Raw genomic sequence first — 136,791 nt, forward strand, 5'->3', positions numbered from 1 at the left:
TATATTCCTCATATTATATATTATATACACTCTGGCTGTATAACTAATCCCGTCCTTATAACCCGTTATATCCTGTATATTCCTCATATTATATATTATATACTCTCCGGCCCGTATAACTAATCCCGTCCTTATAACCCGTTATATCCCTGTATATTCCTCATATTATATATTATATACTCTCCGGCTGTATAACTGATCCCGTCCTTATAACCCATTATGTCCTGTATATTACTCATATTATATACTCTCCGGCCCGTATAACTAATCTCGTCCTTATAACCCGTTATATCCCAGTATATTCCTCATATTATATATTATATACTCTCCGGCTGTATAACTAATCCCGTCCTTATAACCCGTTATATCCTGTATATTCCTCATATTATATATTATATACTCTCCGGCCCGTATAACTAATCCCGTCCTTATAACCCGTTATATCCCTGTATATTCCTCATATTATATATTATATGCTCTCCGGCCGTATAACTAATCCCGTCCTTATAACCCGTTATATCCCTGTATATTCCTCATATTATATATTATATACTCTCCGGCCCGTATAACTAATCCCGTCCTTATAACCCGTTATATCCCTGTATATTCCTCATATTATATATTATATACTCTCCGGCCGTATAACGAATCCCGTCCTTATAACCCGTTATATCCTGTATATTCCTCATATTATATATTATATACTCTCCGGCCCGTATAACTAATCCCATCCTTATAACCCGTTATATCCTGTTTATTCCTCATATTATATATTATATACTCTCCGGCCGTATAACTAATCTCGTCCTTATAACCCATTATATTCTGTATATTCCACATATTATATATTCTCCGGTCTGTATAACTAATCCCGTACTTATAACCCGTTATATCCTGAATATTCCTCATATTATATATTGTATACTCTCCGGCCCGTATAACTAATCCCGCCCTTATAACCCGTTATATCCTGTTTATTCCTCATATTATATATTATATACACTCCGGCTGTATAACTAATCCCGTCCTTATAACCCGTTATATCCCTGTATATTCCTCATATTATATATTATATACTCTCCGGCCGTATAACTAATCCCGGGTTTATAACCCGTTATATCCTGTATATTACTCATATTATATATTATATACTCTCCGGCCGTATAACTAATCCCGTCGTTATATCCTGTATGTACCTCATATTATATATTATATACTCGCCGGACGTATAACTAATCCCGTCCTTATAACCCGTTATATCCTGTTTATTCCTCATATTATATATTGTATACTCTCCGGCCGTATAACTAATCCCGTCCTTATAACCCGTTATATCCTGTATATTCCTCATATTATATATTATATACTCTCCGGCCGTATAACTAATCCCGTCCTTATAACCCGTTATATCCTGTATATTCCTCATATTATATACTCTCCGGTCATATAACTCATACCGTCCTTATAACCCTCTATATCCCTGTATATACCTCATTTTATATATTATGTACTCTCCATTATTATATACTCCCTGGCCCGTATAACTAATCCCGTCCTTATAACCCGTTATATCCCTGTATATTCCTCATATTATATATTATATACTCTCCGGCTGTATAACTAATCCCGTCCTTATAACCCGTTATATTCCTGTATATACCTCATATTATATACTCTCTGGCTTGTATAGGGAGCGATGAGCTACAGATGGTGGTCGCGGGAGAAGGTTGAGCTCTTATGGAATAAAACATTTCTGTGTTTGAAATATTCCGCATGTACCCGTCCCGTACCAAGTCGTTGGTTTAGTGAACTCCATGAAAAGAATGGAGTATCTCCCTCACTGGGAAGATGTAAGAATGTGGGTTTAGGAGGGGCCGCGCATGGCTGAATCGTGCAAGAAGGCTGCCGGGCGCTCCCTACCGCAGAAATATCTTTTCTAAGAATCTAAATCTGCTCCAAACATAATGGCCGCAAATCCTACCTCCAACTATCACAAAAGCCATCAGAAGTGGAATGCACACGGACGAGTCCGGCTTCTAACAGAAAACAAAACTGAGCCCCGCGTGTGAAAAAAGAACAAACACAGATCCATGAAGCGTCTTCACGGAGAAGAGAACCCTACATGGACACAGCTAGCATCTGTGGAACGTATCACAACGCTGGGGCAACGGATGCTGAGGTCCGTGGAGCGGACGCGGACTCAGCGATGACATCACAACGAGTCAATGAGGAGTGATAATATTCTCCATGTATGATCCACGACTGAGTAAGGACCGGAGCACGCCGGGACGTAAAGCATCTTCACATGTTAAAGGTCTATTGCCCCGTCCCTCCTCCCGGGTCAATGTACTTTGCGTGTCCAGCCAAAGGCAAACACAAGAAGAATGATCTCCTGGTTTCTGATCGTTCACAGACCCTCGTGCCCGCATTGTTCCGCCTGCGCCCTTCTGTAGAAGACACACAAGGACCTCTTGTCGGCATGGATTAAAGATTAGCTTCGGGGAAGGGTGGAAATGCCCCAATGTTTGATTAACTGGTTTACATACCGGGTATCGACTCAAACAGGTTATTCCACAGAATGTAGGTGGACAAGTTTGAGAGTCAAGAATCTCTATAAAAAGGTCTCATCTGTGGAAGCGGAGAGCTCACACCAGCCTGGACCACTGAGCAGGTAAGGGGGGCGGTGGGCTCCCTGTGCGCGGCTCCTAAGGCGCAGGGCCCGGGGAACACGCAGCTTCACGGTTGCTGGGAATGTCGGATTCTAATGTGTTATACTCCATACTCAGCGCAAGATGCCGAAGCCCAGCCTTTTACTGCTCGCACTGTTACTAGCCCAGGGGTTCTGCCAGGAGCCCACCGGTGGCAGCGCCTACTGGTACCGAAGCTGCAAGGACATCAAAGAGTTAAACAAGGACGCAAAGGGTGAGTAAAAACGGGAGAATAATTCCCATTTTATGTCACTTCATGGGGATTCGGGGAGAGCACCCAGGGACTTACCGGGAGTTCTCCCTGCACACTTTAGGCAGAAAGAATGGGGCAAACCAGGTAACAGGCTGAGGCAAGAAAACAGATATTTCAGGCTATGGACCACACACAGCACAGAAGAGAAGGGTCCACCACGGATAACCGCCCCCTTTCAGGAATGGAGGATATTTTAGGTTTATGTCAAACTACACTGTGACTCGTACTGTATACTATTATTATCATCACGTGGCGCTCCATTCCCACAAATCCCCAGACAAGACAGGTGCACATCGAGGGGCCGACGCTTCCAGGGACAGAGAGGATTTGGGGGGTAAGAAAGATCCCGTGTAATGTACCCAAATCACCACAGATGGGATATACGCCCTCGTCACCAACGACAATGAGATGTACCACACCTTCTGCGACATGACGACCAACGGCGGGGGCTGGACACTAGTGGCCAGCGTCCACGAGAACAATATGTACGGGAAGTGCACGGTCGGGGACCGCTGGTCGAGCCAGCAGGGGAACTCAATTAATTACCCAGAGGGGGACGGCAACTGGGCAAACTACGCCACCTTCGGACAAGTGTCAGGAGCCACCAGCGACGACTACAAGGTACAAAACCGTCCTGGGCGCCGGGCAGAGAGAATTAAAGCGTAATAATGTGTTCCCGTATCACGTGTCGCTCTGAAGGGTTCCTCTTAAATTACATGTAGATATTCTTGTTTTTTTGGGGTGCTAATCTCGTGGTCATCAGGGTCATTACCCTCAACCTCGGTTATAATCTCTTGATCCCTATTCCCAGATGTTTTAGGTCCTGAAGGTCCAGGTTTTAGTAGATGATCTTGTTCCTGAGCGAAGAATGTTCTGAGCTGGGGTTATTATCAGGCCCTCGCGTTTATAATTTGGAGCTGTGCACAGAACCCGGATCCGTGTACCAATCACTTTGCACCTTCATCTTCTAGAACCCAGGTTATTATGACATCCCGGCCAAAGACTTGAGCCTGTGGCATGTGCCCAACCTGACCCCGCTTTCAAAGTGGAAAGAAGCAGCTCTGCTGAGATATCGCACGGAAAATGGTTTCTTATCCACCGAAGGAGGGAACCTCTTCCATCTGTATAAGGTGATCAACCAACCTGCTTTAACACTTATCGCACGTCAAAGTATATTGTATGTTGCACAAAATCACATAAAGGGTTAGAACTCTTATCTTTTTTTCATATGGAGAACAAAGAAGTTCTTGGTGAAAATAGAAGCCTTGTCGGAGAGGTCCTAATTAAATTTATGGCCCAACCATCACGGCCAGGAGGAATTTGATGAATACAAACTTAGCAATTCTTATACACATTATTATATATTATATCTTACATATGTGTTAGGTGTGTTTATATCTTGGGAATATGATAGTACTCATTATTTTTGAAGATTAGTTTTTTTTTAATGGTCAAACCGGTCAAAAATGTTGGTGGACGTCTGGACCAGTTGTCACCATCCTTGATAGATGGGCAGTAAAATGTTTTTATAACTTTGCGTTTCATCACTGGTCAGTGACTAAAATCACTGATATTTTGAATGACACATTTTGATAATGCAGAGTATCTTTATGTTGTTTGGGGGTTCTTACAAAAATTACAGTAATAACACCAACAATTTGTAATGTTTTGATAAAACATTGGGTTTTCCCCACATAATTATCCCTACAGCACATCTTGGATCACGCGTGTACGTGGCTTCCTCCGCTGCGAGGGTGAAGGGACTGTCTCTAGGTTAAACGGCCGACATTAAAGACTCCTTAAAACGTCTTTCTGTCTTTCCGCAGAAATACCCAGTGAAGTACAACAGCGGCAGCTGCTTGACCAACAACGGACCTGCTGTGCCAGTCGTGTATGACGTTGGAAACGCAGAGAAGACGGCCAACTACTACTCCCCCAATGGAAAAAGTAAGGAGAGAGGTTTGGGAATGAGCCTCAGAGGCACCCGTTTGGCTGCTTACACCGAGCTCCCTTTCTCTCGGCAGATGAGTTTACTGCCGGATACGTCCAGTTCCGAGTTTTTAACACCGAAAGGACCGCGCAGGCTCTGTGTCCAGGGATGAAAGTGACCGGGTGCAATACTGAACATGTACGTATGGCAGCTCCCAAAAAGTGAGCACCCAACATACGCAAGCCAGGTGCTCGAGGCCGTAGCTTCACTGGAACTCTCCAGTGTGTTTTAATAAAACATGTTGGGCAGGAAGCTCTATTCTCGGTGTAACCACCAGCTGAGGTAGCCCACTAGCACCTTTCCCAAAGGCCCAGTCCCAGCTAACTCGGTACCTTCACCCGGAACAAGTCGCAGGTTGGTACAGTTCAAAATAAATTACTGCAGGGCAGAGGTCAGGTCAGAGGTCGTGGGGCTGGTCACAGGAAAGGAGCAATGAAAGACTGCTGCACTTGGTACTAAGGCTTGCCATTTTTAAGGGGCTCACCTGTCACATGACCACATGGCTCCCATTGGCCACTCACGTAATATGTCAATTTGCCACCTTCCCTGCTATAGCTGAATTATACGAGATATTACCCCCTGTGACAGGTCACCCAAAGGTTAGGGGTTTCCACCCCACAGGACCTGTGATGCCAGTTCCCCGGGGCAAATCCCTTCGGTCCTGTTAGACATAATGTGTTGTCACTTTCCTTTGAATATTTAATGAGATGGTGCAGGATGGAGCTGGGGTAATTATTAGGCAGGGATCAGCCTCCGCTCACGACTGCCCCCCCACCTTCAATGTTGGCCTCCACTCTTGCAGCACTGCATCGGAGGAACCTTCTTCCCGGAGGGGAACCCCATCCAGTGCGGGGACTTCGCCTCCTACGACTGGAACGGGTACGGGACGCGAATCGGCTGGAGCTCTAGCAAGGAGATAACCGAATCGGCGGTGCTCCTTTTCTATCGCTAACTCGGACGCGACCAGGAGCTTCGGGCTCTTTGTATAATAAAAAGAAACGTTTAGAACTATCGGGACTTTGCGTGCTCCTTAAACTGGTGCAGGTGTCGGGGGTTACTGGACTAACTGGGCCAATATACTCATCGGAACCGGAGACACGGGGAGCAGAGGATGCGGCGGGGAGAGAAGAGAGAGAGGGGGTGGGACAGATACATTAAAAGGGAGGGTATTAAACATGCATGGGATAGACATACGGCTCCTGAATCTAAGACGTGACCAACAACTGATTAGGAGGAGAAACGGGCGACCAGACAGACATAATAGTACCGGTACTGCCTCGATCCAAGGGGCGCCAGTGGCCCTCAGGGCCAGCCCTTCCACACAGGAGGTATAGGCGGCACCATAGCATTCTCACTCTTATTCCTTATTAACCCGGGGGGGTGGGGATGAGGGCCGGTCCCAAACGTGACGATGATGTATGTCCCAGGAGATATGGGGTCACAGATTTACAGAGATTGCTGACGCATGAAGACTGCGGCGCGGAAGGGTTAGAAGCGGCCGGACCCTGCCCGGCAGAGACAGTTATCGCTTCAAACACGGGCTCCGAGGAATGTCATGCGACATGTTTACTGGCGTGTGCAGCCTTCCGTAGAAAATGCGGGAAAGTTACCGTCAACAGGCTGGATTTCTATTGGTCTAAAATATGTCATTGTGCCACGTGGGTCCTGTGCCCTTTTGTGTACCAATTCTGCCCAGTTACCCAGCATGCGGTGACGTTCCTTATTGTGGGAGCCCCACTTACGCGACCAAAGTACCCCACCCACCGGACGTACCCCAGACAAACACCGGAAATGCCCCCCACACCCACCCGAACCAGGCTCCCCGCCGCGGTTACCCCCACCGGTGAAATGTAATCAGGTGCTGGGGGGTCACTGCGGAGAGTCAGAAGTAAAGCCATGAAGAATGTGCAGCGATCTGGCAGGGCAGGCCGGGGTATTAACCAGATACAGAACAGATTTTATTAGTAAAACTCAACTTTCAACCATCGGGGAGGAAAAAACCACTTCACCTCCGAAATGAACTCATTCTGTACCGTTACACGTCCTTCCCTGCCTGCCTTAGTCCCCCCCCCCCCCGTTAATACCCCATTGGTGCCTACATGATCATTTTATTGCTTTAGTAATGGAGTGATATGGAGCTTTACTAAACCTGTTCTCTTGTTTAGTCTGTGGCAGCTGAACCCACGGTAACCACGGATCAGCGATGCCACCTAATCTCCATGCCAGCTCCGGGTCACCAGCCAGGCCGGGTCTACCCCTTCCGTCTGTCCGCTGAGCGGCCTCCATTGGCCATAATTACTTGTTTCTGGCGGTTTTATAGGTGATTTGCTGGTTTTGCTCTTTGCAGTAAAATGGATCATAGAATGGATCATAGAAAGTGGATCAGAAAGAAGCAGCTGAAACATGTTGTGAAGGCACCTGGACTCGCGAGTAAACCTTCCTTTTCCCTAAACACACATCCAGCCGTGTTAAGTGCCCCCGTCGCTCTCTATATAAATGCCCTTTTTAAAATTCTGCTACAGTACAAATTAATAGTCTCATCTGTTCAGAAACATTCACACGGTGGGTTTGCTAATAGTTTCCTAAAGTTATTAGCATGTGAGAACCTGGCAAGAACGGCCATATTGCTACTGTAGAGGAGTACAATGCTCCGTCTCGGATCGTTTCCGCTGTCAAACGTTGCTGATCCTCACGCTCAGTGGACTCCCCTCTTTCTCAGGCTTATCTCGGAAAGATTCTTCCAGCTTCAGCTTCTCAGGGTCCCCAAACCGAAGCGTTTCGTGAAAGCAGCATGGCGGGGATACCTTGACCACCTGGTCGAAGAGGCTGAAGTCAGCCACGTACTTCCCGCTGGACGAGACAGAGATTACTGGGCTGAACTCATAACCCCAAAGTATCTCTTCTGGAAGGTAGGATGTGCGCACCTGGCACGTTGCGCTGGTGGATTCCACTGTCCCGCTGAGAATGACCACCAGCTCAAAGTCCCCTTCTCCAGATCGGAGGGCAACATCCTTCAGAGGGCTGGCCTCGTCAATCACGTGATAGAAAGTGAGAGGTAAAATTAGGAACGGGCTGTCGGAGGATGTGTCGACCTGAAATTCCACGTTGACTTGATTCAGGTGTACGTTCTCCCCTTCCTTGGTCAGGTGCATCTGGAGGAGCTTGCCCGTCACCTGGCAACCAATCAGAAGGCTTTTCCGCATGTTGGCCACTCGTATCATCAAACACAACCTGCCCTCCTGTTGGGCCACCACAGCACTCTGGCTGAATTTGATGGTCTCTGCCCTCTTCTTTGGACGAGCTATTTTTGCCAAAAAAGTTCCGGTGATGAAGATCTCCATAATGGTGGTAAGGACCAGCTGGGTTATAAGTAGGATTATTGCCAAAGGGCATTCCTCGCTAATGTAGCGAAAGCCGTAGCCTATGGTGGTCTGGGACTCCAATGAGAAGAGGAAGGCCCCAGTTAACGTATGGACTTGCATGACGCACGGAGTGTGGTTAGCAGGAGCGTTGAATTCCAGGAGATCTCCGTGTACCAAAGCCACCAAATACCAAATGACTCCAAAGACAAACCAGGTTCCTGCAAACGTAGCTGAAAACAGAAGCAGCTTGTAACGCCATTGCATGTCAATGAAAGTTGTCCACAGGTCCTTGAGGTAGAGGAAGCTCTTATCACTTATGTGGTCCATGCGGACATTGCTCCGTCCATCTTTAGTCATCACCCTCCTCCTCCTCAGGCTTGAACCAATCAGGGGCCGGATGTCGGTCTGTGTCGTCTGACTGTAATAGACCTTCACTGGAGAGGTCATCTGTCATAAAGAAAACAAGTTATGATTAGATAAATAATACTTAATGGATCATTTTATATATATATATTTATATACATGAATTATCATGAATATCACCAATTATTCAATAAGTCCATATAAAGCTAAGGCGCCAGCATCGCTTGGCCCCTGGGGGGCACCGAATCTCCATGTATCCCTGGACACTTCCTCATCCAGAATGATGATAAGGGGAATGGGAGTTGTAGCCCGTCCTATTAATTAGTTTAACTGAAAATGAACAGTTTCATATTAATAGGTTTAATACTAATAGGGAAATATTGGAAATGTGACCTGAAGAAGCGACCTCTGAGGTCTTGGAAGACCGCGAGTTATGAATACCTTCACCAGGTCACGCTGGAAGCTCCAGGGGAATCTGATGAAGTGCAAGCTCTGTGAGTCACAGAGCGACTGTTTTGGGGTAAATAATTGGGGTAACGGGTTTTCACCTCTTTTCTTTTTATTATTATATTTTGTCTGTGAATGGACACTCTCACTAGATCTGGTGTTACAGGCGTCTGCGGTATCTGTGGGGTTAACAGTCTCACCCCCAAACCCTCTGCCGTCAGCCCTGGATCCCTGACAGTTCCTTTGTCGGTGGCTGCCATGGGCGAGTTTTGTTAATTGAGAAGGAACTGAAGATTTATCCCCTACCGACACAAAGAGGGACGGCGAGTCCTCCATGCGCAAATCTCCCAGGAAGGGACCCAACCACGACGCGCATCGATTTCCAGCACTTTGTCCTCCGTCCGGTCTCATTCACATAGAAATCAGCAAAGCCGGTGGAATCCCGGCTCAGGAAAGAGCTTAGTGCCAAGTATATGATCCAGGGAACGGCATTGCTATGTACACCATGTGCCTCGTGCACAAGAAGCCATCCGGGATAAATGACGGCAGCCGGGCAAGGACTTCATCTCCCCCCACCCTGAACAACTTGTATTTTACCTGCCCTTATGGTAACTGGGGCAAAGGGTCTCCGGGTAAAGCCGCCACAAGCCCCTTAACGCATCCAAACCCACAGCGCCAATGGTTTGGACTCTTCTAGGGAGGACTTTACCAACATGGTACCCTAGAAACTGGATGTGAGCCTGAAGAGGACACCTTCCCACCAACAAAAAAACTTCTTCCGACCTCTGGCCAGGTCGGCGGAGGCAGCAACAGCCAGGTCATGTTGAGGGTAGGACATAGCGGGCACCGGAGGAAGCTTCTAAAACATATCGATCAGCAGATCGGAAGATTTGCCGGGTAACGGCCACCAATCTGGGCAAATAATGGATTCCCGCTCCTTCCGACAGCGTCAGGCTGTGTACCCACAGAACCTGCTCCAAATACAACAACCACTGTTGGGGGCAAAGGTTAGAAAACGCGGTCTGCGGGGGGCGCGCGCTTCGCGGAGTCCGGCACACAATCTCCTCCTTGTTGAGCTGACAGGAGGAATGAATGGCTGGAAGTGGGACAGTGAGAGTGATTAATGGCCGGGCTTTGTGTGACCCGAGCCAGGTGGCTGAGCTCATACATTTTATACCAGGAGAAACCAAGCAACCGGAAGATGAGCGAGAGAAGGCCGAGCAGAGCCAAATCTACATCTACACCCACCCGGGGTAACAACACTGCAATGAGAACTAACCTTCTCTCCACCGAGCCACGTGATCTCCTACACCCCGGGGATGCATGTAACGCAGTTCTGGAGAACTTTTGCTCTATTTTTAGGGTGGACTCAGCAGATCTATCAGTTTATTCAGTTGAATGGGACCCGACGCCATCATAACACGCCGTATATTGCCCCATACTCCCGTGCTACACTACATACTACCCGATACACCATCAGACATTTTCTGACCTGGTGGTAATTTAGTGTACAAGTCTCCTGCCCCCTGGCCCAACATACTAATTGCCCAAGGTGCCCCCTGGGGATCCACATGTGTGATATCTTCCTTTGGGGTCTTCTTGTTTAAGAATTTTAATAAAATCCCCCTTTTTAACCCCTTAAGGACAATGGGCGGTCCCTAAACCCATTGAAAACAATGCATTTTGAGCCCGTACATGTACGGGCTTTGTCATTAAGGGGTTAAGTTCTGTTTCCCCTCGTTAAGGACTCACAGATACCTCCACTAGGATCGTTATGAACAGGAGATGATTAGAGGAAGTGGAAAGTGCAACAGAGAACTGCTTCCCCCTGCCCTGGTGAAAGACCCACCGCGCGTCACCCCGACACACCGCGCGTCACCCAGAGACTCTGAGTCAACCGGAGAGAGCCCAGGTATGTTGATTGGTTGTTGCCATAGTAACAGAAAAGGCTTTTATTTACCATCTCATGATTAGTGGGGATCTGTGAATGCTCCGTCATATCGGAGTCTGGATAATACTTAACAAAAATGCAATCTAAATAACAACGCCAACGCCCCAAACTTTTAATTGCCCCTGGCTGATGATTAACCCCATGCTTGTACTACATACTAATAGGGATGTGTTTACTTCTCCAAACATGACCTCAGACCATTTTACAGCCACTTATAATCAGCGCCTGAGGACTTTATCTCAAGCCTTGCCACTGCCTCCTCCCTCTGCAAACTGGTAATTCTATGTACCCACTACATCTGCTATTCCCACCAGTTTGAACTCCTGCCCCTGACTACCCCTGGGAGGCAGATGTATAACGAGGTGCTGAACCCATCGACTCTGGTCTAATATTGACTGCGCCTGGAAACGGGGGAAATGCCACCAGTAAAAACCCACCACGGTCACAGCAAATGACGGACCCCGGAGTCCTGCAAAAAGTCTCGAGTCTCACGAGTCTCCTGCTTATTATTCCGTGTAGCGCTTTAGCTCTCGTGGAACGTGTTGGCATCTGGAGAGGGGACATTATGTTCCACCCTCCAGGGAGTCTCCGTTAAATAGTAACCAGACCCCCCCATAACACGTTGTTAAACAGATTGTTACCCCGGGCAAACAAGTGGGATCTTGCTGGTACCTGTACGAGGAAACTGGGCCGACAGGACACGTGAAGGACGTTGGTCCATAAACAGGGGTCCCGGGAGTTAGCACACCGGGTACCTCAAACAAGGCTGGGGTACAGCTGGGCCACGTGCAGTTCGAGGTCGTGCACCTGCCTCTACCTGGGGATGTTTAGACGATGGTGGGGGTATATGAAAGAGGGGGCCAATTCAGACAATCACAGGGAGCCCGGGGTGCCTCAGTGGCAGGAGGCACCGCGTCTCGCTGAGGATGAAACGCGTCGGGTATTGAAGCGACTGAAAGTGTAACTGGAGGCAGAGAAGCCCCAAGAGCTTACCCTGTGGGGAATTAGGAATAGGTGTGGGGTCCGGATACCCTCACACTGGGGAGTGCACATGGTGAGATGGTGCCGGGCACATGGGTGCGTCACGTGTCCATGGTGACCGAGCTGGACAGATACCCCGGGGTATCCAACGCCCATTACTATAGAAGCTCAGGCCATTCAGCTCCTGGCTCCTGATCGCTGCCTAGTGCCTCCGCATGGGGGCAGGAATGCACCTGGGCTCCGGCTCCTGAAACGCACCAGCATCCAGCCCCTGACATTCATCATCCATCAGCGGGGCGGCCAAGGGACGGGGAGGACTGAAGCCAAAGAGGAGGAGGCCATGAGCGGCCCTGACAGTGGCATCATTGTGCATTCCTCAGGAGCAGCTCTGAATAGATCTGGGAGCCTCACAAAGAGCCCCTTACAATGGCCCTGTTTAGTATGCGCCAGGAGGGACGGGGCCGCTGCGCTCTCCTCTCTGTCCCTCCGACTCCCCTTCATCTCTCCAACTTCAAACGTACAGCCTGCACCTCCAACACCAAGGAAAATCATGGGCAATAAGGACCCCGCAGGGTCTCGCAGGATACCCCCGCTCGGCCTGGGACACCCCCGGAACATGCAACAGGACACCGTGTACCTGCAAAATAGCACTGCACGCCTGCACTAGAACATGCAACATGGCACTGCACACCTGCAACACAACACGGCACTGCACACCTGCACTAGAACATGCAACATGGCGCAGCACACCCACAACACGGTACTGCACACCTGCAACACAGCACTGCACACCTGCATTAGAACATGCAACACGGCACTGCACACCTGCAACACGGCACTGCACACCTGCAACACGGCACTGCACACCTGCAACACAGCACTGCACTAGAACATGCAACACGGCGCTGCACACCTACAACACTGCACTGCACACCTGCACTAGAACATGCAACACGGCACTGCACACCTGCACTAGAACATGCAACACGACACTGCACACTTGCAACACAGCACTGCACATCTGAACTAGAACATGCAACAGGGCACTAGACACACCTTCACTGCAACACAACACGCCAGCACTAGAACACGCAACAGAGCACCGCATACAGCCCCATGTACCTGCTACACAGCACTGCACACCTGTAACACAGCACTGCACACCTGCACTGCACACCTGCTACACAGCACTGCGCACCTGCAGCAGAACACGCTCTCAGTAAAGTAAAACTCCCTTCCGTTCCATCTCAGTCTCTGACGCTCTAGTGTTAGATTCCGCTCTCTTGTTGTAATTTTTCTCCTCCTTTGAAATAAATTCCCTCCCATCCTTTATCCCTTTATGGATTTAAATGTCCCCTTTCTCTTTTTTCTCCCCGTCTCGCTCCTCACTCTTCTCTCTCCCCGTCTCGCTCCTCACTCTTCTCTCTCCCCGTCTCGCTCCTGTCTCTTCTCTCTCCCCGTCTCGCTCCTCTCTTTTCTACCCCAAGCCGGACATATTGAGACCCCCCTCAGTCTCTCCTCCTCTCTATCCTGCGAACCGCTCCCCATTTAACTCACCTCCACTGAACTCTCTCCATCATGTCAATAATCTTCTGCAGATGGGGTCTCCAGCACTGTACCCACTACTCTAAATGAGATAGTGTGCAGAACCTCCTCCCTCTTCTTGCCACTATTGCCCCTCGCTATACACGCGTTTGCCGGTTAGCTTGTATTACACACATGCCCGGGACATGTTATATTACGTGTGTTAAACACGCAACCCACCACGAAACGTACAGCACATTGCAACGTGTACGTCGCCTCTCACTTATGGGGGGTAGAAAGCCCTGATGGCTCCGGGGGCATGTAACGTCTGAGCCTTCAACTGCCCCCGGGCTGTGTAGATCCTGCCGTCACCGCAGCTCTTGCCATCTGTTGCCCCAATTACCCCTGTGGTGTCCGGTATTTCTTCTATGACTGATTTTGGGTAACCCACGTAAAGTTCTCTGCAGCAAGTCACAGGGGGCCACAGGGGGCCGTGAAACGATAAAGCGTACAGAGAGGGGATGGGGGCATTTCTGCCCCAGCACTTATCCGTAGGGTAGTTTTATTAAGATCTAAAACAATATCAAAGAGTTCTGACTCCACGCTACCGGGTTACATCCAAAGAGCGCAGCGTGACTGGCGAGACCTCAGCCGCTGCAGGACAGCTTTCTGCCCCAACCCCTCGGGGCCGGGGAAGACCCCCCAAAGTGGTCGGTTTGGAGATGACGGGGCAGATGACGTACCTTTAACCTATTAACGCCTGGATTCCGTGAGGGGTGTCGGAACACGTCGGGGGTTAAGACTTCGCTCCCAAGGGGCAGATTCTGCCGGAGAGCGGGGAGAGCGGGGACCGCCACTTAGTATTATCAGAGAGAAACTTTTCTTACCGTGACAGGCGGCGGATCCTCGCAGGACGGCACCGCACAACGGCAGCTCGAGCCCCGCTCCAATCGTCACCTCGTCACGGACCGAGCGATGCCGCCGGACGCAGCGAGTGACAGAACGAGACAACCTTCCTGATCAGAGAGAGACCTCCCGGCATCAGATCCTCTCCACAAACAGATAGCGTCTCGCTTCCCACCGCCAAACAAAACACTCTCTATTGAGCACTCAACGCACCGAAGAAATATTTTTATTTAGCAGCATGGAGGGCGGCCCGACGGCCAGAGCCCGGTGAACGGGACGGCGGTGATTGGAGGGACTTGCACTTGAAATAAAGTGGGATGTGAGGAGGGAGGGGAAAGCCAAAGTTACAGAGCGATTTAATGAGCTGGAAATGAATGGAGTTCGCGAATCGCATTACTGAGAGCTGGGACAAAACTGGATACCACCGGGGGTGAGGGCGTTAGCAGCGGGCAATGGAGAAAAGGCGCAGAGAGACAGAGAGGGACCGGGGGAGGGGGGGAGTCAGAGGTACGGAGAGAGCGGGAGTCAGGGGTATGGAGAGCGGGAGTCAGGGGTACATAGGGGTACATAGAGAGAGCGGGAGTCAGGGGTACATAGAGAGAGCGGGAGTCAGGGGTACGGAGAGCAGGAGTCAGGGGTGCGGAGAGCAGGCTTGGAGGAGAGCCAGTGTCTGGGATGCTGGAAGTGGGTAACTGGAGAACAGAAGTCAGGGGTACATAGAGAGGCATTCGGGGTATGGAAAGAGTGGGAGTTGCAGATCAGAAGTTAGGGGTATGGAGAGCAGGCGTGGAGGAGAGCCGGATTCTGGAAGTGGGTAATTGGAGAGCAGAAGTCAGTGGTACGGAGAGAGCCATTAGAAGTATGGAGAGCAGGAGTCAGGGGTATGGAGAGCAGGAGTCAGGGGTATGGAGAGCTGGAGTCAGGGGTATGGAGAGCTGGAGTCAGGGGTAGAGACAGAGAGTAAAGTAAAGGGCCCGGTTTGTCCCGAATCCCAGGGGCTGAAATCCAGTAACCCCGTCCCGGGCTTTGTTTCGGGCTGAATAAATGGCTATTGAGGAATGAGGTCAGCGCCGAAGCGATGGAGAAACAGAGCGCCTTCACGTATCAGATGGCAGGGTCACCTCACAGTTACCCCTACCCGGCCCTCATCACTCGCACTATATACCCCTGTACCCGGCCCTCATCACTCGCACTATATACCCCTGTACCCGGCCCTCATCACTCGCACTATATACCCCTGTACCCGGCCCTCATCACTCACACTATATACCCCTGTACCCGGCCCTCATCACTCGCACTACATATCACTATCATTGTTTGATAATAGACCCGCATGCCCAGGGGGTAGTAATATTACAGTACGGGGCATGTTTGTAGTTCAGCCAATCCTGGTATGAGCTGAGGTGCGAGGGTGCATCGCGTGGGCACAAGGGGTGGAATCGCCGTAACACTGTACACTTGTTTGGACACAAGAAAGCACTTGTTTGTGGCTTTAAGCCCACACTAACTCCACAGAATATAGTTTCATTTTGCTTTCTGTGATGGAGACACCGTCTGCTACGTGGGAGCGAGCGCTCAGAGCAGAGATACTTCTGCACCCATTCAGTAAAGCAGGAGGAAAGTCGGGCCCACTGACTTTATCCCCGCCCCAGCATATCAGAGAGGATCTGTATCCTCCCTCCCCGACATATCACAGAGGGACCTGTATCCCCCCACCCCTCCCCGGCATATCACAGACAGGACCTGTATCTCCCCCTCTCCCCGGCATATCACAGACAGGACCTGTATCTCCCCCTCTCCCCGACATTTCACAGAGAGGACCTGTATCTCCCCCTCTCCCCGGCATATCACAGAGAGGACCTGTATCTCTGCCTCTCCCCGACATATCACAGAGAGGACCTGCATCCCCCCCTCTCCCCTGCATATCACAGAGAGGACCTGCATCCCCCCCCTCCCCTGCATATCACAGAGAGGACCTGTATCTCCCTTCTCCCCGACATATCACATAGGGGACCTGTATCCCCCGACCCCTCTCCATTATATCACAGAGGGGACCTGTATCTCCCCCTCTCCATTATATCACAGAGAGGACCTGTACCCCCCCCCCATTATATCACAGAGAGGACCTGTATCTCCCCCTCTCCATTAAATCACAGAGAGGACCTGTAATCCCCCCTTCTCCATTATATCACAGAGAGGACCTGTATCCCCCCCCTCTCCATTATATCACAGAGAGGACCTGTATCCCCCCCTCTCCATTAACATAGAAACATAGAAAGTGATGGCAGATAAGAACCAGTAGGCCCATTCAGTCTGCCCAACCTCTGAGTACTTTCCTTTAGTACCTGCCCTTATTCTATATCTAGCTTGGCCTTATGCCTATCCCATGCTTGCTTAAATGACTTTACTGTATTAACATCTACCACTTCTGCTGGAAGCCTATTCCATGCGTCCACTACCCTTTCCTAAAGTAATATTTTCTCATGTTACCATTACACCTTTGCCCCTCTAGTTTATGCTTGTGTCCTCTTGTTGTGGTAGTATTTCTCCTTTTAAATAAACTCCTTTTCCTTTACCTTGTTGATTCCCTTTAAGTATTTAAATGTTTCTATCATATCCCCCCTGTCCCGTCTTTTTTCCAGGCTACATAGGTTAAGATCCTTTAACCTGTCCTGGTAGGGTTTATCTTGTAATCCATAAACCATTTTAGTAGCCCTTCTCTGAACTTCCTCCAACATTTCTATATCCTTCTGGAGATCCGGTCTCCAGTGCTGTACACAATACTGCAAGTGAGGTCTCAGCGGTCCTCTGTACAACGGCATGAGCTCTTCCCTCTCTCTACTGCTAATACCTCTCGCTATACAACCAAGCATTCTGCTCGCATTACCTGCTGCTCTACTGCATTGTCTGCCTACCTTTAAATCCTCAGAAATAATTACCCCTAAATCCCTTTCCTCACACGTTGAGGTTAGGACAGTACCAAATATTCTATACTCTGCCCTTGGGTTTTTATGCCCCAGGTGCATTACATTGCATTTATCCGCATTAAACGCCAATTGCCACAGCTCTGACCATTTTTCCAGTTTTCCTAGATCGTTCGCCATTTGGCTTCTTCCTCCATGAACATCAACCCTGTTGCAAATTTTTGTGTCGTCAGCAAATAGACATCCCTTTCCATCAACACCTTCTGCAATATCATTAATAAAAATATTAAAGAGAATGGGCCCAAGTACAGATCCCTGGGGTATCCCACTGGTAACAAGACCTTGTTCTGAATATACGCCATTCACTACAACCCTCTGTCTGTCACTCAGCCGCTGCCGGATCCATTCAACAACATTGGGATCTAAACCCAGAGATGGCAGTTTATTTATAAGTCTTCTGTGTAGCGCAGAGTCAAAGGCCTTACTGAAATCCAGATCCGCCACGTCCCCCGCAGCACCGCGATCAATCACTTTACTCACCCAATCAAAACAATCAATAAGATTTGTTTGGTGGATCTTCCTGAGGTGAACCCATGTTTTTGATCTTGAAACCCATGTGACTTCAGATGTTCAGCAATCCTTTCCTTTAACATGGTTTCCATTAATTTCCCCACTACAGATGTAAGACTCGCCGGCCTGTAGTTGCCCGACTCCTCCCTACCGCCTTTTTTGTGAATGGGCACAACATTCGCTACTTTCCAATCCCCAGGGACAACTCCCGTTACTAATGATTCGTTAAATATATCAGTTAACGGTTTTGCTAGTTCACCCCCAAGCTCTTTTAATAACTCGGGGTGTATCCCATCAGGCCCCATCGACTTATTTGTCTTTACCTTAGACAACTGAAGTAGAACCTCCGCCTCGATAAACTCACAGATTTCAAATGATTCAGTCTTTTTCCCAGCTGAGGTCCCATTCCCTCATTTTCATCTGTAAAAACTGAACAGAAATATTCATTGAGGCCGTCGGCTAAACCTTTATCCTCTTCTATATATATATTCCTTTTGTTTTTAGTCTAACTAATCCTTGTTTATCTTTCCTTTTCTCATTTATATATCTAAAAAATGTTTTATCTCCATGTTTTACTGACGGAAAGATTCTCTCTTCTACATGTGATTTGGCAGATCTTATAACTTTCTTTGCCTCTTTCTGCCTAATTTTATCGATCTGTCTATCTTCTTCACTTTGGGTATTTTTGTATCTACTAAATGCTGACTTCTTGTCTTTTACGATTTTAACCATTTCTGTGGAGAACCACAGCGGTTTCTTTAATTTTTTACTCTTACTGACCAGCCTAATACAATTTTCTGTTATCTTCAATAATACAGCTTTTACAAAATCCCATTTCTCCTGAACGCCATGTAAATTGCCCCCGTCTGATAATGACTCCTCTATACAGATTCTCATTTGAGAAAAGTCAGCTTTTGTAAAATCTAAACCTTTTGTTTTTGTGCGGTGTGACTCGGTCACTGCTAGTATATTAAACCACACAGATTGATGATCACTAGATCACAAACTTTCACCTACAGAAATATCCAGTAACAAATCTCCATTTGTGACACTAAATCCAATATGGCCGCCTTATGAGTCGCTCCTCAGCTACTTGTTTTAAAGATAATCCCAGTAAGGAGTTTAGAATATCCGCACTCCGGGTACAACCAGCTACTTTCGTTTTCCAGTTCACATCAGGGAGATTAAAGCCCCCCATGATTATAACGTCCCATATGATTATTACTTCCCCCTTCACTGTCATTCTAGCTATTTCCTCCACTAGTAGATGATCAAGTTCTTCTACTTGTCCTGGGGGGTCTATAAATCCCACCTATGCGAGTTACTTTACTTTAACCAAATTGTACTGTAACCCAAACCGTTCTCCTCACCAACTTGTAATAAATTAGATTTTATGTTATTTTTCACATATAGGGCCACCCCTCCCCCTTTCTTGCCCTTTCTGTCTTTTCTATATAAAGAGTACCCCGGTATTTATATGTCCCAGTCATTTTTCTCATTATACCATGTCTCAGTAACAGCCACTATATCAACATTCCCAGTTGCCACAACTGTTACAAGTTCATGGATCTCTTTCCCTAAACTGCGAGCATTTGTAGACATGACCTTTAGCTTGTCATCTAACACCGATGCTGCAATCGCTTTCTGTCCTTGCTTTGGGGGGCAAAATATATGCTTCTCCCTATTATCTGTATAGACCAAGCCCCCAGATCCCCCCACCTGGTTACTAAGTAAATCTCCTTCCCTTTCTATACTGTCTAGCCCGGTATTTATATCACAGAGAGGACCTGTATCCCCCCCTCTCTTTATTATATCACAGAGAGGACCTGTATCCCCCCCTCTCCATTATATCACAGAGAGGACCTGTATCCCCCCCTCTCTTTATTATATCACAGAGAGGACCTGTATCCCCCCCTCTCCATTATATCACAGAGAGGACCTGTATCCCCCCCTCTCTTTATTATATCACAGAGAGGACCTGTATCCCCCCCCTCTCCATTATATCACAGAGAGGACCTGTATCCCCCCCTCCATTCTATCACAGAGAGGACCTGTATCCCCCCCCCTCCATTATATCACAGAGAGGACCTGTATCCCCCCCTCTACATTATATCACAGAGAGGACCTGTATCCCCCCCCTCTTTATTATATCACAGAGAGGACCTGTATCCCTCCCCTCTCCATTATATCACAGAGAGGACCTGTATCCCCCCCCTCCATTATATCACAGAGAGGACCTGTATTCCCCCCCCCCCTCCATTATATCACAGAGAGGACCTGTATCCCCCCCTCCATTATATCACAGAGAGGACCTGGACCCCCCTCCCCAGCATTACTGTGCCGTGGGAAGGAGCAGCTGCCAGTTTGCTTCACACCCCTCTGTACTCGGCTCGCTACCTTTTCCGGATGCTGCGCATCTCTCTGGAGTTTATTTTTAGAGCCCTAATAACACCATGACCCCGTGTCCAGGTGCCTTCATCCCCCGGACAAGGTACGTAAAATCCCCACATGCCCCCCCAGCTCCATCCCCGTTGGGTTCTCCCATCTCCATCACAAAGAGCATTTCTAAACTGAGAATTCCCAGCAAATTCTTTTTGAGGCATTTAGTAATTATTCTGCGTCTGGGAGATTTTTTCTCCATTTTACCGAACAGCTCCTGTCTCAGGTGCCCCTCACGGAAATCAAACCTCTAGATGCTTTTTTCCTCCCCATGTACGGGTTACTTTCCAAAATGCAAATGTCTGCTGCGTGTCATTTTTGTGCGGTGTGTTATGTAATGGGGGGTGTGGAGCCCATGGGGAAGGCGAGGGGGCATCAAAAAACCCTTTTGTGTATTTACCGCCCAGCTCGGGGCAGACCCCATAAAACGCGAGCCATTTATATATACGGTGAGCGCCAGGGACTCGTAGACGACATGAAATCTCAAAGGGGTTTCCATGGAAACAGGCGAAGCAGGGGTGCCTGGGAGAGAGCGAAGCGACAATATATAGACTTTGGCCATCGGCTGAGGCTAAATTTAGATCCAATCAAAATTCTCAATATTTAACCCTTTTACGGCTGCAGCTCAGGTGAGGAGATGCTAACTCCGCGTTACGTGTGCTCGGCAGAGCGCGTGCAGCACGCGTCGGGGCAGACACGCAAGTAACGAGCTATTCCAACAAGCCGCGCACGGTCATCTTCAGAATGAGCCACGTCTGACAGACCGGTGAAGGCCAGAGGGGGGACCGCGCCACGCGGCACACAGCAGGCAAACAGGGGACAAGCGCGTGTACAAACCACGCCGTTTTGATGTATTTTGAATTCCATGATTTTCTCTTCCATTCAGGTTCTAATACATCACAGGAATTCGGCCACCATGACAAAGGACACCAAGGCATTCACATCAGCTTCGGGGGCCACAGTCACCGGCGCCAAACCGTTGCCCGTCTCACGCGCCACCAAACGGGCTGAAAAAGCAGAGAAAGCGGATAAAAAGCTCAGGCGGCGGCAGAGGTACGTGGAGAAAGACGGACACTGTAACGTCCAGCACGGAAACGTGAGGGAGACTTACCGCTATCTGACCGACATCTTCACCACCTTGGTGGACCTGAGGTGGAGGGTCAGCCTGCTGGTGTTCATTCTGGCCTATGCCATCACCTGGCTGTTTTTTGGAGTTATCTGGTGGTTTATCGCTTACTGCCGAGGGGACTTGGATCACTTGGAAGACCAAACATGGACGCCTTGTGTCAACAACCTCAACGGCTTCGTCTCTGCATTCCTGTTTTCCATTGAGACGGAGACGACCATTGGTTACGGCCACCGGGTCATCACAGATAAGTGCCCCGAGGGGATTATTCTGCTGCTGCTGCAGGCCATTCTGGGCTCCATGGTGAACGCCTTTATGGTGGGCTGCATGTTTGTTAAGATCTCCCAACCCAACAAGAGGGCCGAGACGCTGGTCTTCTCCTCGCACGCAGTGATCTCGTTACGAGATGACAGGCTCTGCCTCATGTTCCGCGTCGGAGACTTGCGCAACTCTCACATTGTAGAGGCGTCCATCCGAGTCAAGCTCATGAAATCCAAACAAACACAGGAGGGAGAGTTCATTCCACTCAACCAGACGGACATAAACGTGGGATTTGAGACCGGCGACGACCGTCTTTTTCTGGTATCTCCTCTCATTATCAGCCATGAGATCAATGAGCACAGTCCCTTCTGGGATGTGTCCAAACGGCAATTAGAGAAGGACGAATTTGAGATTGTGGTGATCTTGGAAGGCATGGTAGAAGCTACAGGTATACAAAGCATTATAACCCAGCAGTCCCTGGTCCAGCAGACCTCAGCCGGCCCGGCATAAGAGCTCAGCATATTATACGCAAGAGAAAAAATACATTAAATACCACTAAAAAAAATAACTTACACACAGGAGCTTCTCTGATGATGCAGCACACGCTGACACCACCAGGGGGCGCTCTGACATAATGAGTCAAGCCTGTTTATAAACGCGGCCCCCGACATACAGCGTGTAACTGTTACACGACGCACAGCAAACTACGCTAAACACAACTGCAACATAACGTAAAGATCCACCCGGGTCACAAGCAGACAATCTGAAGTCTGCAGCCTCACCCCGGCAGCCGTGCCCCTAACCTTCACTTGAAACCCACAACCTCCAGGCAGATTGGCCCCATCTGGCCCGTCAAGTCAAACCTTAATCAGTCGTCGGTCAAGTCTTAGATTCAGGAGCCGTGTGTCTATCCCATTCATGTTTAATACTCTCACTGTATTACCCTCTACCACCTCTGCTGGGAGGCTGTTCCACTTATCTACCACCCTGTCAGTAAAACTTGCTTCCATTGCATGTAAGCCTCTCACCTTTTAGTTTTAGGCTGTGGCATCTTGCATTTCCCCTCCGTTGCCCCCTGATGTTCACTGCGCCTTTGCCCCCTGCACCGATATGCTTCCTGCCTGGGTGGTAAATACAGGGCAGATGTGGATTCCTTTTGGCAGAAGCCGATCTTAAGGCTGGGGCGAGGAGAAGACACAGAATTTCAAGACATGAGACCAATTTTTCTGAAAGTCCTGCTTCCACGGCAGTGTTACCTACCAGCTGCACCCAGCAGCGTTACAAAGCAGTGCCGCCCAGCAGGGTTAATTGAAACAAAACTGATTGTGTAAAATCCCCCCCGGAATCTACTTCTCTAGTCGGTAGCCGTTTTACTTTATTACTTTTGCTAGTAGCTGCAGCCCGTCACCCACATGCAGTGATTTGCGTTGGCGCCATGTCCTTTTCAAACAGTGTCCGCATCACTGGCTCTGAGATTTGCCCTCATGGTGAATACTCTTGCCCTCCCCACTAACTACTGCAGTGTTACAGAAGGCTGGGCAGGGATGAAAGTGCAGTGAATGTTAGGGTGCAGTGCATGGTGTTAGGGTGCAGTGAATGTTAGGGTGCAGTGCATGGTGTGAGGGTGCAGTGAATGTTAGTGTGCAGTGCATGGTGTGAGGGTGCAGTGAATATTAGGGTGCAGTGCACAGTGTGAGGGTGCAGTGAATGTTAGGGTGCAGTGCACGGTGTGAGGGTGCAGTGAAGGTTAGCGTGCAGTGCACGGTGTGAGGGTGCAGTGAAGGTTAGGGTGCAGTGCACGGTGTGAGGGTGCAGTGAATGTTAGGGTGCAGTGCACGGTGTGAGGGTGCAGTGAATGTTAGGGTGCAGTGCATGGTGTGAGGGTGCAGTGAATGTTAGGGTGCAGTGCACGGTGTGAGGGTGCAGTGCACGGTGTGAGGGTGCAGTGAATGTTAGGGTGCAGTGCACGGTGTGAGGGTGCAGTGAATGTTAGGGTGCAGTGCACGGTGTGAGGGTGCAGTGAATGTTAGTGTGCAGTGCATGGTGTGAGGGTGCAGTGAATATTAGGGTGCAGTGCACGGTGTGAGGGTGCAGTGAATGTTAGGGTGCAGTGAATGTTAGGGTGCAGTGCACGGTGTGAGGGTGCAGTGCACGGTGTGAGGGTGCAGTGAAGGTTAGGGTACAGTGCGCGTTGTGAGGGTGCAGTGAAGGTTAGGGTGCAGTGCACAATGTGTGGGTGCAGTGAAGGTTAGGGTGCAGTGCACGGTGTGTGGGTGCAGTGCACGGTGTGAGGGTGCAGTGAATGTTAGGGTGCAGTGCACGGTGTGAGGGTGCAGTGAAGGTTAGGGTACAGTGAGCGGTGTGAGGGTGCAGTGCACGGTGTGGGTGCAGTGCACGGTGTGAGGGTGCAGTGAATGTTAGGGGGCAGTGCATGGTGTGAGGGTGCAGTGAAGGTTAGGGTGCAGTGCACGGTGTGAGGGTGCAGTGAATGTTAGGGTGCAGTGCACGGTGTGAGGGTGCAGTGAATGTTAGGGTGCAGTGCACGGTGTGAGGGTGCAGTGAAGGTTAGGGTACAGTGCGCGGTGTGAGGGTGCAGTGAATGTTAGGGTGCAGTGCACGGTGTGAGGGTGCAGTGAAGGTTAGCGTGCAGTGCACGGTGTGAGGGTGCAGTGAATGTTAGGGTGCAGTGCACGGTGTGAGGGTGCAGTGAAGGTTAGGGTACAGTGCGCGGTGTGAGGGTGCAGTGAATGTTAGGGTGCAGTGCATGGTGTGAGGGTGCAGTGAAGGTTAGGGTGCAGTGCACGGTGTGAGGGTACAGTGAATGTTAGGGTGCAGTGCACGGTGTGAGGGTGCAGTGAATGTTAGGGTGCAGTGCGCGGTGTGAGGGTACAGTGAAGGTTAGGGTACAGTGCGCGGTGTGAGGGTGCAGTGAATGTTAGGGTGCAGTGCACGGTGTGAGGGTGCAGTGAAGGTTAGCGTGCAGTGCACGGTGTGAAGGTGCAGTGAATGTTAGGGTGCAGTGCGCGGTGTGAGGGTGCAGTGAATGTTAGAGTGCAGTAAATGTTAGGGTGCAGTGCACGGTGTGAGGGTACAGTGAAGGTTAGGGTACAGTGCGCGGTGTGAGGGTGCAGTGAATGTTAGGGTGCAGTGCACGGTGTGAGGGTGCAGTGAATGTTAGGGTGCAGTGCGCGGTGTGAGGGTGCAGTGAAGGTTAGGGTGCAGTGCATGGTGTGAGGGTGAAGTGAAGGTTAGGGTGCAGTGCGCGGTGTGAGGGTGCAGTGAATGTTAGGGTGCAGTGCACGGTGTGAGGGTGCAGTGAAGGTTAGCGTGCAGTGCACGGTGTGAAGGTGCAGTGAATGTTAGGGTGCAGTGCACGGTGTGCGGGTGCACTGCACGGTGTGAGGGTGCAGTGCATGGTGTGAGGGTGAAGTGAAGGTTAGGGTGCAGTGCACGGTGTGAGGGTGCAGTCAATGTTAGGGTGCAGTGCGCGGTGTGAGGGTGCAGTGAATGTTAGAGTGCAGTAAATGTTAGGGTGCAGTGCACGGGGGGAAGGTGCAGTGAATTTCAGACAGTAGTGCCCAGCGAGGGCTCTATATATTTCTGGCTGGGGTAAGTGCATGGAAGGGCGGGTGTGCAGTGGGGCTTGTGGCAGTGCACTGAAGCCTTTCCTCTTGTTGTAGGGATGACCTGCCAGGCCCGGAGCTCCTATCTGGTGGATGAGGTGCTCTGGGGACACCGCTTCATGTCTGTGCTCTCCCTGGAAGACGGCTTCTACGAGGTGGATTATAACACCTTCCACCAGACATTCGAGGTGCCCACCCCCACATGCAGTGCCCGCGAGATGGCAGAGGCAGCAGCGCGCATGGATGCCCATCTCTACTGGTCTATCCCCAGCCAGCTGGATGAAAAGGTGGAGGAAGCGACGGAGAAAGAGGACAAGGAACAGAATGGGGGCCTCAACAGCCCCGAGAGTGAACCGGTCCTGGCGGAGTGAGCTTTGCCTCCAACTCTGTTAAAGACGAGCACTTGTGTTGGGTTATAAATGGAGGCGCATCCGCAGTAGGGGGTTCAGCCGCCTTCTGTCCCGGTCTAACCAATGTCTCATAATAGCTTTTGCCTCAACATCCAAGACCAGCCCTGGCACAGATCCTTTAGTTAAATGTGTCTCTAGGACTCCTGATTGTCCTCCCAGAACCAGGACTGGATCGCCACCTAAATCGGGATCCTGCCCCTTCCTCCCACCCTTGCCTCGTAGGCTAAAGTCCTAAAGAGGGTCATTGGCCTTTCAATGTTAGGCCCTGGATTCAATTGGATTTTCTGACCTGACTCCATCAGCCCTTTCAAGTATTTATTTTTTACCCCCATGGCTTCAGCCCATTAGAAGCCCAGTGTTGGTGAGTGAGACTGGTATGGGCAGTGTTGGGGAGTGAGGCTGGTATGGGCAGCGTCGGGGAGGGAGGCTGGTATGGGCAGCGTCGGGGAGGGAGGCTGGTATGGGCAGCGTCGGGGAGGGAGGCTGGTATGGGCAGCGTCGGGGAGGGAGGCTGGTATGGAAAGCGTCGGGGAGGGAGGCTGGTATGGGCAGCGTCGTGGATGGAGGCTGGTATGGGCAGCGTCGTGGAGGGAGGCTGGTATGGGCAGCGTCGGGGAGAGAGCCTGGTATGGGCAGCGTCGGGGAGGGAGGCTGGTATGGGCAGGGTCGTGGAGTGAGGCTGGTATGGGCAGCGTCGGGGAGGGAGGCTGGTATGGGCAGCGTCGGGGAGTGAGGCTGGTATGGGCAGCGTCGGGGAGTGAGGCTGGTATGGGCAGCGTCGGGGAGGGAGGCTGGTATGGGCAGGGTCGTGGAGGGAGGCTGGTATGGGCAGCGTCGGGGAGGTAGGCTGGTATGAGCAGCGTCGGGGAGTGAGGCTGGTATGGGGAGGGTCGTGGAGTGAGGCTGGGCAGCGTCAGGGAGTGAAGGAGATACTGGGCAATAACAGGCAGTGAGGCTCGCAGTGGCAGAGAAGGGCAGAGAGGCAGGTACTGGGCAGTCCAGGGCTACCAAGAGAATTAGGGCATGGCTCTACAGATGTTTTCCCAAAGGGTTAATTCTCGTTTTAACCCCTGACCCTCCCATGTGGTGGCACCAGACAATTATAAAAGTGGTTTAAAGACAGGAGAGGGCAAAACCCCACCCACTACTTTAAGGAAACCTTCCTATAACCCCGCCCACAGCTTCAGGTAGCCCCTCCCAATGCCCTCCATTGTTGGACCATGAAGGAGCCATGACACTTTTTGTTAACAGATTTTATTTCTCTGAACAATATGAGAGAATTAGTAAAAACATCATGAATTTGCATTGTGCTTTTTATTAATCGTCACATTTATCGGATGTCTCTGTATTTACTGGTCGGCGGCTGCTCATCTAAGCATTCAGACATTCAGGGGTTAATAGGGGTTCTACTAATGTAAATGGAAATAGTAGCTGACTTACACCCCACCACCACCGGTCAGTGGCAGTAACGGCTCGGCCCATGAAAAAACAACCGGGTCAGTCCAGGTCAATCCGCGAAACAACCAGGTCAGTCCAGGTCAAACCGCGAAACAATCGGGTCAGCCCATGAAACCGAGGGCCCTCCGGAGCTCCTCTGACAGCTTTAGCGTCCAAGAACAACAAAGATCCATGAAGACAGATTTGTACCCACAGGAGAGGCGTGTTTCACACACGCTAACGTCTGCACGGGACATCACGGATAACACGTCTCCGTGAAGCAGCGGTCAGCCTCGAGACCCCGACCCCGTGGAAACACTTTGGGGGAAATTTCCTGCACGGATTCCGAGTCAGGACAAGATTCGTTGGAGGAGGGGAGTGAGAATTTTCACGGGGAACGTGTCCTGCACGGAGAATCAGCAAAAAAAGAAATCAGGTGCACAAACCCACCGTGAGCTTCACCTGACGCCATGCTTGGCATACGCTCCACGCGATGGCTGCCAGAAGTCCCAACCGTGTCCTGTTTACTTTGACGCATGGCAGCATTTACATGTGGCCGTGCCAGGGTTAGCATGTGGCGTTCTGTGGGCCACCACCAACATTTGATGGCGCATTTAATTCAGAGCCCCGCCGTGGGACCCTGGGAAACCGGTCAATGTGGAAGTAGTGTGGAATTTAGTTACAGATCCCCCTCCCCCTACTTCAGCAACGTCTCTCAGATATACCAACCTTGCTGCTGGCGCCGCTTCACCTCTTGCGGTTCCGTAGGTGTCTGATATAGCAGCACGTGACTGTAGACACTACGGTGATCCCGACGAGTAAGGCGCTCGCCACGCCGCTGATCATGGGAATCAGAAGCAGGTCCTTGACTGAGAAACAGAAAAAACAATGAACACAGAGGAACGGATAAAGAGATAACGGAGAAAGGATAGAGAGAGGAGAGAGGGGATGGTGGAGAAAGAAATCCAAAAGAGACAACAAAGAGAAGCAAAGAAAAAGACAACAAGAATACGTCCAACGGTCACGAAGCCTCTGGCTGCGGCCCTCACCCCGTGAGTACGGAAACACGATGACGGAATTGGACGCGGCAGACATGGCGTTGTACCAGCTGCGGTCGGGGTACTGGATCCAGGCGTTTACGGCACAGTGGTAATTCCCCTCATCTTTTGACTGGATGTCATACAGACGCAGCCGGTAGGTCTGCGGCCCCACCTTGTCCATGCTCAGGTCTCTTCCAGAAGCACGCTCCCCTGCCTCGGACACTCCGTCCCGGTTCACAGAGGCTAAGAAATGCACGCTTGTCTCTTGCGGCATCTCGCCTGTCGGCTCCACCCACCAGCTGACGGCCACATGTACCGGCAGCGCCGTGTCCACCGTCACGTTGCAGAGCAGGGCGGCCGTGTCTCCGCGGTGCAGTGTCGGGGAGCCCATGAACAGATGTGCGTTCAGAGTAACATCTGCAACGGACACAAACGACGTCACCATCACCGGATATTATCACCGGACTGAACACTTACTACAAAAACCAAGGAGGACCCACCTTGCGTTGTCGTCACCACAGCCACAGCCTGGGACACCTTGCCGGCCACTTGGACGAGCTTTTGGCCGCGGTACGACACCATCGCCTTGACTCGGCAGCTGTACGATCCCACGTCTCCTGGCTGGGCAGAGTATATCCGGAGACGATAAGCGCCAGGGTTTGGTGAGAGCTTCTCCAGGGAGATGTGCCTCTCGCCAACATCATAGCTGGTGTACCGTTCTCCCAGTGCCACGACAGACCCGTCTGTGGCCATCGCAGCCACGAGGTGTTCCCCAGAGTCCCCGGTGGAGGACACCCACCATTCAATGGAAAATGCCACATGTGGAGGAGGAGGGGGAGACACCGACACGTCGCAGAGGATCTCCAGCACGTCCCCAGAACGCACCTGCAGCTCGGGAGGACGAGCGCTCACCTTCAGCAGAGAGTCTAAAACACAGAGGACGAGAGTCATTAACGGCCTGCGCGGACCTCTCTCAGGGGTCTAATGCCAAAGGAGCAGCTCCACGTCACCCCCAACAATGTATGCGTAGCTCGGGAATGCCAACACTCGCATCTGCCCCTTAGGAGCCCCCAGCTCTTTCATCTGCCCCTTCCCATAGCAATGACCAGCCCTGGCGCCTGAGATCTCACCTAAACTTTGGATGGCCACCTGAGCCAGTACAGATCTTTTCTCTGTGATTTTTTGCCAGCTGCCATCTGGATCCTGGATCCACTGCGCCGCCGTGCAATGGTACGTGCCCGAGTCACGCGGCTGAGCCCGGGAGATCTCCATCTTGTAGGTAGGGCTGTCGGCTTTCTCTACTCTTATCTCTCCGTTCCGGTAGCGCTCCTCATACACCGTGGAGGGCTCCACGCCGAAATCTCGCCGCACGGACACTATGTCCTGCAGGGTCTCTCTGCCAACAGGGGCGTTGGGGGCAGTCACTCCAAACGAGACGGAGAGGTGCGTGTGCTGCTCCGAGGAGCTCTGCGCCGCGCACGTGAGATGCAGCTCCCTGCCCTCCGTCAGGGTTACCTGCAGAGGGGGCGCTGAGGCCAGCCTCCCCTGGGGAGCAGATTTGGCAGAAACCTGGAGAGTATCTGAAATAACTGAAAAAAGGATCCATGAGAAAAAGAGAGCCCACTCTATGCCGCAACATAAGATCCCTCACAGTCAGTGACCTGCGCTCATACCAGATCCCGCACTGTCAGTAACCTGCGCTCATACGAGATCCCGCACTGTCAGTGACCTGCGCTCACACCAGATCCCGCACTGTCGTGACCTGCGCTCACACCAGATCCCGCACTGTCAGTGACCTGCGCTCATACCAGATCCCACACTGTCAGTAACCTGCTGTCAGGCTCCATCCAGGCTGCGGAGCTGCTTCTCTCTTGTTCCCCCCGCCTCGCTAGAGTTCCCCCCTTTGCTGTAATCCATTCCTGGATTTCCGTTATGCTCTGTTCTGTGCGTCTGATTCCGGGAGTCCGGTTCTGGTGTTTGCGTCAGCTCTGTTTCCTTTATAAGGTGCGCCCCACCCGTGTGTTCTGTTTGTCTCAGTCTGCAGTCTACAGGTATGTCCTCCTCGGTTCTGTGTTTAGTTTGAGTTTATTAATAATTCAGTAGGCAGGATTTTAGCGTTAAGACCCACTGTCATTTGCAGTACTTTGGCGTAGTGGTGGGCTAAGCATACTATGGCCATAACATGTGACGGAATCTCCAATTGTTATCTTATAGTCCTAGGCTAGTCCTGTATCCATGTGTGTCAGTGTTTTACGTGGCTTTGCCCTCCTACCCTGAATCAATATGAGGAGTTCGGTTCCTCTCCCCATGCCCCAGTTAAGATGTCCTATCCTTGCTTAAAGGAGAAGCGTCTGAGGATCTTGGCTTCTTACTCCATCCCTTGTGTTCCTTGCCTTGCTACCTGTCCTGTGTTGTGCCCTGTACCATGTATGTCTTGTCTGGTTATGTTTCTTGCTCGCTCTGTCCCCCCCCCCCCCCTCCGCTCGCTCCATAGCGGGGAATCTTTCGGTCAGTAATCTGTTGGCGTGTGAGTGGCTGCTCTAGTCCTGGGAAGGCTCTACCTTTTAGGAGGACTTTGTCACTGTAGCTGCCGAGATACTTGGCGTCGGTGGAGGGGGTGTAGCACTCCGTACACCCCGCCGTCCCCCCTCAGAAGGCGCCTGATCCTGAGCTCGGCGCTGTCCCCCGCTCACGCGGTGGATGTACACGTCTCCGTCGCGCACGCGGGGGGGCAAACACGGCGTACGAGAAATCCGGGTCCTTGGTGCTTGCGATGGAAATGGGGACTTCAGGGGGCCGCCGGCCGGTACACAAACCACTCGAAGTGCTGGGCGGAGGGGCCCTCGTATCCGCTGACATTGCAGGGGATGGAGATGGAGGTTCCTTCCACTCGGTACAACGGGCCATCCGGGACCAGAACCTCCCGGGCCCTGCAGAGGCCTGCCAAGGAAAGCAAACACGGGGAGGAAAAAAACGCCAGGTTTACATACTGCCGGGTCCTCCCCGTTATGTACCCCACACGCTGCTCATTACACCCCGGGCTGTATCCCCTGTAACACCTATACATAGGATGTGTATGACTGCATGATATGATACGGACGGACGGACACCGAATTGGGGAAGGATCTTTATCCAGGAAGCAGAGCAGGCGGCGGACCTCACAGCGCAGGACTTCTCCTTTACAAACACACACTGCACAGGTGCACACATAAACACAAACACACACTGCACATACACACTCTGCACAGGTGCGCGCATACACACTCTGCACAGGTGCGCGCATACACACTCTGCACAGGTGCATACACACTCTGCACACATATACACACATACACACTCTGCACAGGTGCACACATACACACACACACACTCTGCACATATACACACACTGCACAGGTGCGCGCGCGCACGCACGCACGCAAACACACTGCACAGGTTGACACACACACACACACACACACTCTGCACATATACACACACTGCACAGGTGCGCACGCACGCAAACACACTGCACATACATACAAACACAGCACAGGTGCACATGCATGCAAACACACACACACTGCACAAACTGGGCACATACTGCACGCACACACACTGTACATACCCCCTGTGCACACACATACACACATACACACGGTGCGTGCACACAGCGCACATACACACCCTGCTGACACTTAAAGCGTGCTCACCGATCACAGCCCCCAGGAACAGAAAGCACAGACCGATCTCCATCCGCCCTGAAACAGGACCAGCAGCACAAAAGCTCACCCCCGGGGGGTAACAGAGCTGCAGGAGACGCCCCGTAGCCGGGTGTGCGCGTCTCTCCCTCCCGCAGCCGGGTGTGTGTCTGTGCCTCCCCCCATGACGTGCCTCTCCCCTCCCACAGCCTGTGTGTCTGTCCCCGCACTCCTCCCCCTCCCACAGCCTGTGTGTCTGTCCCCACACTGCCCCCCCCCACCCTGTGTCTGTCCCCGCACTCCTCCCCCCCTCCCACAGCCTGTGTGTCTGTCCCCACACTGCCCCCCCACCCTGTGTCTGTCCCCGCACTCCTCCCCCCTCACACAGCCTGTGTGTCTGTCCCCACACTGCCCCCCCCACCCTGTGTGTCTGTCCCCGCACTCCCCCCCCCCACAGCCTGTGTGGGTGTCCCCGCACTCCCCCCCCCCACAGCCTGTGTGTCTGTCCCCGCACTCCCCCCCCCCCCACAGCCTGTGTGTCTGTCCCCGCACTCCCATAGCCTGTGTGTCTGTCCCTGCACTCCCTCCCTCCCACAGCCTGTGTGTCTGTCCTGTGTTTTTTTGGTCAGTCCTTGGTGTCGGCGGTGTGGCGGATCGGTCGGTAATTGCCGTGACTGCAGAACCTGTTCAAAGCTCCGGGTCAGAGGTGTAAAACGCGCAGGATTAACTTTGACTTTACCGTACTGGTGCATTCTGAGAGCCATATGCCTACCCCATGCATGTTAATTCCCTAACTGTATTAACCTCTACCACTTCTGCTGGCTGGCTGTTCCACTTAACCACCACCCTGTCCAGGCAGATTATTTTAATATACACGTTCCTTTCCATGCGTCAGAGATCACGTCGACAAGACCCCGTAACCAGTCACCTGTCAGAAACAGAATCAGGCCAGGTTCGGTCATAATGCCCCTGGGACAGCAGCAGACGTTCAACCGCAACTGCATGCTGAAGCAGGTCTACCCCCTGGAGGATGATCAGGGGACTGCAGAGCCAGTCTGCCCTCCGGTGGATGATCGGGGGACTGCAGAGCCAGTCTGCCCTCCGGTGGATGATCGGGGGACTGCAGAGCCAGTCTGCCCTCCGGTGGATGATCGGGGGACTGCAGAGCCAGTCTGCCCTCTGGTGGATGATCAGGGGACTGCAGAGCCAGTCTGCCCTCCGGTGGATGATCGGGGACTGCAGAGCCAGTCTGCCCTCCGGTGGATGATCGGGGGACTGCAGAGCCAGTCTGCCCTCTGGCGGATGATCGGGGGACTGCAGAGCCAGTCTGCCCTCCATCGGATGATTGGGGGACTGCAGAGCCAGTCTGCCCTCCAGTGGATGATCGGGGGACTGCAGAGTCAGGATATAAAATCTTTATTACAGCCTAAAGTGACGCGAGACTCTGGAACAGCCTTCCGTGTACAAAGCGATCAAATCTGTGCAAATACCCAAGCAGTGAAATACAAAACCTCCCCGGGCAGGATGTGCAGCAACTGCCCCGGGGGAAGAAATAATATGGCAGGCCGGAGACTAGCAGTATACTTCACACTGTCCAGCTCAGACAGCGGCAGTATATGCGGCGCTGCACTTCCACTCAGCCCAGGTGTGGGAGTATAAACATTTCTGTGTATTATGTCGGGGGCCGCGGCCGTCCCTGGGTTATAGAGCCCAGACGTGTGTGTGTGTGGGGGGGGGGGGTAGATACATCACATACATTCCATTATCTGACAATGCAGAGCAGCCTCCTCCGCTCGTCGCCGGGGTATAAGACGGGGCTCCCCCATAACTCCCCTGCCTGGGGTAATAGTAGTTAGGGGAGACCTCAGAGGCACAAAGGCACTTCTGTACTGTGTGCTAGGAGCTGGGAGGGTTATTTACACAGGGGGTAATCGGGGGTGACCCTGCAGCCCCCCCGGATCCCAAGTGTTTTGGGGCAATTAGAAATCAATTGTCCTTTCAAGTCACTGAATCCTTTTGCTTTCTGAAAGGAGACTTGAAGCGTTTCCAGAGCGAGGCGCGTGGCTTGGATTTCCTCCCCAGCGCCAAAGCCGCATCCCGCTCCTTCTTCCGGATCTCGCGCACGAGCGCGTGGAAGACGTCATCGATATAGTAACGGAACGCGGCGGACGTCTCGAAGAACGGGCAGCCGAATTCACGGGCGAGAGAGCTGCCCTCCTCCTTAGAGACCTGAGGAACGACACGAAAACAACGGCTCCAGAAACTGCGCTGCAGGAAGGGGCAGATTATATAGAGCAGGTGAGTAGGGGCCCGGGGCCAGACCGCACGCCGCTCTAGTGTATACAACCTCACATTATTATTGAGGCGGCCCCTCACCTGGCGCAGGTACGACAGATCCGACTTATTCCCGACCAGCACGACCGGGGTGTCATCCGTGCGCCGCACCCGGTAGATGAGCTGCTTGAAGTCCCGCGCCTCGTGGAAGCTGCGCCGGTCAGTGATGGAGTAGCAGATGATAAATCCTTCGCCGGCGCGCATGTACTGGTCCCGCATGGCGGTGAACTCGGCCTAAGACACACAAACGGCCAATAAAATGCAGCGTTACACAGGAGAGAAGCTGCCCCTGCCACCGGCTGCCTCCCGCGCCAGCTCTCCGGGGGTAAAACAGACATAACGAGGAGGCCGCGGCCGTTACGGCATTCAGTTCTTCTAACCCCAAACAGGACAGGCGGATAATGGAGATGGATACCCCCCGGCAACCACGCACGGAAAATAACTCCTTCAATAGTACTGGTAAACGAGGGCCGCGCAGGCACCGGGCCTCTCGGCTCACTAACCTGGCCTGCGGTGTCCAGAATATCCAGGCTGGCCGGCTCGTCGTCGATCCGGATCCGGATTTTATAAGCATCCTCTGCGGGAGATGAGGACAGACTGAGTACATGCGCTGCCCCCCGGGGGGCATCTGTGGGGCAATAAACACTCACCGATGGTGGGGTCGTGGTCTTCAGGAAACCGATGGCTTATAAACTGCATGGTCATCGCTGAAAGACAGAAAACAACGGCCTATCACTCCGAGTCAGCCGGAGCGAGCAGCCACCGCCGGGGGCCACGCCTCCCTTTATTTACTGAGAGAACTCACCGCTCTTCCCAACCCCGCCCGCTCCCAGCATCACCAGCTTATACTCCCGGGGGGGCAACGGGGCCTGGGCGGGAACCAGACGGCCCGAACCACTGTCCATGCCACGCGGGGGGGGAGACACCCTACAAAATCCTACGGGAAATAATAACATACAGTATACTCACTATACAGAGAGACCCCCCACATACAGTATACTCACTATACAGAGAGACCCCCCACATACAGTATACTCACTATACAGAGACCCCCCCCATACAGTATACTCACTATACAGAGATACCCCTCACATACAGTATACTCACTATACAGAGATACCCTCCCATACAGTATACTCACTATACAGAGATACCCCTCACATACAGTATACTCACTATACAGAGATACCCTCCCATACAGTATACTCACTATACAGAGATACCCCCCACATACAGTATACTCACTATACAGAGATACCCTCCCATACAGTATACTCACTATACAGAGATACCCTCCCATACAGTATACTCACTATACAGAGATACCCCTCACATACAGTATACTCACTATACAGAGATACCCTCCCATGCAGTATACTCACTATACAGAGATACCCTCCCATACAGTATACTCACTATACAGAGATACCCTCCCATGCAGTATACTCACTATACAGAGATACCCTCCCATACAGTATACTCACTATACAGAGATACCCCCCACATACAGTATACTCACTATACAGATACCCCCCACATACAGTATACTCACTATACAGAGATACCCCCCATACAGTATACTCACTATACAGAGATACCCTCCCATACAGTATACTCACTATACAGAGAGACCCCCCACATACAGTATACTCACTATACAGAGATACCCCTCACATACAGTATACTCACTATAGAGATACCCTCCCATACAGTATACTCACTATACAGAGATACCCTCCCATACAGTATACTCACTATACAGAGATACCCTCCCATACAGTATACTCACTATACAGAGATACCCCTCACATACAGTATACTCACTATACAGAGAGACCCTCCACATACAGTATACTCACTATACAGAGATACCCCCCACATACAGTATACTCGCTATACAGAGATACCCCCACATACAGTATACTCGCTATACAGAGATACCCCCCACATACAGTATACTCACTATACAGAGATACCCCCCACATACAGTATACTCACTATACAGAGATACCCCCCACATACAGTATACTCACTATACAGAGATACCCTCCCATACAGTATACTCACTATAGAGATACCCCCCACATACAGTATACGCGCTATACAGAGAGACCCCCCACATACAGTATACTCGCTATACAGAGAGACCCCCCCCATACAGTATACTCGCTATACAGAGATACCCCCCCATACAGTATACTCACTATACAGAGATACCCCCCCATACAGTATACTCACTATAGAGATACCCCCCCATACAGTATACTCACTATACAGAAATACCCCCCCACACATACAGTATACTCACTATACAGAGATACCCCCCCCCCCACATACAGTATACTCACTATACAGAGATACCCCCCCCACATACAGTATACTCACTATAGAGTCGGACTCCGGTAGTCACGTGATCTGCTTCCTGGTCCTTTCCGTATGGCGTCATGTCATGGGCGTGGTCTTGCAGCTGGAAGCCGCCATGTTTTGTGAGGCGGTGGTCACTGGAGGGAGAACCGTACAGATGTTCCGCCGGGTTCCGGTAAGAGGATAAGACCAACTCCCGCCGGGTGTCACCAACACGGAGCCAACATGGCGCCCGCTACGCGTTTGTGCGTCGTGACGTCACCGACTATAACCATGGCAACACGGCATCGCTTTCACAGCGGTGATGGGAAGTTCGGATCAGTACAGTGAATCGGTTCATTTCGAGTGATTCATTGAAATAAACCGATTCATTCCTCACTGCAGTCACACTGACGATTGCCCCCGCCCTTTCCTTATAATCTATAAATCCTCCTGCCTGCCCAATCAGGGTGATTTGTTTGTGTTACACGCCAATGTATTTTACAGTCATGTAATAAGTGTTACACCCCAATGTATCGTACAGTCATATAATATGTGTTACACGCTAATGTATTGTACAGTCATGTAATATGTGTTACATGCCAACGTATTGTACAGTCATGTAATATGTGTTACACGCTAATGTATTGTACAATCATGTAATGTGTTACACGCCAATGTGTTTTGCTCAGCAACTCAACTCACAGTAATGTGCATCACCTTATCTATAACATTCATATTTGTGCTGCTGAAAGTTAGGGGAGGTGGGGGTTAATTTAGGGGCAGTTACCGTTAATGGGATCTTAAGGATTAATTTAACATCCTGTGAATGTATTGCGTAATGACATGTACTTTTAATCATTAAAATTTAAACTGGTGGCGCCACCTTGTGGATGTATTGTGGAATTACATTTACTTCTAATCATTAAATGGCATTTAAGCGACTGATGGCGCCACCCTGTGGATGTATATTGGAATTACATGTACTTCTAATCATTAAATGGCATTTAAACAACTAATGGCGCCACCTTGTGGATGTATTGTGGAATTACATATACTTCTAATCATTAAATGGCATTTAGTCAACTGATGGCGCCATCCTGTGGATGTATTGTGTAATTACATTTACTTCTAATCATTAAATGACATTTAGGCAACTGATGGCGCCATCCTGTGGATGTATTGTGTAATTACATTTACTTCTAATCATTTAATGATTGTTAGTAATTAGATTTGTGCAATTAGCTTTGCTTCAAATCATTGGTTGGTATTTGTGTGGTGCCGTTGTGTGGACATATTATGTAATTTATTATTAAAAGCTTAAGTCTGAATCAGTGAACTGGTGACTCAGAGCTACTCTGAATGGTTCTTTGAGTCGGTGAACTGATGACTCAGAGCTGCTCTGAACCGTTGTTTGAGTCAGTGAACTGATGACTCAGAACTGATCTGAACGGTTCTTTGTGTCAGTAAACTGGTGACTCAGAACTGCATTTAGGCAGCTAATGGCGCCATCCTGTGGATGTATTGTGGAATTACATTTACTTCTAATCATTAAATGGCATTTAGGCAATTTATGGCCCCACCTTGTGGATGTATATTTGAATTACATTTACTTCTAATCATTAAATGGAATTTAGGCAACTGATGGCACCACCCTGTGGAAATATTGTGGAATTACATTTACTTCTAATCATAAAATGGCATTTAGGCAATATATGGCGCCACCTTGTGGATGTATATTTGAATTACATTTAATTCTAATCATTTAATGATTGTTAGTAATTAGATTTGTGTAATTAGCTTTGCTTCAAAAATCATTGGTTGGTATTTGTGTGGTGCCGTTATGTGGACATATTATGTAATTTATTATTAAAAGCTGAAGTCTGAATCAGTGAACTGGTGACTCAGAGCTACTCTGAACGATTCTTTGAGCCAGTGAACTGGTGACTCAGAGCTACTCTGAATGGTTCTTTGAGTCAGTGAACTGATGACTCAGAGCTGATCTGAATGGTTCTTTGAGTCAGTGAACTGATGAGCTACTGACTCAAAAGGTTTGGTAACCTGATCTGCGAGTCTGTGTACTGTGCAGTTCACTCACTCTAGGACCATATTATCAGTGCAGTTCATGATTCACAAATTGAACTGTTACAAATGAGTCTACTGAACTGATTCATCCGGTTGATTGAAAAGAATCGGTTCAAAAGAACGAATCGTTCGTAAACTGGACATCACAAATCTGACAGTAAGAAGCTCCTTCTGTAGCCCAATGCTGTAGTCAGTAAGAGCTTGTAAGTAAAAGGCTCAGAGTTAGTGTGAGGATCCCCAGCCGGCAGTCACAGGAGCAGAGATACTCTGCGCAGAGAGCAGCTGGATCTGTGTTCATGGCAGTTGTTGCAGAATATCGCTGTGTGAATGCACGTGGCTGTGCCTATTAAGCATATCTGTGTGTGTGTGTGTGTGTGTGTGTGTGCGCATGCATGTGCATCATGCCTTTTTGTGTAATTATACTGGCCGTCTTCAGTACTCTCCACCCTCTCTTTATACCAGCTGTCCCTATACTGGCTCCCTCTGGTACTCTCTGCCCGTCTCTATATCTGCCATCTCTGTCCTTCTGTCAGTGCACCAGCCGCCCCGGGTAGCCTGTGCCCCTCATGAGCCGGTATAAAGTGCTTCGGTATGCTGTTTGTGTTTTTGGGGAGAACTCGAGGCTCCAACTGCTTTGTATTTCATCGTCGACTTATTTTATCGGCTTAGGCATCTCAGAGGTTAATGAGAAAGCAATGAGCTCATCCCGTCCCCAGGGCCGCCATCTCCCAGTTGCACAGGAGATGACATCAGCCCATTGAGCTGTCCCTTTGTCTGAACCCCCCCCCCCCCCCCGATGCAGCCAGACTCCAACAGCGGCTCAGCTCAGTGAATCAGGCTTTATTGTGATAAATCCAATGTACAATACAGCGGTACAGAGCGTAAGCTTATTATATGCAGCACACGCCGCAGGGGGGCGCCTTGGCTTATGCACGTTTATTTCATCGAGGCCCGAGGGACACGTGCCAGTTATCAACGTTCTCACTGGTTCGGTTCCAGTCGTGAGATCCATGTTCGTAATATCCATGGCGACCATTCTATGCGGTTGGACTGTGACAGTATCCAGCAGACCCTTCCAATAGTAACAGCATGTGCCCCCCGCCCCACCCCACCCCGGCCCGCTCCTCTCCTCTCCTCTTACCCCCGGAGAATTCTCCAGACCGGAATAATCATTAGTGAAGCAGATCAGGCAGAAGAGCCGTGGAGGCCTCAGCATCGTCACGCCAGGAGAACAAAGGAAGCAGCCATTAGGGAATGACGATACGAGATACCGGAGGGACAGGGAGCATGGAGCCTGCTGGGAAGGAAATACGGAGCAGAATTGGCTGAAGGGAGAACACAGAGTTAAATTGTTGGGTGAAAGACAAAGAGAGCAGAGCTTGCTGAAGGGTATACGATTATTATGTCTATGGGGGGCATCATCCTCTCCTCCGCCCTCCACGTTCCACCTCGGCTTTGACGAGGGGAATGGGATCTGAACATCCTCACAGAGCGCCTGTTATTCTCGTATCTCTCTACCTCCAGCTTCTCTGGGTGCTGACCCCGCACCGGTGCCGTGTGTTGGCAGATGCCGGAGTAGCCACCGGTCCAACGCCCATTCGTTGCGTGACTCGGGAGGCCCTGAAATGATCTTCACTCATAAAAGACAGGAGGTGTGACAGGTCCCAGACCCCAGACCCAACACTGCATTCGAGAGCTCCCCCATGAGAGTCCTCACAACGCACGAAGCTGTTTGTGCCACCGGACATCGGGTCTGCCGCCCCGGCGAGCCTCCTGCCGCCCCGGCGAGCCTCCTGCCCCTGGACTCAAGATGTTCCTCAAGATGCCTCCTCGTCCCCTGACCTCGGCAGTGTCGGCTTTACTTAGAAAGTGCTTTAAGAGCTGGTTTAAAGGCATGGACTCGCGCAGGTTCTATTAGGCTTCTGACCCACGTTACGGTTTATCAAGTCCAAATTCAGATTTCAGCGCCGGGAACAGAGAGAAGCTGTAACGGTGATCTGAAATGCATGCTACGTGGTGGTGCCACCATGACGCTAGAAAGCTTGTTCGCTGCGCCAGAGCCTAAAGAGCCGAGAGATCTCAGACTCCCCACTTCAAAAAACCGAGTCGCAAGCTGCTTGGGTGCCAAAAATCCCCCCCCCCTTCTACACCGCGCAGGAAGAACCCTCAGCACTCTCAGCCGGACAGGGATCGGCGGGAAAGCAGCGCAGGTACCAGACATGCACAGGGCTTTCAGCGAGAAGAACCAAAGACACCCCAGGGATCGGTTAGACAATTCCAGTCGGCCATAAACATGCAATTACGTGATTATTAGAGTCCGGCTACGAATAAATATTTGTCATCGTGTCAACGAACCATTTAGTAATGAAGTGTCTGACGTTATCGTGTCCGGTAAAACATCGCCTAAGAAAACTTTAAGCTACCACTAAAACGAGGTGAACACCTTCGGGGCCGGGGGGGGGGCCGGGACGCCGCCGCGGTGACAGGAGAAGGATATACACGATTACACAAAAATGGGGATATTCCTGCCACCTCCCCGACCTGTCCATCCTTTTCTCCCCAATGTATTTGCCCCACCTTTACAACATGTTTGCCCTAGTACTCGCTCAGATTATGCCACTTGGCAATGAGCTTCCTGGGGTTGTCGCACACCTCCCGCCAATGTTCGGCGCCGTCGGCGGTTACGCTGTGCGCCCCTAAGATGATCCTGCCCACCACCTGGTTCTTGGTGGTGCGATCGAAGTCGATGACTAGGAACTCGATGCTGATGTCGGGCAGCAGCTCCGCGGGGATGTCGTAGATGAAGGATTCGTTGAACACCGGGTTCAAGGTGCACTTCTTCACGTGGGTCTTCTTCTTGGCGATGCGTTTCCTGCCGTAGTAGATGTTCACTTTGACGTACGGGTCTGTCGGAGAGAAAAAATACCCCGCCAATTACACAGTCCACCATGTTGCCCCAGGGCTTGTGCTAAACAACAGAACAGTAGCCCCAGCATCAAACTGGAAGCCAGTGGGTTGGGGAGAAACGGACGGAAACCGTCTCCATTCCGTAATTTCTGCGGGCGCTTCTCGTATGGCGCAGACACACATGGACGATGCCCACCACGTTCACCCCCCCCAATCACTCATCCTCACGCGTTACCCACGTTTCTTGCTGGGGTCAGGCTGAGGATTTATGGGGCCGGCTACTCAAACACGGTGTGCGACTAACAGCCCGTAACGGTATCCGAAAGCGCCTTCGCGGTTCAATAGACCACAATGATATACAGTAAGCCTCAGTAAACTACTCCCGGGGCGGGTAAATAGCTGCTACCTGAGAGGCCAGTGATGTCCATTCTGGGCAGGTGCTTGGCTTTTAACACCACCACGGTCATTCTCTGAGCCACGGGCTGGTAGGACAGCGACACCTGCAGCTCCCCCCGGCTCATACATTTCTGAAAGAGAAAGAACAATGTGTGGAACGAGCAACATGCGCAGCGCCGCGTTTTCCACCCCCCAACCGAGACTACAGCCTATGAAGAGCGACCAGGAGCGCTACTGGCCAAAGCCGGCTCTGGCTCACTCAGATGAAGCTGCCGTGACGGAAAGAAGGGGTGTGGGGGGTAACAGGGATGTTATCTCTGCACAGCAACCTGCGAGCACAGTTATAAAACCTGCAGGTATTAGACTGTAAGCCTTTGGGGCAAGAACTTGATGTTTACATGGAGTCTGAGTGAAATGTGAGCCTCCGGAGGGACAGGTCTTTCGGCCGACTACTGGTAACAGGCAGGTGGAATCCAGCCATACTAAAAGATCCAGTCCGGGGCTTCTCCAGAGCCCAGGTCCGGACTGAAAGATCCAGTCCGGGGCTTCTCCAGAGCCCAGGTCCGGACTGAAAGATCCAGTCCGGGGCTTCTCCAGAGCCCACTCGGGACTCCTAAAGTTATCACACGGACTATTTGCTGCTTCTCGATGACGTAAAGCAGGAGGCACCGACCTGAATGTTCCTCTTGATGATGTCTCTCGTGAGCTGCACTTTCCCAGTGCTTGGGTCGATCCCTGCCAGAGGCACCATGACTTCTCCGATGACATCATCGCGCGAGAAACGGTCGAAGCTCAACACCAGGAAGTGAAGCACCAAGTCGTGGAGCTGACTGTAGGGAATCCCATAGAAGGTGAAGGTCTCGTCAAACACGGGCTCGAGCGTCTTTCGCAATACCCTGGTCTTCACCCTGTGCTTCTTGTCGGGTAGGATGGTCATCTTAATATAGGGGTCAGAGGCCTGGGAGTGTTCGTCCATCGCGGGGAGCCCGTGGGCCTCTTGGATGGTCACCACCAAAGCTTTTTTTGGGAAGTTGTAGTCCACGGAGAGCATCAGGGATCCGAGCGCGACCTCGCCTTCTGGGGACGCCGGCGACAGGGTCTTGCTGCTGCCGGACGTCAGGCTCTGGACGGGGCTTACTTCGTCCCCGTAGTCCCCTCTGACGGGCAGCTGGTCCGTGCAGGTGGCGGTGCCAAGTCCGTTTGGACCACGTTCAGGCTCCATTAAGCCAGCCTCGGCTCTGTCCGGGGTAAGGTTTGCCCGGGTGGGGCAATTGTCCGAGGGTGTCTTCTCTTTGCGGATGGCTTTCTTTTTGTTGCTTAGAGTCTCGGGGTAGATACTAATGCCCTTCAGCATGTGAACAAACTTGTACGGTGGATTTTTATTCTTCTTCTGTGCGCGGTGGTGGCAGCAGGTCCACAAAAAGACGGCCACGGAGACGGATACCACCAGCACGGCGGCACCGACGAACCCGGCCGCCACCGGTGACATATCTGTGTGCGAGAGACAAGTGTGAGCGAGAAGAGCCAGACCACAAACACATGCTGCAACCCAACCCCAGGAGCGGGGAGTAGAGGGGAACTCGCCTCGACGGAACAGGCAACCCCCCCCCCCCCCCGCTCGACGGAACAGGCCCTGGCGCAGGTCTAAAATGCCAACTCCAAACATGGTAATAATGCGGGACCCTCACCCCTTCCTAATACACAGACACCGGGACCCTCACCCCTCCTAATACACAGACACCGGGACCCTCACCCCTCCTAACACACAGACACCGGGACCCTCACCCCTCCTAATACACAGACACCGGGACCCTCACCCCCTCCTAACACACAGACACCGGGACCCTCACCCCCTCCTAACACACAGACACCGGGACCCTCACCCCCTCCTAACACACAGACACCGGGACCCTCACCCCCTCCTAACACACAGACACCGGGACCCTCACCCCCTCCTAACACACAGACACCGGGACCCTCACCCCTTCCTAATACACAGACACCGGGACCCTCACCCCTCCTAACACACAGACACCGGGACCCTCACCCCCTCCCAACACACAGACACCGGGACCCTCACCCCCTCCCAACACACAGACACCGGGACCCTCACCCCCTCCCAACACACAGACACCGGGACCCTCACCCCCTCCCAACACACAGACACCGGGACCCTCACCCCCTCCCAACACACAGACACCGGGACCCTCACCCCCTCCCAACACACAGACACCGGGACCCTCACCCCCTCCCAACACACAGACACCGGGACCCTCACCCCCTCCCAACACACAGACACCGGGACCCTCACCCCCTCCCAACACACAGACACCGGGACCCTCACCCCCTCCCAACACACAGACACCGGGACCCTCACCCCCTCCCAACACACAGACACCGGGACCCTCACCCCCTCCTAACACACAGACACCGGGACACGGACACCCCTCCTAATACACAGACACCGGGATCCTCACCCCCTCCTAATACACAGACACCGGGACACCCGCCCCTCCTAATACACAGACACCGGGACACGGACACCCCTCCTAATACACAGACACCGGGATCCTCACCCCCTCCTAATACACAGACACCGGGACACCCGCCCCTCCTAATACACAGACACCGGGACACGGACACCCCTCCTAATACACAGACACCGGGACCCTCGCCCCCTCCTAATACACAGACACCGGGACACCCGCCCCTCCTAACACACAGACACCGGGACCCTCACCCCCTCCTCATACACAGACACCGGGACCTTCACCCCCTCCTAATACACAGACACCGGGACACGGACACCCCTCCTAATACACAGACACCGGGACACGGACCCTTCATAACACGCTAAGAAAAGCCCTCTCCGTGCCCAAGGCCTCCTTCCCTCTGCGTCTCGCATCAGATGATTTCAGCCAACCACGCCGCTGCTCACCAGCAAAGCTTCCTCATACGCAGTAACAGACATGACGTCACGTGTAGGAGCTGGGTCCCCGTCATACGGCCCAGCATTACACGGCAAGAACCGGGGCGGACGGCCCTATTGTGTCTAGCACCAGACACACCTTACACGCCGCAGACTAAGCGGACACAGCCCTAAGGAGGAACAGAGGCCTCTGGGGCGGCAGACGGCGGGGCGACGGGGGATACAAGGGGCAGATGAGCCCTAGGGACCAGGCAGCACCCAGACTTGGATGACAGAGAAACCCACCAGCAGGACCGCTCCAACCCCCGCATGGCAGCTCCTCGCTTAAATACCCCACGACATAAAACGCTGAGCCAACTGCGTCCACACCGACAACCCTCAGTATCACATTGTGAACGTCCCTAGATACCCCCCAGCCCCTGACAATCCCCAGATACCTCCCAGCCCCTGACAATCCCCAGATACCCCCCAGCCCCTGACATCCACCATCCTGACAATCCCCAGATACCCCCCAGCCCCTGACATCCACCACCCTGACAATCCCTAGATACCCCCCAGCCCCTGACATCCACCACCCTGACAATCCCCAGATACCCCCCAGCCCCTGACATCCACCACCCTGACAATCCTCAGATACCCCCCAGCCCCTGACATCCACCACCCTGACAATCCTCACATACCCCCCAGCCCCTGACATCCACCACCCTGACAATCCCCAGATACCCCCCAGCGCCTGACAATCCCTAGATACCCCCCAGCGCCTGACATCCACCATCTGGACAATCCCCAGATACCCCCCAGCGCCTGACAATCCCCAGATACCCTCCAGCCCCTGACATCCACCACCCTGACAATCCCTAGATACCCTCCAGCCCCTGACATCCACCATCCTGACAATCCCCAGATACCCCCAGCCCCTAACATCCACCATCCGGACAATCCCCTGACATCCACCACCCTGACAATCCTCAGATACCCCCCAGCCCCTGACATCCACCATCCGGACGGTGCCTGGGGACAGGCTTACCGAAGCTGGGAGGGAGGCTGGTGATCTGGGCCATGCTGGCAGCTGTGGGTGCTCGCCGGGCTCCTACTTCATGTCCTGCCGCTTCAGCTGATGCTGCGATCCCCGGAGAAGCAGGAGCAGCAGCTGGTCCTGATGCAAGGCGAGACCACGCCCACAGGGTGCTGGCGTAACCCCTCCCACAGGCTCGCCCATGGCGGAGGAAAACAAGGGCTGGAGCCACGCCCAGCTGTCCCGCCGCCATCTTTGTACACCCCGACAACGCCTTACCCTCAGGAACTCGTTATCGAGCCGCTCGCCAAGGAAGAGTATGCGACGTACACGGTGTTGCTGAGTGATGAACCGCAGCTACTATACTAAGCGTTTCACCGTGCGGGAGCGCAGAGCTCTCCGCTTGGTGAAGGTTGGTGAATAGGTGTACCAAGATGGCCGCTGGCTATACTCGGTAAGCTATTATGGCGGGGCTACTGGGTCGCAAGGAAAATCTTCCAGGGGCTTCCCCTGCAGAAGGGATCAGATAGGAGGGTCTTTAATCAAACTGCCGGTGTAGCAGCCCCTGGGCGAATGGAGCGGCCCTCGCCCTATTTATTGTGCGTCTGTATGAGGCCGAGCCGTGGTGATGAGGAGGCATGTTGTTGGGTCGAAGCGTCGGCATTGTGCGCTTTATTACACGGGGGTGAATGCGCTCTCTGGCGGGGTATGTAATGTACGTGCCGGGTGCGTACCTGGGAACTTGGGGGGGTAACACCCCATTTGAAGGGAAAAGGGGCGGGGAGTGGGCATGTCAGGGTCACGTGACCCAGAGAGTTCCCAGGTACAGCAACGTAGCTCGCCGGCAAACCGCCTTCAAGAGCAAGAACACTGCCAACGGGGCAATAATGAGGGCATGTCGTAACTTCCATATGATTATTTGTTTTATATAGCGCCATCGCAGCCCGCAGCGCTGTACAAAGACGGGCAGACAGGACGTAACATAACAGGATGACCGGTGACATTCAAGCCGTAGGGATCCGGCCCCCGGGGGGCTTCGGCTTGTTGCAGACAGAATGAGCCCTTACTCCAAGCGAGTGCACTCCAGGCTGTTACAGCACTAGAGCGGCAGAGCTGGGGCGGAAAAAGCAGGGCTTTTTAACAGCTGGACCGGTGCTTTCAACCCACTGGGGGGAGCTGTTGCTCCATGTCTCTGTTCAGCCTCTCCCGTCTCCCGTGTTCATGTCATTAAGGGTCAGTCTAATGTCACCGGCGCTCTCATGTACTGCAGCACTCTCTCTCCAAACCCCCCGCGTGACGTAGGATCTTAGTGAATGTCCGTGGATTCTGCGCGCTGGGTGCCACGCGTGTCCCCTTTGGGCCTGTAGCTTCTGTCCCTAAGGGCTGCAATCACCAGCTGCTGCTGCTGAGCATCTACATATGACATCATCTTAGCACCGCATAGCAGGTGCGCGCAGGTACGGAGGGTTAGGCGCATTAAACTGCAGCCGCTGTGCTCCCCCATCCTTCTTGCATTAAACTGCAGCCGCCGCGCTCCCCCTTCCTTCTCGCATTAAACTGCAGCCGCCGCGCTCCCCCTTCCTTCTCGCATTAAACTGCAGCCGCCGCCCTCCCCCCCATCCTTCTCGCATTAAACTGCAGCCGCCGCGCTCTCCCCCATCCTTCTCACATTAAACTGCAGCCGCCGCGCTCCCCCCATCCTTCTCACATTAAACTGCAGCCGCCGCGCTCCCCCTTCCTTCTCGCATTCAACTGCAGCCGCCGCGCTCCCCCCCATCCTTCTAGCATTAAACTGCAGCCGCCGCGCTCTCCCCCATCCTTCTCACATTAAACTGCAGCTGCTGCGCTCCCCCCATCCTTATCACATTAAACTGCAGCCGCTGTGCTCCCCCCATCCTTCTCGCATTAAACTGCAGCCGCTGTGCTCCCCCCATCCTTCTCACATTAAACTGCAGCCACCGCGCTCCCCCATCCTTCTCACATTAAACTGCAGCCGTTGCGCACCCCCCATCCTTCTCGCATTAAACTGCAGCCGCTATGCCCCCCATCCTTCTTGCATTAAACTGCAGCCGCTGTGCTCCCCCCAGCCTTCTCGCATTAAACTGCAGCCGTTGCACCCCCCCATCCCTCTCGCATTAAACTGCAGCCGTTGCACCCCCCCATCCCTCTCGCATTAAACTGCAGCCGTTGCACCCCCCCATCCTTCTTGCATTAAACTGCAGCCGCTGTGCCCCCCATCCTTCTCGCATTAAACTGCAGCCGCCGCGCTTCCCCCATTCCTTTAACATTAAGCCGCAGCCGCCGCTCACTGCTAGCCCCTGAGGAGCCCCACTAGAAACAAACCCAATGAATATACCCCATTAACCCCAGCCTTCTGCCCTCTGCCACTCAGCCATCCGGGTATCCGTGTAACTATTTACCGTCCAAGCCCAAACCTGCAATTTATTAATGAGGGACAGAGTCAGTCACCCAGACAGGGCGTACCTACTGCCCCTCCCGGGGCTATTATTACGTGGGTCCCTCACACACGGCCCACTGGAGGGGGTAATATTGGAGGTTCTCACCACACCCCCAATCTAACATTCCGGGGGCTCGCCCCCCTCTATGAGTCGGAACGGCCGGTGGAAGTAGCGCCACGGTACGTAACCTCGCGCGCCGGATGTCATCTGTACTGACGTCACCCGGCTGCGACAAACTTCTGTGAGCTGCCGGCGCATTGCATTATGGGTCCCGCCGTCTGGAACGCAGCGTTAGCCGTTACTGACGTGAACGAAGAGAAGAGATGTGACGTGAGAGACGCTCGGGGCTGCGGAATTTATCCGGTAACGGTGGGGAAGGAGGAGCTTGGGCGGTTAGTGGGCGCGACTCGCTGCTTACGTTGGGCCAGCACCGGAGGAGCCTTATAGGTCGCTTCCTCCCAAATACTTTAGCCTTCAGGAGTATCCTCTGCCGTCATGGGCTCGTGAACCATTATTTATAAATCAAAATGGAGCCTTCAGCAGCTGGGTGCGAGCGTATCGCGTCGTCCTGCAGCCCGGACGCCGACATTAACGCGCAGAAGGTTTACTTGCAGAGTAGTAGATAAGTGGGACAGCCTCCCAGTGATAGAGGGTAACACAGCGAGGGGATGTAAACATGCATGGAGTAGGCATCATCTTCTGAATCTAAGATGAGATCAACCAGTGATAAAGGCCTTTGCTGAGGAGACGGGCCGGCGGGGGCCGACCTGCCGGCAGCTCGTATGGTTTTGTTTATAGGGACGGCAGTGAAATAATGTAAGCGCCCCTTTCTGCCCCTGGGGAGGTGGTGACGTGGGGTGTAACGTGTAATGTTTGCTCTCCAGACACGCACATAGGCACGAGCTGTGCCCGGTAACGCCCGCGATTCCCAGCCGTCCGCCGGAGCAGGGACGGGCCGCCGGGGCCGAACCCTTGCAGCTCCTCATGGATCAACCCGCTGAAGCCAAACAGAGAGGCTCAAATGCAGCGTCTGAAGCCACTCGACAACAACTCCCAGAACCGCCGCCTGCCGCTCGAACAACATCGCCCCCGACAGACCTCCCCTCGCCTTTCCAGAAGCCCATCCGCGCATCAGTAAGAACTACTACTGTGCTCTCGGACCTCCCCGCCACCCGTCTCTCCAAGTCCCCCTCTGACGCCCCGCAGGATAGAACGCCTCTGAACAATCGCAAAAGTGACTGCGGGAAACGGACACGTCGTCAGGATGCGTCTCGAGCGGGTGAGAGCGCTGGGCAGTAACAGAGCTGCGCCCCCCCTCTCTGCGCGCCCCCCCTGGATACTCTGTGTAACCCATGCTGTTTGTTTCAGATCCCCCCTCGTCTTCCTCGCGTGTACAAGCAGAGCACCAAGGAGCCGCGTCGCGGCTGAAGGGATCGCTCCAGCGAGGGGACGGAGCGAGCGAGGATGAGACGGAGCTCTTCATCCACACGGGTTGGTACAGACTGCGTGATCGGGGGCCGACTACGTTCTGGGATCTGACTTCATAAACGCCATATTTTTGGTTCTAAGCACATGAGGGGTTGGCTTTAAAGCGCCCCCCTGGATAATGTGCTGAGTGCCAGCGAGGTGTAAGCAGCGGGTGCGCATGGGGGGTTGGTTTAAAGCGCCCCCCTGAGTGCTGGCGAGGTACAGTCAGGATAACGCTATTCCATCTCTTCCATGGAACAGGAGACCAGAACCCTGAAAAGGCTGAGCCAAGGCGGAAAAAGAGATGCGTTCCTGTGAAGAGAAAGCGAGAGAGCAAGCCGGAGGACGACGACGGCGAGAGCTCCGTGCCGACTGACATGGACAACCCGCTGGACCGGAACTTGGATGACAGAGCAAAGCAGCACAACCTGACGGTGGTGAACGTCCGCAACATCCTGCATGTGAGCGGCTAAGTGCGGCAGTCTAATACGCTTCGTCTTACGCGTGCAGTACACCGCCTGCCGGCAGAGAGATCCGGCAGTCACCGCGTCGCTGCCGGGGAGACTGCGATCCGGCGGTTACCATAGCGCTGCGGGGGGAGCCGTGTCATTGTCTCGTGCTGAAGTGATTTTGTCTCTGCAGGAGGTTATCACCAATGAGCATGTCGTAGCCATGATGAAAGCGGCCATCACGGACACCCAGGGCCTGCCTCCGTTTGTAAGCGCTTCTGCTGCATGGAAACGTCTTTGAAATGTTTCGCTCCTGTTTGGAGGACCAGGATGTCATTTTCTTTTTCTTCCCAGGAACCCAAAATGACGCGGTCCAAGTTAAAGGAAGTGGTGGAAAAAGGGGTGGTGAGTGCGGCTTTTCCAGTCCCTCTGGGCTCTTCTTCCCAGTAATCGGCGAAGATAATAAAGTGTTTGGCGTTTATCTCTTAGGTCATTCCCACCTGGAATCTGTCTCCCGTTAAGAAAGCCAGTGACGTGAAGGTGAGGCGCTCGGGCACGATTTGGATGCTAGTTAAAGCGCTGCAGGCTTTCCGCATAGAACCTGACAACCTTTCGGCCCACTCGGTCCAACCTTTTTTAAAATGCTTTCACCTTGGGCTATCTTCTTGGCTTTCAATGTCCACTAGTCCTCAACTCTGTCTCCTTGGTGGCTGCCCTCATCTCCTCTGTCTCTCCTTGGTGGCTGCCCTCATCTCCTCTGTCTCTCCTTGGTGGCAGCCCTCATCTCCTCTGTCTCTCCTTGGTGGCTGCCCTCCTCTCCTCTGTCTCTCCTTGGTGGTCTCCCTCATCTCCTCTGTCTCTCCTTGGTGGCTGCCCTCATCTCCTCTGTCTCTCCTTGGTGGCCGCCCTCATCTCCTCTGTCTCTCCTTGGTGGCTGCCCTCATCTCCTCTGTCTCTCCTTGGTGGCCGCCCTCATCTCCTCTGTCTCTCCTTGGTGGCTGCCCTCATCTCCTTTGGCTGCCCTCATCTCCTCTGTCTCTCCTTGGTGGTCTCCCTCATCTCATCTGTCTCTCCTTGGTGGTCTCCCTCATCTCCTCTGTCTCTCCTTGGTGGCTGCCCTCATCTCCTCTGTCTCTCCTTGGTGGTCTCCCTCATCTCCTCTGTTTTTGTCCAGCTCTCCTGACTTTCCTTTCTTCCAGGTGCCTCAGTTTGTTGATATCCCCCTCGAAGAGGAAGATTCATCTGATGAAGAATATCGGCCTGAAGAGGAAGAGGAGTATGAGACGGCTGAGGAGGTTCGTTCAGGAAGCTCCCTGCCCCCTTACCGAAAGATCTGGTGTAGCTCCTAGTATTACTCAGGGGTAGGGGTGTTTGGGGCTGTAATGCGGAGGGTGGGAATAACCTGTTGTGTTGCTCCAGAACCTCCTGGAGAGTGATATTGAAAGTACATCCTCCTCGCCCCGTGGACACAAACGGCAGCGTAGGCTTCCCGCACCTGATTCCGCGGAGGAGAGCATGGATTGCCAGCAGGTAACTGGCCATTCTGCCAAACTTCGTCAATGGCGCTAGCTCACGGCCGCTCCAGAAACAGTAGCCCAGAAAGCTGTGTGGAGTCAGCCGCTAAACGTGTCCTTCACGTGATCTCTTTATTACTAGACAGAGGCAAGACCCCCGGTCTGTGGCTCGCATGTTAGTCCTGAGATTGTCCCAATGGGTCCACCTCCTCCCCCCAAAGAGAAGTCCATACAGGACAGCACTTTTATGGAGGAGCTGCACGCGGTGGATGAGGAGCTGGATAGAAGCCACATGTGCATGGAACCCTTCCCGGTGAGCAGCTCTCTCCCCGCTGCCCTTACAAACCGGAAGCACATCCGACATTGGTATAACTCTTCCCTTTCTCTGCAGACCCTGGATGACAGCCTGATTGCTCTTCGCACCCGGTCGAAGCGGCCCTTAAAGGATGTCCCTATTGGCCAGCTGGAGGCTGCGCTCAGGGCTCCTGATATCACGCCTGACATGTATGACCCAAACACGGCTGATGACGAGGACTGGAAAATGTGGCTGCGCAGCCTCATGGAAGATGACCTGGGGAATGAGGGTGTGTGTGTGTGTGTGTGTGTGTGTGTGTGTGTGTGTGTGTGTGTGTGTGTGCGACAGCGATGTACCCCTGGCTATAAATGCACAGAGATGGGGCTTCTCCTTATTTCTGTCCCGGCCACAGAGCTTATTCGTATTTGTAAAAGGGATTTGTTCACGAGCTCAGGTACCCTGGCAGCCTTTCTATGTCATAACTTCCCTGGGACCGGGATGGACTCGTCAAATACTGAAGACGCTTGTAGCTGGCCGGCTGGCGTTTCACAACGCGTCCGCTTAACCTGAGGAGCCCGGCTCGTCTGCAGAGCTGCCAGCGCTTCCTTCGGTTCCGTGCAGTCTGTCATGAGAGACGATATTGGGGCTTTATGGGGGCTCCGTTTGGTGTTTGCATGCGCTGCGGTCCTCCCTGATTTGTTTTACCATTCAGGACCCTGATATAATTATTCTAAAAGCCTCCAGCCGTGACAGAGCCCCCCCTACACCCCGAATTCCTCTGATCTGCTGTAAGAACCGGCCGCTCGGTCCTGCAACTGGGGGTGAATGGCTCTGTCCTAATGACCTTTGGTTTGTTGTAGATGAGGCCGATGACGACGACGATCCAGAATACAATATCCTTGACGATTTGGATGAGCCGGATACAGAGGACCTTCGCAACGACCGAGCCGTGAGGATCACAAGTGAGTGCCCCCCACGCGTTTTATGGAGGGCGTGAGGGATTCTTAATGTGTGTCTGTAGCCTGTTACACCCCTCCAGTTTTGGGGTCACTTCTCATGATCTTCCTCTTGTGGTTTCCAGAGAAGGAGGTCAACAATCTGATGGAGGAACTCTTTGAAACGGTAAGAGCATCATCTGGTACCCTCATGCCACGTCCATCTCGCCCTGTAACCCACATCGTGTTCCTCTTGACCTTCACCGAGTCTGTCTCGCCCCGTGATGCCATGTCACACAGATCAGCGGCTTCCATCGTGCCGCCGTCCCCACCTCTGTTCCTATATACCTCGTCCTTTAGTTTCAGGATGAGGTGGGCTTCTCCCACATGGAGGAAGATGGGCCTGAGGATGAGGACAGCAACTCTGATACCCCTCCTGACTTCAACACACCGCAGGCAATGAGGTAATAAAACTAAATATGGAGCCAACGTGGCGCAAGGCATCACCAAGCAGCTCGCTTGAGGTCGCAGGCCGCTGGAAATGTGGTTGTTTGTGCCAAGGAGCGTAAGCTTTGGCGCTGTTTGGCAGGGCAGGGTAGTTAGAGAGCCTCCCTATTTATGGGGCAGTGCAGCTGCAGACCACACTGCATCTGCTTGGGAGGGGAGGTAAAGGAACGCGGGCGCATGCTCTGCCTTTCAAAGAAGCCGTTGTGATGGGCGAGAGCCGAGCAGCCCCACAGTCCGCTCTGTCCTGCGTGCGTGCGCTTGGCCTGACACGAGCCGGGCTTTATCTGTAACGAGCGAGAGATACAGCGATAAATGTCCGTTCCCCATCCGCACACGGTGCCGTTTTCACGTAGGAGCCCGTGTGAGCCGGGAAGGTGAGAAAACGTGGTGCGATCGTTAAAACGTTAGCCGCTTACGCTAAGGAAACGCGCTGCTGCCGTCAGTGACGCTTCGTGTCTGTCTGTCTGTCTGTCTGTCTGGGTCAGGTTCCAGGAGCCGCTCGTTAATTTGCTAAATCAACACCACCGTACGGTCAAAGCCCAGCTGGAGTTCCTGAGGATGCGGAAATCTATGTGGAAGCCGGCGGGGCAGGAGGACTCCGAGAAGGGCAAATCACCCCAAGTGCAGGCAGCGGAAGAAAAGCCTCTGGCTGAGACCAAGGCGGCCCCAGTCCTTGGCCTGAACGCCGAGCAGAAGAGGCGCCTACAGCAGCAGATGCAACAGGTACTCGGGCCGTGGGGGTATACGGCTCGTTGGGAAAGAAGGCTGGGGCCGTTTGCTTAGAGGCTATAAGGCCCTTGTCTCTCCTGGCTAATGGCGGTAACCTGAGTGTCTGTCGCCTTCTCCTGCAGCACGTCCAGCTCCTGACACAGATGCACCTGCTCGCATGCAGAAACCCAGGGCTCAGCGCGGAGGCTGAAAACGCTCGGGTGTTCCTGGTGAGACCCCCAGGCCTGCAGTATAGGCCCCTCTCTCCGTTCCCGTGTATTTTGGGTGTCTCTTTAAGAGCGATCTCTGGTCTGTGTTTGCCCCCTTCCTGTCATACAGGAAGGGGGCAATATCCGTCGTAAAGGATATTAATGCCTTTACGACGGGATACATCAAGCCCTTGTCACAGCAGAAGTTTGTCCAAGCCTCCCGTTACTGGCGGTGCGTGCGCTGGGGGTAAAGCTCCTCTCTCCCGTTACTGGCTGTGCGTGCGCTGGGGGTAAAGCTCCTCTGTCCCGTTGCTGAGGGCAAAGCTCCTCTCTCCCGTTACTGGCTGTGCATGCGCTGGGGGTAAAGCTCCTCTCTCCCGTTCCCAGGTTGAACTCTCCAGCTTTGCAGAAACCTCCGTCTTGAGTTATCGCCCAGCGAACCCTGATTTCCAAAGCACGTTCCAGGCCTGGAACCTGAAGAAAGCTCTGCAGCTCCTGTGCAGCTTCCACAGCCGGGTTCCTGAAAGCTCCGAGCCCCCTAAAGTGCTCCGAAAAAACGGTACGGTAACCCCCACAGCGCACGGTGCGCCGGCGGCAGGTTAACTGCCAGGCAGCGCATGTGGGCTTTCAGTGCGGCTCACAGCGCACGCCGCGCATGTGAGTAAAAACATCTTGACAGAGTAGACGCCAGACGGTCCGGACCCTCATTCTGGGTTTGTGTCTTTACAGCCAGTGAGATTATCGGCCTCTCCTCGGACGTGGCCTGGATCGTGGCTACGCGGCCTCTCTTTATGTACCCGGAACTTCTGCCTGTGTGTGGACTGAAAGCCACGGGGCCCCGAGACAGAGTGTTCTTCACCAAGGCTGAGGACAGGTAGCATCCCTGTCTGCTTCCCCATCCGCCGACCCTGTCTGCTTCCCCATCCGCCGACCCTGTCTGCTTCCCCATCCGCCGACCCTGTCTGCTTCCCCATCCGCCGACCCTGTCTGCTTCCCCATCCGCCGACCCTGTCTGCTTCCCCATCCGCCGACCCTGTCTGCTTCCCCATCCGCCGACCCTGTCTGCTTCCCCATCCGCCGACCCTGTCTGCTTCCCCATCCGCCGACCCTGTCTGCTTCCCCATCCGCCGACCCTGTCTGCTTCCCCATCCGCCGACCCTGTCTGTTTCCCCATCCGCCGACCCTGTCTGCTACCCCATCCGCCGACCCTGTCTGCTTCCCCATCCGCCGACCCTGTCTGCTCCCCCCCCCCCCATGCTGCGCAGCCACCTGGCTCTGCCGTCACGCAGTCTGTGACCTGAACCCCCTCTGCTTCTTCTAGTTTACTTGTGTTGGGCCTGAAGCACTTCGAGGGCACTGAATTCACCAAACCGCTTATCAGCAAGTACCTTGTAGTGGCAAAGACGGCCCAACAGCTCACCGCGCGCGTCAAAAACCTCACGATGAAGAGGAGCCCGGACAACATCATTAAAGTGAGCCCCGCCATGTTTATACCGTTTGGGGTCTGTTCTACTCGGCAGGACCGGCCAAAGACCACTCAGCGTCTGTTTTTATTCCCCTCTCAGTTTTTCAAGAAGACCAAATCGCTGCCGGTGATGATTAAATGTTGCGAGGACGTCCAGCCGTACAACGCCAAACCCCCCTTGGAGAGGGAGAAGCACAGACTGCCGCACTGGCTGAAGGTAGGCCAGGTCGTGCCGCGTCTGCCGTGTTGTTACTGCCCTGGGGCAGGGTATCCTGTCGCTGGGTCCAAAGGACCGTCTGGGTAAGTCCTGCGTGGGTGACGTTCTTTCTCGTCTTCAGGCCAGCCTGCCCAGCATTGAAGCAGCGATGAAGAAACCTCCGGAAGGTGTCACGGAAAGAGCAGCAAACAAGTACCCTCTGCTGATTCCTTCTGGGCTGACGCTGGAACTCAATCCGGTCCCCGGCAGATTTTACCACAAGGTGCGGCGTCAGAGGAGATCCTCCATCTTAAAACCGCTTCAGATCCGGCCCGGCAATAGCGGCAGCGCAAACCCCAGCGGGCTGATGAAACCATTGGTGAAGACCTCCCTCGTTCAGACCGTGCCCGTCAAGATTATGGACCGGCTGCCGGCTTTTGTGCCGGTGCAGGGCATCGTGGGCGTGAACCCGCTGAGCTTTCCAATTGTGGCGAGGACTCAGGAGGTCTGCTACCGCGTGCCGTCAGAGGCGAGGGGCTCTAGCGGATGCCCTGCGCAGTTTGCAGGCCCCCCGATTAAAGTGACGGCTCCTCCTTTGGCCGCGCAGAGAGTGCGGAAGCCCCTTCTAGGTGGGGGTCCCAGAAGGAAGATAGCGGCCAAAAGTCCTTGTTTCCGAGCAGCTCCCTTCGTCCATTCTCCTCTGATACTGGCCGTGCCCAACGCAGCAGCCTTAAAGCTGGTGAGTTTGGGCGCTCCGTGCGGTGTGATCCAGCCGGTGACCTCCAGCCCTGGCATTCCTCTCACCACAGTGCTGCTCAATCCCTCCACCCTCCCGGTGGCCCAAACGCTCATCCCTTCGCGTTTGGGTGAGAGCCTGGTTCCCGTGCCTCCTGCGTTACCCAAGACGGAACAGAACGAGTCGAAGCCTTTCAGGGACGCAGCTGCGAGGGAGGACGGAAAGGACTGCGTGTCCGTAAAAGTGGAGGAACATAATGGAGAGGAGGGAGGGAAAGAAGGCACGGGGCAGGAGGGGGGAAAGGAATATTCGGGGAGACGTTCTCCTGTGGAAGATGGTGACTCTGCGGACAGGACAGACGCAGCAGCAGAGCTCAGCACGTCGGTGGAAGAGGAGAGTTTCTCGGGGTCCGTTCTCTCCCCGCACGACAGCCCACCAGAAGAAAAGCCTGATTGTGACCCCGCCGTCCAACCCGCCAGCCCGCGGGATCCAGAGATTCAGAAGGATGGTGAAGGGGAGCCTGCGGCTGACCCTGAACCCTCCGATACTCGGCCCGTGGACGCAGAACATCCCACGGAACCCGAAGATGTACAGAATCCGGACGGAGAGGTGACGCAGGACCCCCCCGAAGGCGAGATCAGAACCAACGGGAGTCCGAGCCAAGCCGCTGGGGGCCACGAGTCTCCCCAAAGCACCACCTCGCCTATAGAAATGGACGCGAGCAGCCCCGCGGAGGCCAGCCACAACGCCTCCAGTCCCCTAGGCCAGCAGCAAGACGCCAAGGACGGCCCCGACGAGGAAGAGGAGGAAGATTTTGGTGATCTAACGCAGGATGAAGATGAAGAACTATCCTCGGCGTCTGAGGAGTCTGTGCTGTCCGTGCCTGAGCTCCAGGTGAGAAGGGGGTTATGTAATAAGGTACCTAGAACCTGCCGACGGATCGGCCCCATCCGGCCCCCCGTCTAGTGGCCCGATTTGGAGCAGTAACAGGAATGTTAGAAACCCCTCGGGGGCAGTTAATCGCCGCCAGTGGTTTGTAAGGTCCGGTAAGAGGCGTGAAGCAGAAGCTGGCCCTTTGGCCGCCTGTTCCTCACGTGTCGTGTGTTCTCGCAGGAGACCATGGAGAAGCTGACGTGGCTGGCATCGGAGAGACGCTTGAGTCAGGAGGGAGACTCCGAGGAGAACTCCCAGGAGGAGAACTCTGAGCCGGAGGAAGAAGAGGAGGACGGTGAAGAAGCTCTTGAAAGCTCCGTGCAGAAGGAGGAAGAAGAAATGACAGAAGCGATGGTGGAGAGCAGCGCATCGCCTCCCGCCCGGCCGAGCGCTCCGTCGCCTGCTCCCCCGGAGCCCGTCATGGACTCGGCAGGTGGGACCTCCCCGTCTTATAAACGGGCCGTTGCGAGTTTGTGAGTACTTGGGCTGGGCCCCTGGGGAGAATTTTTCAAGTTTTCTTTTTTTGTTTTCCCAGACAAGACGCGTAAAGGAAGCAATAAGAGCAGAAGCTCCCACAGGGTGAGAAGCACGAGGGGCCGTACCCGGGCTAGTAAAGACGCGTCGAAACTGCTCCATTTGTATGATGAAAACATTCTCCTGAAGGACCCCATGAGGGAGCAAAAGGACATGGCGTTCGCGCAGGAGTATCTGAACCGGGTGAGGGTCTTGCCACCAGGCGGCTTTTACAGTAAGCATGTGGCCGGCACCGGCCTCGTAATGAACCTCTGCATGTTCCCGCTTGCGCAGGTGCGGGAAGCGCTCCGGTTTGTCCCTGGGAAGTACGAGCAGTTCCTCCGCCTGATTTACCAGTTTGAGAGCAGTAGGAACACAAAGACCGCCGTGGATCTGTATGAGAACCTGCGTGAAATTCTGGGCGACTGGCCCCAGCTCCTCAGGGACTTTGCTGCTTTCCTGTTGCCGGAGCAGGCGCTGGAGTGCGGGCTGGTAAGTGAGGCGCCCCGGCACGTTACTAATGGCGTCTCCATCCGTGAATTCAGAGCCCCAACCTCTCCGTCAGTTTCAGGAACAGCAAGCGTTCGATAAAAGCCGCAAGTTTCTTCGGCAGCTGGAGATCTGCTTCCTGGAGAACCCGCCTCACTACCAGAAGATCGTAAAGCTGCTCCAGAGCTGCGTGGAGCGCCCCCTACAGGAGATCAATAAGGTGCGGCCCAGGGATATATTGATTTTTTTTTTTTGATTTTTTTTTTACCTGGGGTCCGCTGGCATCTCGTGGGGTTCCCTGGCGGCGGGCACCTCTGTGGCCCCTCTCTCGGCTAGTGGACCGTCCCTTCTTTGTGAATGATGCGCTGTCAGTGGTTCCATCTTCTACGGGCAGAGATGGTCGCCTTTGCTCAGCAGAAAGCTTGGACATCTCTCGCTCGCTCGCTCGCTCTCTCTCTCTCGCTCGCTCTCGCCCCGAGACCCCAGATCTCCCGGACGGCCTGTAATTTGACGGCCGAGCTCCTTGTGCTGCCGGCTTCCAGATGCGTTGCCGACCTTCTTGCTCTTTCTCTCGCAGCTCAAGGCTCAGATGTGGCGGCTTTTGAAAGGTCACAATAATCTGCAGGACGAGTTTTCGCTCTTCTTTGACCAGCTGCGGCCCCCGGCCGGGCGCGTCGAGGACTTTGAAGTCGTGAACTGGACTGGAGACAAAGAATACAAAGTGAGTGATGGGGACGGCCGCTAATTCTGGTCGGGAGAGCCCTGTAAAGACATATTCATGGTTGGGATGGCATATACATGGGTGAGGGGCCTGTTAGGTTATATTCATGGCTGCGGGGGGGGTCTATTTATGGTTGGGGGGGTGTATTTATGGCTGCGGGGGGGTGTATTTATGGTTGCGGGGGGGTGTATTTATGGTTGCGGGGGGGGTTTGTATTTATGGTTGCGGGGGGGGCTGTATTTAGGGTTGTGTGTGTGGGGGGTGTATTTAGGGTTGTGTGTGGGGGGGGTGTGTTTATGGTTGTGTGTGGGTGTATTTATGGTTGTGCGGGGGGGTGTATTTGTATTTATGGTTGTGGGGGGTGTATTTATGGTTGTGTGGGGGGTGTATTTATGGTTGCAGGGGGGGTGTATTTATGGTTGTGGGGGGGGTATTTATGGTTGCGGGGGGTGACTGTGTAAACTAGACGCTGTTAGAAGGCGCTGGAGAGGATCTCACGGTTTGATGCCGTTGGGTTGTACAGTTTGATGGCTTTGAGGAGGTCGCGTTACCAGACGTGGATGAAGAAGAAGAGGCGGCCGGTAAGATTCCTCCTCTTCACCGGAGCAGAAAAAGGAAGGAGAGCCACCCAGGGCAGGTGAGAACGCCGCCGGTAACGCGTATCTGTCGTCACAGAGCGCTCGCGATTCCAGTGACACCCCGCGGACAGACTGTGCCGGGAGCTTCCAGGGAGGTGTAGGTTAAGTAGATTCTCCTTCCTGCGGGCGACTCCTGGGGTGTTGTGGCTTTCAGTCGCACTCCACAGGACGGAGGAGACGGCTTTTGCTGCGGTTTTCATGTCCCTGCCGCGCGGCACACGGGGTGGGTGGAATAAAAGGCCGTATGTTTTACGAAGCCGTGTTTCTCAGGGACCACTCAGTTTTTCCAGGTACTCGGAACCTCCTCCGCATTTGGGACTGCTGTCTGTCTGTCTGTCTGTCTGGCGGGCGTCTAACGGTTTGTCTGCACTGCAGGATGTTGATTCGGTGGACGGTGGGAAGGACAGCGCATGTTCATATCATGAAGCAGCGGAGCAGAGGGTGAAGCGGTGTAAGAAGAGGATGAGCAGTAAGGTAAGTTTGTGTTTGGAGAGCCGTCCGTTTAAGTTCTTCGCCGCGTAGTTGTGTCATTCTGCCATTTTCTGCCACGCAGGGTCCTGACAGCCGTTCTCACCGGACCAAGAAGGCTCCTGAGGGAGCAGCCGGCAGGTCACACAGTGCTGTGCACATTGAGGAAGCGGGTATGTGTCTATAGGTGCAGCGGAGGGGCTTCACCCCTGCTCCGGGGAAGATGGTCCTATTCCAAGGTCATTGGGGTCGCTGTGCTCACTCAGGACCTCTTGCTTTTCGCAGGTAATGACGAGGGAAAGCTTCCTCTCCCTAAAGGCAGCGGACTGGAGGACAGGCTGCCGGCAGCAGCGAGGGGTAAGGGCTCCTCTGCCCACCACCACAGGGTCACCATGCAGAAATCTCGCACCGCTTCCCATGCGCAGAGCGGCCCGGTGACAGACCGCAAAAGCAGAGCAAAACCTCCCCGCGATATCTCCGCAGGCAGGAGCGTCCACAAACCCAAGGCCGTAAAAGCTTCCGATCCTGGTTTACCAGCACACAAGGCCCTTCATGGTGGCCACTATCTCCCTCCTTGTGACCGGGTGGAAGGGGTTCCCGCCTGCTCCCCCCCACCCAGCGTGGACGACAACGATCTCTCCCAGCCCCGCATCCCAGAGTCGACCGAAACGCAGGAGAAGCCGCTCATGGTGTGCGCTAAAAACATGGCTGTGAGCTCCAGCGGGGAGAAGGTGATCCTGTGGACCCGGTAATTACAGCGCGAGGACATGCGCGGAGACTTGCCGCTCTCGCGGGGATCGGGGCAGTAGTTTAATGTGCGGTTTCTTTGCAGGGAGGCAGACAGGATCATCCTCACCGTGTGTCAGGAGAGAGGCGCGCAGGAGGAGGCGTTTGCTGCAATCTCCGAGAAGCTTGGAAACAAGAGTCCAGCGGAGGTGGGAGACAGGGGACCGTTAAACGGGTTTAAATCTGAACACTTAGGGAAATAACGGGCGGGATGCGGCCCTCTCTCAATGCCTTTACGCAAAGAATTTCATGCATTTTTATTGACAAAAAAATGTATACATCAGTCTCGCTGAGCACCCCCTGCCCTTTGTCTGTTATCAGGTGTCGGAGCGCTTCCGAGAGCTCGTCCGCCTCTTCCAGACGTCCTGCGGCACCAGCTCCGACGAGGAAGAAGCCGCCAGTGCCGCGGAGGACATGTCCGAGGAGGATTAGAGGCTGGAGAGCGTCAGAGAAAGCCTTGTATAAAAGTGTTCAGTGTCTGCGTGTTAAGCTATTTCTGCTGCTGCCATTAAATGTATCTTACAGTTCTGATGGCGCAGACGGGGCTTCTCGCTTTTACTCCAGGTCGCCAGCCGTGGCACACGCGCTCCTTTTCCTCTTCAGCCTTCCTCGTCGGTTTCGTCTCCCCCCGTTGTACGCGAGTAACATTGCGATAGACTCTTCAGCTCCTGCAGGGTCTCCTGAAACGCATCCTCTTCCACCCCCGCGCTGAAGAAGCTGGAGCAGCGCCTCACATCCACCCTCCGGATCTCCTCGTACAAAGAGCGGAGCATGTGATGGAGAGCTGCGGAGGTCTGGAGAGCAGACAGCACCGGAACGCTGTCCACGCCTGGACGGGAAACACACGGCGGTGAGACTCTTACCCCAACGACACGAAACACATCATCTCTACCCTCAGCTGTTACCTGCTGCCTCCCGTGAGGGTTCGCTCCGAGTAAATCCTTCCTTGGTGATGGAGGAGGAGAAGAACGGAGGGAAGGAAGGTCCCAATCTTGCGGGCTGTTGCAGCAGATGCACGGCGCTGCAGCGAGAGACGATCGTATGAACGCCAAATGACATCATACCCCAGACCCGAGCCACCAAGCAACTACTAGGAGCCGCTCCCTTTGGTGTAGGATCATGAATCCAGGGCTGGTGGTATTTACTGCGGCACTCTCACCTAACTGCCCCCGGGGAAGGCGCTGTTTACGTAATGCTGCATGACCTCCTCTCCGCTGGCCAGCGACTGCAGCGCTGTGCGTGGTTTTACCCCGGCGGCTCCATCACTGGTGGATGAGAAGACAACGGGTTAGATGTGGGGGGAAGGGCAGTGGATGAGGTCGGTGGGAGCCCCGTGTCCCCTTTACCTGATCTGTCTTTGCTTGCTGACCCCCCGCAGCACTACCGATTGGGAGAAGCACCGGGCTCCGCTCGAGCTGCCGCCATTTCCGCAGGCAGACAGAGAGGTCCACGGGGGAGAGGTCATGTAAGGCAGAAGTGCATCAGGGAGGCAGGAATCCGGTCCAATGGGAAAGGGAAGTGAAACAGAGACCGAGGAGACCTAAGGATGAGCAAGAAGGTGACGTTACAGAACGGTAGAGAGCTCGCTACACGTAGACGCCTTACAGACTTACCTTCCGTCCGCAGAAGTTGAGATTCTCAGTCAAGCCCGCCATGGACAAGTGAGAGGAGGGCAGTCTGTAGGGGGCAGTTACTGTGTCCAGGGCAAGTGCCAGCACCGCACTGCTTTGATACTGGAGCCGAGTCTGGAATAAGAAGGGTGTTTGAGGTCCGCGACTGCAGCTGGAGGCCGGGAGCCAGGAAGAGGTTTTACAATAAACCGAATTACTCACATCATACAGCAGGTGCGGGAAGGAGGCCGGGGGGCCGGGGGTCCGGCCCAGGTTAGAATTTAAGGTGAGAGGGCAGAAGAGCGAGCTGTGGCCGGCCATCTGGACGATCCCCATGATGGTGTTCATGAGCCGGAACAGGCCCTTCCGCAGATCCTGCTGGGGGGTGGTAAAAAGGGTCATTGCCCGTTGTGGATGCACACTGTCTCGTGGCCACTGAGGCATCCCCTACAGCCTTTGTCCTCACTCGGGCCTCACCGTGTCTCCTGCGTGCACGGGGCAGGTGCCCCAAGTCAGAAGCCCTCGTCCTGGGTACTCATCCTGCAGAAACTCTACCACGCGGGCCCCGACTCCAGAGAAGCCATTGTGCAGATCGCAGAGTATCTGAAATCCCTGAGGGCGGGGAGGAGACGTTTACCCCACTCCTATCTGCCCCCTCCGTGCACATTCCCGTCACCACCTGCCCCCTCCGTGCGCATTCCCATTAGCACCTGCAGGTAATCGCATTCTTCGGTAAAGAAATGGAGCCGATCTTCTAATCTCCGCCACGTACGGGAGTCCCGGAGCAGCGCCTCTCCGCGGCCAAATGATTCCAGCCCGTCTGTCTCCTGGTGAGAAGAACATGCGCCTGAACCTCTTTCAGTGGCCCCACCACCACCACCACCACCTCCTGCCCATTCACGGGGCTTTCTGCGGGCTAACGGCTCGGAGCATGCGCCATGTATCCCAGTACATCCCAGTAACTTTAATGGTACGAAGCGGGAGAAATGATCGTGAGGGTTCTCTGCTCTCCCCGCTGTGTCTCACTCACCCTTCGTGGTTATACTCTGGTCACGACACACAGCGATCTGGGGGTGAGGTTTAGTTGAAGGAAGTCGGACCAGACGCTCACGTTCTGCTCCGCGCCGCGTCTCTTTCCTCTGTCGCCCGCGTCTGGAACCCTCGCAAACCGCTGACGAAAAACAAAAGGTCAATTCCACTGACCCCCGGCGAGCGGTCACTTCAACCCGGGCAGCACCTGCCTGAGGAGAAGAGCCGGCCAACGGGGGGAGCAATAAGCATTTAGAGCCCCAACACCAGCGATCAACTTTCCATCCAGAAAGTCCTCTGCAGCACCTCACATCCCCACAGCAACCTGCCACCCATAGCCTCCGCCACCCACACCCTCCGCCCTGCCACCCATACCCTCCGCCACCCACACCCTCCGCCATGCCACCCATACCCTCCGCTCTGCCACTCATACCCTCTGCCACCCCATACCCTCCACCCTGCCAAACATACCCTCTGCCACCCATACCCTCCACCCTGCCAAACATACCCTCTGCCCTCTCACCTCCTGCCTCTGGGATTGGTGCCCCAGGTCTGCGAGAGGGGGCTTCTCCCCTGGGCGTTCCTCTTGGTGTCTTGTCAGCCCTCCTTTCCTACAACACAAATTGTGAGAGTTGGGTCTCATTTGACGCGCGGTTAACGAGACGCTGACGGGGCGCCGGAGCCTCGCACTGCGATGGAGCCTCGGAGGCGGCCGGGTCAGCACGTGGCCTCATCCTCGGGCACTCGCCAGCCGCCCCAGAGCGAGCAAATCTCACCAGGCAGGCACTGAGCTCGTGGCGTCGAGATCTTCATACAAACAGCCTTCTTCCCTCAACGAGCAGAGACTCCCTGAGAACACAAAACAAACCGAGTGATGGCTGCAGCCCCCTCTCTCTCCCCGCTCCGTTCCCCGCCTCTTTTCTGCCCCCGTCTCTCGCCTGCTCCACTCCTCCCTCCGCTCCATCATTCTGATCTCCCTCCACCACGTCGTCCCTGAGCTGCACTCCCTCTCCGCCCCATCTCTCACCTGCTAAGTCTCGTCTCTCCCCCACGCCTTGTCTATCCCTGATCCACTCACCCATCATTCTGATCTCTCTCCACCCGTCTTCCCCTCAGCTCCAACGGCCATCTGCCCCGTTATTCTGATCTCCCTCCACCACGTCGCCGCCGAGCTCCAATCCTCTTCCACCCCTTTCCAAAGGGAAATTTGATCTTCCCTGCTGCCACGGTGGTTCGGTTTTACTCACCTTTTAAATCAAGAGCAATGAGACGCGGGGTGTACGTCTCCAGCCCCTTAAGGGGTTACCCCCCGTCTGAACAACACATCGCTGCAGAGCTCGTGGTCCACCTTCTCTTCGGGGAGGGCTGAGAACTGTATCCTGAAAATAAGAGGGAGGTGAGCTGGAAGTACACGGGGCTGCTGAGAGCGTGCGGAGGGAAAGGGTGCGGGACATGGCCGGAGGGACATCTCAACACTCTCTACTCTCCACACACCCTACAGCAAGACCCTCTCTACGCCCAAGCCCCTACACCCAGACTCTCTCTACGCTCCACACACCCTACAGCAAGACCCTCTCTACCCCAAGCCCCTACACCCAGACTCTCTCTACACTCTATACCCCAAGCCCCTACACCCAATACCCCAAGCCCCTACACCCAGACTCTCTCTACACTCTATACCCCAAGCCCCTACACCCAGACTCTCTCTACACTCTATACCCCAAGCCCCTACACCCAATACCCCAAGCCCCTACACCCAGACTCTCTCTACACTCTATACCCCAAGCCCCTACACCCAGACTCTCTCTACACTCTATACCCCAAGCCCTACACCCAATACCCCAAGCCCCTACACCCAGACTCTCTCTACACTCTATACCCCAAGCCCCTACACCCAGACTCTCTCTACACTCTATACCCCAAGCCCCTACACCCAGACTCTCTCTACACTCTATACCCCAAGCCCCTACACCGAGACTCTCTCTACACTCCTTACACCCTACAGCAAGACCCTCTGTACCCCCTATACACAGAGACCCTCTGTACCCCCTATACCCAGAGACCCTCTGTACCTGCAAGTTCCACCAATGAGCCCCCACAAAGTTCGCGTAGTGACCGAGCTGAAGTGTCAGCACTTCCCGGCATGGCTCACCCATCCCTATAGCCTGGAAATGCCGAGGTCCCGCTGCTCTGCTAGGCCCATGCAGGTCCAACGTGAAAAGTTTCTCCATGTGATTGGCTAGAATGCAATCAGTCACAGCCCATGCCGTTCGCTGATAGGCTAATGCTCAGACTCTGTCATGCGATGAGGAGGGGCCATGTGTCAACACGCGCATCAAAACCGTCTCCTGCACCGTGATCCGCAGCCATTTTGTCGGTTACCAAGTAGAGCCGCCTCTACCCCAACCCAGGGGTATCTCCAACTCTCATCATGCACCGGGCTGGGCAGAAGAAGACTGGGGCGGGGCAGAAGGAGAGGGGCTGTAGTATAGGAGTAACGGACTGAGGGTAATAATCAAGACTTGCAGCACCAGAGGCTGAATGGCGTCGCACCGACGAGCATCACAGGCGTTGCATGATAATACACATAATACACGCAATAAGACGGCACTTTAGGAAAAACATTTATTCACTGCTTTATCTCTTGCTGAACCAAAGAGAACATGAAGACTTCACCCCGGAGCACACGACGAGGCCGGACTCCGGGATGACCGGTGACCTCTGCCGGGAGAAGGGGAGCGGGCGAGGAACTGTTTAATCTGTAAATTGAGGGACGCAGGCTCCCCCGTAACCTTCAACCTGTTATAAAGTCACAAAAGGCGATTGCGTTACATCCCCCCCCCCCCCCCCAAGCTTCGAGACATCGCTGGAAACGGGCCGATGCCATCCTCACGAACAACACCACGACTGACAGCTCAGACCACGGCAGGACTTCAGAGGAACGAACAGATTTTCTCCAGCTCCCGCGGGTTGGAATCGCTTAGAAAAAGGATCTCCTTCTTTCCTGCCTCGGTGCGAGCTGCAAGAACAGACAACGGATGCCGAGTGAAGACATGAGCAGAGAGACAGGCAGGGCAGTTAGGGACGGGGCCGGAGCGAGCGCGGTTCTGCGCATCCCACCTTGCGGGTGCTGCAGCCAGTTCCTCTCCAGATAGTACCGGTAGCAGCTCTCAAACTCTTTTTCGCTGTAGTTCGGCACTTGGACGGGTACGAAGGGATCCAACGCTTCAAATCCATCCTGCAGAGAAGAGAACATGGCAGAAGCTGCTCGTTCTACGGCTACCGCGGGGCAACGCCGGCGGGCGTCTTACCTTCCCCAGGAGCTCAAAAGGCAAGTAGGCAGACTTCGGCTTGAAGAGAGATCCTGTGTGCGTCGCGCTGGCGACAATAGCGCCCCCGGTCTAAGAAGAGACAGACGGTGAGAGGCACAGCTAGGAACGGATAATCCCGTGTCCCGTTCACACCACCAGACCTACCGAGCCCAGGACCGCTTACCCAGTCATTCTTCACCATCTTCCTGAGGTTATGGACCAGGGTGAGCTCCTCTGGAGAAACCTAGAACAAGAGAGCGGTCAGACGAGCGTTCAGGGGCCGATTTCAGACTTGTGCATCGAACGTGGGGCTAAAACGCGCAGACAGGGGGTCTCTACTAGGCTATTCTGTTTTGTTGATACTTACCATACTTTTGTCCTCTTTCCTCAAGGTGCTTCTTCCCCAAAAGGCGTTTACTCCGTCTACAGACACCAGCAGACGGAAGCTGCCACTGCCGCTCTGCAGCTTCAACTCCTTCAAAATCACGCCTACCGCGTCGCTGGCGCTCTTCACTCTGGTCAGGCCCTTGGGGAGAGGAGTTCCGTATCAGCACAGGACCCCGTTCTCTGCACACAGGGTAACGTTCACCTCATCGTCTACATTACCTGGTCGGCAACCTCTCCCAAAGGTCTGCCCTTCTCCGTAGCCTCCCGTTTGCTCCAAACGTACCTTTGCTGCGTCTGGATCTACAAAACATGACGTCCTTAACATTTCTGTTTGAAATCGGCGCCACCACCAGAGTGGTGACCGCTCCATCCTCGTGCGCGTACGGTTCCCACCATCCTCACCTGCCTCAGGAACTGTTCATTGGAGGCTTTGAAGTTCTTTAGCCAGGAGGAAGCTTCCAGCGGCTGGTCATATCGGTCCTTGTTGTAGGAAGACGTCATGAGCTCCTTACAGTTCTTCATCAGGTTGTGAGCTGAAACAAATATATTCCCTTTAAAGATTCAGGGGACCGGGCTATATATGCTGTATACGCACAGCGTCTTCGCCAGGGACCCTCCACTTACCGTCCGGGATGTGCAGAAGCAGCCAGCCCTGCCGGTGGCAGTAATGTAACACGTGACACAGCGTCAGGCTTTTACCGGTTCCTCTCTTCCCATCTGACAGGCGAAATGTTAGGGACAATCTTCTGCACAGTGGTTCCCTGCTAGGCTCCTCCACCTAATCGGAACGATTTGAGAAGCCCCTCCAGTTCCCCCGCGCGGACAATGCGGCAGCTTATACCCGCCAAGCGGGCACGCGGTCCGTGTAACGCGCACCAAAGCCAATACAGAAGGATACACACGACGTAGCGGACCGCCGGCTGGGAGTAGTTGGCGTTTCTCAAGTAGCTGATGAGCTCCAGAGCGGGTTTGCGGACCATCAGACACGCTTCATTGAAGGTCTTGCACTGTCACAGAGAACTCAAGATACAAACAGGCCCGTTTTTTGGTATGAAGACAACACCAGGACAATGGCACCAACCTGTAACTGGTAGCGGTACGGCAAACCCTGTGGGAAGACCACCTTAAGCTCCTGGGAGGGGATGGAGTAATACTGAGCTTCATGGCGCTCTGTATGGCGGTCCTGCAAACACAAGAGACTAGAAACAGCCTGTGCCACCACCACGCCATCAACACAAAGGAATTCTGCCCGTCCCAGCCCTTCCGTACCAACGAGGGGTATCAGAAACCGAAAGGACCCTTATCTGTGTCTCAATCGAGGCAACGTGGCCCTTCTGCAGGACAGCATCGGCCGCATTACCACCAGGAAGCAGACAAATCGCGCGTGCTGCCACGGTGGGCGCGGGCCGGGTATGAAGGGGCATCGCCGTGTGCTTTTAGTACTGGCGTTTTATACATCTACTGGACGGAATGGGATCCTGTCCTTGTATCTCCCGATATCAATAAAGTTATTTGTGTGACACCTGTACATCCATCCTATGAGGATGAATCTGGCCTGTTGCCTAGCAACCTGGGTACCAGAGGGCACATTTTGCAACATGATGGGGCCCTCATCACATGACCTGCTGCAGTTTCCATGGAGATGGGGCTGCGGACGCGCCATTGAATCAGTTACAACCCTTTGGAAGTAACTGGCCAAGCTGCTGGTAAGACCCCGGCGGGTTTCCCTGGCGCCTGACGTCGGCCACCCCTGGATTCTGGAAGCGTTGTCATGGATACGTTAGCATTCAGCGCGGTAACTGACCGGGTCACTTTCGCTGGTCCGGAAGATGTCTCGGGGCACAGCGTCAGCCTGCGGCAAGGCGCCGCTCATCCACGCCAGGCCGAGTATGTGGTGTGCAGGAAACACCTAGAAAACACAGCACGGGGTGGGCGTTGGGCAACTCAGCCTGACCTTTAACACGGGGGGGGGGGGGGCACCTGCAGAGGTCTCTTACCTTGTGCCGGCTCCATCCCACGAGGTGTCTGAGCGGCATCTCTGTCAGAAGCCTGAGAGAGACGGCGGTGACCTGAGCAGGAACCCGGGAGCTTTATTCTAATGACAGCAGAAGCCACTAACCCCACGCTTCGCGTCCTTCTCCCAGCCACTCACACTCAGATCGGGCTCAGGGTTAGTGCGTCATCAGTACGCGCGGCTGGAGGCAGCCATTTTGTTGGAGTCACGTTATCGGCGCTGGCGACTACAACTAAGTTGTGTCATGTTGACCCTGCTTCGGGAATATGCTCTTCCCTCAGCAAACATGGCCGCCGATGCTTCTGCGCCCAACTTCCTGCGCGGGGAGGCGCTCTGGCCTAAGACGCGGCGCTGTGGTTACAGCTGGAACGTCACGCGCGGGAAAGAGCCCGGTGCGCGCGGGTGGTCACGTGCCTTCCTCGGCTGGTGACGCGGCGACACCGACACCCGCCATCTTGTGTGACCGGCGCGGGGGGAGGGGCAGGAGCGCCCGAAACTCGGTGAGTGAAATGCTGTCCCGTCATGCATCGCTGGTGGGAGTGGGTTCCAGGAGCTTACGCTCTATCTGTGACAGGATATTGGGGTGCGGGAAAAATTTGCATATACCCTATGTGCCCGCGCGTGACAGGATAGCGGAGGGGGGGAGCAGCGTATGCCCACGCGTGACAGGATAGCGGAGGGGGGGGAAGCAGCGTATGCCCACGCGTGACAGGATAGCGGAGGGGGGGGGAAGCAGCGTTTGCCCACGCGTGACAGGATAGCGGGGAGGGGAAAGTGGCGTGTGCCCACGCGTGACTGGATAGCGGAGGGGAAAAGTGGCGTGTGCCCATGTGTGACAGGATAGCGGAGGGGGGAAAGTGGCATATGCCCACGCGTGACAGGATAGCGGAGGGGGGAAGTGGCGTATGCCCACGCGTGACTGGATAGCGGAGGGGGGAAAGTGGCGTGTGCCCACGCGTGACAGGATAGCGGAGGGGGGAAAGTGGCGTGTGCCCACGCGTGACAGGATAGCGGAGGGGGGAAAGTGGCGTGTGCCCACGCGTGACAGGATAGCGGAGGGGGGGAAAGTGGCGTATGCCCGTAGCCTCTGTCACTGGTCATAATGGAATTATTTCTGTTGTTAGGACTGCAGCCACTGACTGGTGACACTGGTGTTTTTAAAAATCATTTTTTGGTTATACCTTTTAATAAACATATTAATAAAAGTCATGTTTTAGGGTGGGGTTATAATAAGGGTATTTTTTGATCCTGGGAACGGGATTGGTTTATTTGTATGGGGAATTAGCACAGCCCTCTGCTATACAGGTGTATGGCGGATTAGCACAGCCCTCTGCTATACAGGTGTATGGGGGATTAGCACAGCCCTCTGCTATACAGGTGTATGGGGGATTAGCACAGCCCTCTGCTATACAGGTGTATGGGGGATTAGCACAGCCCTCTGCTATACAGGTGTATGGGGGATTAGCACAGCCCTCTGCTATACAGGTGTATGGGGGATTAGCACAGCCCTCTGCTATACAGGTGTATGGGGGATTAGCACAGACCTCTGCTATACAGGTGTATGGGGGATTAGCACAGCCCTCTGCTATACAGGTGTATGGGGGATTAGCACAGACCTCTGCTATACAGGTGTATGGGGGATTAGCACAGCCCTCTGCTATACAGGTGTATGGGGGATTAGCACAGACCTCTGCTATACAGGTGTATGGGGGATTAGCACAGCCCTCTGCTATACAGGTGTATGGCGGATTAGCACAGCCCTCTGCTATACAGGTGTATGGGGGATTAGCACAGCCCTCTGCTATACAGGTGTATGGGGGATTAGCACAGCCCTCTGCTATACAGGTGTATGGGGGATTAGCACAGCCCTCTGCTATACAGGTGTATGGGGGATTAGCACAGACCTCTGCTATACAGGTGTATGGGGGATTAGCACAGCCCTCTGCTATACAGGTGTATGGGGGATTAGCACAGCCCTCTGCTATACAGGTGTATGGGGGATTAGCACAGACCTCTGCTATACAGGTGTATGGGGGATTAGCACAGCCCTCTGCTATACAGGTGTATGGGGGATTAGCACAGACCTCTGCTATACAGGTGTATGGGGGATTAGCACAGACCTCTGCTATACAGGTGTATGGGGGATTAGCACAGACCTCTGCTATACAGGTGTATGGCGGATTAGCACAGCCCTCTGCTATACAGGTGTATGGCGGATTAGCACAGCCCTCTGCTATACAGGTGTATGGGGGATTAGCACAGCCCTCTGCTATACAGGTGTATGGCGGATTAGCACAGCCCTCTGCTATACAGGTGTATGGCGGATTAGCACAGCCCTCTGCTATACAGGTGTATGGCGGATTAGCGCTGCCCCCTGCTATACAGGTGTATGGGGGATTAGCACAGCCCTCTTCTATACAGGTGTATGGCGGATTAGCACAGCCCTCTGTTATACAGGTGTATGGGGGATTAGCACAGCCCTCTGCTATACAGGTGTATGGCGGATTAGCACAGCCCTCTGCTATACAGGTGTATGGCGGATTAGCACAGCCCTCTGCTATACAGGTGTATGGCAGATTAGCACAGCCCTCTGTTATACAGGTGTATGGTGGAATAGCGCTGCCCCCTGCTATACAGGTGTATGGTGGATTAGCGCTGCCCCCTGCTATACAGGTGTATGGGGGATTAGCACAGCCCTCTTCTATACAGGTGTATGGCGGATTAGCACAGCCCTCTGTTATACAGGTGTATGGTGGATTAGCGCTGCCCCCTGCTATACAGGTGTATGGGGGATAAGCACTGTTGATAATGCAGTGATGTACCTTTGGTCCTGTTTGGTAAATAGACCCTTTGGTGATTATAGGGTTGGGTGGGATAAACAGCACAGGGGGCAGTTACTTGTCTCCTGTGTTTGGGGTTTACAGGTGAAATGTTAAAAATAGATGTTTGTCTGCCGTTCTGTGAACAAGCTGTTTCGGGGCCATACGGTTTATTTGGGCCGATGTGGTGGATATAGACCCTTGAGTGTAAACTCTGGCTTTTGACACACAGCCCCATCCCAGGTGCATCCGTCTCCTGCCCTGACTTGAAGTGGTTAATCTCCTCCTGCACTGGTTACCGGGAGTCCCCTCCTCTCTGCCGTCCTCTTTCCCCTCCTCTCTGCTCCCCCCCCTCCCCTTGGTACAGATGCAGGGGCTTTAGGGTTGGGTTTCATTAACAGCCGTCCCAGCCCTCCTCAGTGTAAACAGAGCAGAGAGAGCCTCTCCGGGGGCCGGCCACCAAATGTAAGAGGTAAACAAGCTGCTGGCAGAATGGCGCTGGTGGAGAGGAGCCAAGCACATCCACTCCAGGCAGCGCTCACTCGGGGTACGATGGGCTTGTGTTTTGTTTCGTGCGTGGATCGTGCGCGTGTGAGGATGCAGGCCGGGATCTCTGCGCAGGAATATTCTCCTGCGTGGTAACAGCAGCAGCAGCATCCAATCATCTGCCATGTTTTTGTGCGGCCTTCCTAATGCAGTACGTATCTACCGTACGGTGGCTGTTAGTTCTGAGAGTGTGTTCCGTCATCTGGTGGCATGTAGGGGTTTAGTGTAGATATCACAGTCAACTAAACAGCTGGTTGGATTTATGACATCAGTCAGCAGGACTGGCGGTTGTATTAATGACATCACTGACAGAAATCCCAATGTTTGGTTAGTGACATACGTAACAGCTGGAATGTATTTACTTTTATTGGACCTTTTTGACAATTGAACATTGTTGCTCCGGTCTGTGACGTCACCGGCAGATGTATTGTGGCTCCGGTCTGTGAATCCCAGCAGGCATTTAGTGGCTCTGCTCTGTGACGTCACCGGCAGGCGTATTATGGCTCTGCTCTGTGACGTCACCGGCAGGCGTATTATGGCTCCAGTCTGTGACGTCACCGGCAGGCGTATAATGGCTCCGGTCTGTGACGTCACCGGCAGGCGTATAATGGCTCCGGTCTGTGACGTCACCGGCAGGCGTATTATGGCTCCGGTCTGTGACGTCACCGGCAGGCGTATAATGGCTCCGGTCTGTGACGTCACCGGCAGGTGTATAATGGCTCCGGTCTGTGACGTCACCGGCAGGTGCGTCGTGCCTCTGGTCTGTGCCGTCACCGGCAGGTGCGTCGTGCCTCTGGTCTGTGCCGTCACCGGCAGGTGCGTCTCGCCTCTGGTCTGTGACGTCACCGGCAGGTGCGTCGTGCCTCTGGTCTGTGCCGGCACCGGCAGGTGCGTCGTGCCTCTGGTCTGTGACGTCACCGGCAGGTGCGTCGTGCCTCTGGTCTGACGTCACCGGCAGGTGCGTCGTGCCTCTTGCCTGTGATGTCACCGGCAGGCATATAGTGGCTCTGGTCTGTGACATCACCGGCAGGTGTACAGTGGTTCTGGTCCATGGCATCACCGGAAGTGTACTTTGGTCTGTGGTGTCACCGGCAGGTGTACTGTGGCTCTGATCTGTGAAATCACCGGCACAAGTACTTTGGCTCTGATCTGTGACGTCACAGGCAGGTATAGCGCCCGTCAGGTGTGTGACGTCACAGGCAGGTATAGCGCCCGTCAGGTGTGTGACGTCACAGGCAGGTGTAGCGCCCGTCAGGTGTGTGACGTCACAGGCAGGTGTAGCGCCCGTCAGGTGTGTGACGTCACAGGCAGGTGTAGCGCCTGTCAGGTGTGTGACGTCACAGGCAGGTGTAGCGCCTGTCAGGTGTGTGACGTAACAGGCAGGTGTAGCGCCCGTCAGGTGTGTGACATCACAGGTGGGTGTGTGACGTCACAGGCAGGTGGACCGCGTGTCAGGTGTGTGGCGTCGTGGGGTAAAGTATAGACTGTTCTTATTGGTGAGAGGCACCCCGTTTAAGGATATTCTGTCTTGTATGAGCCAATCACTAATGCTGTTCTTTGTGTGTTTGCAGAGGGGCTTGCAGGCTCCGCCTCCTGAACCATAAATGCTTCTCATGTGGTGGGACAGATCTCCTTCCGTGACGTTTCTCGTGGGAAAGGCTGCACGAGCCTGTGATGGACCATAGGAATACTGCTATGTTAGGAGGAGGATCTGATTCAGAAAGGCCTGTGGAACCCTCTTATGTCGTGAAAGGCAAGAAAGACACCGCGCAAGAGATCAGCGGGAAGGAGCCCGACGGCGCGCAGGCCGGCTCCACCGCAGACGCAGCACAGCAATTCTCCGTCACAGAGACCAACTTCTCGGAGGGCAACTTAAAACTAAAAATTGGTCTTCAGGCCAAGAGAACTAAAAAGCCTCCAAAGAACCTGGAGAATTATGTCTGCCGTCCCGCCATAAAAACGAGCATCAAACATACGCGGAGGGCCCCCAAGGGCGGGAAGATGCCAGAGGACAGAAGGGAGCCGATCTCCCTCAAACAGGTAGGTAGAGATCACGTGTCCGGGGGCTGGTACAGCCATCATTGAGTATGTCCAGGCCGCGCATGCTTTAAAGTCGAGCCGCGATTACGTGGCCTCTGTAATTCTTGTACAGAAATGTCAGATTAGGCCAAATACATATCCACGGCTCGCATGATAAACTGTTCAGGGGGACAGAGCGAGATTTACTGAATGGCTTCATCCAGCTCTGACTGCGTGAGAAACCTTCGGCCCCCGCTAACCGTATATATGAGCGACAAGTGTAACACGAGGTGTTTAGAGACCCATCGTCTTAAGAAACACTTTCCCGACAAAAAGACTGAGCTGTCTTCTATTACATCCTCGCATGATCCCGGGTGAACCTTCCACGGTTCAAAGAGGTCACTTGTGAGACATCAGCCAATGAAAGGCCATGAAACGTGGCTTCATTCACATTAAAATCAAAAGCGTCTGCAGGAAACCTGGGAGTCAGCGGTTAAAGCGTAAGCGCTAATAGAAAGGTGGCTTCATTCATAGAACCAAATCCGAAGCCGGTTCCTCGGCCCACAGCACAGGACTGAGCCTAAGCTGTGGCGCGGTATCGTGCGTACAAACGTCCCGTACATACTCTTCCCTGTACTATCACGGTGGCTCGGGGGCCGGGCCTTGTGCGTCTCCCTGTGTAATCGGCTTCCGACAGAAGAGGTAATTGCTATTTACAATTTAAGTGGACAACTAATTCATGGGCTGATGGGCATTTGGCTCGTGAATCTAAGATGAGATTGAGGACTGATTAAGGTTTGAGTCTTTATAGACTAGACGTGACGTTGGGGTCTGGACTACCGGCAGCTTCTGAGTTTCTATTACTAAATGATATTTTCAAATTGCATTTGTAGATCTTTTTATCAAACAAAAAAAAAAATCAAAAACAATAAAAAAAAAGTAGCATTTATAGCATTATGTGTAGACAGAGCAGGAGGCAGCGGACACATTGAGGTTTATTCAACACAACTCCTCTGGAAGCACATGGGAGCGTGTAACCCTGAGATATGGGGGGATATGGGAGCGTGTAACCCTGAGATATGGGGGGATATGGGAGCGTGTAACCCTGAGATATGGGGGGATATGGGAGCCTGTAACCCTGAGATATGGGGGGATATGGGAGCGTGTAACCCTGAGATATGGGGAGATATGGGAGCGTGTAACCCTGAGATATGGGGGGATATGGGAGCGTGTAACCCTGAGATATGGGGGGATATGGGAGCGTGTAACCCTGAGATATGGGGGGATATGGGAGCGTGTAACCCTGAGATATGGGGGGATATGGGAGCGTGTAACCCTGAGATATGGGGGGATATGGGAGCCTGTAACCCTGAGATATGGGGGGATATGGGAGCGTGTAACCCTGAGATATGGGGAGATATGGGAGCGTGTAACCCTGAGATATGGGGGGATATGGGAGCGTGTAACCCTGAGATATGGGGGGATATGGGAGCGTGTAACCCTGAGATATGGGGGGATATGGGAGCGTGTAACCCTGAGATATGGGGGGGATATGGGAGCGTGTAACCCTGAGATATGGGGGGGATATGGGAGCGTGTAACCCTGAGATATGGGGGGGATATGGGAGCCTGTAACCCTGAGGTATGGGGGGATATGGGAGCGTGTAACCCTGAGATATGGGGGGATATGGGAGCGTGTAACTCTGAGGTATGGGGGGATATGGGAGCGTGTAACCCTGAGATATGGGGGGATATGGGAGCGTGTAACCCTGAGATATGGGGGGATATGGGAGCGTGTAACCCTGAGATATGGGGGCGTGTAACCCTGAGATATGGGGGGATATGGGAGCGTGTAACCCTGACATATGGGGGGGATATGGGAGCGTGTAACCCTGAGATATGGGGGGATATGGGAGCGTGTAACCCTGAGGTATGGGGGGGATATGGGAGCGTGTAACCCTGAGATATGGGGGGATATGGGAGCGTGTAACCCTGAGATATGGGGGGATATGGGAGCGTGTAACCCTGAGGTATGGGGGGATATGGGAGCGTGTAACCCTGACATATGGGGGGGATATGGGAGCGTGTAACCCTGAGATATGGGGGGATATGGGAGCGTGTAACCCTGAGATATGGGGGGGATATGGGAGCGTGTAACCCTGAGATATGGGGGGATATGGGAGCGTGTAACCCTGAGATATGGGGGGGATATGGGAGCCTGTAACCCTGAGGTATGGGGGGATATGGGAGCGTGTAACCCTGAGGTATGGGGGGATATGGGAGCGTGTAACCCTGAGATATGGGGGGATATGGGAGCGTGTAACCCTGAGATATGGGGGGGATATGGGAGCGTGTAACCCTGAGATATGGGGGGGATATGGGAGCGTGTAACCCTGAGATATGGGGGGGATATGGGAGCCTGTAACCCTGAGGTATGGGGGGATATGGGAGCGTGTAACCCTGAGGTATGGGGGGATATGGGAGCGTGTAACCCTGAGATATGGGGGGATATGGGAGCGTGTAACCCTGAGATATGGGGGGATATGGGAGCGTGTAACCCTGAGATATGGGGGCGTGTAACCCTGAGATATGGGGGGATATGGGAGCGTGTAACCCTGAGATATGGGGGGGATATGGGAGCGTGTAACCCTGAGGTATGGGGGGATATGGGAGCGTGTAACCCTGAGATATGGGGGGGATATGGGAGCCTGTAACCCTGAGGTATGGGGGGATATGGGAGCGTGTAACCCTGAGGTATGGGGGGGGATATGGGAGCGTGTAACCCTGAGGTATGGGGGGGGGGATATGGGAGCGTGTAACCCTGAGGTATGTGGGGACATGGGAGCGTGTAACCCTGAGGTATGGGGGGATGTGGGAGCGTGTAACCCTGAGATATGGGGGGATATGGGAGCGTGTAACCGTGAGATATTGGGGGATATGGGAGCGTGTAACCGTGAGATATTGGGGATATGGGAGCGTGTAACCCTGAGGTATGGGGGGGATATGGGAGCGTGTAACCCTGAGGTATGGGGGGGATATGGGAGCGTGTAACCCTGAGGTATGGGGGGATATGGGAGCGTGTAACCCTGAGGTATGGGGGGACGTGGGAGCGTGTAACCCTGAGGTATGTGGGGACGTGGGAGCGTGTAACCCTGAGGTATGTGGGGACGTGGGAGCGTGTAACCCTGAGGTATGGGGGGACGTGGGAGCGTGTAACCCTGAGATATGGGGGGATATGGGAGCGTGTAACCCTGAGATATGGGGGGATATGGGAGCGTGTAACCCTGAGATATGGGGGGATATGGGAGCGTGTAACCCTGAGATATCGGGGGGATATGGGAGCGTGTAACCCTGAGATATCGGGGGCGTGTAATCCTGAGATATGGGAGCGTGTTCCCCTGAGATATGGGGGGATATGGGAGCGTGTAACCCTGAGATATCGGGGGGATATGGGGGCGTGTAACCCTGAGATATGGGGGGATATGGGAGAGTGTAACCCTGAGATATGGGGGATATGGGAGAGTGTAACCCTGAGATATGGGGGGATATGGGAGCGTGTACCCCTGAGATATCGGGGGGATATGGGAGCGCGTAACCCTGAGATATGGGAGCGCGTAACCCTGAGATATCGGGGGGATATGGGGGCGTGTAGCCCTGAGATATCGGGGGGATATGGGGGTGTGTAACCCTGAGATATGGGGGGATATGGGAGCGTGTAACCCTGAGATATGGGGGGGTGTAACCCTGAGATATGGGGGGATATGGGAGCGTGTAACCCTGAGATATGGGAGCGTGTAACCCTGAGATATGGGAGCGTGTAACCCTGAGATATGGGAGCGTGTAACCCTGAGATATGGGGGGATATGGGAGCGTGTAACCCTGAGATATGGGGGGATATGGGAGCGTGTAACCCTGAGATATGGGGGGATATGGGAGCGTGTAACCCTGAGACATGGGGGGATATGGGAGCGTGTAGCCCTGAGATATCTGGGGGATATGGGGGCGTGTAACCCTGAGATATGGGGGGATATGGGGGCGTGTAACCCTGAGATATGGGGGGATATGGGAGCTTGTAACCCTGAGATATGGGGGGATATGGGAGCGTGTAACCCTGAGATATGGGGGGGATATGGGAGCGTGTAACCCTGAGGTATGGGGGGGATATGGGAGCGTGTAACCCTGAGGTATGGGGGGGATATGGGAGCTTGTAACCCTGAGATATGGGGGGATATGGGAGCGTGTAACCCTGAGATATGGGGGGGATATGGGGGCGTGTAACCCTGAGATATGGGGGCGTGTAACCCTGAGATATGGGGGCGTGTAACCCTGAGATATGGGGGGGATATGGGAGCGTGTAACCCTGAGATATGGGGGGATATGGGAGCGTGTAACCCTGAGATATGGGGGGATATGGGAGCGTGTAACCCTGAGATATGGGGGGATATGGGAGCATGTAACCCTGAGATATCGGGGGGATATGGGCGCGTGTAGCCCTGAGATATCGGGGGGATATGGGCGCGTGTAGCCCTGAGATATCGGGGGGATATGGGCGCGTGTAGCCCTGAGATATCGGGGGGATATGGGGGCGTGTAACCCTGAGATATGGGGGGATATGGGAGAGTGTAACCCTGAGATATGGGGGGGGATATGGCAGCGTGTTCCCCTGAGATATCGGGGGGATATGGGAGCGTGTACCCCTGAGATATCGGGGGGATATGGGAGCGTGTACCCCTGAGATATCGGTGGGATGTGGGAGCGTGTACCCCTGAGATATCGGTGGGATGTGGGAGCCTGTACCCCTGAGATATCGGGGGGATGTGGGAGCGTGTAACCCTGAGATATGGGGGGATGTGGGAGAGTGTAACCCTGAGATATCGGGGGGATGTGGGAGCGTGTAACCCTGAGATATGGGGGGATGTGGGGGGCGTGTAACCCTGAGATATGGGGGGATGTGGGGGCGTGTAACCCTGAGATATGGGGGGGATATGGGAGCGTGTAACCCTGAGATATGGGGGCGTGTAACCCTGAGATATGGGAGCGTGTAACCCTGAGATTTGGGGGGATGTGGGGGCGTGTAACCCTGAGATATGGGGGGATGTGGGGGCGTGTAACCCTGAGATATGTGGGGGATATGGGAGCGTGTAACCCTGAGATATGGGGGGGATATGGGAGCGTGTAACCCTGAGAAATGGGGGGGATATGGGAGCGTGTAACCCTGAGATATGGGGGGGATATGGGAGCGTGTAACCCTGAGATATCGGGGGGGGGATATGGGAGCGTGTAACCCTGAGATATCGGGGGGATATGGGAGCGTGTAACCCTGAGATATATGGGGATATGGGAGCGTGTAACCCTGAGATATGGGGGGATATGGGAGCGTGTAACCCTGAGATATGGGGGGATATGGGAGCGTGTAACCCTGAGATATGGGGGGATATGGGAGCGTGTAACCCTGAGATATGGGAGCATGTAACCCTGAGATATGGGGGGATATGGGGGCGTGTAACCCTGAGATATGGGGGGATGTGGGGGCGTGTAACCCTGAGATATGGGGGGGATATGGGAGCGTGTAACCCTGAGATATCGGGGGGATATGGGAGCGTGTAACCCTGAGATATGGGGGGATATGGGAGCGTGTAACCCTGAGGTATGGGAGCGTGTAACCCTGAGGTATGGGAGCGTGTAACCCTGAGATATGGGGGGATATGGGAGCGTGTAACCCTGAGATATGGGGGGATATGGGAGCGTGTAACCCTGAGATATGGGGGGATATGGGAGCGTGTAACCCTGAGATATAGGGGGATATGGGAGCGTGTAACCCTCAGATATGGGGGGATATGGGAACGTGTAACCCTGAGATATAGGGGGATATGTTAGCGTGTAACCCTCAGATATGGGGGGATATGGGAGCGTGTAACCCTCAGATATGGGGGGATATGGGAGCGTTTAACCCTGAGATATGGGAGCGTTTAACCCTGAGGTATGAGGGGATATGGGAGTGTGTAACCCTGAGGTATGGGGGGGATATGGGAGCGTGTAACCCTGAGGTATGGGGGGGATATGGGAGCGTGTAACCCTGAGGTATGGGGGGGATATGGGAGCGTGTAACCCTGAGGTATGGGGGGGATATGGGAGCGTGTAACCCTGAGATATGGGAGCGTGTAACCCTGAGATATGGGAGCGTGTAACCCTGAGATATGGGGGGATATGGGAGCGTGTAACCCTGAGATATGGGAGCGTGTAACCCTGAGATATGGGGGGGATATGGGAGCGTGTAACCCTGAGATATGGGAGCGTGTAACCCTGAGATATGGGGGGATATGGGAGCGTGTAACCCTGAGATATGGGAGCGTGTAACCCTGAGATATGGGGGGATATGGGAGCGTGTAACCCTGAGATATGGGGGGATATGGGAGCGTGTAACCCTGAGGCTTGACAATGGGATAGTTTAACCCTTAGCGTAGTAGACTTCTCTCCAGTCTTTCTGCCGTGCTGTCGGTAGATACTGGTATTTTTAGCTGTGATGAAGACATTTTAGCAATAGTCTGTATCCTGTGTGCTTTGCCTAGTGGTTTCCATGGTGACGGCTGACCTAATTCAGTGGAAGGATACAGGCGGGAGTTTGTTGGTGCGTGTGTTCGAATTGTGCATTAGAGGTGATTGGGTGATGTTGAAAGACGAGATCTCCTTCAGAGGACCGAGGAAGCCACAACAATGAATGGCGCACCTTTCCAGGTACAGGACGCCAACTGCTAAAGTTACCATCCAGCTTTATTCGCCAGAGCAGGTGATGGAGCGGCGCCATGGACTCTTTCGGCTGATTCCTGAGGGGTAACTGGAGCTTTGTGCCTCTTCCTCCAGCTCTCCGGGAGCTTGGGCGGACCGGTCACAGAGAATCTCTCCTATTGGCCGGTCGTGTTATCATTATGAAGATTCAATAGCAGAAGGGGCTCACGCTTAGCAGTAAATGGAGCTTTGCATAGCTACCCTGTTTAGTGACATTGCGGCCTTTTATGCATTGAGCGTTACTGAGCCCGTTGCTGCGTTGGGCGGCTTTGCTCTTGTTGAGCGAGTGTGGGAATCTATGAGCAGGAGTCTGACGGATGTACAGGAGACTGTCCGGCCACGAGCTGGTAATTAGGGCCCGTCTGAGGAATGTGGGCTATCTCCGAGCTGTCTTTGGCGCTTCCATTGACCCTCTTAAGCGGGTTGGTATGGTGGGCAGTGAGGGGGCAGAGTGTGTAGACCCTACTTCCGGGGCGAGACAGGCCAGTAAGCCGTCGACACAAGTGCTGTCCGAAGCAGAACTGGGGAGCCGAACACGGGCTGTTTTACCAGCGTGTCTGCAATAAAGTCTGTTTAAACCCAGACAATGTTTACTAGGAAGCTGCAGTCTTCTGTGTTCCCAGAAGTCTCTTGGTATGAGAGGCATTGGTGCTCAAATATAGGTGACCTATGTTACGGTGTCATACACAGATATAGGGGTTCTGCTGGTGTCACATATATAATACATCAAAGGGAGTGTCTGCGAAGAGAAGGGGATGCCTGTGCTGGTGGCAGGATACCAGGGATGGACCGTGGGTTAGACTGTCACACTGGGGCAGGGTGCGGGTAGGGACCATGATGTCAGGGTGCCGGAGGGGAGAGTGCATTGTGGCACTGTGTGGCAGAGTGCAGTGTGGCACTGTGTGGCAGGGTGCCGGAAGGGGAGAGTGCAGTGTGGCACTGTGTGGCAGGGTGCCGGAGGGGAGAGTGCAGTGTGGCAGAGTGCAGTGTGGCAGGGTGCTGGAAGGGGAGAGTGCAGTGTGGCACTGTGTGGCAGGGTGCCGGAAGGGGAGAGTGCAGTGTGGCACTGTGTAGCAGGGTGCCGGAAGGGGAGAGTGCAGTGTGGCACTGTGTAGCAGGGTGCCGGAAGGGGAGAGTGCAGTATGGCACTGTGTAGCAGGGTGCCGGAAGGGGAGAGTGCAGTGTGGCACTGTGTGGCAGGGTGCTGGAAGGGGAGAGTGCAGTGTGGCAGGTTGCCGGAAGGGGAGAGTGCAGTGTGGCAGGGTGCCGGAGGGGAGAGTGCAGTGTGGCACTGTGTGGCAGGGTGCCGGAAGGGGAGAGTGCAGTGTGGCAGGGTCCCGGAAGGGGAGAGTGCAGTGTGGCACTGTGTAGCAGGGTGCCGGAAGGGGAGAGTGCAGTGTGGCACTGTGTGGCAGGGTGCTGGAAGGGGAGACTGCAGTGTGGCAGGGTGCCGGAAGGGTAGAGTGCAGTGTGGCAGGGTGCCGGAAGGGGAGAGTGGAGTGTGGCACTGTGTGGCAGGTTGCCGGAAGGGGAGAGTGCAGTGTGGCAGGTTGCCGGAAGGGGAGAGTGCAGTGTGGCAGGGTGCCGGAGGGGAGAGTGCAGTGTGGCACTGTGTGGCAGGGTGCCGGAGGGGAGAGTGCAGTGTGGCAGGGTGCCGGAGGGGAGAGTGCAGTGTGGCACTGTGTGGCAGGGTGCCGGAGGGGAGAGTGCAGTGTGGCACTGTGTGGCAGGGTGCCGGAGGGGAGAGTGCAGTGTGGCAGGGTGCCGGAGGGGAGAGTGCAGTGTGGCAGGGTGCCGGAGGGGAGAGTGCAGTGTGGCACTGTGTGTCAGGGTGCCGGAGGGGAGAGTGCAGTGTGGCACTGTGTGGCAGGGTGCCGGAGGGGAGAGTGCAGTGTGGCAGGGTGCCGGAGGGGAGAGTGCAGTGTGGCAGGGTGCCAGAGGGGAGAGTGCAGTGTGGCACTGTGTGGCAGAGTGCAGTGTGGCACTGTGTGGCAGGGTGCCGGAGGGGAGAGTGCAGTGTGGCAGGGTGCCGGAGGGGAGAGTGCAGTGTGGCACTGTGTGTCAGGGTGCCGGAGGGGAGAGTGCAGTGTGGCACTGTGTGGCAGGGTGCCGGAGGGGAGAGTGCAGTGTGGCAGGGTGCCGGAGGGGAGAGTGCAGTGTGGCAGGGTGCCAGAGGGGAGAGTGCAGTGTGGCACTGTGTGGCAGAGTGCAGTGTGGCACTGTGTGGCAGGGTGCCGGAGGGGAGAGTGCAGTGTGGCAGGGTGCCGGAGGGGAGAGTGCAGTGTGGCAGGGTGCCGGAGGGGAGAGTGCAGTGTGGCGCTGGCTCGCAGCCCAGGCTCTCCATGGCAGCCGTTGCTGTTATGCAAATTCCGCTTAAGCTTCGCATTCCTCTATACTGGTGGTTTTTTCGCCCTCATCGCTCGTGCACAAAGCAGGCAGCCATGATCTCCCCTCCCGAGAGCAGACACGGGCCTACATCTATTTCCCTAACCTGCGGCCGCCGTGTGAGTAAACAGTGCCGTACACAGCCACGCGCAGAGCCTCCCCGACAGCTGCAGTACCCGAGCGTGGAGAGCGGGGGAAGTAACGCTCCAGGGCTGCAGTGTCTCTGGGTCTGTCGGCGGCGGCTGCTCGTCACCTCCCCTCCCCTCCCCTCCCCTCCCCTTTCTACCATTTTCTTTCTGTTTCTCCCTGAGCAGAGTTTGACTCTTCTGTAAGCTGCGTTTGATTGGCTGTCGTAGCTAACAGAGCTCCCCCGGGAGCCAGCTGGAGGTAATCCCTGGAATGGAATGTGAGGCTAATGATCTCACCCTCCACTCAGGCGTTTGTCAATCGCTCGCTCTTTGGATGAAAGCACTTGTACAAAAGCATCCCCTCCGGCGGCTCGGTGCTGCTCAGACAGGCACGCGCGCCCCGCACTCACGTGGAAAATGCCTCCTTAATTTAATAAAACAGAGACCGCTCGTCCCAAGGCCTGCGAGCCCTAGTAAAGGCAGCGGGGTCATCGCGTGGCTTGTAGCTGTGTGTGACGGGAGGACGGCGTCTCTTACTCTGCAACAGGTAGCGTAGGATGTAGGTGCGGGGGGCTCCGCGGGGTGGTCTTCGTATCCCTGAGAAAACAGAACTGTCTTGGCTGTGACGTTTGCAAGTTGTGCGTTCAGCTTCTAATTCTGTGTTTCCTTTAGGATGCCTCCAAAGCTCGCAAGGCCTCTGGAGACGACCCGAAGCTTGACTGTCAAAAGGGGGAGCGTTTACATCCTTCGCGGGAAGACAAGCTTTCCAGCTCTGCCAACTCTTCACCTTTGCACTCGGAAGTAACGGCTCAGACTAAGACTTCGTTATCCGCGCCCGTTAATAAAATAGACCTTGACTTAAAGGACAGAGCGCCAGCCAACGGCACCAGCGTGACCGAGAAGCTCGCTCAGCTCATAGCTACCTGCCCTCCTTCCAAGTCTTCCAAGAACAGAGCCAAAAGACAAAGCGGCTCGGCCTGTCACGCTGCGCTCCCCCAAGATGGGGCTTCTACCAGTGAGACTGTTCGTCCTGCTTTAGAGCGTTCGAAGACCTCTTCCTCTGTCCGTGGCGGCTCCCTGGAGGTCATTGAAAAAGAGCTTTTACCCAATAAGATGAGCAGCAAAACCTTTGACAGGAGCAATGTACGACGAGCCAAGGGCAGCACCCTGGAGAAGTCGGGCGTCGGGAAAGAGACGACAGGCACCGGTGAGGACGTTCTCGGTGAGCGGACTTCCCTCCCGCAGGAGAAGCCTTTGCTTGGAGAGAGAGGCGTCCCTGATGCCAGCGCGCAGGAGAAGCCGCTCCCTGTATATTGCACTTCCTTGGACTATAGAGCGGGTGTCGCATCGGAAGCGTCCACTGCGGTGTCGCCTTTCAGTGCCATCGGCGAGGGGAACCTGCCTTCGCCGGCGCCAGCAACGTGTCTGACATCCTCTAGCAGAAGCCCCAATGTGAATACCCCCAACTGTCCCTCCGATTCATTGCACTTAAACTCTGCCCCCGATCAGGTGGAATGTATTCACAAAGCCAGCGACAAGAGCCAGTGTGTTCCCGAACACAGAACCTTTCATCGCAGCGCGGACTCTGATTTTTTTACGTGCAATAAGGGTTGTAAAGAATCTAAAAATGATATTACCAGAACTCATTTGCCCCCCCGAGCCCATGTACCGGAGAAAAAGCCCATCCAGCCGGTGGCACCGGGTATCCACAAAACAAACCCTTCCATCGTCAGTTTCGCGAGTCTCCTTCGCAAAAAGCAGCTGCTGAAGTTAAGCCGCGCGGCGGACAACACAATGCACAGCGCCCAAAATGTGAATGCAACTGCCCAGGCGAGACATCTGAAAAAGAGGAAAGGGACACGGCCCCGGTGGACTAAAGTAGTGTCCAAGAGCCCAGGGCAGTTATCGAGAGAGCCTCCGGTGCACGGCCTCGTGGAGCGCATTTCTCACTCAAATCCGGCAAAGTGTATGGGGCAGATACCGTTTTTGGGCCAAGTGGCTAAAACAGCACTGTCCAAAGCGTGCGTTTCTGACACGGGACGCCCTCCTTCTAAGTTAACAACACAACGACTTTATGGTACCCATAGAACCTACACCGCCGCGTACTGTCCTAAAGACGCCTTTGCAGGTCGTAAACCCAAGCGAGGAAGCTCTGGAAGCAAAGACATGCCTCACCTGGACGGTCTGCCTAAAAGAGCTCTAAAAATTCCAACTTCCAAATTTGTCTCGTCGAAAGAAGACCAGGGACCCCCGGTTCTCCAGCCCGAGGTGGAGATGCCCTCTTTGAAGCAAAATACGCCTAGGAAGAGAGGCCGTCCTCGGAGGGCGCTGGCACCTCCGCTAACCAGGACTCCGCCGCTTCTCTCCGTCGCCCCTTTTGTCTGCGCGGATAGCCCAGACGTGACGCTTGCTGCCGGGGACAGACCTAAAAGCGGCGAGCTTTCAAATCCCAAGGATCTGGAGCCTTCTCGCTCAAAAGTCGCGTGCTCGGAGCCAGACAGAAAATCCACCAAGAAAAGCAACGGGCAAATGGTGAAAACCATTATCTGCAAGATAAACAAGATGAAGACGATAAAGAGGAAGAAGCTTCTCAACCAGATCCTGTCCAGCGCAGCGGAGCAAACGAGCCCAGGGAAAGCCCCGTCCAAGCTGCCGGGAGCCGCCTGCACCCTCGCAGCCACGTTTACTTCCAAGCTGGGCCAGCAGATAAACGTGAGCAAGAAGGGGACTATTTACATAGGCAAGAGGAGAGGACGCAAACCCAAGGCCATGTTGGATTCCCTTCCCGGCGCGGACTCGCTGGAAAAATCCAACCAGCAAACGACGAGCGTGGCAAGTCAGACCGGGCCGCCCTTAATATCTCCGGCAACGTCGAGTCCCGACAGCCTTCCTTCTCCCGTTAGCGGAGCCAGTGGTGCCCAGAGCCCGGTGGGCAGTGATGCCAGCTTCGTAGAGCCCAGCTCGCTGCCGTATTTACACGCGAATTCCAGGCAGGGCAGCTTCCTTCAAACGCTCGCTATGAGGAAAGTCTCTAAGGAGAGCCGACAGTCGTCTCCCCCTGCTGTGCTGCCAAATTCTCCCACCCACCTGAGCGACCTGGCCCTGCTTAAAGAAGCCACTCCTTCGCCCATTAGCGAGTCGCACAGCGACGAGACCGTTCCGAGCGACAGCGGCATCGGAACCGACAATAACAGCACTTCGGACAGAGCCGAGAAACTCTGCGGGCAGAAGCGGCGGCGCCATTCTTTTGAGCACCTCTCTCTGCTGCCCCCGGAGAACTCGGCGGTCTTGAGTAGCCTTAAAGAAAAGCACAAGCACAAGTGCAAGCACAGGAGCCACGACTTCCTTGGCTACGATAAAAAGAGGCAAAAGAGGAAACGCAAAAAGAAGTTCCCCCAGCTGCGCAGCCGCCAGGACCCAGACTTCTTGGGTGAGCTTGAGGAGCTGATCGGTCGCTTGAGTGAGGTTCGAATAACCCATCGTAGTCACCACTACATCCCTCGGGACCTGCTGCCGACCATATTCCGCCTCAACTTCAACCATTTCTACAGCCATCCCACCTTCCCGCTGGATCCCTTGCACTACCTCCGGAAGCCCGACCTGAAGAAGAAGAGGGGGAGACCCCCTAAAATGCGAGAAACTATGGCCGAGGTGCCTTTCATGCACAGCCTTGGCTTTCCTCTGTCTGGCAGCGGCTTTTATCCCTCGTACGGCATGTCCTACTCTGCCTCTCCCATCGCTGCCACCCCTATTGGCCTAGGATATTATAGCAGGTACCCACCAACCATCTACCCTCCTCCTCCTCCTCCGTCACCTTCCTTCACCGCTCCTCTTCCTCCTCCGTCTTACGTGCACACGGGACATCTGCTCCTCAATCCCGCCAAGTATCACAAGAAGAAACACAAACTGCTTCGCCAGGAGGCCTTCCTCGCCACCGGCAGGACGCCTCTCCTGTCTGTCAGCACCTATCCCAGCGTCCCCCCGGAAATGGCCTACGGCTGGATGGTTGAACACAAGCACCGCCACCGGCACAAGCACCGCGAGCACCGCTCGGCGGAGCAGCCGCAGCTTCCCTTAAATCCGTTGTCCGGGCTCAGCTCCTCGAGGACGGTTTTGGAATCTTTAAAACGTTACAAGTTCGGGAAGGAGGCTATGGCTAACCGGTACAAACATAAAGAGAAGCACCGCTGTCACCTGTCCTGTGCCCACCTGTCCCCCGCTAAAGGTTTATTAGGTAAAGATGAGCAGTGGTCACGGAGGGAGCAGTCCGAGTGCGGCTCGCTGCCTTTGGGCTTGCACACTCCATTACAGATAGACTGTTCTGACGACTCGACGGACCTTGCGCTCGGTGGCTTTACTCCCTGCTCGGAGCCGCCAGGTGGCGACGAACATACAAACATCTTCGCCAGTGCGATGGGTACCTGCAGGGCCGGCACAGGACGCAAGCCGCTACACGACGGCCCGGGCTTTTCCGCTGAGAACTCCTTCAATCGATCTCTGAGGAAGGAGCGCCCGCCTTCCGGTGAAAGGGTCCCCGTTGGCGTGTCAGGTAGGAAAGCTCTGCTTCTCTCTGTGCGTGTGGGGCGTAGTATCGGGGTAAGAGACACTACATTCTCACCGTGATTGAGTTTGGGTGCCCGCTAATCATCATCATCCGCCGCTGGTTCTGTGCCCTGCCCCGGCAGCCGTGGAGGGGGGGGGGGGTTCCTGCTGCCGGATCCGATGTGTGACCGGCGGCTGAGGCTCGCTGGGCCGAGCACACGTCAGGATATGTGTAGCGTGTGTGTGGTATGACCGGCGTAAGGGAAAGGGCTGAGTATAAGCCGTTGGATACAATTCTGGCAGGTTAATGCGCAGGGCTACTAATAGCTAGAAGCTGCCCGGGGGGTCTGTCCAGCACCACTGACCTTGGCTTCGCATCTGCAGACACCGCGGGCGTGGGCAGCCCCTCCATTATTGGGGAATGACTTCCAGCATGAGGTACGGGAACGCTCTTTAATCCGCGTAATTGTATTGGAGATACCTGCTTCAAATGTAAGGTTGCGATGTGTGGAAGAAGGCGACAGAGCTTTCCTCTGTGCATGCGCCATATACTCCCCATGGGCCCTAAGAAGACAGCGGGTGCACAGAAAGTAGTCCCAGAGGGCGTACAGAAAGTAGTCCCAACGTCTCCTTCCACGTATTGGCTGCAGTAGGGACAATGCGCTTCACATCTGCCGCTGCGGTCTCTCCTTTCTAAACAATGCATATTAGAATTGTTTACGTTGTGTTTTTATTTTTTTTCTTCAATTTTAGGCCCCCCTGACAGGTGGTGTAATACAGAGCCGGGGCATTAGGCTCCCTTACAGGTGGTGTAATGCACAGCAGGGGCTTTAAGCCCCCTGACGGTTGGTGTTATACACAGCAGGGGCATTAGGCCCCCAGACGGTTGGTGTTATACACAGCAGGGGCGTTAGGCCCCCTGACGGTTGGTGTAATACACAGCAGGGGCTTTAGGCCCCCTGACGGTTGGTGTAATACACAGCAGGGGCTTTAGGCCCCCTGACGGTTGGTGTAATACACAGCAGGGGCTTTAGGCCCCCTGACGGTTGGTGTAATACACAGCAGGGGCTTTAGGCCCCCTGACGGTTGGTGTAATACACAGCAGGGGCTTTAGGCCCCCTGACGGTTGGTGTAATACACAGCAGGGGCATTAGGCTCCCTGACGGTTGGTGTAATACACAGCAGGGGCTTTAGGCCCCCTGACGGTTGGTGTAATACACAGTCACAGGAGTGTCGTCTGTTCCATTTTGTCGTTTCCCCAGCCCCCCAGGAGCGGACCCTGAGGCCGTCGGAGAGCCCGTCGCGCAGAAGGACGGCGTCTGAGAGCACGGCACCGGCAGGTCGGTAATCTCTGCATGCTGTGTGCCCGACACAACGGGGAGCCGTCACGAGGGATTATTCACTCCTAGTCTGATATTTGGGTAAAGGAGCATCTGGCCAAACGTTTATTCGTCGTATCATCAGATTAAAACATTTTCACAAATATTGCATCGTTTCCTTTTTTTACCCCAGTTGTAGTTTTTGCCCATAATATAAAGTTTTCAGGCAGCTGCATATCAGCCGTTTGTATGATTCTCGCTCTGTTATCTGACCCCCGATCTACTAAACACCGCGACTCCTTATCATACTGCCTGCGGGAAACAGTTGAATGACTCAGTCTTGATCACCATGTTGGACTCCCTGACTATTGAAAGTCTATGGAGGAACTGAGCCGGGAAGCTCACCCCAAAAATCACATGACTGACAGTAATGGCGGCTCCAGGTCTGCAGATAAAGGGAGTTTATTGGGACAGAATGAAGGGAAACCAGGTTTTTGTCAATGCTGACTGGGGGGGTTATATTACTGTATACAGCGCGGGGGGGGGTTATATTACTGTATACAGCGCGGGGGGGTTATATTACTGTATACAGCGCTGGGGGGTTATATTACTGTATACAGCGCTGGGGGGTTATATTACTGTATACAGCGCTGGGGGGTTATATTACTGTATACAGCGCTGGGGGGTTATATTACTGTATACAGCGCTGGGGGGTTATATTACTGTATACAGAGCTGGGGGGTTATATTACTGTATACAGCGCTGGGGGTTATATTACTGTATACAGCGCTGGGGGGTTATATTACTGTATACAGCGCTGGGGGGGATATATTACTGTATACAGCGCTGGGGGGGATATATTACTGTATACAGCGCTGGGGGGGATATATTACTGTATACAGCGCTGGGGGGGATATATTACTGTATACAGCGCTGGAATTTATGGTCAAGGAGAGCAATATTTGAGCCAGCTTAGGAACATGCGCGATCTAATTCACAGCCTTGGAGCCGCTGTCAGAATGTGAGTGCTGCCACGAATAGATCTGGAGCCGGCCAATGCTGGCGCGGTTTATCTCAGACGCGTGTACCCGCGTGTAACGCCTGACGTGGTTTGCTTTCTGTCGCTCGCAGGGATGGTGGTTGCTTCGCGAGGAGGGAGACTTTCGTCATCGGTGGAGGAGTCCGCGGACAGCCAGCCGCATCGCACGGCACTCGGTGAAAAGCATGGCGGCGTGGACACAGCGGGCGTCCTCACTGCTAACGCGTCGCTCCCCGCGTCGCCCAGCGCTGCGACGATGCACAGCCGGGAAAAGAGCCTTTCCAAGCAGGACAGCTTGCTGATCCCGGCGTCCCCTGCAGACCCCTCGCCTGACGGCCGGCGGCTTTCTGGCAGCTGCCCTCCTCCTCACCACCTAAAGAGGAGCGTGGTGGAGGCCATGCACAAACAGGCCCGGAGGATGTACAACTATGGCAAAATTCTGGCAACCAAAAAAAACATGGACCACGTCAATAAGATTCTGAAAGCCAAGAAGTTACAGAGACAGTCGCGTACGGGCAATAACTTTGTGAAGAGGAGACCGGGGAGGCCGCGGAAGTATCCCCTGGAGTCTGCCCTCCCCGTACAGGCCGTGCAGGGCTCCCCGCTTCTTACCGACACGGCGGCCGTCGGGGCGGACACGGTCACTGACGTCATCGAGGCCGTGGTTCAGAGTCTTAGTGTGCGAGAGGGACACGGGCGAGGTTGGAAGAGGAAGCAGGCGACCAAGCGGCAGGGGCCTCTAATGGACAGCGCACGGTACAGAGACGGCAGCAGGTTTGTCTGGACGTATTCGTCTTCTATACCGTACGGGAAGCCTTTTGAGTAGTTTCTACACGTTATTTTCTTTCTTATTGTAGTTTTATGGTAACGGCTGACAGCCCTGTGGTTCACGAGGTTAGTGGGAGCCATGAAAACCCTGACCGGGTCCCTGCCCCGGACGTTGCCTCCGTCATCCAGCGAGAGAAAAAAGCAGCGCGCCCTCCCAAGAAAAAGTTCCAGAAGGCCGGACTGTTCTCTGACGTCTACAAAGCACTAGAGTGAGTGACGGTGGGGAACGGAAGGGTAACGTATCGCGCTCGTACGCCATGTCCAGCAGGTAAAGTCTCTCCCTGTTCTCATCTTCAGTCCTAAGAGTCGGCTCATGCAGCTGAAGAAGGAGAAGTTGGAGTATATCCCTAGAGAGCACGAGTATGGTTTGCTGCCGGCCCCCATCCACATTGGTGAGTATCGCAACCCACTAATTGGCATCCGGGAACTTTGCACCATGCTAGAAAACTCCCCACGTGCTTTCCTTCGGCTGGGGTAAAGGGATACCCCCCCAGTGCCATCCATTGGCTGGGGTAAAGGGATACCCCCCCAGTGCCATCCATTGGCTGGGGTAAAGGGATGCCCCCCCCCAGTGCCATCCATTGGCTGGGGTAAAGGGATGCCCCCCCCCAGTGCCATCCATTGGCTGGGGTAAAGGGATGCCCCCCCCAGTGCCATCCATTGGCTGGGGTAAAGGGATGCCCCCCCCAGTGCCATCCATTGGCTGGGGTAAAGGGATGCCCCCCCCCCAGTGCCATCCATTGGCTGGGGTAAAGGGATGCCCCCCCCCCCCCAGTGCCATCCATTGGCTGGGGTAAAGGACCGGCTCTCTGACGTGTGGAGCGCCCGGCGTCTCTTTGGCTCCTGGCCGGAGCTCGTCGGTCTCCGTGCGAGGACCGGCTCTCTGACGTGTGGAGCGCCCGGCGTCTCTTTGGCTCCTGGCCGGAGCTCATGAAAGAGGCTTTTGTTGCACGCGCTTAGCTCATCGCATAGAAAACAAATTCCCGGCAGCCGAGCTGTTCCCTGGAAGCTGCCAAAAAGCCAGGCTGGGAAAAGTCTCTTGGTTGTTAAGATGCTTTTCCTTCCGGTGGTTGGCATGCCGAGTTGCAGTCGGTGGGGGGGGGGGGGCGACAGTCATGTTTTCCCGGCCTCCGAAACAGAGGGGTCAGAGTCCAAATTTGTGACATCCCCAAATTTTGCTACACGTCCATGCTGACAGTTAATGACTATAAATGGCTTTTCTTGTGAATACGTCGCGTTACCGTGGCTCGCGCTTTGTCCCGCCGCTGCAGCTTGCACTTATCTAGCAGAGGGGCTGGAGTTGTATTTGCTGCTTTTCCTTCTGGGATGTCACCTCTCTGCTCATTTGTTACAGGGAAGTACCTGAGACAGCGAAGAAGCGACTTCCAGCTTCCCTACGATATTCTCTGGCAGTGGAAGCACAATCAGGTAAGTAAAGCAGCTCGGTGGTCTCTGTGAGAACGGGGTCCTGGGATCCCGGAGCTCTCTTGCCGTCGCTTCTCGCGCTCCGCCGCTAACAGGCCTTTAATGTTCGCTCCATTTTTAGACAGAGCCCCGTGAGAATTCACATAAATGGCCAGCGACGGCTTTCTCTGGGCTCCTCGTGTGCAGAGGGGAAGTTTATGTCGAGCATCCAAAGTTTTGCCCCGTTTAGGGTTTGCAAAGTTAACCCGATCTAGATAGCTTGTTAATTAGCAGACGGGTTAAGGTGGGAGCGTGCCGACCCCATGTACGATTACTGAGATCCCTCCATGATACCGGCGTATGTAAGAGAATGTAAGAGTCTGTCTCTCTCTATCCTCGTAGTTATACAAGAAGCCAGACGTTCCGCTGTACAAGAAAATCCGTTCCAGTAAGTTCTTACCCCGCAGTAAATTCCTGCCTCCTTCTATCTGCCCCCCCGTAAACGATGAGCCGGTGTCCCCTCTGCTTCATTCTGCGTTATGATGAGTATTTTTCTGTTACAAACCTTGTTTTCTCCCTGTGCTCCGGTAAGAAGCTGCCTTTGCTTTGTCTTTAAGATGTCTATGTGGACGTTAAACCTTTTTCCGGTTATGAAGCCACGACGTGTAATTGCAAAAGTCCAGAGGCCGGCGAAGAGAAGGGATGTGTAGAAGACTGTCTGAACCGGTAAGTGACCCGAGCGACTCGGTTTAATTGACCCCTGTCTCGATTGAACATGGCTGCTCTCATAACGGCTTCCACATGTCTGCCCCGACAGCATGATTTTTGCAGAGTGTTCCCCAAACACATGCCCGTGTGGTGACCAATGCAACAACCAGCGGATCCAGAGGCACGAATGGGTCCAGTGTTTGGAGCGATTCCGGGCGGAGGGCAAAGGCTGGGGCATCCGCACCAAGGAGCCCCTAAAAGCGTCTCAGTTCATCATTGAATACCTGGGAGAGGTGGTCAGCGAGCAGGAGTTCCGGTAAGAGCCACGGGGGTCCCTTCAAACATTAACCCCACTTTTGTGTGCCTGTTCATTTCCCGCTGGAGTCCGGCTCCGCTTGTGTGCTCTTTCCAGGGGGGCCAGACAGTCTGTCCGTTTCCGTCGGGGCCGCTGCCGCGCATATCTTCTTGTCTTGAAAAAAGTCCTCTTACGCTCTTCGGTGTAATAAGAGCAAAAGTGATCTTATCACCATAGCCACCAACAGAATATTCCTGCTGATTGGACAGCAATTCTCATGGTTTCTATGGTGACTTTTATTTAGGACCCCCAGTAGGTTACGGGTGAGTGCAGGTCGATCCTGCGCGGTCCTTTTTGTAGCAGTATTTGATTTGTTGTCTCCATTGCGTTGTGAGTGAAATCAGGCTTTTGTGATTGCAGGACTGCATATGTTGAAGGCTTGTATGTAATGTTGGTTTTACCCTGTGCCTCCTCGCAGGAACAGAATGATTGAACAGTATCACAACCACAGCGACCATTACTGTCTGAGCTTAGACAGCGGCATGGTGATCGACAGCTACCGCATGGGAAACGAGGCCCGGTTCATAAACCATAGCTGTGACCCCAACTGCGAGATGCAGAAATGGCAAGTGTCTGCTGCACCGGCGTGCCCCCCCATCCCATCTCTCATCTGCACCGGCGTGCCCCCCCATCCCATCTCTCATCTGCACCGGCGTGCCCCCCCATCCCATCTCTCATCTGCACCAGCGTGCCCCCCATCGCATCTCTCATCTGCACCATGTCCCCCCATCCCATCTCTCATCTGCACCAGCGTGCCCCCCATCGCATCTCTCATCTGCACCATGTCCCCCCATCCCATCTCTCATCTGCACCAGCGTGCCCCCCATCGCATCTCTCATCTGCACCATGTCCCCCCATCCCATTTCTCATCTGCACCAGCGTGCCCCCCATCCCATCTCTCATCTGCACCATGTCCCCCCATCCCATCTCTCATCTGCACCAACATGTCCCCCCATCCCATCTCTCATCTGCACCAGCGTGCCCCCCCCATCTCATCTGCACCAACATGCCCCCCATCCCATCTCTCATCTGCACCAACATGCCCCCCATCCCATCTCTCATCTGCACCATGTCCCCCCCATCCCATCTCTCATCTGCACCAGCGTGCCCCCCCATCCCATCTCTCATCTGCACCAACATGCCCCCCATCCCATCTCTCATCTGCACCATGTCCCCCCATCCCATCTCTCATCTGCACCATGTCCCCCCATCCCATCTCTCATCTGCACCATGTCCCCCCCATCCCATCTCTCATCTGCACCAGCGTGCCCCCCCATCCCATCTCTCATCTGCACCAACATGCCCCCCATCCCATCTCTCATCTGCACCATGTCCCCCCATCCCATCTCTCATCTGCACCATGTCCCCCCATCCCATCTCTCATCTGCACCATGTCCCCCCATCCCATCTCTCATCTGCACCAACGTGCCCCCCCCATCCCATCTCTCATCTGCACCAACGTGCCCCCCCCATCCCATCTCTCATCTGCACCAGCGTGCCCCCCATCCCATCTCTCATCTGCACCAACATGCCCCCCATCTCTCATCTGCACCAACATGCCCCCCATCCCATCTAGGTTCATGACCTCTGTATTCACCATGCGCAGGCTTGGTACTGGTGCATATGCTTGGCTAAGGGGTCTTGTTGTGATTCAGGTCTGTGAATGGCGTGTACCGGATCGGTTTGTACGCATTGAAGGATATGCCTGCAGGGACGGAGCTGACTTATGATTACAACTTCCATTCCTTCAATACGGAGAAGCAGGTAACACGGCAGCTTGTTCTGCCGGGAACATGTCTGCAGGCCGGGAACATGTCTGCATGCCGGGAACATGTCTGCAGGCCGGGAACATGTCTGCAGGCCGGGAACATGTCTGCAGGCCGGGAACATGTCTGCAGGCCGGGAACATGTATTCCTGTATTCAGCACGATGGGCAGTAATGGGCTCCTCCTTGGGACCATAGGTTTCTCCTGCTGGCTGGGAGGCTGGGCCGTATACACCCTGTTATCTTATTGTAAATAGGGGCAGAGAGCATATTCCATAAATACTCGGAAATGTGGGTCCGATTAGTGTCTGCCAGGAAACAAATCCTTCTCAATCCTTCCAGCAACTTTGCAAGTGTGGCTTTGAGAAGTGCCGGGGCATCATTGGAGGCAAGAGCCAGAGGATGAACGGGCAGCCCAACAAGGCCAACCAGCTGCTGTGTGCTCACCGGAGGCCAGGCCGCTCCAAGGAGAAGCGCAAGTCCAAGCACAGACTGAACAAGAGGGTATGTGCCAGCGGCAGTTACCCCCAGGGGGCGTCTCAGCCCAGTGCTGCCTCCTGTTGTCTTATGAATGCGAGAGAAAGGCTTATTGTACTCCGAGTCCTGCTCCGGTGCAGAGCTCGGCTGAGGGCAGTGTCATAAAGAAGGGGACCCTCTTTTCCTTTGGTGATACGTCGGTGGGGTCTCCGTAGAGCTGTGAAGAAGGCTTTGGGTGCCGTGGGTCCGCCATTATAAATGTAGCCGAGGGTAACTTGTGACAGGGGGTTGTTTGCAGCCCTGTGGGGCTATTCACAGTCGGGTCGTTTAGACCCCGAATGCTCCTTCACGTTCCTCAAAGACTTCTCTTCAGACGTATGGACGGAAGATCCCCCAAACATCACTAATTTATCCGTGTTGCAGAAAGGTCATGCTCCAGAAGATCGCAGTGACGCCGTGGGGACCCCGACCAGGCTGAGCTCGCAGCTCCACATGAAGCCCATGTCAAACAGAGAGAGGTAAGGGACGCTCGCCCGTGCTCCGCCGGCCGCCCCCCGCTGAGTGTAGCCCCCTCACACGCCATTCTTTGTCGTGTCTCTTGTAGAAATTTTGTGCTGAAGCATCACGTTTTCCTCGTGAGAAACTGGGAGAAGATCCGCCAGCGACACGAGGATGCCAAGAACGACCTCCATCAAGCGTCTCTGTACAGCCGCTGGAACGGCATCTGCCGGGACGACGGTAACATCAAGTCTGGTGAGCGGGGCGCCGGGGGCTGCTTTCTGCGTTCCCTCTGCTCTGGAGAGGACAGCAGCGAGCGGCCATCTTTGTCTGGTTTTTGCAGATGTCTTCATGACTCAGTTTGCTGCTCTGCAGACCTCGCGCTCCGTTCGGACCAGACGATTAGCGGCAGCAGAAGAGAACATCGAGGTCGCAAGGACGGCCCGTCTGGCGCAGATCTTCAAAGAGATTTGTGACGGCATTATCTGTTACAAAGGTGGGTGTTCCCCGGGGGTATCGGGTGCCCCCATAATGCTGGTGCCATGTGCCACAGGCTCACTCGCGGCTCTTATCTTCTCATACAGATTCCTCCGGTCGGGGCCTGGTGTCTCCTCTGCTCAGTCTTCCACCCAAGAAAAAGTAAGTGGCACGGAGGCTACGAGCTTCGGGGGGTTTGCTGTTTGCATCGAGTCTCTGTGTCTCTGGTGCATGAACCTGACCGGTGGGTCATGTGACCTGATCCCTTAAACCTGAAGTAGATGCTGCACTGGGAGGGGCTTACTCGGGTCATATGAGGGGGGCTTACTCGGGTCATATGAGGGGGGCTTACTCGGGTCATATGAGGGGGGCTTATTGAGGTCATATGAGGGGGGCTTACTTGGGTCATATGAGGGGGGCTTATTGGGGTCATATGAGGGGGGCTTACTCGGGTCATATGAGGGGGGCTTATTGAGGTCATATGAGGGGGGGCTTACTCGGGTCATATGAGGGGGGCTTACTTGGGTCATATGAGGGGGGCTTATTGAGGTTATATGTGGGGGCTTATTGAGGTCATATGTGGGGGCTTATTGAGGTCATATGTGGGGGCTTATTGAGGTCATATGTGGGGGCTTATTGAGGTCATATGTGGGGGCTTATTGAGGATATTGAGTGTGCCTGTGATACGCGTGTTCATCCGGTCCGTGTTAGATGGTCAGCGGTCTCTTTGTCTAGGAGACAGTTTGATGAAGACGCTTTCTCTGCCGGGGAGAGACCGTCGTCGTGCAGTCTAGTAGCGCGTGTCCCTGAAGCCCGATTTGCTTATTCTCTCTAGAAACCCCTATTATTACGAGAAGGTGTCCGACCCCCTGGACCTGCTCACTATCGAGAAGCAGATTCTCACCGGATATTACAAGACGGTTGAGGCGTTCGATGCCGACATGTTGAAGGTTTTTCGCAACGCTGAGGTGAGTCTGTCTGCCGCGGAGTCCGCGTGTGATGGGGAGCTTACATTCGTACGGGGGGGGCTTTGCGGAGGTGGGGGGGTGCTTTGCGGAGGCTGGGGGGGGCTTTGCGGAGGCTGGGGGGGAGCTTTGCGGAGGCTGGGGGGGAGCTTTGCGGAGGCTGGGGGGGGCTTTGCGGAGGCGGGGGGCTTACAGTCTGCTTTCTTTGGCGCAGAAATACCACGGGAGGAAGTCGGAAATTGGAAGAGATGTCTGCAGACTGCGAAAGGCTTATTATAACGCCCGCCACGAGGCTGCTGCACAAATAGATGAGATCGTCGGCGAGACGGCTAGCGAGGCTGACAGCAGCGAAGCGTCTCTTTGCGACAAAGATGGCGGCCATGAGAAGGATGACGATATCATTCGATGCGTTTGTGGTCTCTATAAAGACGAGGGACTGATGATCCAGTGTGAGAAATGCATGGTAAGGGCGTCCTGCGCTCCCCTGGCACACATACCCCACAAGGCAGGCAAGCGAAGGGCAGACACTGCCAGTGTGGGGGCTGATATCGGGGCGGAGCTACAGGGTGGGCGTGACATGGGGGGCTGATTTGGGGGTACAGGGTGGGCGGGGCGTGGGGCTGATATCGGGGCAGAGCTGCAGGGTGGGCGGGGCTTGGGGGCTGATATTGGGGAGTAGGTAACATGAGCTGAAGAGTATTGTGCCAGCTGCAGCGCGTTTTTACCATTTTGGGGGTGTGATGTCATTGTTTTCTTGGTACGTGTCACTGACGTGAAGCCTCTTTTGTTGCCCTTCAGGTTTGGCAGCATTGTGACTGCATGGGTGTGACGTCCGACGTGGAACACTATCTGTGCGAGCTGTGTGACCCGCGCCCCGTGGACAGGGTGAGCTCACACTCACAGCTTTACTCACACAGCCACATCCTCATAACGCGGTCACATCCCCTACATTACATACAGACCCGCCGCTGTCTGACCAGTCCTGATAACGCGGTCACATCCCTTACATTACATACAGACCCGCCGCTGTCTGACCAGTCCTGATAACGCAGTCACATCCCCTACATTACATACAGACCCGCCGCTGTCTGACCAGTCCTGATAACGCGGTCACATCCCCTACATTACATACAGACCCGCCGCTGTCTGACCAGTCCTGATAACGCGGTCACATCCCCTACATTACATACAGACCCGCCGCTGTCTGACCAGTCCTGATAACGCGGTCACATCCCCTACATTACATACAGACCCGCCGCTGTCTGACCAGTCCTGATAACGCGGTCACATCCCCTACATTACAGAGACCCGCCGCTGTCTGAGCAGTCCTGATAACGCAGTCACATCCCCTACATTACATACAGACCCGCCACTGTCTGACCAGTCCTGATAACGCAGTCACATCCCCTACATTACATACAGACCCGCCGCTGTCTGACCAGTCCTGATAACGCAGTCACATCCCCTACATTACATACAGACCCGCCGCTGCCTGACCAGTCCTGATAACGCGGTCACATCCCCTACATTACATACAGACCCGCCGCTGCCTGACCAGTCCTGATAACGCGGTCACATCCCCTACATTACATACAGACCCGCCGCTGTCTGACCAGTCCTGATAACGCAGTCACATCCCCTACATTACATACAGACCTGCCGCTGTCTGACCAGTCCTGATAATGCGCAGTCACATCCCCTACATTACATACAGACCCGCCGCTGTCTGACCAGTCCTGATAACGCAGTCACATCCCCTACATTACATACAGACCCGCCACTGTCTGACCAGTCCTGATAACGCAGTCACATCCCCTACATTACATACAGACCCGCCGCTGCCTGACCAGTCCTGATAACGCGGTCACATCCCCTACATTACATACAGACCCGTCGCTGTCTGACCAGTCCTGATAACGCAGTCACATCCCCTACATTACATACAGACCTGCCGCTGTCTGACCAGTCCTGATAATGCGCAGTCACATCCCCTACATTACATACAGACCCGCCGCTGTCTGACCAGTCCTGATAACGCGGTCACATCCCCTACATTACATACAGACCCGCCGCTGTCTGACCAGTCCTGATAACGCGGTCACATCCCCTACATTACATACAGACCCGCCACTGTCTGACCAGTCCTGATAATGCGCAGTAAGGCCCCCATTTTTTCACCCCTGGTTGTGTTTTGCAGGAGGTCCCGATGATTCCTTGCCCTCATTACGCACAGCCGGGTTTTATCTATTTCATTTGCCTTCTGCGAGATGAGCTTCTGCTGCGTCAAGGTTTGTGCATGTGTTGCGTGTACATTGGTGTGAAGCGTGTTACATGTTGCAGATGTCCTGTGTCTTGTAAGACAGCACGTGTTCTTGGCATCCTTGTTGTCCAGGTGACTGTGTGTATTTAATGCGGGACAGTCGGCGGACTCCAGACGGGTTGCCGGTGCGTCAGTCATACAGGCTGCTGAACCACATCAACCGTGAGAAGCTGGACATCTTCCGCCTCGAGAAGCTGTGGAAGAACGAGAAGTACGTTGTGTGTGCGCGGGGCCCGCGTGTCCTCCGTGTGCGCGGGGCCCGCGTGTCCTCCGTGTGCGCGGGGCCCGCGTGTCCTCCGTGTGCGCGGGGCCCGCGTGTCCTCTGCGTGCGCGGGGTCACCTGGCATGCATGTTTGGGGTGAACTAACTGCCTCCTCTCCCTCGCAGGGGCGAACGCTTTGCATTTGGTCACCATTACTTCCGGCCGCATGAGACTCACCACTCGCCGTCGCGCCGCTTTTACCACAACGAGCTGTTCCGGGTGCCGCTGTACGAGATCATCCCCCTGGAGGCCGTCGTCGGCACCTGCTGCGTGCTGGATCTGTACACATACTGCAAGGGTGAGCCCGCGCTTCCTACCGCCTGCGCACGGCGGCGGGGCTCGTCATCCGCCGCCGCCTCGTTCAATGCCTTTCTCTCTCTATAGGGAGGCCGAAGGGGGTGAAGGAACAAGACGTTTATATCTGTGATTACCGCCTGGATAAATCTGCCCACCTCTTCTACAAAATCCACCGCAACCGCTTCCCCGTCTGCACCAAAAGCTACGCCTTCGACCATTTCCCCAAGAAGCTGACACCAAAAAGGGACTTCTCGGTAAGATTCACAGGGATCGGCTTCTGGCCGATGCGATCTGTCCGTGTTCCCTCTAACCTGCTCCCGGCCCTGACCCTCGCTTGTTTCGTTTTGCAGCCTCACTACGTGCCCGACAACTACAAGCGGAACGGGGGCAGGTGAGTGTCTGTCTTACCCCTGCTGGCTGGGTCTGCGCGGCCGAGAGGTCACCCAACACGTCTTTTCCTTTCTCCTCCAACAATCGACGTAGATCTTCATGGAAATCGGAGCAACCCAAACCTTCCCGAAGGGACGTTGCCCCCGAGGAGGACCCCCCACCCCTGATGGATGAGCTGCTGCCTAACGAGGAGGTATCTGCCCCCGAGGAGGCTGAACAAGAGCTCTCCGCTTTGGAGGTGATTGAGTCCCAAGCGGAAGAGAGCTGCTCGCTGCCTCCCCAAATGCGTGGCCCTCAGGAGAGACAGCAGGCGCAGAGAGACAAGCTCAACCAGATCTTACTGCGACTTCTGGAGAGACTCCCGGGGAAAAACGGTGAGGAGCTGCAGAGCAGCGCGGCGGGACTGCTCCGGCCGAAGGGGCCGCCGTTCTCTGACACTGCAGCAGCGCATTCCCCCATCTCCAATGTATCCCCCGCCGCACGCAGAGCGAGGTTCCGCGCGGTCTCTTCTGTGTCCAGCTGCGGTCTCATTGTGATCTTCTCGTCTCCTTTCTCAGCAATCGATGTGACTTATCTCCTGGAGGAGGGCCCGTGCCGCAAACTGCGCCGCCGCACGCTCACGCTGCCGGACTGCGTCTACAGGAAGTGACAGGCGACGTCTGTGTGAGGAGAAGCGGGAGGGCGTCCGGCCCTCAGCGAGTGGACTCGGGACAGTGTATAATTGTGTGTGTCTGTGAGTACACACCGCAGCACTTATATATATATCACACGGCTTATCGTTCCCCACGCTGTGAAGATGGGGATTACTCACGAGGTTCCCGAGGGTGTCCGGCACTTCCGCCTTCCCAGAGGATACTCCCCTGAGCGATGACTGCCCTCTGCGGATCCACCTCTACTGTGTGCTCTGCGTGCCGACCCCGGCGAGCGCTCTGCTCTGCGCGCCGACCCCGGCGAGCGCTCTGCCCTTCCCTCCCGACCCCGACGAGCGCTCTGCCCTTCCCTCCCGACCCAGGCGCGCGCTCTGCCCTTCCCTCCCGACCCCGACGAGCGCTCTGCCCTTCCCTCCCGACCCAGGCGCGCGCTCTGCCCTTCCCTCCCGACCCCGACGAGCGCTCTGCCCTTCCCTCCCGACCCCGGCGCGCGCTCTGCCCTTCCCTCCCGACCCCGGCGCGCGCTCTGCCCTTCCCTCCCGACCCCGGCGCGCGCTCTGCCCTTCCCTCCCGACCCAGGCGCGCGCTCTGCCCTTCCCTCCCGGCGCGCGCTCTGCCCTTCCCTCCCGACCCCGGCGAGCGCTCTGCCCTTCCCTCCCGACCCCGGCGCGCGCTCTGCCCTTCCCTCCCGACCCCGGCGCGCGCTCTGCCCTTCCCTCCCATTTCACAGCATCTCCCACGCATTGTGAGCGAGAACGCAGAGGGGGAGACACCTTTTATCATATGACACGAGTCAGCGCCGTATCACGGAGAACGGAGGCCAGCGCTCAGCGTCGGTGAAACATAAGAGGAGCGTGTGGTGCAGTACTAGTGAGTCGGGGGCAGCGCGTGTCGCGGGGACACTGTCACGGGCCGTCGCGGGGACACTGTCACGGGGCAGCGCGTGTCGCGGGGCCACTGTCACGGGGCAGCGCGTGTCGCGGGGACACTGTCACGGGGCAGCGCGTGTCGCGGGGACACTGTCACGGGGCAGCGCGTGTCGCGGGGACACTGTCACGGGGCAGGTCGTGTCGCGGGGACACTGTCACGGGGCAGCGCGTGTCACAGTATCGGGGGGAATAGGACATGGCACTTGTAGCAGACTCCCGATTGATACAGCAGGTGGCACAGTATGAGATTGGAGCAGGGCACAGGGAGGACTGCACAGAATCAGCTCCCATTACTCCCAGTCAGACACCGCTGGGGTCAGTTATTACTAAAGAGAAACTTAAGAACGGTACGCGGCTCTATGCATCCCCTCGATGACCCCGGTAATCCCAGTAAGAGTGAGATCCCGACACGAGGGCTTACAGATAATACTAAAGCTTTTTACCGATTGTTTAATAACGTGCCAAGTTCCGTGCAGAAATGTTCTATCCGTATATAATATATACACAGAGATCTATTCGCATTGGTGTGAAGCAATACGGCTCTATGGGGGTCCCGACTCAGACCCTCAAGTGTCCTGATGTATTTTAGCTGTCATGTCATTCCGCTAACCCTCCCTCTGCCGGCTCCTGTGGACAGCAGCAGTCTGCAGAGGGGTGTAACTTGCCACATCTTGTTTTTGAGAGGAGGGGGGAAAGGGTTAAAATAAAATCCTTTGGAGAAAAGAAACAGTATTTTGTTAAACGCAATGTTTTGACTATTTTCCTACAAGGCAGCGCCGCCGACGTTTACTTTTTTCACAGAAAAGGCTTATAAAGGAAATGTAATTCTTGCAAAACGTGTGTAACACTACAAGGGCCGTTCAAAATGGCCGACAGGCGAGGGGGGGGCGGCCCCAACCTGCCCGCTACCATCACCATAGGGCGCCAGAGGCGTAAAGAACTACTTCCGACAATCAAAGGATGTGAGGCGAGCGGCCCGGCAGAGATATGCCTCTAGTTCTATATATTCTGTGTGCGCCTGTGTTTGATTTCGTATTCGGGAAGAGACGTTTCCGACTTGACGGGGGGGGGGGCTGATTTTTTTTTTAATAGGAAAGAACGTTTATCCTGAGGTTTTTCAAACACTAGAAGCACTAGAGCGCGGAGGAGCGGAGCGCGGAGCCCTTTCTGCTGCTAACGTTTGGAGCCGCGCACGCACGCCGATCGCCGTTCTCATGTTACTCTCTGTAAATGATGTATTACCGATGTTAGCATTGGATGTACTCGGTGACCGAGGCGCTGGTATTAAACGGAAAGATTCCTCTTTTCCTACAGAACCCTCCGTGCCGTTCTTTCTGCTTTCTGGCTGCTTTCTTCCAGGTTGCCTTGTAGCCGCCGGGACCCTTCGGACGCCCCCGTTAAATAGGACACGAGAGCGTAGGCCATTTCTCTTTAATGTTACATACGGAGTACAGGTACCATACGATCATGTGATGTGCGAAAGGCTCTGCCACATACCGCCACGTACAGGACACGATACCACGCGTGCATGCGCAGGTGCGACACCCTATAGCACCTATGTATATATATATATATATATAAACGTACACCTAAAGGTATAGGGGCTCTGTTCAGCCATGTGGGCTCCGTTTTGGTTCCCGTGGAGCCGTAAGCGTTCCGTGGTATTTGGGCGAGGGGCTATTCCGCGTCCTCTCGGTGTTTCTCTAACACGGCGGGCGTCAGGATGAGTGACGTGTATCCGACGGGAACGAGGCCGGCGCTCCGTCCGCGGCGGCAGCGTATCCAGTCCTCGTCCACCGTGCTCAGCAGCTGCAGAACATCGCCTTTCCGAAAGCTCAGCTCAGCCTCGCCTGAGCCAACGTGATCGCACAGAGCCCGGAGAGACCTGCGGATGGAAACAGAGACCACAAAGAGATCACAGGGACCCACGGATAGAAACAGAGACCACAAAGAGATCACAGAGACCCACGGATAGAAACAGAGACCCGCGGATAGAAACAGAGACCACAAAGAGATCACAGAGACCCACGGATAGAAACAGAGACCCACGGATGGCATCAGATCACAGAGATTAAAAAACAGAGCTCATAGAGACCACGCGGATAGAAAAAAGAGATCACACAGCACTGTAGAGACTTAAGAGAAACACAGAAATCGCACAGCTTGTAGAGACCTGCGGATAGAAAGAGACGCTTTGAGAGAGAGAGCCCTCTTTTGGTTATAGGTTGGATGGTGGGGAGTGTGTGCTCTTTTGGTTATACGTTGGATGGTGGGGCGTGTGCGCTCTGTTATACCTTGGATGGTGGGGAGTGTGCGCTCTGTTGGTTATACGTTGGATGGTGGGGAGTGTGCGTTCTGTTGGTTATACGTTGGATGGTGGGGAGTGTGCGCTCTGTTGGTTATACCTTTGATGGTGGGGAGTGTGCGCTCTGTTGGTTATACCTTTGATGGTGGGGAGTGTGCGCTCTGTTGGTTATACGTTGGATGGTGGGGAGTGTGCGCTCTTTTGGTTATACGTTGGATGGTGGGGAGTGTGCGCTCTCTTGGTTATACCTTTGATGGTGGGGAGTGTGCGCTCTTTTGGTTATACGTTGGATGGTGGGGAGTGTGCGCTCTGTTGGTTATACGTTGGATGGTGGGGAGTGTGCGCTCTTTTGGTTATACGTTGGATGGTGGGGAGTGTGCGCTCTTTTGGTTATACGTTGGATGGTGGGGAGTGTGCGCTCTTTTGATTATACGTTGGATGGTGGGGAGTGTGCGCTCTCTTGGTTATACCTTTGATGGTGGGGAGTGTGCGCTCTTTAGGTTATACGTTGGATGGTGGGGAGTGTGCGCTCTGTTGGTTATACGTTGGATGGTGGGGAGTGTGCGCTCTTTTGGTTATACGTTGGATGGTGGGGAGTGTGCGCTCTCTTGGTTATACCTTTGATGGTGGGGAGTGTGCGCTCTTTTGGTTATACGTTGGATGGTGGGGAGTGTGCGCTCTGTTGGTTATACGTTGGATGGTGGGGAGTGTGCGCTCTTTTGGTTATACGTTGGATGGTGGGGAGTGTGCGCTCTCTTGGTTATACGTTGGATGGTGGGGAGTGTGCGCTCTGTTGGTTATACGTTGGATGGTGGGGAGTGTGCGCTCTTTTGGTTATACGTTGGATGGTGGGGAGTGTGCGTTCTTTTGGTTATACGTTGGATGGTGGGGAGTGTGCGCTCTGTTGGTTATACGTTGGATGGTGGGGAGTGTGCGCTCTTTTGGTTATACGTTGGATGGTGGGGAGTGTGCGCTCTTTTGGTTATACGTTGGATGGTGGGGAGTGTGCGCTCTCTTGGTTATACCTTTGATGGTGGGGAGTGTGCGCTCTTTTGGTTATACGTTGGATGGTGGGGAGTGTGCGCTCTCTTGGTTATACGTTGGATGGTGGGGAGTGTGCGCTCTTTTGGTTATACGTTGGATGGTGGGGAGTGTGCGCTCTTTTGGTTATACGTTGGATGGTGGGGAGTGTGCGCTCTCTTGGTTATACCTTTGATGGTGGGGAGTGTGCGCTCTTTTGGTTATACGTTGGATGGTGGGGAGTGTGCGCTCTGTTGGTTATACGTTGGATGGTGGGGAGTGTGCGCTCTTTTGGTTATACGTTGGATGGTGGGGAGTGTGCGCTCTGTTGGTTATACGTTGGATGGTGGGGAGTGTGCGCTCTTTTGGTTATACGTTGGATGGTGGGGAGTGTGCGCTCTCTTGGTTATACGTTGGATGGTGGGGAGTGTGCGCTCTGTTGGTTATACGTTGGATGGTGGGGAGTGTGCGTTCTTTTGGTTATACGTTGGATGGTGGGGAGTGTGCGCTCTGTTGGTTATACGTTGGATGGTGGGGAGTGTGCGCTCTTTTGGTTATACGTTGGATGGTGGGGAGTGTGCGCTCTTTTGGTTATACGTTGGATGGTGGGGAGTGTGCGCTCTCTTGGTTATACCTTTGATGGTGGGGAGTGTGCGCTCTTTTGGTTATACGTTGGATGGTGGGGAGTGTGCGCTCTGTTGGTTATACGTTGGATGGTGGGGAGTGTGCGCTCTTTTGGTTATACGTTGGATGGTGGGGAGTGTGCGCTCTTTTGGTTTTACGTTGGATGGTGGGGAGTGTGCGCTCTTTTGGTTATACGTTGGATGGTGGGGAGTGTGCGCTCTCTTGGTTATACCTTTGATGGTGGGGAGTGTGCGCTCTTTTGGTTATACGTTGGATGGTGGGGAGTGTGCGCTCTGTTGGTTATACGTTGGATGGTGGGGAGTGTGCGCTCTTTTGGTTATACGTTGGATGGTGGGGAGTGTGCGCTCTCTTGGTTATACCTTTGATGGTGGGGAGTGTGCGCTCTTTTGGTTATACGTTGGATGGTGGGGAGTGTGCGCTCTGTTGGTTATACGTTGGATGGTGGGGAGTGTGCGCTCTTTTGGTTATACGTTGGATGGTGGGGAGTGTGCGCTCTTTTGGTTATACGTTGGATGGTGGGGAGTGTGCGCTCTTTTGGTTATACGTTGGATGGTGGGGAGTGTGCGCTCTTTTGGTTATACGTTGGATGGTGGGGAGTGTGCGCTCTCTTGGTTATACCTTTGATGGTGGGGAGTGTGCGCTCTTTTGGTTATACGTTGGATGGTGGGGAGTGTGCGCTCTTTTGGTTATACGTTGGATGGTGGGGAGTGTGCGCTCTTTTGGTTATACGTTACATGGTGGGGAGTGTGCGCTCTCTTGGTTATAGCTTTGATGGTGGGGAGTGTGCGCTCTTTAGGTTATACGTTGGATGGTGGGGAGTGTGCCCTCTTTTGGTTATACGTTGGATGGTGGGGAGTGTGCGCTCTGTTGGTTATACCTTGGATGGTGGAGAGTGTGCGCTCTTTTGGTTATACGTTGGATGGTGGGGAGTGTGCGCTCTGTTGGTTATACGTTGGATGGTGGGGAGTGTGCGCTCTGTTGGTTATACGTTGGATGGTGGGGAGTGTGCGCACTTTTGGTTATACGTTGGATGGTAGGGAGTGTGCGCTCTTTTGGTTATACGTTGGATGGTGGGGAGTGTGCGCTCTGTTATACCTTGGATGGTGGGGAGTGTGCGCTCTGTTGGTTATACGTTGGATGGTGGGGAGTGTGCGCACTTTTGGTTATACGTTGGATGGTAGGGAGTGTGCGCTCTTTTGGTTATACGTTGGATGGTGGGGAGTGTGCGCTCTGTTGGTTATACCTTGGATGGTGGGGAGTGTGCACTCTTGGTTATACCTTGGATGGTGGGGAGTGTGCGCTCTGTTGGTTATACCTTTGATGGTGGGGAGTGTGCGCTCTTTTGGTTATACGTTGGATGGTGGGGAGTGTGCGCTCTGTTGGTTATACCTTTGATGGTGGGGAGTGTGCACTCTGTTGGTTATACCTTTGATGGTGGGGAGTGTGCGCTCTTTTGGTTATACGTTGGATGGTGGGGAGTGTGCGCTCTGTTGGTTATACGTTGGATGGTGGGGAGTGTGCGCTCTTTTGGTTATACGTCGGATGGTGGGGAGTGTGCGCTCTGTTGGTTATACCTTGGATGGTGGGGAGTGTGCACTCTTGGTTATACCTTGGATGGTGGGGAGTGTGCGCTCTGTTGGTTATACCTTTGATGGTGGGGAGTGTGCGCTCTTTTGGTTATACGTTGGATGGTGGGGAGTGTGCGCTCTGTTGGTTATACCTTTGATGGTGGGGAGTGTGCGCTCTTTTGGTTATACGTTGGATGGTGGGGAGTGTGCGCTCTTTTGGTTATACGTTGGATGGTGGGGAGTGTGCGCTCTGTTGGTTATACGTTGGATGGTGGGGAGTGTGCGCTCTTTTGGTTATACGTTGGATGGTGGGGAGTGTGCGCTCTTTTGGTTATACGTTGGATGGTGGGGAGTGTGCGCTCTCTTGGTTATACCTTTGATGGTGGGGAGTGTGCGCTCTTTTGGTTATACGTTGGATGGTGGGGAGTGTGCGCTCTGTTGGTTATACGTTGGATGGTGGGGAGTGTGCGCTCTGTTGGTTATACGTTGGATGGTGGGGAGTGTGCGCTCTTTTGGTTATACGTTGGATGGTGGGGAGTGTGCGCTCTTTTGGTTATACGTTGGATGGTGGGGAGTGTGCGCTCTCTTGGTTATACCTTTGATGGTGGGGAGTGTGCGCTCTTTAGGTTATACGTTGGATGGTGGGGAGTGTGCGCTCTGTTGGTTATACGTTGGATGGTGGGGAGTGTGCGCTCTTTTGGTTATACGTTGGATGGTGGGGAGTGTGCGCTCTCTTGGTTATACCTTTGATGGTGGGGAGTGTGCGCTCTTTTGGTTATACGTTGGATGGTGGGGAGTGTGCGCTCTGTTGGTTATACGTTGGATGGTGGGGAGTGTGCGCTCTTTTGGTTATACGTTGGTTGGTGGGGAGTGTGCGCTCTCTTGGTTATACGTTGGATGGTGGGGAGTGTGCGCTCTGTTGGTTATACGTTGGATGGTGGGGAGTGTGCGCTCTTTTGGTTATACGTTGGATGGTGGGGAGTGTGCGTTCTTTTGGTTATACGTTGGATGGTGGGGAGTGTGCGCTCTGTTGGTTATACGTTGGATGGTGGGGAGTGTGCGCTCTTTTGGTTATACGTTGGATGGTGGGGAGTGTGCGCTCTTTTGGTTATACGTTGGATGGTGGGGAGTGTGCGCTCTCTTGGTTATACCTTTGATGGTGGGGAGTGTGCGCTCTTTTGGTTATACGTTGGATGGTGGGGAGTGTGCGCTCTCTTGGTTATACGTTGGATGGTGGGGAGTGTGCGCTCTTTTGGTTATACGTTGGATGGTGAGGAGTGTGCGCTCTTTTGGTTATACGTTGGATGGTGGGGAGTGTGCGCTCTCTTGGTTATACCTTTGATGGTGGGGAGTGTGCGCTCTTTTGGTTATACGTTGGATGGTGGGGAGTGTGCGCTCTGTTGGTTATACGTTGGATGGTGGGGAGTGTGCGCTCTTTTGGTTATACGTTGGATGGTGGGGAGTGTGCGCTCTCTTGGTTATACGTTGGATGGTGGGGAGTGTGCGCTCTTTTGGTTATACGTTGGATGGTGGGGAGTGTGCGCTCTCTTGGTTATACGTTGGATGGTGGGGAGTGTGCGCTCTGTTGGTTATACGTTGGATGGTGGGGAGTGTGCGTTCTTTTGGTTATACGTTGGATGGTGGGGAGTGTGCGCTCTGTTGGTTATACGTTGGATGGTGGGGAGTGTGCGCTCTTTTGGTTATACGTTGGATGGTGGGGAGTGTGCGCTCTTTTGGTTATACGTTGGATGGTGGGGAGTGTGCGCTCTCTTGGTTATACCTTTGATGGTGGGGAGTGTGCGCTCTTTTGGTTATACGTTGGATGGTGGGGAGTGTGCGCTCTGTTGGTTATACGTTGGATGGTGGGGAGTGTGCGCTCTTTTGGTTATACGTTGGATGGTGGGGAGTGTGCGCTCTCTTGGTTATACCTTTGATGGTGGGGAGTGTGCGCTCTTTTGGTTATACGTTGGATGGTGGGGAGTGTGCGCTCTTTTGGTTATACGTTGGATGGTGGGGAGTGTGCGCTCTCTTGGTTATACCTTTGATGGTGGGGAGTGTGCGCTCTTTTGGTTATACGTTGGATGGTGGGGAGTGTGCGCTCTTTTGGTTATACGTTGGATGGTGGGGAGTGTGCGCTCTGTTGGTTATACGTTGGATGGTGGGGAGTGTGCGCTCTTTTGGTTATACGTTGGATGGTGGGGAGTGTGCGCTCTTTTGGTTATACGTTGGATGGTGGGGAGTGTGCGCTCTTTTGGTTATACGTTGGATGGTGGGGAGTGTGCGCTCTTTTGGTTATACGTTGGATGGTGGGGAGTGTGCGCTCTCTTGGTTATACCTTTGATGGTGGGGAGTGTGCGCTCTTTTGGTTATACGTTGGATGGTGGGGAGTGTGCGCTCTTTTGGTTATACGTTGGATGGTGGGGAGTGTGCGCTCTTTTGGTTATACGTTGGATGGTGGGGAGTGTGCGCTCTCTTGGTTATACCTTTGATGGTGGGGAGTGTGCGCTCTTTTGGTTATACGTTGGATGGTGGGGAGTGTGCGCTCTGTTGGTTATACGTTGGATGGTGGGGAGTGTGCGCTCTTTTGGTTATACGTTGGATGGTGGGGAGTGTGCGCTCTTTTGGTTATACGTTGGATGGTGGGGAGTGTGCGCTCTTTTGGTTATACGTTGGATGGTGGGGAGTGTGCGCTCTTTTGGTTATACGTTGGATGGTGGGGAGTGTGCGCTCTCTTGGTTATACCTTTGATGGTGGGGAGTGTGCGCTCTTTTGGTTATACGTTGGATGGTGGGGAGTGTGCGCTCTTTTGGTTATACGTTGGATGGTGGGGAGTGTGCGCTCTTTTGGTTATACGTTAGATGGTGGGGAGTGTGCGCTCTCTTGGTTATAGCTTTGATGGTGGGGAGTGTGCGCTCTGTTGGTTATACGTTGGATGGTGGGGAGTGTGCCCTCTTTTGGTTATACGTTGGATGGTGGGGAGTGTGCGCTCTGTTGGTTATACGTTGGATGGTGGGGAGTGTGCGCTCTGTTGGTTATACGTTGGATGGTGGGGAGTGTGCGCACTTTTGGTTATACGTTGGATGGTGGGGAGTGTGCGCTCTTTTGGTTATACGTTGGATGGTGGGGAGTGTGCGCTCTGTTGGTTATACCTTGGATGGTGGGGAGTGTGCGCTCTGTTGGTTATACGTTGGATGGTGGGGAGTGTGCGCACTTTTGGTTATACGTTGGATGGTGGGGAGTGTGCGCTCTTTTGGTTATACGTTGGATGGTGGGGAGTGTGCGCTCTCTTGGTTATACGTTGGATGGTGGGGAGTGTGCGCTCTTTTGGTTATACGTTGGATGGTGGGGAGTGTGCGCTCTCTTGGTTATACGTTGGATGGTGGGGAGTGTGCGCTCTGTTGGTTATACGTTGGATGGTGGGGAGTGTGCGTTCTTTTGGTTATACGTTGGATGGTGGGGAGTGTGCGCTCTGTTGGTTATACGTTGGATGGTGGGGAGTGTGCGCTCTTTTGGTTATACGTTGGATGGTGGGGAGTGTGCGCTCTTTTGGTTATACGTTGGATGGTGGGGAGTGTGCGCTCTGTTGGTTATACCTTTGATGGTGGGGAGTGTGCGCTCTTTTGGTTATACGTTGGATGGTGGGGAGTGTGCGCTCTGTTGGTTATACCTTTGATGGTGGGGAGTGTGCACTCTGTTGGTTATACCTTTGATGGTGGGGAGTGTGCGCTCTTTTGGTTATACGTTGGATGGTGGGGAGTGTGCGCTCTGTTGGTTATACCTTTGATGGTGGGGAGTGTGCACTCTGTTGGTTATACCTTTGATGGTGGGGAGTGTGCGGCTGTTGGCTGTCGGTGTCCTGCGGGAGCCCGGTGTTTGTCCTGGCGAGCGGAGGCTTCCCGATGCGCTCCACGACACTCATGCCGGGGGTCAGCCAAGCGGACGGTCGCCTGCGGCGGAGAGCGGGTGACAGAGACATGAGTTAGCGGTAACCGCAGCGCTCTCCCTTCCTCCCGTAAACTACATGTGATGCCTGTCCGTGCGAAGCGACCTTTCCCTCTCTCTCCATAGCGTTCCATTTCCCTCCTCAGTGTTCGCCTCTCCTCTTACCCACCTGCATTTTGCCTTTGTTGTCTCCTCCTCTCTGTTGTTAAGCAAACTTGCCCCAAACAGGTGCCCAAACCGGATTCCCCAGCCCTCGCTGCTCTGGGGCAGATCTTCTCTGGGAGACTTCGGTTTAGCGCATTGTCCATTTCCGGTAGTTTCCAGAAGCGATCCATCATTTGTGATCTTGGAACCTCCTCCCAGCGGCGAGGAGCCGGTTCCCGATCCATGACCCCCACCGGGCTGATCCGCCTGATCATTTCCCTCACGGTTCTTCCGAGGCTCTCCTTTGCAAGTTGCTGTTTGGGGGGCTCCTGAAGCTTCGGAATGTCGCCCTTGTGCAGACAGACCCCCTGCTTCCTGCGCTGGTGCAGGTTTTCCCTCTGGGTTATCCCAGTTTCCCAATCTTCTGAGGCGAGTGAGGCTAAAAGCGTCTTTCGCGGAGGGGCCGTACATGCGCGAGGCCAGGCGGAGGTCTTCCCACCAGTTACTGTTGGAGTCCTTTAGGTTGTCTCTGCGGGTTTGTGCGGTAACCGGCTCAGGGACCGACGTGCTCTGTGTGTCATCTCCACATGGAGAGGCCATTTCCCTTTCTGCCCTTGCCGCCATTCTCTGTACAAGCTGCCCTCCCCATTGCACGATCTGTTGGAAGGAAGATCCCACCCGTGGTTCTTCGCACGTATGTGCGTGATGTTGGTCGAACACAGGAGAGTCCTGCAGGGGGAGGTGGTGGTGGTGCTCAAACAGCAGGTCCACGTGAAAGGTCAGGGCGGACAGAGGCTGCAGGGTTAGCAGGAGCTCTTCGTGAAGCTCGGGCTTAGAGGTCGCGGCTAACGTCAGGAAAGCGCTGGGACTATAAAATCCAGAGTATAAATCTAAAGGGTGGATAGCAAAAGACACAGCTGTTACTGACCGCGTGTGCCCTTCCAACACGCATCCCCCCCCCCCCCCGAGCGGTGCTTCGTGGCCAGATTAAGGAGATTTTGGCCCTGGGGTGATTACACGGGAAGGACCTCTTCTCTATAATATATATATACACACACACACACACACATATATATATATATATATATATATATATATAATATATACAAACACACACATATATATGTATCCTGGCGGAAGGATACAGCCCCTGGCGGAAGGATACAGCCCCTGGCGGAAGGATACAGCCCCTGGCGGAAGGATACAGCCCCTGGCGGAAGGATACAGCCCCTGGCGGAAGGATACAGCCCCTGGCGGAAGGATACAGCCCCGGGCTCTGCTGATACTCACGGTGGGTTTGCTGTAGGTGCGATAGCCAAACGTCCAGCTGCTTTGTGCTGAGAATACAGAAAGGCACACGTCAGTGCAGGCCGTACCCCCTAATGGTGCCGCTTTAGGGGCCCACGGCTATAACTGACCGATTGCCCTCTCCCCTGACTGGTCTGCTGCCCACTTACTTCAGCAGGCCGAAGATGAAGGCGTTAAATTTCCTGTGAGCGTCTTGGAGCTGAGATAGATGGCTGACTCTGCCGAACAGGCTGTGCGCGGCCCCCTGAGCCCAGTCTGTGAAGAAGACGATGTAAGGATTAATGGACAGAACATCTGGGCGCTAAACGGGACCCCAGAAGAGGCTGGCATCGGCCACCAAAAGCGGCCTCCCCTGCCAACGACTGACGCCTCGGCCTCACCTGCTTTAACAGAAGCCTCCGCCAGGCTCCACGGGCTCAGCCGCCTCCTGCCGGTGATCACGTCTCTCTGGAAAGGCTTTAAGCCGTCGCTCAGCAGGCTGTACAGAGAGGGGCACAGGCCGCCGAGGAGAAGGTAACCCAACTCGGGGCTTAACCTGCTGTCTCCAAGCTGGGCCTGCAACAAGAGGAAGAGCGTTACCGACGGGCGTGAGAGCCCCGGCACGCGTCCCGACACACGCCTCCGGTCTCACCTTCTGCACGTGGTTTCGGCTGCTGTTGAAATGGGAGATTATTTTGTCCACAGATGATCCGACTGCAACTAACAGACCTGGTGGTGGAAGTAGAGAGAGTACAGCAGTCACTTCCTACCGGACACCCGGCAGTCTCGCTGCACCCGGCGTGGATGTCACTGAGGACTTCTTGATCGTTTCACCAAAGTAGAGCCTCAGACGTCGGGACCTTTCCGGGAGAGCTGCTTCCGCGCGTCGCCTGCCCTCACCCACGGGGCCAGCTGCGAGACCCCCTGTGGGGGACATCTCCCCGGTCCAACATGAAACATTTTCCACGACGGAAAACAAATGATGCCGAGAAACGGCTAAACCTGGATCCCAGCAAACAGTCACGTATGATCTGGGAGCTATTTACTAATGCACTCTGACGGCGGCAGCATTACCTCTCCTTCCCTTTTCCCTGCTGATTTTATCCCGCCCATCCTGTTTTACCTCGGCCCTGTCCGGTTCATTATTTGGAAGGCATTGGCCCCTAGGGACGGGCTGCTAGAGGGGGCCCCTAGCGATTGGTCTCTAGAGACGGGCTGCTAGAGGGGGCCTCTAGGACAGGCCACTAGGGATGGGTTACTTGGGCCAGTCACTAGGGAAGGGCCACGAGAGGGGCCTCTAGAGACAGCACAATTCCGTATGATTGTGTTTGGGGGGGGGGGGTGACACCGAGACTCCACAGGCAGAGTGTAAGTGGCTCCAGAGTCCTCGCGCTGCGCAGGTGCGTGATGTGCTGCAACCATAAGCGTTTCTCCAATTGTCTTCCATGTTTGCCACTTTTCCCCCTTGGGGCATTTAATGCGTTCCCCACGAACGGCAGCTACTGACCTTTTTTCTCCAGCTGAGTGGAGTCTTCACCCCCATCTGCCATTAACAGCTCCGGCACTGAAACACACAAAGGACATGTGAGGGGCCCCTCCACGCACATACACAACCCTAAGGGCCCCGGGTCACTGAATGGGCCTCTGGGAGCCAGTCCTTTAAACCAGGGAAAGAGTTAAAAAAAAAAAAAAACAGCATTAATGTGCAGTCACATCCCCTACATTACATAGAGACCCGCCGCTGTCTGACCAGTCCTGATAACGCGGTCACATCCCCTACATTACATACAGACCCGCCGCTGTCTGACCAGTCCTGATAACGCGGTCACATCCCCTACATTACATAGAGACCGGCCGCTGTCTGACCAGTCCTGATAACGCAGTCACATCCCCTACATTACATAGAGACCCGCCGCTGTCTGACCAGTCCTGATAACGCAGTCACATCCCCTACATTACATACAGACCCGCCGCTGTCTGACCAGTCCTGATAACGCGGTCACATCCCCTACATTACATAGAGACCCGCCGCTGTCTGACCAGTCCTGATAACGCGGTCACATCCCCTACATTACATAGAGACCCGCCGCTGTCTGACCAGTCCTGATAACGCAGTCGCATCCCCTACATTACATAGAGACCCGCCGCTGTCTGACCAGTCCTGATAACGCAGTCGCATCCCCTACATTACATACAGACCCGCCGCTGTCTGACCAGTCCTGATAACGCGGTCACATCCCCTACATTACATGCACACCCGCCGCTGTCTGGCCAGTCCTGATAACGCAGTCCTGATAATGCGTGATCATATCTCCTGCATTACATGTTATTACTGTGTTGGGGACTGTAATCTATTAACCCCTTTGCCACGTAACAGCTGCAGTAGGCTGGCCCACAGACCTGTCACTCACCCTGCCTGTCTGAGACCCTCACCCAATAGAGCTAGGACCCTGTGGCCTCCGGGCTGCAGTACACTTAGTGGAGTGAGATCTCTGACTGTGATTGGAGAGCTTGTCCACATGACTCCGTGCAGCCAGTCAGCAGCCCCGGCTGTAATATCAGAGTCATTCTGTTATTGCTTCCTGGATGTACCACAGTCTGGGGGAGGGGTGGCAATTAACGGAGATTAGGGAGTTGACTGTATGGTGGGGGGGCATTTAATTGAGGGGTAAGAAGGTGATGAAGGACTCGTGTGTCTCGGGAGTTATTGTTGGACCAGTTTTTCCCTGTAATATCGGGCACATCTACCAAATGTCCTAGTTTGTTCAGTCCCTCTCTGTGCCCCTCTCCCCCCCTGATGCCCCTCTTTTCTTGGAGGTCAGAATGTTTGCTGGGTATGCGGGTATCGCATGGTTCTACAGCCCTAAAAGCCCCGATAATGTGTATAGAAACAGCATGTAACAGCTTTATAAATTAAACGGGGTAAATAAACCCCATTATTCTTCTTCTAAATACAAAGTGAATGCGCTGCTCTGAAATCTCGCACCCCTCGAGCAGGTACCAATGCCTCCTAACCTGTGCCCGGCGGGTCCTTGTCGGCAGTGCGGAACGGTCCCCTCTCTGGTGCCGGTCCGGGTATGAGCCTTTTCCTTGGAAAGAGCGGAGACTGCAGTACAGACACGTCACGTGTGTCCGTCTGCGGGATCAGACCCCTGTGTGGGGGGGAGAAAGCCCCTAGAGGGGACATGCGAGTGGGGAGTGTCTGCAGGGGGTTGCAGGGGCTCTGGGGCAGCAGGGCCATGGCAGAGGTATTAGAATTGGCCAGGCTGGCAGGTGGCAGAGGGGGACTGGGGCAAAGCATCTTCTGGTTAGTAGTAAGGTGGAAAAGTAGATGGGAGGGGATAGCCTGAGGGTAGAAGTCAGGGGGGGCAGTTTTTGGTATATAGGTCTGAGCACCCCCTAGGATCCCCCAGCAGCACAGCATGGCCATTTCAGAAGGCGCAGATGTAGGCAGGGGCCAGAGCAGAGAACAGGGACAACATGAGGGCAAACGTGAGGCATAGAGGGGGAGAGAAAAAGAGGTGGATAACGGGGTTTAAGTGGCCATGCGCAGTAGAGAGGTTCAGATGCAGCGGGTATTGCGGGGTTGGAATAAGGGGAGAGAGAGACACACACGTGTTAGAAGGGAGAGGTGCGTTGGGTACAGCGATCGGAGAGAAATGTCACTGTTAGTCTGACTTAATGAGTAGGAGTACAAGACCCTGCCATCATATTGGGAGCGAAAGGCCGTTATGGGATCACCTGTGAGAACCAGGGTCGCCCGAGGACACGGTGATTCCACACGCGTGCTTCGTGGTGCAATCTAAACGAGGCCTAGTGACGAGTTCATGGCCCAGCGGACCATCCGCCTCAAAGGCTCGGCGACCCGGACGATGCCGTGAAATACGCTCTCCGGGGCTGTAGCTGGAAACCTATTTATCTCCACAAGTAGTTACAGGTGCCAAGAACTCTACGAGGGCAGCCCACCCGGACTCCTCACCTGTGTATTTCATATGGCTTTCTAATGCCCCCAGGAGGCAATGCTGATCACAGAGGACAGGCACCTACGTGGGGCGATGCTGGCGCACATGACGACAAACATGGTTTAACCATTGAGACGCAATGCTCTGCAAGTAATTGGGTGGAATATTGTGGACCGAACAATACTGTCCCGGGACCATCTTATCATCTCACCCCATTCGAGGTCCCAATATCAAGACAAACAACACCTGGGCGATAAAGAGTCTGTAATACGTTATTCAAGTGGGACCAGACCAAAGGGCAGCCTGGGACGCTGAGGGCCACACCGGTACACATGGCAACCGCTCACTAAAGCCTTTCATTTTAGGAAACTAATGGCACAGGGTCGGCTACTCCTTCCAAGGATAGAAATGTCCTGCCTTCCTTTGATGTTGAGAGGAACTCTTGATCAGATGTGTCTGAAGAGAACTGTCCGCGGATCGTGGACGGTGTGCCATGTGTCCAGCCGCCTGCTCTGAGACTGGCCACTAGGTCGAAGGCGTGTGGAACGCGACGTTAGGTTTGCAGGATGTGCTGTGGTTCAGTGGGATAATGGGATAATCTCATACTCGTTACGTGTTTAGTGATGTCAGAGTTATTTCACTTCCAATACATTCTGTTGACATATAAATTCTGTGTTTAACTCTCCCCACTCTTCTTTTGGCCAACAGCCCTGTTAACACCCTTTCCTCCATCCCCATTTCTTAATATCAAGTATAATACGGTCTCTTACCTTCCCTGCTTCTCACGTCTCCACCATCTGCCATTCCCCAGATGTAAAGCTTTGCCGTGGACTGTGGGGCTCTGTCCTCCCCCGTTCCGGGCCATTCTTTGATGGCAGGCTGGAGAAGCCCCTCCTGTTGCTGCTTCATGCTGGACCGCGGTATGCGGGGTCTTGTGCCATACAGGTGTCCTCTTTTTGGGTCTTGGTGCTGTGTGGGCCTTCCTCCTATAGCGTGGCTTAGAGATGACTTTTCAGCATTATTGTCTTTGGGGACATCTTTACCCAGATCATGGTGCTCTTTCCCTCCTTCCACCTTTTGGAGACCTGTTTGCACACAATTTGGTTGCCTTTCTGTATCCCCCAAGTTTCGGACAGTTGGGTTTTGAAGCCCTCTTTCTCCCGTGGTCTGGGCCTTTGCCTGCTGATTATTCTGCTTAATAAGTTCGTTGCGATACTTTAATTCCCGAAAGGTGGTGACCTCCTTGCCTGCAGGTGCTGCCGGAATGTGTTGCCCGCCGACTTGACGGTAGAACGCCGTGGTTGTCAGTTCGTTGACCGGTGGGTGCTCTCTGTCAGGCGAGAATATGATTAACCAGTCACTCTTGTCTCGCCTTGCCTGCGGAGCTGGCTGCCATCCTGTGCTACGCCTCCTTTTTTGAGCCAGCTCATTGAATGAGGTGATATTCTTCCTAGGGCTCTGTTCGGAGTTAGCTCTTGAGGGCAACCCTGGCAGGAGCTCATCATCTGCCCCAAAAAACCAATTGGCATTGGTGGCAACTCCATGGCTGGCAGCCACATTTGCATTTTTGCTGTCTTGTCCCTCTGCCTTTTGCTGCACTTCTTTGTCGCAGTCCACATATCCGCTAGGCAGCGGCTTATCAGGGTGACCCTGTGGTATAGCATTAGAATTAGCGTCCAAGGCATCACCCGGCCCGCTATCCGTAAGTGGGACAAGTTTGGAGTCTACTTTGTGGTCTTTAATGTTCAGGGAGGGCTGGGGGGTGATAGGATTTGTTTTTGTGTTAGTGACGGCAGAAACATCCCCTGATGTGGGCGACTCGTAGAGCTGCTGTGTTGGCGACACATGCCCCTCGCCTGCTGCATCCAGCGGGATGATAACAGGCTGTTCATCGGGAGAGCCAGGCCCTTCCTGCTGCGAAAATTCTTTAAAACACATTGAGGAGGGGGACTCGTCAAACGAGAAATCGGAGGAGCTGCTGCTGTCTGAAAAAGGTGAAGAGGGCGAAAGGGGGCTGGCCGGTGCGTTACACGGGGACAATGTCTCCTCGCTGACATTTGCTTCCAAAATGTGTCGAGAGCTGCCCAGCCACGTGCCCACCTGCCCGAGGTGCTTCTCACAGCACTGGCACGGGACTGACGGGTCATTGGAATTGGCATCAACCTGAGTGGCGTGTGTCGTGCCCTTCCAGGTGTGATGGCTTCCGGTTAATCCTCCCTCGCCGGGGTCGGTGGTGACAGGACATTCCTTAAGCTCGGGTCGAAGAGAGAGGTGCACACCAAGCGAGACATGCTGGAGGTGCACAAAATTTAGGTTGCTCACAAGGGCGTTTCGTGGAGCTAGCATGGCTTTGGGTATCCAGACAGCCCTGATGCGGTATGTCTCCGGGTCTCTCTTAAACTTTTGGGACAGTTACTCTGTCATGATGGCAACATGGACACTGCCCAGGCTCGGACTTCTACATTGCGTCCATCACTGATGCTGACTGCAGTGCAGCCTCTCTGGACACGTATTTCTAGGATGTCTCCTGGACGCAAACCTGCAGAACAGAGGATCAGAAACAAGCAGTGTCAGGGGTACACAGAAAGCCAGGATTCAGAAGTGGCACCCTAGGAAAGCTATGCGAAAATGAGGAGAGAACAACTGGTCTGACACGCAGCGCACAGATCAGTCTGTACTCAACATTAGAGTTCTACTCACAGAGATACAGTGTTACACCGACACACAGACAAAGCCACAACCCATGTCTGATGAATGACGACCATTTTAGTCACATAGAAACCCTGTTGGCCCGTCTAGCTGTAAGGGCTTAAACCGTAATCAGTCGTTGGTCTTGTCTTAGATTCAGGAGCCGTATGCCTATCCCATGCATGTTTAAATCCCCCATCAGATTCAATGGTGGAGCAGATGACTGTACGGTGGGGGTAAGGGGTGTGAGGGCTTTTGTGAAATTTACAGGGTGATGGACGTTTTGTGAGGATTACGAGGTTATGTTGGAGGCTTGGTGGTAATTACGAGGTTATGATGGAGGCTTGGTGATGATTACGAGGTTATGTTGGAGGCTTGGTGATGATTACGAGGTTATGTTGGAGGCTTGGTGGTGATTACAAGGTTATGATGGAAGCTTGGTGATGATTACGAGGTTATGTTGGAGGCTTGGTGATGATTACGAGGTTATGTTGGAGGCTTGGTGATGATTACGAGGTTATGTTGGAAGCTTGGTGGTGATTACAAGGTTATGATGGAGGCTTGGTGATGATTACGAGGTTATGTTGGAGGCTTGCTGATGATTACGAGGTTATGTTGGAGGCTTGGTGATGATTACGAGGTTATGTTGGAGGCTTGGTGGTGATTACAAGGTATGGTGGAGGTTTAATGATGATTACAAGGTGCATATGTGCTTACGTTTGTATGAATGTACTAGTAATCCTTGCATGGACGGGTATCTTATTCTGTGACAAACAGAAATGGTCCTTCTGCCAGGTCAGGAAAGCACCATGAAAGCACATTAGAGCGTCTTTTAGTGCAGCCCCATAATGATTTGGGCATTTGTAATACATGGTAGATGTCGTACCCGAGGTGAAGTGTGCCAATCCTCCATAATCACACCCGGAAGCCTCTCCACTTTATGTCCTTTCCCCCATTTTCCTTTCCATCACTTTCTTTCATCCTCAAAAGATCTCCACTGCCTTCTCAACCTGTCATCGCTGGCCTCTTCCCCATCACTGGTCCCTCCATCCTCCTCATGTGCCTCTTTACCCTGCCCTCCTCCCCCTCGCCCAATCTCCACCACCCTGCCGCTTGTTTCCTTATGTGGATCACCGGTCAGCCTCCTTCCTTCTTTGTTGCTGGGATTTCCAGTGATGGTGGTAGAAATGTCCTACCCAGGGAGCAGGGTGGATGCTGAATGCAGAGCAGTGGTGATGTGCGATTACCTCACTGCAGGTACTGCATTGCACCCTCCAGCCTGCACCCCCCCTACGGCGACTCTTTCTACCCCTTCCCCTCTCTATACAAAGAATGGTATGCACAGATCGTCCGCACTGTCTCCCATTCCCACCAGACTGCAGACACTAATCGGTTCCTACCCATCCACCCATATCTCAGTCTCCCCTGTTATTATCAGGCACCATTATCCACCGTTACCATCTGCCCTTCACTGGGGTAATGGGAGAGATCACCTACCTGGAGATCTTGGAGCTGCTGTGACAGCCTCAAAATATCTCTTCTGCCCAGCATCCATATGAGGAGGGACCAGGGAGGGGAGGCTGCCCAGCATCCAGGAGAGACGGGACCAGGGAGGGGAGGCTGCCCAGCATCCAGGAGAGGAGGGATCAGGGAGGGGAGGCTGCCCAGCATCCAGGAGAGGAGGGATCAGGGAGGGGAGGCTGCCCGGCATTCAGGAGAGGAGGGACCAGGCAGGGAAACTGCCTAGCATCCAGGAGAGGCGGGACGAGGCAGGGGGAGGCTTCCCAGCATTCAGGAGAGGAGGGAACAGGCAGGGGGAGGCTGCCCAGCATCCAGGAGAGGAGGTAACAGGCAGGGGGAGGCTGCCCAGCATCCAGGAGAGGAGGAACCAGGCAGGGGAGGCTGCCCAGCATCCACTGAAGGAGGGGAGGCTGCCCAGCATCCACATGAGGAGGGTCCAGGGAGGGGAAGCTGCCCAGCACCCAGGAGAGGAGGGTCCAGGGAGGGGAAGCTGCCCAGCATCCAGGAGAGAAGGGATCAGAGGGGAGGCTGGCAGGGAGATTAGTAAAGTGTGTGTAACCGAGCCTTCATGTATGTATCAGCACACTGTATATTATATATATGTTAATTATGGTTATTGGAGGATCCGAGCCGTGTGGATTTTGTTTTTTCTCGTCATGTAGCGTGTCCTGTCGTCAGATCTGTTACGTGTGAGTTGTGCCTCAGGGCCAAACATGAGGGCGAGTCTGATTGTGCTTTATTATCCGCCGCCTCAGAGAGAAATCGCTAAAGGTCATAAAGCGTGACGTGTAAAACTGAGAACGGTGACGGCCGTTGGGTGCAAAGTCATATGATGTACCATATGATGTGTAACATGCAGTGCAGGCCCCGGGGTACACGGTCATGGGCTGAGGGCCAGAGCTGAACGGTGGGAGCCATCACCGAAATACTTTGTTTCTGTCCCTTTTTGAAAATGTGGTGCTGCCCCAGCAGTAACAGTAATGCCCCCCTGCAATCCTTAGGAGGTGATGCACGCCATCTTACGTTAACTACACAAATCACGTGACTAATTCCCAAGTATGTTTACTGGCATGTTTAACAGAAACACAGAATACGCTGTGGATTAACACTTGTGTGTTCGCTCGAAGCCGACCCGTAACGCTCTCGTAGAAAGCTCTGCAGCGACACGCCGATGGGAGCGAAGCCGTGCGGCCGGAACGTACGGACGCGGTACCCCTAATCACGGCTTTCTGCCCAGCTAACGGGCCCCTGCTTTTGTTCGTTTATTAAGACGCGGTCGAGTCGATCCTGCCTCCTACTGGGGTATGAGGGGCAGTCTTTACCCTTCCAGCCTCTCCGCTGGAGGCTCAGGTCTCTGACAATAAAAAGGCCAGTCCCGTCGCGATGCGTGGCCCGCGTGCCACGGCGGGCATCTCACTTCTGCCGTTTGTAGATCTTGCGTGCCAAGCCGTTAAAGATTTCTTTGGAGAGGCCGTTTGCATGCTGGGAGATGAGGAGCTGCAGGTGCTGGTAACTGTCTTCTTCGTACCGTCTGTAGACTGAAGGCAGATCCAGGTCCTCGTAGAGCTGCTTCACTTTCTGCACCTTCTCCGTGTCGTGCTGCCCGTAGTTCTCCTAGGAGTACATTACAAGAGTTAACAGGCTGGACCGCTAGGACCGAACGGTGTTTAACCAGACAAGCTTTTAGGCCAGGCCCCATTGTGCAGCGCTTCTTCCTTTCACCCCAAAGCTGCACCCAGGTATGGTTCTGTACCTCTAGGATTTTCCTCTGCTCGGGGGTCACTCTTCGTAACGCCTCTACCACCAGCCAACCACACTTGTTGTCTTGGATGTCGGTCCCGATCTTCCCCGTCACGCTGGGGTCTCCAAAACAGTCCAGATAATCGTCCTGCCATGGAAAAGATCAAGGAAGAACATGACAGTCGCCACACGGCTCCCCCTCTCCCCATAAACATGACGTCTCATCAGTCTCATCTCTCGCAGCCGGGCATCGCCCATCACACCTACCTGAATCTGGAAGAACTCCCCCATTTCCAGCAGGATGGTTTTCGCGCTGTTGTGCTCCTCCTCCCCGTCTATTCCAGCCTACGACAGAAGAGCGACAAAAAGGAGGTGAGGCTGACCCAGAGACGCCAGGTGCTTCCGTATAGAATACGCACTTATAAAGAGATTTACTTTACAGTACAGTAAACTGGCTTTACGCCTGCGACGCGTCTTCCAACTCACCATGTACATGGCGGCAGCTACGGGCAGATAGAAAGAATAAAACGCCGTCTTAAATTTCACAATGGATTTGTACCTGCGGGAGAAGACGATGCCGAAGTCACATGCAGTCAAAGCACCCCAGCCATGTTCCCCCCCGCCGCCATTTTGGACAGCAGGACCCCAGGCCTCGCGCTTAGGACATTACACAGTGCCCTCTCCCCGCCGTGCTGGAAGCTTCTCCGGGACCTCACCTCGTCTCCGTATATCTGTTTAAATCCACTTTCCCTGGTTGAGCCGTGATTAAATCCAGAGCCTGGCCCAGCTCCGTCTGGTAGGAGACCTGCGGGTGGAGAATTAGGAGTCAGCTTCGGATCCAGACAGTCCTCCCGCTCGAAACGCGAGATGCCCCCCGTGGCATGAATGTGACTCGCTCCCCACCGCGCTGCACTCACCTCCAAAAAGAGCTCCAGGAGACTGAGGTAGTAGGGCTGCCCGCGGCAATATGTCTTCAGCAGGCGATAAATGCACGCCTCGAGCAGAAAGGAGTCGTTAACGGCATCCAGCGCGATGCCCTCCTGTCACATGAACACAGACCCCCGTTAACGGCTCTCCCGTCACACCAGCACAGACCCCGGATAACGGCTCTCCCGTCACACCAGCACAGACCCCCGGATAACGGCTCTCCCGTCACACCAGCACAGACCCCCGGATAACGGCTCTCCCGTCACACCAGCACAGACCCCCGTTAACGGCTCTCCCGTCACACCAGCACAGACCCCCGTTAACGGCTCTCCCGTCACACCAGCACAGACCCCCGGATAACGGCTCTCCCGTCACACCAGCACAGACCCCCGGATAACGGCTCTCCCGTCACACCAGCACAGACCCCGGATAACGGCTCTCCCGTCACACCAGCACAGACCCCCGGATAACGGCTCTCCCGTCACACCAGCACAGACCCCCGGATAACGGCTCTCCCGTCACACCAGCACAGACCCCCGGATAACGGCTCTCCCGTCACACCAGCACAGACCCCCGGATAACGGCTCTCCCGTCACACCAGCACAGACCCCCGGATAACGGCTCTCCCGTCACACCAGCACGGACCCCCGGATAACGGCTCTCCCGTCACACCAGCACGGACCCCCGGATAACGGCTCTCCCGTCACACCAGCACAGACCCCGGATAACGGCTCTCCCGTCACACCAGCACAGACCCCGGATAACGGCTCTCCCGTCACACCAGCACGGACCCCCAGATAACGGCTCTCCCGTCACACCAGCACGGACCCCCAGATAACGGCACTCCCGTCACACCAGCACGGACCCCCAGATAACGGCTCTCCCGTCACACCAGCACAGACCCCGGATAACGGCTCTCCCGTCACACCAGCACAGACCCCGGGATAACGGCTCTCCCGTCACACCAGCACAGACCCCGGGATAACGGCTCTCCCGTCACACCAGCACAGACCCCGGATAACGGCTCTCCCGTCACACCAGCACAGACCCCCGGATAACGGCTCTCCCGTCACACCAGCACAGACCCCCGGATAACGGCTCTCCCGTCACACCAGCACAGACCCCGGGATAACGGCTCTCCCGTCACACCAGCACAGACCCCGGATAACGGCTCTCCCGTCACACCAGCACAGACCCCCGGATAACGGCTCTCCCGTCACACCAGCACAGACCCCCGGATAACGGCTCTCCCGTCACACCAGCACAGACCCCCGGATAACGGCTCTCCCGTCACACCAGCACAGACCCCCGTTAACGGCTCTCCCGTCACACCAGCACGGACCCCCGGATAACGGCTCTCCCGTCACACCAGCACGGACCCCCGGATAACGGCTCTCCCGTCACACCAGCACGGACCCCCGGATAACGGCTCTCCCGTCACACCAGCACGGACCCCCGGATAACGGCTCTCCCGTCACACCAGCACAGACCCCCGGATAACGGCTCTCCCGTCACACCAGCACAGACCCCCGGATAACGGCTCTCCCGTCACACCAGCACAGACCCCCGGATAACGGCTCTCCCGTCACACCAGCACGGACCCCCGGATAACGGCTCTCCCGTCACACCAGCACGGACCCCCGGATAACGGCTCTCCCGTCACACCAGCACAGACCCCGGATAACGGCTCTCCCGTCACACCAGCACGGACCCCCAGATAACGGCTCTCCCGTCACACCAGCACAGACCCCGGATAACGGCTCTCCCGTCACACCAGCACAGACCCCGGGATAACGGCTCTCCCGTCACACCAGCACAGACCCCGGATAACGGCTCTCCCGTCACACCAGCACAGACCCCCGGATAACGGCTCTCCCGTCACACCAGCACAGACCCCCGGATAACGGCTCTCCCGTCACACCAGCACAGACCCCCGGATAACGGCTCTCCCGTCACACCAGCACAGACCCCGGATAACGGCTCTCCCGTCACACCAGCACAGACCCCCGGATAACGGCTCTCCCGTCACACCAGCACAGACCTCGGATAACGGCTCTCCCGTCACACCAGCACAGACCCCCGTTAATGGCCGGTGTGTGAACTCACCTTCTTGTACCAGCAGGGCTGCCCTCGGCGGGTCACCGAGTTGTCCATTATATCATCGGCCACCAAGAAGAAGGCTTGGAGCTGCATTGAGGAGACAAGGACCGTCAGTCAGGGCAGAAATGAGTTTTTTCTCAGAAAGTCAGGGCCCCCGTGATAGCCGCCCACATCCCCGGAGCCCGTCGCTTTCTCCTGCCCCCCAGCCCGGGTACTTACAAGCTCCACGCACCAGCCCACAGCCAGCGCCCTCTGCAGGTTGCCGTCCTTCTGCAGCTCAGGTCCGACCAGCTCTCTGTAGGAGGCCAGCACAGCCATTCCCCGATTGCATTTCCCACCAGGGGCGTTATATTCCAGAACCTGCCGACACACAGCACGTTTACCCCCGGAACGAGACCCCGCACCAGAGCCACACCATAACGTCCCGGCCGCTCACCTCTTTCAATCGGGAAACCGCATCTCCCACCTCGGGATGCTGCCGCTCGGCGGTCAGATCCGTCACAATCTGCTCAAAGTACGCGCTGAACTCTTGCAAGGATCGGTCGGAGGTCATGGTGGCCGCCTGTGGAGGAGAAGCAGCCGCGCGTTACCGGAGCCGTGCCGACCAACATGCCGCCATCTATCCCGTTACAAACCAATAATGGAAGTACTGCTGGTCTATACACGGCTGTCATACCCCCAAACCCCTAGAAAAGAGGGGCTGACTAAAGTAAACAGGGACACCGGGCAGGTATGTATTGAGACTGTAATGCAGGTGGTATAGGGTGTAAGAGCGCGTGTGTGTGTATATCGCTGGGCGTCGGGGTATAGCGTGTAAGTGTACGGTGTGTATATCGCTGGGCGTCGGGGTATAGCGTGTAAGTGTACGGTGTGTGTGTATCGCTGGGCGTCAGGGTATAGCGTGTAAGTGTACGGTGTGTGTATCGCTGGGCGTCGGGGTATAGCGTGTAAGTGTACGGTGTGTGTGTATATCGCTGGGCGTCAGGGTATAGCGTGTAAGTGTACGGTGTGTGTGTATCGCTGGGCGTCGGGGTATAGTGTGTAAGTGTACGGTGTGTGTGTATCGCTGGGCGTCGGGGTATAGCGTGTAAGTGTACGGTGTGTGTGTGTATCGCTGGGCGTCGGGGTATAGCGTGTAAGTGTACGGTGTGTGTGTATATCGCTGGGCGTAGGGGTATAGCGTGTAAGTGTACGGTGTGTGTGTATCACTGGGCGTCGGGGTATAGCGTGTAAGTGTACGGTGTGTGTATCGCTGGGCGTCGGGGTATAGCGTGTAAGTGTACGGTGTGTGTGTGTATCGCTGGGCGTCGGGGTATAGCGTGTAAGTGTACGGTGTGTATATCGCTGGGCGTCGGGGTATAGCGTGTAAGTGTACGGTGTGTGTGTGTATCGCTGGGCGTCGGGGTATAGCGTGTAAGTGTACGGTGTGTGTGTATATCGCTGGGCGTAGGGGTATAGCGTGTAAGTGTACGGTGTGTGTGTATCACTGGGCGTCGGGGTATAGCGTGTAAGTGTACGGTGTGTGTATCGCTGGGCGTCGGGGTATAGCGTGTAAGTGTACGGTGTGTGTGTGTATCGCTGGGCGTCGGGGTATAGCGTGTAAGTGTACGGTGTGTGTATCACTGGGCGTCGGGGTATAGCGTGTAAGTGTACAGTGTGTGTGTGTATCGCTGGGCGTCAGGGTATAGCGTGTAAGTGTACGGTGTGTGTGTGTATCGCTGGGCGTCGGGGTATAGCGTGTAAGTGTACGGTGTGTGTATCACTGGGCGTCGGGGTATAGCGTGTAAGTGTACGGTGTGTGTGTATATCGCTGGGCGTAGGGGTATAGCGTGTAAGTGTACGGTGTGCGTGTATCGCTGGGCGTCAGGGTATAGCGTGTAAGTGTACGGTGTGTGTATCGCTGGGCGTCAGGGTATAGCGTGTAAGTGTACGGTGTGTGTGTGTATCGCTGGGCGTCGGGGTATAGTGTGTAAGTGTACCGTGTGTGTGTGTGTGTATCGCTGGGCGTCGGGGTATAGCGTGTAAGTGTACGGTGTGTGTGTGTATCGCTGGGCGTCAGGGTATAGCGTGTAAGTGTACGGTGTGTGTATCGCTGGGCGTCGGGGTATAGTGTGTAAGTGTACGGTGTGTGTGTATCACTGGGCGTCGGGGTATAGCGTGTAAGTGTACGGTGTGTGTGTATCGCTGGGCGTCAGGGTATAGCGTGTAAGTGTACGGTGTGTGTGTGTATCGCTGGGCGTCGGGGTATAGTGTGTAAGTGTACGGTGTGTGTGTATCGCTGGGCGTCGGGGTATAGCGTGTAAGTGTACGGTGTGTGTGTGTGTATCGCTGGGCGTCGGGGTATAGCGTGTAAGTGTACGGTGTGTGTATATCGCTGGGCGTAGGGGTATAGCGTGTAAGTGTACGGTGTGTGTGTATCACTGGGCGTCGGGGTATAGCGTGTAAGTGTACGGTGTGTGTGTATATCGCTGGGCGTAGGGGTATAGCGTGTAAGTGTACGGTGTGTGTGTATCGCTGGGCGTCGGGGTATAGCGTGTAAGTGTATGGTGTGTGTGTATCGCTGGGCGTCAGGGTATAGCGTGTAAGTGTACGGTGTGTGTGTATATCGCTGGGCGTAGGGGTATAGCGTGTAAGTGTACGGTGTGTGTGTATCACTGGGCGTCGGGGTATAGCGTGTAAGTGTACGGTGTGTGTGTATATCGCTGGGCGTCGGGGTATAGCGTGTAAGTGTACGGTGTGTGTGTATCGCTGGGCGTCGGGGTATAGCATGTAAGTGTACGGTGTGTGTGTATATCGCTGGGCGTCGGGGTATAGCGTGTAAGTGTACGGTGTGTGTATCGCTGGGCGTCGGGGTATAGCGTGTAAGTGTACGGTGTGTGTATCGCTGGGCGTCGGGGTATAGCGTGTAAGTGTACGGTGTGCGTGTATCGCTGGGCGTCAGGGTATAGCGTGTAAGTGTACGGTGTGTGTGTATATCGCTGGGCGTAGGGGTATAGCGTGTAAGTGTACGGTGTGTGTGTATCGCTGGGCGTCGGGGTATAGCATGTAAGTGTACGGTGTGTGTGTATATCGCTGGGCGTAGGGGTATAGCGTGTAAGTGTACGGTGTGTGTATCGCTGGGCGTCGGGGTATAGCGTGTAAGTGTACGGTGTGTGTATCGCTGGGCGTCAGGGTATAGCGTGTAAGTGTACGGTGTGTGTATCGCTGGGCGTCGGGGTATAGTGTGTAAGTGTACGGTGTGTGTGTATCGCTGGGCGTCGGGGTATAGCGTGTAAGTGTATGGTGTGTGTGTATCGCTGGGCGTCAGGGTATAGCGTGTAAGTGTACGGTGTGTGTGTGTATCGCTGGGCGTCGGGGTATAGTGTGTAAGTGTACGGTGTGTGTGTATCGCTGGGCGTCGGGGTATAGCGTGTAAGTGTACGGTGTGTGTCTATCGCTGGGCGTCGGGGTATAGCGTGTAAGTGTACGGTGTGTGTGTGTATCGCTGGGCGTCGGGGTATAGCGTGTAAGTGTACGGTGTGTGTATCGCTGGGCGTCAGGGTATAGCGTGTAAGTGTACGGTGTGTGTGTATCGCTGGGCATCAGGGTATAGCGTGTAAGTGTACGGTGTGTGTGTGTATCGCTGGGCGTCGGGGTATAGCGTGTAAGTGTACGGTGTGTGTGTATATCGCTGGGCGTCGGGGTATAGCGTGTAAGTGTACGGTGTGTGTGTATCGCTGGGCGTCAGGGTATAGCGTGTAAGTGTACGGTGTGTGTATCGCTGGGCGTAGGGGTATAGTGTGTAAGTGTACGGTGTGTGTGTATCGCTGGGCGTCAGGGTATAGCGTGTAAGTGTACGGTGTGTGTATCGCTGGGCGTCAGGGTATAGCGTGTAAGTGTACGGTGTGTGTGTGTATCGCTGGGCGTCAGGGTATAGCGTGTAAGTGTACGGTGTGTGTGTATCGCTGGGCGTCAGGGTATAGCGTGTAAGTGTACGGTGTGTGTGTGTATCGCTGGGCGTCGGGGTATAGTGTGTAAGTGTACGGTGTGTGTGTATCGCTGGGCGTCGGGGTATAGCGTGTAAGTGTATGGTGTGTGTGTATCGCTGGGCGTCAGGGTATAGCGTGTAAGTGTACGGTGTGTGTGTGTATCGCTGGGCGTCGGGGTATAGTGTGTAAGTGTACGGTGTGTGTGTATCGCTGGGCGTCGGGGTATAGCGTGTAAGTGTACGGTGTGTGTCTATCGCTGGGCGTCGGGGTATAGCGTGTAAGTGTACGGTGTGTGTGTGTATCGCTGGGCGTCGGGGTATAGCGTGTAAGTGTACGGTGTGTGTATCGCTGGGCGTCAGGGTATAGCGTGTAAGTGTACGGTGTGTGTGTATCGCTGGGCATCAGGGTATAGCGTGTAAGTGTACGGTGTGTGTGTGTATCGCTGGGCGTCGGGGTATAGCGTGTAAGTGTACGGTGTGTGTGTATATCGCTGGGCGTCGGGGTATAGCGTGTAAGTGTACGGTGTGTGTGTATCGCTGGGCGTCAGGGTATAGCGTGTAAGTGTACGGTGTGTGTATCGCTGGGCGTAGGGGTATAGTGTGTAAGTGTACGGTGTGTGTGTATCGCTGGGCGTCAGGGTATAGCGTGTAAGTGTACGGTGTGTGTATCGCTGGGCGTCAGGGTATAGCGTGTAAGTGTACGGTGTGTGTATCGCTGGGCGTCAGGGTATAGCGTGTAAGTGTACGGTGTGTGTGTGTATCGCTGGGCGTCAGGGTATAGCGTGTAAGTGTACGGTGTGTGTGTATCGCTGGGCGTCAGGGTATAGCGTGTAAGTGTACGGTGTGTGTGTGTATCGCTGGGCGTCGGGGTATAGCGTGTAAGTGTACGGTGTGTGTGTGTATCGCTGGGCGTCGGGGTATAGCGTGTAAGTGTACGGTGTGTGTATCGCTGGGCGTCGGGGTATAGCGTGTAAGTGTACGGTGTGTGTGTGTATCGCTGGGCGTCAAGGTATAGCGTGTAAGTGTACGGTGTGTGTGTATCGCTGGGCGTCGGGGTATAGTGTGTAAGTGTACGGTGTGTGTGTATCGCTGGGCGTCAGGGTATAGCGTGTGAGTGTATGGTGTGTGTGTATATCGCTGGGCGTCGGGGTATAGCGTGTAAGTGTACGGTGTGTGTGTGTATCGCTGGGCGTCAGGGTATAGCGTGTAAGTGTACGGTGTGTGTATCGCTGGGCGTCGGGGTATAGCGTGTAAGTGTACGGTGTGTGTGTGTATCGCTGGGCGTCAGGGTATAGTGTGTAAGTGTACGGTGTGTGTGTATCGCTGGGCGTCAGGGTATAGCGTGTAAGTGTACGGTGTGTGTATCGCTGGGCGTCGGGGTATAGCGTGTAAGTGTACGGTGTGTGTGTATCGCTGGGCGTCAGGGTATAGCGTGTAAGTGTACGGTGTGTGTATCGCTGGGCGTCGGGGTATAGCGTGTAAGTGTACGGTGTGTGTATCGCTGGGCGTCAGGGTATAGCGTGTAAGTGTACGGTGTGTGTATCGCTGGGCGTCGGGGTATAGCGTGTAAGTGTACGGTGTGTGTGTATCGCTGGGCGTCAGGGTATAGCGTGTAAGTGTATGGTGTGTGTGTATCGCTGGGCGTCAGGGTATAGTGTGTAAGTGTACGGTGTGTGTGTGTATCGCTGGGCGTCAGGGTATAGCGTGTAAGTGTACGGTGTGTGTATCGCTGGGCGTCGGGGTATAGCGTGTAAGTGTACGGTGTGTGTGTATCGCTGGGCGTCAGGGTATAGCGTGTAAGTGTATGGTGTGTGTGTATCGCTGGGCGTCGGGGTATAGCGTGTAAGTGTACGGTGTGTGTGTGTATCGCTGGGCGTCAGGGTATAGCGTGTAAGTGTACGGTGTGTGTATCGCTGGGCGTCGGGGTATAGCGTGTAAGTGTACGGTGTGTGCGTGTATCGCTGGGCGTCAGGGTATAGCGTGTAAGTGTACGGTGTGTGTATCGCTGGGCGTCAGGGTATAGCGTGTAAGTGTACGGTGTGTGTGTGTATCGCTGGGCGTCGGGGTATAGCGTGTAAGTGTACGGTGTGTGTATCGCTGGGCGTCAGGGTATAGCGTGTAAGTGTACGGTGTGTGTATCGCTGGGCGTCGGGGTATAGCGTGTAAGTGTACGGTGTGTGTGTATCGCTGGGCGTCAGGGTATAGCGTGTAAGTGTATGGTGTGTGTGTATCGCTGGGCGTCGGGGTATAGCGTGTAAGTGTACGGTGTGTGTGTGTATCGCTGGGCGTCAGGGTATAGCGTGTAAGTGTACGGTGTGTGTGTATATCGCTGGGCGTCGGGGTATAGCGTGTAAGTGTACGGTGTGTGTGTATCGCTGGGCGTCAGGGTATAGCGTGTAAGTGTATGGTGTGTGTGTATCGCTGGGCGTCGGGGTATAGCGTGTAAGTGTACGGTGTGTGTGTGTATCGCTGGGCGTCAGGGTATAGCGTGTAAGTGTACGGTGTGTGTATATCGCTGGGCGTAGGGGTATAGCGTGTAAGTGTACGGTGTGTGTATCGCTGGGCGTCAGGGTATAGCGTGTAAGTGTACGGTGTGTGTGTGTATCGCTGGGCGTCGGGGTATAGCGTGTAAGTGTACGGTGTGTGTATCGCTGGGCGTCAGGGTATAGCGTGTAAGTGTACGGTGTGTGTATCGCTGGGCGTCAGGGTATAGCGTGTAAGTGTACGGTGTGTGTGTATATCGCTGGGCGTCGGGGTATAGCGTGTAAGTGTACGGTGTGTAAGCGTGTCTGTGTGCCCATATGCGGGGGGGGGGGGTCACTGCACCCGAGGGCCACCATCCCCATCCTTACCCCTCCCTAGAAAAATGAGGCAGAGGGATTTGGGGAGGCAGAGGGACTGCTCAAGCTCACTTGCCAGAGGGGATCATTAGCATGGTTTGCTCCAGTACAGGGTTAATGTCTCTTACTGCCCCTGGGCGGAGGTCCCTCCCATGACCGGAAGTGGCGGTGTAGATCACCCACCCAGCATTGGCTCGGCGCCTCCGCACCCGTCAGCTCCGCCCGCCGGTAACGGATAACGGGCGGGTATCTTCCAACCGATAAGGGGCGGAACCCGGTCCCGGCGGCTCTCAACAGGCGGAGCCACATCGGGAGCTACCCCGGAGTCTCCTCATGCGTCATCCAGGACCCGCCTTATTACGTCAGCCGCTGCCCTGGTGACAGTAAGAAGCCCATCTGATGGGAGGGGCTATGGACCCTATATACCTCTTACCGTACGAGTCTCCTCCACCAGTAAGAGGCTATATACCAGCCCCCCCTATAGACCATACAGTAAGAGGCTATATACCGGGTCTGCACCCCCCCCCACCCATTGACCATACAGTAAGAGGCTATATACCGGGTCTGCACCCCCCCCCATAGACCATACAGTAAGAGGCTATATACCAGCCCCCCCCATAGACCATTCAGTAAGAGGCTATATACCGGGTCTGCACCACCCCCCATAGACCATACAGTAACAGGCTATATACCGGGTCTGCACCCCCCATAGACCATACAGTAACAGGCTATATACCGGGTCTGCACCCCCCATAGACCATACAGTAACAGGCTATATACCGGGTCTGCACCCCCCCATAGACCATACAGTAAGAGGCTATATACCGGGTCTGCACCCCCCCCCCATGGACCATACAGTAACAGGCTATATACCAGCCCCCCCTATAGCCCATACAGTAAGAGGCTATATAACGGGTCTGCACCCCCCCCCCATAGACCATACAGTAAGAGGCTATATACCGGGTCTGCACCCCCCCATAGACCATACAGTAAGAGGCTATATACCAGCCCCCCCTATAGCCCATACAGTAAGAGGCTATATAACGGGTCTGCACCCCCCCCCCCTATAGACCATACAGTAGGAGGCTATATACCGGGTCTGCACCCCCCCCCCATAGACCATACAGTAAGAGGCTATATACCAGCCCCCCCTATAGACCATACAGTAAGAGGCTATATACCAGGTCTGCACCCCCCCATAGACCATACAGTAAGAGGCTATATACCGGGCCTGCACCCCCCCCCCAATAGACCGTATAGTAAGAGGCTATATACCGGGCCTGCCCCCCTGTAGTATGTATGTACTACATGGGTATGTATGTATATGGGGCTATTGATTGTGTGTGCCTTTTATGTATTATACAATATGGTTCTATGTATTGTGTGTGCCTCATAGTATATCGTATGGTACTATATATTGTGTGTGCATTACATGGTTTGTAGCATGACACTATTGTGTCTGCCTTATGTAAAATACAATATGGTGCTGTATATTGCACATGCCTTTTAATGTACATCCTATGGCGCTATATATTGTGTCTGCGTTATATAGTATACAGTATTATTATTATTATTATCCTTTATTTATATAGCGCCAACAGTTTACGCAGCGCTTAATACAATACATAAATTCAAGGGATATGACAAGACAAGAATTGACAGACTAAGACAAACCGATACATTTGGTGGAGAGAGCCCTGCTCGCAAGCTTACAATCTAGAGATGGCGCTATATATTGTGTCTGCGCTATCTAGTATACAGTATGGCGCTATATATTGTGTCTGTTATATAGTATGCAGTATGGCACTATATATTGTGTCTTCGTTATATAGTATACAGTATAGTGCTGTATATCGCACCTGCGGTATATAGTATACAGTATTGCGCTATATATTGTGTCTGCGTTGTATGGTATACAGTATGGCGCTATATATTGTCTGCGCTATATAGTATACAGTATTGTGCTGTATATCACACTGCAGTATATAGTATACAGTATGGTGCTATATATTGTGTGTGTGTTATATAGAATACAGTATGGCGCTATATATTGTCTGCGCTATATAGTATACAGTATGGCACTATATATTGTATCTTCGTTATATAGTATACAGTATTGCGCTATATATTGTGTCTGCGTTGTATAGTATACAGTATGGCGCTATATATTCTCTGCGCTATATAGTATACAGTATTGTGCTGTATATCACACTGCAGTATATAGTATACAGTATGGTGCTATATATTGTGTGTGTGTGTTATATAGTATACAGTATGGCGCTATATATTGTCTGCGCTATATAGTATACAGTATGGCGCTATATATTGTGTCTGTTATATAGTATGCAGTATGGCACTATATATTGTGTCTTCGTTATATAGTAT

At 54.2% G+C, this 136,791-nt stretch overlaps 10 protein-coding genes and 2 pseudogenes across 12 annotated transcripts; 4 read left to right on the plus strand and 8 right to left on the minus strand.

The window, feature by feature from the left end:
• The first annotated feature begins 2,792 nt into the window (after nucleotides 1-2,792).
• LOC149283206 (intelectin-1-like) lies at nucleotides 2,793-5,903 on the plus strand. Its single transcript, XM_089497835.1, has 6 exons — nucleotides 2,793-2,922; nucleotides 3,335-3,582; nucleotides 3,933-4,091; nucleotides 4,788-4,908; nucleotides 4,986-5,089; nucleotides 5,754-5,903. The coding sequence occupies exons 1-6, from the start codon at nucleotides 2,793-2,795 to the stop codon at nucleotides 5,901-5,903; spliced, it is 912 nt and encodes a 303-aa protein (XP_089353961.1).
• Nucleotides 5,904-7,623: 1,720 nt separating this feature from the next.
• Nucleotides 7,624-8,760, minus strand: LOC149283207 (ATP-sensitive inward rectifier potassium channel 10-like). Its single transcript, XM_089497832.1, has one exon. It carries the CDS (start codon nucleotides 8,758-8,760, stop codon nucleotides 7,624-7,626), a length of 1,137 nt encoding a protein of 378 aa, XP_089353958.1.
• Nucleotides 8,761-21,334: 12,574 nt separating this feature from the next.
• On the plus strand, nucleotides 21,335-25,799 carry LOC149283208 (G protein-activated inward rectifier potassium channel 3-like). The gene is made up of 2 exons (XM_089497836.1): nucleotides 21,335-22,253; nucleotides 25,486-25,799. Exons 1-2 carry the CDS (start codon nucleotides 21,335-21,337, stop codon nucleotides 25,797-25,799), a joined length of 1,233 nt encoding a protein of 410 aa, XP_089353962.1.
• A 2,223-nt stretch (nucleotides 25,800-28,022) lies between these two features.
• LOC149283209 (immunoglobulin superfamily member 8-like) lies at nucleotides 28,023-31,382 on the minus strand (annotated as a pseudogene).
• A 2,611-nt stretch (nucleotides 31,383-33,993) lies between these two features.
• On the minus strand, nucleotides 33,994-45,005 carry LOC149283210 (GTP-binding protein Rit1). Of its 2 annotated transcripts, XM_089497821.1 has the most exons (6): nucleotides 44,964-45,005; nucleotides 35,135-35,177; nucleotides 34,980-35,036; nucleotides 34,833-34,906; nucleotides 34,372-34,563; nucleotides 33,994-34,224 (listed from the first exon to the last, which is right to left on the minus strand). In XM_089497821.1, exons 2-6 carry the CDS (start codon nucleotides 35,163-35,165, stop codon nucleotides 33,994-33,996), a joined length of 585 nt encoding a protein of 194 aa, XP_089353947.1. In that variant the 5' UTR covers nucleotides 35,166-35,177; nucleotides 44,964-45,005. The 2 variants fall into 2 exon arrangements, with proteins under 2 accessions (XP_089353947.1, XP_089353948.1); XM_089497822.1 differs by lacking the exon at nucleotides 44,964-45,005 and having other exon boundaries at nucleotides 35,135-35,201.
• Nucleotides 41,353-46,050, minus strand: LOC149283211 (synaptotagmin-11-like). Of its 2 annotated transcripts, none has more exons than XM_089497820.1 (4): nucleotides 46,017-46,050; nucleotides 42,734-43,551; nucleotides 42,071-42,191; nucleotides 41,353-41,663 (listed from the first exon to the last, which is right to left on the minus strand). In XM_089497820.1, the coding sequence occupies exons 1-4, from the start codon at nucleotides 46,048-46,050 to the stop codon at nucleotides 41,353-41,355; spliced, it is 1,284 nt and encodes a 427-aa protein (XP_089353946.1). The 2 variants fall into 2 exon arrangements, with proteins under 2 accessions (XP_089353946.1, XP_089353945.1); XM_089497819.1 differs by having other exon boundaries at nucleotides 42,068-42,191.
• A 4,149-nt stretch (nucleotides 46,051-50,199) lies between these two features.
• Nucleotides 50,200-61,924, plus strand: LOC149283212 (GON-4-like protein). The gene is made up of 30 exons (XM_089497837.1): nucleotides 50,200-50,391; nucleotides 50,573-50,647; nucleotides 50,734-50,784; nucleotides 50,869-50,919; nucleotides 51,579-51,674; nucleotides 51,799-51,909; nucleotides 52,036-52,206; nucleotides 52,285-52,477; nucleotides 53,049-53,150; nucleotides 53,270-53,310; nucleotides 53,484-53,587; nucleotides 54,116-54,353; nucleotides 54,482-54,568; nucleotides 54,935-55,106; nucleotides 55,277-55,421; nucleotides 55,869-56,019; nucleotides 56,113-56,229; nucleotides 56,351-57,177; nucleotides 57,298-57,838; nucleotides 58,058-58,294; nucleotides 58,418-58,594; nucleotides 58,685-58,882; nucleotides 58,956-59,099; nucleotides 59,457-59,600; nucleotides 60,124-60,237; nucleotides 60,614-60,712; nucleotides 60,792-60,879; nucleotides 60,992-61,454; nucleotides 61,539-61,641; nucleotides 61,814-61,924. The coding sequence occupies exons 1-30, from the start codon at nucleotides 50,308-50,310 to the stop codon at nucleotides 61,922-61,924; spliced, it is 5,235 nt and encodes a 1,744-aa protein (XP_089353963.1). The 5' UTR covers nucleotides 50,200-50,307.
• A 727-nt stretch (nucleotides 61,925-62,651) lies between these two features.
• Nucleotides 62,652-66,287, minus strand: LOC149283213 (protein misato homolog 1-like; annotated as a pseudogene).
• Nucleotides 66,288-67,064: 777 nt separating this feature from the next.
• Nucleotides 67,065-69,865, minus strand: LOC149283214 (small ribosomal subunit protein mS29-like). Its single transcript, XM_089497838.1, has 12 exons — nucleotides 69,827-69,865; nucleotides 69,634-69,738; nucleotides 68,911-69,012; nucleotides 68,728-68,836; nucleotides 68,454-68,546; nucleotides 68,232-68,362; nucleotides 68,049-68,129; nucleotides 67,810-67,968; nucleotides 67,627-67,686; nucleotides 67,443-67,532; nucleotides 67,252-67,369; nucleotides 67,065-67,150 (listed from the first exon to the last, which is right to left on the minus strand). The coding sequence occupies exons 1-12, from the start codon at nucleotides 69,863-69,865 to the stop codon at nucleotides 67,065-67,067; spliced, it is 1,173 nt and encodes a 390-aa protein (XP_089353964.1).
• A 5,038-nt stretch (nucleotides 69,866-74,903) lies between these two features.
• Nucleotides 74,904-102,820, plus strand: LOC149283215 (histone-lysine N-methyltransferase ASH1L-like). Its single transcript, XM_089497839.1, has 27 exons — nucleotides 74,904-75,248; nucleotides 85,198-89,078; nucleotides 90,322-90,407; nucleotides 91,518-92,229; nucleotides 92,325-92,462; nucleotides 92,551-92,645; nucleotides 93,608-93,681; nucleotides 94,060-94,105; nucleotides 94,275-94,383; nucleotides 94,475-94,681; nucleotides 95,139-95,285; nucleotides 96,376-96,484; nucleotides 96,828-96,989; nucleotides 97,386-97,480; nucleotides 97,567-97,715; nucleotides 97,804-97,956; nucleotides 98,045-98,099; nucleotides 98,773-98,905; nucleotides 99,117-99,365; nucleotides 99,701-99,787; nucleotides 101,100-101,190; nucleotides 101,295-101,433; nucleotides 101,610-101,782; nucleotides 101,869-102,035; nucleotides 102,132-102,172; nucleotides 102,265-102,545; nucleotides 102,729-102,820. Exons 1-27 carry the CDS (start codon nucleotides 74,904-74,906, stop codon nucleotides 102,818-102,820), a joined length of 8,016 nt encoding a protein of 2,671 aa, XP_089353965.1.
• Nucleotides 102,821-105,427: 2,607 nt separating this feature from the next.
• LOC149283216 (AP-4 complex accessory subunit RUSC1-like) lies at nucleotides 105,428-120,969 on the minus strand. The gene is made up of 10 exons (XM_089497841.1): nucleotides 119,394-120,969; nucleotides 117,677-117,835; nucleotides 116,169-116,225; nucleotides 115,314-115,390; nucleotides 115,043-115,237; nucleotides 114,832-114,926; nucleotides 114,665-114,711; nucleotides 113,400-114,264; nucleotides 113,104-113,235; nucleotides 105,428-105,635 (listed from the first exon to the last, which is right to left on the minus strand). Exons 1-10 carry the CDS (start codon nucleotides 120,967-120,969, stop codon nucleotides 105,428-105,430), a joined length of 3,411 nt encoding a protein of 1,136 aa, XP_089353967.1.
• Nucleotides 120,970-124,245: 3,276 nt separating this feature from the next.
• On the minus strand, nucleotides 124,246-127,653 carry FDPS (farnesyl diphosphate synthase). Its single transcript, XM_089497833.1, has 7 exons — nucleotides 127,606-127,653; nucleotides 125,490-125,612; nucleotides 125,289-125,377; nucleotides 125,059-125,131; nucleotides 124,840-124,917; nucleotides 124,586-124,720; nucleotides 124,246-124,446 (listed from the first exon to the last, which is right to left on the minus strand). Exons 1-7 carry the CDS (start codon nucleotides 127,651-127,653, stop codon nucleotides 124,246-124,248), a joined length of 747 nt encoding a protein of 248 aa, XP_089353959.1.
• Nucleotides 127,654-136,791: the final 9,138 nt, after the last annotated feature.

This window comes from Sceloporus occidentalis, unplaced genomic scaffold, assembly GCF_023333645.1.
Source record: "Sceloporus occidentalis isolate IW3139 unplaced genomic scaffold, rSceOcc1.0.p SCAF_108, whole genome shotgun sequence".
Lineage (NCBI taxonomy): Eukaryota > Metazoa > Chordata > Lepidosauria > Squamata > Phrynosomatidae > Sceloporus > Sceloporus occidentalis.

Coding starts and splice junctions, on each gene's coding strand:
- LOC149283206 (XM_089497835.1), top strand. CDS start 2,793: ATGCCGAAGCCCAGCCTTTTACTGCTCGCACTGTTACTAGCCCAGGGG. Junction 3,583..3,932: donor CCACCAGCGACGACTACAAG/GTACAAAACCGT, acceptor TTCATCTTCTAG/AACCCAGGTTATTATGACAT. Junction 5,090..5,753: donor CCGGGTGCAATACTGAACAT/GTACGTATGGCA, acceptor CCACTCTTGCAG/CACTGCATCGGAGGAACCTT.
- LOC149283207 (XM_089497832.1), bottom strand. CDS start 8,760: ATGACCTCTCCAGTGAAGGTCTATTACAGTCAGACGACACAGACCGAC.
- LOC149283208 (XM_089497836.1), top strand. CDS start 21,335: ATGACAAAGGACACCAAGGCATTCACATCAGCTTCGGGGGCCACAGTC. Junction 22,254..25,485: donor AGGCATGGTAGAAGCTACAG/GTATACAAAGCA, acceptor CTCTTGTTGTAG/GGATGACCTGCCAGGCCCGG.
- LOC149283210 (XM_089497821.1), bottom strand. CDS start 35,165: ATGCTGGGAGCGGGCGGGGTTGGGAAGAGCG. Junction 35,037..35,134: donor GGGCGGGGTTGGGAAGAGCG/GTGAGTTCTCTC, acceptor TCTGTCTTTCAG/CGATGACCATGCAGTTTATA. Junction 34,907..34,979: donor AGACCACGACCCCACCATCG/GTGAGTGTTTAT, acceptor CATCTCCCGCAG/AGGATGCTTATAAAATCCGG.
- LOC149283211 (XM_089497819.1), bottom strand. CDS start 46,050: ATGGCCCAGATCACCAGCCTCCCTCCCAGCTTCG. Junction 42,192..42,733: donor TCATCAAGAGGAACATTCAG/GTCGGTGCCTCC, acceptor TTTCTCTTTCAG/AAATGTATGAGCCGGGGGGA. Junction 41,664..42,067: donor CATCACTGGCCTCTCAGGTA/GCAGCTATTTAC, acceptor TCTCTCCGACAG/ACCCGTACGTCAAAGTGAAC.
- LOC149283212 (XM_089497837.1), top strand. CDS start 50,308: ATGGACAACCCGCTGGACCGGAACTTGGATGACAGAGCAAAGCAGCAC. Junction 52,207..52,284: donor TGTGCATGGAACCCTTCCCG/GTGAGCAGCTCT, acceptor CTTTCTCTGCAG/ACCCTGGATGACAGCCTGAT. Junction 52,478..53,048: donor AGATGACCTGGGGAATGAGG/GTGTGTGTGTGT, acceptor GGTTTGTTGTAG/ATGAGGCCGATGACGACGAC.
- LOC149283214 (XM_089497838.1), bottom strand. CDS start 69,865: ATGCCGCTCAGACACCTCGTGGGATGGAGCCGGCACAAG. Junction 69,739..69,826: donor TGGGATGGAGCCGGCACAAG/GTAAGAGACCTC, acceptor TGTGTTTTCTAG/GTGTTTCCTGCACACCACAT. Junction 69,013..69,633: donor GGACCAGCGAAAGTGACCCG/GTCAGTTACCGC, acceptor TTGTGTTTGCAG/GACCGCCATACAGAGCGCCA.
- LOC149283215 (XM_089497839.1), top strand. CDS start 74,904: ATGTTAGGAGGAGGATCTGATTCAGAAAGGCCTGTGGAACCCTCTTAT. Junction 89,079..90,321: donor CCCGTTGGCGTGTCAGGTAG/GAAAGCTCTGCT, acceptor CCATTTTGTCGT/TTCCCCAGCCCCCCAGGAGC. Junction 97,481..97,566: donor CCCATGTCAAACAGAGAGAG/GTAAGGGACGCT, acceptor TGTCTCTTGTAG/AAATTTTGTGCTGAAGCATC.
- LOC149283216 (XM_089497841.1), bottom strand. CDS start 120,969: ATGCTAGCTCCACGAAACGCCCTTGTGAGCAACCTAAATTTTGTGCAC. Junction 116,226..117,676: donor CAAGGACCCGCCGGGCACAG/GTTAGGAGGCAT, acceptor TGTGTGTTTCAG/TGCCGGAGCTGTTAATGGCA. Junction 105,636..113,103: donor CACACTCCCCACCATCAAAG/GTATAACCAACA, acceptor TTCCATCCGCAG/GTCTCTCCGGGCTCTGTGCG.
- FDPS (XM_089497833.1), bottom strand. CDS start 127,653: ATGGACAACTCGGTGACCCGCCGAGGGCAGCCCTGCTGGTACAAGAAG. Junction 125,613..127,605: donor AGCCCTGCTGGTACAAGAAG/GTGAGTTCACAC, acceptor TTCATGTGACAG/GAGGGCATCGCGCTGGATGC. Junction 124,721..124,839: donor GGGAGTTCTTCCAGATTCAG/GTAGGTGTGATG, acceptor TTTCCATGGCAG/GACGATTATCTGGACTGTTT.